Below are 105,114 nucleotides of genomic sequence, written 5' to 3'. Positions count from 1 at the left end.
ATCAAGTAAAATTTCTATTAAAAATAAATTATTCAAAAAATAACAAAAATAAACGATAGATAAAAAAAAATAGAACAAAATTTGAATGTCCCTTTGAAATCTGTAACAGACTTGTTTTAAGCTTTTTTCTTTTTTCATAGTTTTTCCTTTTTTGCCTTAAATTTTCCTTCTTGCTTTTTAAAAGGGGACAATAATGTCTAAACCTAATATTTAAACCAAAGATGACAACAACCATAAAAAGGAACTCTAAAGTCAGACGATTGGTAAATCGAATAATAACACTTGAAAAGTGTCAGAACTTTTATTAATCACTTTGTAAGTCTAAAATTGTACATATATTTGTTGCAAAATTGCTTAAATACATAATACTGTTTAAGGGCAAAAAGACATTTTTAAGACTTGATTATAGAGATGCTTTGCTTATAATATTGTACTTGTAATATGAGTTAGTGATTAAAAAATCAGATAAATCGGATGATTAAATCAGACATTCTGGTAATGATTATAAGGTTGCTACACTTTCTAAATCGTACCTAACTACTACAGGAATCACCATGCAAAGTTTGAAATCGATAGGACAATTTTAACATACATGAATTAACGAAAAAGCTATCCGTACGGATGGACGTACGAACCGACCCTAATTATAGAAAAGCTTCGCTTTTCAAAAACACAATATGTAAATTTTTAATAGTTTGAAAATACTGTTTATTTTCTATAAAAGTCAAAATATATTTACGTTTGTACTAATTTTTAGAACATGTTTATTTTGTTTAAATGCAATTAAAATCATCCTTATAATAAAGTACATAACAGTATTCATGTTTGTCTGTATCGACGGATCTCGCTAACCGCTGAACCGATCGGATTCTCCTTAACAGGGTAGCTTCTCACAAGTTCCGGAGGGGTTTTATATTGTAAACAATACTGAAAAATATTTTTTAATTGTCATAATATAAATCAAATGTTATTCTAAAGTTAAAGTAGCATAAAAATACAATTCATTATACTATTATTATAAAACTATTAAGTGGGAAGAGTTCTAATCCAACGGATATTAATCGGTTTCGGAGCCATACTGGAAAAAATATTCCATTGAAAAACTTATTTGTATGCTTGTCCTCGTATGATAAGTACTTGTATTTAAAAATCGATATTTTATATAAAATATTTTAAGGTTTTCTTTTTACCAAATATAAACAAATTTTTAATTTATATGAATAAAACCTATTTTATAAAGTACTGTTAGAACTACTCAGCCGATTGAGTTCTCCGTTTTAGGGTAGCTTTAAATTGGTCCCGTTTAAGCTATTGTATATTTAGATATGTTGTATGAGTTTTTCTATTCTTCCCTAGTCTATTGTAGGGGCGCACCCGTTGGTTTATCACAAACTAAGGGCTGTGCTTTTGGTTCTTTAAGAGATCTAAAAGGTCACAAAGACGCACAGGCAAAAAACATACAAAAATGCTTGAATTAAACAAAAATATTCCTCGTTATGTTGTAATTGTAATTGTAATTGTAATTTATTTTCCTGTGCAATAACTGCTCGCCTCGTTTTATTGCACTGCAGCATTACAGGCCTAAATGACCATTAGCATCACGTTAACAAAATATGGCCCTACTTATATTAGAAATAGTGTACATATTTAATAGTAATAATTTTAAAATAAACTTAGCCTTATTAATCACAATATTCTAAGTTAGGGGCGCTTGCACTTTGTTGATGCTGGTACAAAGTGTTTGCAATATTTAAAATAATTTATTATTATGATATTTGCATATAATATATAGACAATTGTAGGTTAGTCTTGCTGCTGCGTTGAACAGGTTGCTGTGTCCACTTTAAAGGTTCACCTTAGCCGAAAACAGGTCGGCTCTTAGAGGTCTGCTTTTACGGCAGTACCCTTCTGGGGTTCCAGGTGGGGGCTAGCTGTCCAACAAAGGTGCTGCGGTTGCAGCTGGGTATGTGTGTGTGGAGGTGTGTGTACTTCGACGTTGTCAGGCCATTCACTGCTGCGTGCCAGTGTGAACCCGTGCCGTCAGCGACTTCAGGGGGGTGCTGTGTTGCGGTGTGGTGGGTGTGCCAAGTGCCGTGTCCCTGTGACTTCCAAATTCTCCAATTGGTCAGGTATCTAAAATAGTAGAATTTGGCTGCCCCCAGGGGGGGACAGATATAAAAAGATATAAATAGTTAGATGTTTTGAGACAGTCCTTTTAAGAGTAAGATGAAAAAAATGTAATTTAGTTTACCATTTTTCAGTGGTGGGACATATTTATTCATGTGTACTTTTATTAAAGTATATTGTACGTTGAGTACAAAAAGTGGATAGAAATAATGTTGGTTTAATCAGATATGATACATAATTATGTATAGACGTTGACTTAGTATGATTAATAAAAAATCAAAAAAAATATATGCTAAATAATGCATAAGATAGTAAAATAATAATAAGTAAACTTAGAAGTAAATATTACGAGCGAAAGTTGAAACAATTATTTATTTATACTATGATAAAGTGATGCTCGCAGATGGCTAAAACATCAAATCAAAACCCCCGAATCAACCCTTTTTATATTACACACAAAACAAAAATTATATTTAAACTAAACTAAAAAATGCTCCTATATATACTTTTTTCTTAATCACTTTAGGTCAAAATTTCTTTAAAAATGTGTTTAATCTACTATTCTATCTTATATATTTTTACAAAGATTAATAATAAATTATAAAAAAAATACAATTATGATTTAAACTTTAAACACATTAGAATTAATCAAAATAAACACTTTCCGAACAAAATTCACTTATACCAATTTTCATTTTAAAAAACTAATTAAACAATCGGTAATCTTTTGTAGTTAATTTCTTTAAACATTAACATTTTAACTCAATTATTTATAATTTTGTCTCTCGGAAATTTTTCACAAGTGTACGCTGTCTCCGACACAACCTCTTAGGTCCGACTAACTATACTCAAAATATCTCCGTTGATTCAGTCTCAAGAGAGTTTAGAGAAGGAGGGGGGGACTTCTCTTAACCTCTTAATCTCTCTCTCTCTCTCTCTCTCTCTCTCTCTCTCTCTCTCTCTCTCTCTGTCTCTCTCTCTGTCTCTCTCTCTCTCTCTCTCTCTCTCTCTCTCTCCCTCTTTCTCTCTCCCCCTCTTTCTCTCTCTCTCTCTCCCTCTTTCTCTCTCCCCCTCTTATCTGTTTACCGTGAGTGTGTTTAAAAAGTAAATACCTGAGAATTTTAAATGGATTTTATAGAATATGGATGTATGTTTTTGAAAGCAACACAAAATTATTTTATTACATCTTTTGTATCAATAAGAAATTTAGTACATAAATATGCGAAGCTTTTCTATAATTATGATCTTTCCGCACGTACGTGATGGATAGCTCTTTAGATTAGTTTAGGCATGTTAGAATTTTCCTATCGATTCCAATCTTTGCACGGTGATTTCTATAACTGTTAGGTACGATTTAGAAAGCGTAACAACTATATAATCGTTACTAGAAATTCTGTACGTCCATTTGAAACAAGTTATTTGATTTATGTGAAATGATTCCTAGGACAACAAGGTAAATATTTTTGCAACAAATTTATATACAATTAAGTAATAAATATTCTGCTACTCTACAATCTGTTCGTTCGTCCTACCATCAGATTTTAGAGCTTTTTTAATGTTATATCCTTTACTTTTTTGTAAGTTTCTGGGATTATTGATTTACTTAATTACAGATTTTTATGGGAATTTTATTAGAATTGTAAATGCATCATAAAAGCAAGTAATTTTAAATAAGCGAAATCAGCAAATATACTTCAAAATTCCAAAAAATGTCCGTATGTACGCAAGTCAGCTTGTCCTATAATCTTGCTTTAATGCATTAAAATTATTGGTCAGTTTGTTCATTCAGCAGGAGGGCTAGGATAGGGGTATCGCTATTTAGCAAGCTGCGAGCATCACTTTATCAGAGTACATGAAAATCTGGTGCAACATCCAAGTAATAATATATCGATTGTTGAGATAGTGTACTGATATAAATTGTTGAGCTATTTTTCCAATACTAGTATAGGAAGGTAAAGAAGGGTTGGATATCATTTAAGATTATATTTTGAACAACATGACAACACCTATAAAAGAAAAGTTCTCAAATCAAAGGAAAGACAAACGAACAATAACACATTTAGAGTGTCAGAATTTTTAAGCAGAACATTATTTTTTTCTAGGCAAACTGTACATAAATTTGTTATAAATTACAAAATACAGTAAATGATAATACTTTCATTTTTAGGATGTATCACTCATTATATTGTGCTTTGTATAACGCTATTCATTGCTATACATCGCTTTCGTATTAGTAGCGAAGCTACTCTATAATTCCAAATGTCCGTCCGTCCGTCTGTCCGTAATTAATTAATTGGGGGAAACGTGATTTTCTCAGCTCCTATAAAAGATAAACAGCTGAAATTTTTGGTGCAGATTCCTATGACATATGCGCATCTAATTTATACATTGTTTTGACCATCTGTCTGTCAATTTGGGTGCTAGATCGATTCCTATATTTTTACGTTTTTGTAATTTTCTCGTTTCCTTTTCAAGACAGACAACTGAAATTTTTAGGGATTAAATAAATTCATATTCGACATATTTTCACTAATTTTCACTAATTTTCATTAAGATTTGTATATTAATTGGGGTGCTAGATCGATTCCTAGATTTTTGAGTTTTCATGTTTTTTTCGAATCTTATAGACGGCTGAAATTTTCAGGGATTTATATATTTCCATCAAGTTTAATTAAGATATTCCAACAATCGATCGAGGTGCTAGATCGATTCCTAGTTTTTCAAGTTTTTGCGATTTACTTGACTACTGTTATGCTCCTGTTTAAGATAAACGGCTGACATTTTTAGGGATTAATAAAATCAATATTCTACATATATGACATACATATGATCATTTTTTCCAGATGTCATTTAATAATTTTGAGCTTTACTACTTATGGATGTTGTCATCCTTGCAAGTCTCCATTTGAGAACAATATAAAAACTTAATTTAGATTATACATAATTCTTACTTAGCATATAGATAAGAATAAAGCAATTATCATAATTTAAATATTAGTACATATAGGAAAATTTCTTTAAAATTTCTTTGATTAATTATAAGGAAGACCTCAGAAAACAAGGATGACAACATTCATAAAAGTCACGGTCTAAAAAAGTTAGACAGAAGAATAAGAACACTTGTAGAGTGTCATAACTGAATAAATAGAATATAAATGTATAAGTCGAAACAAAATTGTAATAAATTTTATTGCAAAACTGCTTTACAGGCCTTTTCGAAACTTTATTGAAACAAGCCCCCATTTGAGAACAATATAAAAAGTTAATTTAGATTATATATAATTCTTATACTTAGCATATAGATGAATGAAGCAAAGAATATTACTCAATTATAATTATTTAAATTTTAGTACAGAAGAAATTTCTTTTAAATTTCTTGATTTTATTATAATGAAGACTTTTTAAGAAAACAAGGAGGCAACATACATAAAAGCCAATCTCAAAAACGGTAAAGCAAACGAAAATTAACACTTGTAGAAATTTAGAAATAAAGAAGCAGAATATGAATTATAAGTCGAAACAAAATGGTAATTAAATTTACTGCTTAAATACAGGATATAGGTAGATGAGGGATAGCAAAAAATATTACTCAATTGTTATAATATATTTAGCGTAGCAAATATATAATCCTCAACAGAAAGTCCCCACGTCAATTTAAAAGATGCTGAGTTTTACTTTTTTAACAAAATCCTTTTTGTTTGATATAATTAACTTACGATTTAGGAAGCGTAGCAACTCTATAATATAAATAATGATAAAAAATAGCCGTACATCTCGAACAACAGCTAATAAAATTACGTTTTCTTCTAAACGTATATGAAATGAAGGACAGACGAAAGTTTAGAATTAATAGAGTTGCTTCGAAACAAAAACCCGACAACATTTAACAAATTGCTAAATAGAGCAAAAATTAGCGAATGTTAACTCTAAAGCATTGTTAAACATTTCAGCAACAAAACATTTTCATATGAGAAAATGTAGTTAAACAAGAATGACAACATCCATAAAAGCAAAGCTCGAAATGGAAGGATAAACTTAAATTAACACTCGCAGAGTGTAAGAATTGAACAAACTGCATATTAATGCATATGTCTATACAAAGTTATAAGTAAATTTCATGCAAAACTGATTAAATACGTGTTACTGTTTAAGGACATACTGACGTTTTTAATACTTGATTATAGAGATGCTTCGCTTAAAACACTATACCTTGTTGTAATAGGAATCAGTATTAAAAAAATCAGATGAATAGGATAATTCTAATATTAAAAAATGTGTTGTCAAAAAAGTAAAAATCAGCTTGTTTTAAATGGACGTACGGAATTTCTGGTAACGATTATAGAGTTGCTGCGCTTCCTAAGTCGTACCTAACTGTTATAGGAATCAGCATGCAAAGTTTGAAATCGATAGGACAATTTTAATCTGTTTAAATTGACAAAAAGAACTAACTGTAACAGACGGACGTACGGACCAACCGTAATTATAGAAAAGCTTCGCTTTTAACCAGGATGACAACATCCATAATAGAGAAGCTCTAAAATCAAAAGTAAGGGACAAACGAACAATAACTCTTGTAAAGTGTCAAAACTTAATAAGTAGAGCTTTAATTTGTAAGTCTAAACATTTACTTCCATTTTTAGGATTTAATTATAAGAATGTCTCGCTAATAATTTTGTACCTTGTTGTCCCAGGAATAATTATTACAGATGAATAGGATAATTAAATCATGTTAGCATATTTAAATGGACGAATGGTCTTTCTAGTAACGATTATAGAGTTGCTACGCTTTCTAAATCGTACCTAACTGTTATAGGAAGCATCATGCAAAGTTTGAAATCGCTAGTACAATTCTAACATGTTTAAATAAACGAAAAGAGCTACAGACGTATGGACGAACGAACCGACCCCAATTATAGAGAAGCTTCGCTTTTAACAATACTACACTTTCACTGTAGATGAGAGTCTGACTTCGCAGTTAATAGATTCATTTCATAAACGTCAATTTTACAATTTTACAGACATTAAGCTTTTTAGAAATTTGAAAGGTGTGAAGGCTAAAAGTAGCGCGGCGTAAATGCTCTATAAATCATGGGATAATTAAACGAGTTAGAAAATTAACTTTTTATGTAGCTTTAAACAAAAGTGTCTTTTTTTTTGGGGGGGGGGATGGGTATCGGGTTCTCGTTGCCTGTTCTAATGGATATAGAATATATTTAGGTAGATGTTAATCAAAAATTGGAAAAAAATTGTCGCCTATTTCGGTTGCTTACATGGACATCCTTCATTGATCAGTTCGTTTATCCTTGGGAGGGAATAGGGGATAGAATTAAAGGGGGCGGATGGGAAGATGACTTTATTTTAGCCAGCTATAAGTTTCATTTTATTAAAGTACATGGAAATATTTTGTAAGATCCTTGAGTAATAATCAATCAATTAATGTTCTTCTAGGGACATTTCTTTTGCATAGTACAACTTCAATGCTTCCTTGAAAAGAAAGGGTTTGGTGTACTTAACAAGAAAGAGCATAACAACTGACTAATATTAAACAGTTAGGTCATCTACATATAATACAAAGTAGAACGATGTATGTTTGTTTGTAGCGAAGGATCTCGCTAATCGCTGAACCGATCGGGTTCTCCTTTACAGGGTAGCTTCTCATAGGTCCCGGGGACCTTCTTGGGGGGGGGGGACACCCCCAACCCCCCCAAAAAATATTTTTTTAAACTAAAATCAAAATAGTGGGGTCGACTAACCCCCCCCCCCCAAAATAAAAAAATTTCCCCCCCCCATAATTTTATTTTTTTATTTTTCTTTTAAATCTAAAATACGAAAGATTGGTTTGATTAAACCTCTTGGGGAAAAGCCCCTAGAGGCTAGGGGCGAAGCAGCTAGTTTTTTAGATCTTAATGGACACACACAGACAGAACCAGCTATATATATTACTAGCGATATGCCCCTAGCATCTAGATGCTACGTAATGGACGGGGTGGTGGGGGAGGCAGAAAAAAAGCCTAAAACCAGTAGAACTCCTTCAGTTCAGTAGTTTTTCGATACCTTAAGCTACAGACAGAAGAACTTGCTACTTTATAAAATAGGACGTAATAAATATTCCAACGCCTTTAAATTAATTTTAATTTATCTCTTTTCCTGTGTTTAGATTCTAGACTTAAAAGGACATATAGTATTAAAGTAATACAGCAAAAAAATTTTATTTAAAAATATTTTTAGGACTTAATCATAAATGTTTAATGTACTATGCTTATATTATTGTACTTTGTTGTCCCAAGAATCATTAAACCAAAAATCAGAAGAATAGGATAATTTTACAATACAAAAAATTGTTGTCAAAATAGTTAAAATCAGTATATATTAGACGTACGGACTTTTTGGTTACGATTATAGAGTTGCTTCGCTTTCTCCCCTACTGTATAGAGGGACAAACAGACCTGTTATCAGAGATAAGCTTCTTTAATTGCTTTGTTAAAGTCACAACACAATATATTTGTGATTTGAAATATATTATTTGTTGTTTTGTGATCTAATCCTATAAATCTAACTAAAGTATGTGAAAGCTATAGATCTATTCATATCATGGATATAAATGGATAAGACAATGGCAAAAAAATTATGTATTTCCCCCATGATGTTATACAAAATTACCCCTCCTGTAGATTACAATTAGGGGTTGAAACTTTTGGACTAAATAAACCAACCAATAAAAATTCAATAAAAGTACCCAAAGTTGTTGAGCCAACAAATAAGAAAACGTTAGTATAAAACTTTGGGGACTAGTGTAATAAACATCCTAATGTCCCTTCCCTCCCTGATTCATATTTATTGTCTAAAGTCGACAAAAATTTTCAAAGTGTCGAGAATTTTTAACATTTCTGGGGTTTACGGAAGCACAAAATTAACTTTAAGTTTTTAATTTTCGTTGTTATATAATTTCATTTTTTAATACATAGTTATTTAGCGTATCGTACTATAGACAGCTTTCCGCGGATATTGAAATAACGTAAAAATAAAGTATAACATTTTCATAAGTTCCATAATTTTATTGAAAAATATATTCAACTATGCATGCATTAAATTGGTGCAATTATAATTTCATCCACACAGGATAACTAAATAAATGCCTCACCTAACTTAACAATCACAAACCTAAACTAAGCAACCTTAACCTTTCCTAACATATCATTATCTAACTTGGTTTATTAAGTTAAATCCTGTGTAGGTACAAATAAAAAGATAGAAACAAGGATGACAACATCCATAAAAGCGAAGCACTGAAACGGTAGGACAAACGGACATGAACACTTATATACAGAACTGAATAATCAGAATATAAATGTATAAGAGTCGAAGCAAAATTGTAAGTAAATTTGTTTAAAAACTGCTTTATACAGGATAATGTTTATGGACATACTTACCTATTTAGGACTTGATTATAGAATTGCTTCGCTTATAACATTATACTTTGTTGTCCCAGGAATCAATACACCAAAAATCAGATCAATCGGATGATTAGATCACATAAAAATTTAAAAAAGTAAAAAAATCAACATGTTTCAAATGGACGTACGGAAATTTTGGTAATGATTATAAAGTTGCTACGCTTTCAAAATCGTATATAACTACTAAAGGAATCACCATGCAAAATTTAAAATCGATAGGACAATTCTAACATGCCTAAATTAACGAAAAAAGCTATTCGTTACGGACGGACGGACCGACCCTAATTATAGAAAAGCTTCGCTTTTAAAAAGCTTATGAATTTATATATACAGTTACAATATGACAACAATCAAAACATCTAAAATATTTTATTTATAATTCAATCTTACTTACTATATGCTAATTTCTAATTAACCAAACTTAACTTTACTCCTATTGTTTGAAATTCAATAATAATTAGAAATAACTTAACTGTCCAAAAATAACTATTTTGACAATATTGTATCTAACACTCAGATTATTTCAAAACAAATACATTAAACATTATATAAGAAATAAAAATAGGTGTTACAAAGTAAAATTTTGGGAATAGTCCCTTTCGTAGCAACGCTCATTAAGGGGTGATGCGTCGTATTAATAAAATAACTTTTTATAGGTTATTTTAGGTCAGGTTAGGTTATATTAGTTAGGTGATGGCCCCACAGGGTTAGGCAATTAGCCCCGCAGAGTTAGATCCCCTCGCAGGGGCTAGAAATAGAAGAAAAGCTACTGTGAAGAATCGCCCCTTAAGGTACGTTGCCAAGAAAGGGACTATACACAAAATATCGTTGGGCTTTACTGGAAAAGAAATTGAAGTAAAAACCCAAAAAATAACATCTTAACATTTTATGCAAAAATGGTGACTTTTCAATAATAAAAGAATGATAATCATTAATTAAACAAATATAAGCATATGAATAATTACAACATAAAAATAATAAAAACATTCATGTGAGGTAAACATCTAATATTATAAACTACATTACTTTATATAATGAACTAACTAATTGTTCAGTTGATATTATTGAAAATTCTTCTAAATTAACATATTAGAACCTACTTTTGATCCTGGATCTAACAAGTGTCAGCTTTGCTTAACCCTTACAGATCGGGGGGGGGGGGCTCCAAGAGCCCCCCCCCTCTAGTTTTTTCAATCTCATTTTTTTTGTAGGTAAGATGGAGTGCTGTGACTTCATGACTTTTTAAGTTTAGTAATTATACGTCGGCAAGAGTTGATTTTATTAGGATATCTGGTCTGTGTCGGTCGTGGTGTCCGGTCAAAGTCGGTTGGGTAGCACCAAAATTAGAAAAAAATTCTAAAAAAATCTTAATTTCTACATTATGACTTTTGTGTATAAGGAGAAACCTAAAATTTTTTTGGTGAATACTTAGATATCAATGACCTTCTGAGAAAAAATGTGTTATGACCGTTTGACCGCTCCCTGGCCGACTTTATGACCGATTTTTGTCCGGCTTTTACTACAGACATATATCATGAATATCGTGGCTTCTATTACAGCTAGAGTCCTATAAATTTTTTTGGTAAATCCTTGAGCAACATCAAACAGATAAAAATATTAATCGGCGCCGCCAACCGCCGTTTTACCGCCGTAACCGCCGAAAATAACGGTTTCCTTTATTTGCCATTTTTTGGCGATGATCAGAAAAAGTAATTTTTTTGTTATGAAAAATAAAAGTTCGTCCTAAAATTTGGTCATCCTAGCTGCAAAATTGGCCGCTCTACAGCTGTTTTAAAATTTAGCGGCTGGCCGCTAAAAAGCGGCTAAGGAGCGGCCTGGCTGCTATGACTAGAAAAAGTAATTTTCTCTAAAAATACACACGAACCACCAGAAAAAAATTTTACGTCTTTATCTGTAACAGGAGCCGAGATAGAGGGGGGGGCTCTTGGAGCCCCCCCCCCGATCTATTAAGGTGGGAATTGGGGCCCGAGCTGTAAGGGTTAATGGAGAAAGTTTCAATTCTCAATTCTGACAAAAATTCATCCATCAACAAGCGGCATGAAATTTTCTCTAAATGTATTCATAGAAGAAATCATCTATTGGCCAGACTGTAGCTGTTTAATTTTTTTTTTCTTTTTTATATATTGTAATACAATTTTTTAAAAATCCTCTAAAACATTTGTAAAAAAATCCACGTATTTATTTTTAATGAAAAAAATAGTCTCTTTCTGATGATTGCAGAAGCATGAAACTCTGAGTAAAAGAAAATAAAAATTTAAGATAAAATGTTGTTTTACTTTTAAGCATATTAAGAATATATATACATATATGTTTTACAAAATGATGAAGCAGCTTATAGTGCCTAATAAAAATTACGTCATACAATATAAATTACCAATGATAGGCCAGTATACAGAAAACAGTAAAAGTATCTGACTATGACGTCAGAAAAAAATGGTGACATTTAAATAGTAAAAGTATGATAATCATTAATTTCTGCCCAAAACAAATATAAGCATATGAATAATTACAACATAAAAATAATAAAAACATTCATGTGAGGTAAACATCTAATATTATAAAACTACATTACTTTATATAATTTATCCTAACTAACTAATTGTTCAGTTGATATTATTTAAAATTCTTCTATCTCGTCTAATAAGAAACACATTTATACAATTACAATAAACACTAAATTAACATATTAAGAATATATATACATATATGTTTTACAAAATGATGAAGCAGCTTATAGTGCCTAATAGAAATTACGTCATACAATATAAATTACCAATGATAGGCCAGTATACATTTTGATTTACCAATGGTAAAATGCATACTACCCTATCGTTGGTCATTTGTATCATATGACGTCATTTTTAAACATTAGATAATACACAAAACTAAAACAACAATTAATGATTTTATTTGTTAATTGCTGATTTTATTCCTTTGTAAAACTCGATGTGTTGCAAATATTCCACAGCCATTACAATGAGATCATGTATGCCTATAATTGGGGATAAAGGGATAATGATAATGATTAAGATAATGTTAAGATTATCATTTATACTATCAAGTAGAATAATGGTAGAAAATCTTATGGTTGTTTGAATGTATTATTTGTATTATTTATTACTAAGGGTTGAGCCTTTATGATCTGGAGGCTGCGTATTTGAAGTGTTAGGAGAGACTTTAAGCAAAAATCAAAATTACCTAAAAAAAAATCCAGGCACCTATGTTAAGCTTCTGTAAAATGGAGAACTTACACGGTTTATCAGTTTTTGAAATATGAAGCTTTAGAACAAAACGCTTGCCACTTTATAAATGGATAATTTTTTAAAAAATATTGTTCAACAAATAAATAAGTACAAATTTTCCTATTAAATATTGAGAATATCAAAGCATTTGTTATTGTATTTTTCTCATTATCCCTACCTAAAATAGATAATCCGAGCCATAGTCCAAGAGAGCTACCTACATCAATAATAAACTGAAAAATGCTGTAATTCAGCACTTTTTCATTTACAGACACTTTTGGGTTGAATGTGATAAGAGCTCTTGGTGAAGGATTGCTTGAAAATGAGGTGTAAGGCGTCACAGCCCTGGATTTGATAGTGTAATCAGTTGTCAAACATTTCTTGCAGCTTTCCTCTATTCTTGTGTTTTCAAAAGTCATCAGGGTTTCTATGTATTCATATGGAAATTGGGGGATATTATTCAAAAAAGGTCTATTGTATGTGCCATTGCATTGGTGTCTTGAGGATAGCCATGGAGGTATACAGCCCAGCTGTGTCATCAATTTGGATTCAATTCCATCTTGAACACACTTATCAAAAATTTCCTCAGATAATTCATTGTCTTCTTTTAAACAGGCAGAATTTTTCTTAGTTTCTACATTTATAAAATGATGTTCCTCATTTTTTAGCAAGATTTTGTCTTCTTTGTGAGATGAGAAGTCGATAGAAAAGTAGCTGCGATAATTAGAGTCAGTTATGAATAATTCATATCCAGTTTTATTGAATTCCAACATTCCAAATATTATTGCTTGTTGGCTGAGAGGATTGTAGTTGAAAAATTCCCTGCAGAATCCATAGCTGGGTAAAAATACTATTTTGTAAACAAAAACTTCCTTGGACATTAAAAGTATCTTGTCTGAAATGTTTCTATTGAAAATTTGCAGCAGAGAGTCATTATATGTAAAGTTCATATGAGTGCCCCAAGAAATTTGGAAAATGTCAGTTGGTCTTCCTCTAAAGAAATCATACACAGTCTTGTAGCCTAATTTTAAGGGGATAATGGAATAATATGTTTTCTCGTATTCATTTGAATCCGGTGGATAGGAACCGGTTCTCATCCATACGAAAAAAACTATGTCTAGCATCGTATTATATCCAGTTTTCTACGAATATAGAAATGTACAACCTCGGGGCTAAAAAAAACTAGTTTTAATCTTATAATTGTACATTCTATATCAGCGGAAAGCCGTTTATAATACGATACGATTCAAAACCGATTAATATCTGGTGGATTAGAACCCGTCCTCAGCAATACGAAAAAATTATGTCTAGCAACGTATTATATCCAGTTTTCTACGTATAATAAAGGTACTAAGAAAAAGAGGGAATGTCTGATTGAGCCAATAGGAGAATCGCATCGGTGCATACATTTAATTTCATTGGTTGAAATTTTGTACACATCTTTTTACGAATGCATGTTTTTTTTTCATTTCATACATAGTTAAAAGTCAGCTGTAAACAGTATATTTTCTTAGTAGAAAGCTTTGCGGAATCAGAATTAATTGCCCAAAAATTTCGTTTAAATTTGAAAGCTTCGAAACGAGATGGATTCTTAAAAAACAAGTTAGGCTGGCTACTCGCTGGTGAGGCAAAATTATTTTTTGTGAAAAATCCTCCAAAATCGAATAAAAAAATTTACAAAAATTAAATAAAATATTAAAGGGTTATTAACATATGATTTTGTTTAATTTTGTAGATTTTTAATGTGCTTTTGGATGATTTTTCACAAAAATAATTTTGCCTCACTATCGAGTAGCGAGTCTACAATTTTTTAAGAATCCACATGAGCTTGAGTCGAAAGTAAACAATACTTTTGTCTGCTAGAAATGTTCCTTCAGAAAAATATTAGGAATCCATTGTAAGCAAAATTGAAAAAAGTAAAAAAATTTAAATTAAAAAAAATGGCCTAACATATTATGTTAAACAGGCAACACTTACTTTAACCACCTCTTTACCCCCTTCCCATTTTATTCTCAAAACAACATTTAGGATGGTTGCCTGTATAATAATTTCATATAATTTCTTTTGTTGTAGTTTATTTACTATTTTGTAAACTTTTCATTTCAATTTTGCTTACAATGGATTTGTAATATTTTTCTCATTCTAAAAGTATATATAAACTCCTATTTCTTATGTCTGTGTAATGATATATTTATATTCAAAGTTTTTATTCTCATGGGTTCAAAAAGATCTTACTATTTTTGTTCATAATGGCAATTTTCTTCTTTTTTTTGTTGCGTTCTAGTGGTTCTTAAAAACCACTTAATTATTTTTTTTAAAATCTTAAATTACTTTAAAAATAAGAGGTCTACAAAAAAAAACGATTGCATATCTAAATTCTATGGAAAATTTTACATCTACTACTTACTAAAAACAGCGACTAGCTATTTAAAATAAAAATTTAACAAGTTAAGACGCCTTCTTTAAAAACCATTATGAAATTTAAAAAGAAACGGCTTTAGAAAGACTTTGTTAAAAAGAAAAAAAATACAAAAAAGTGCGAAAAAACAGGTCCTAACTTTTGTGATTTTTTTTTAAAAATAGCTAGTCAATGCTTTAAATAAGTAGTAGATGTAAAATGATCTATAGAATTTAGAAATGCAAACGTTTTTTTGTAGACCTCTTATTTTGAAGTAAAAAAATTATTAATTAATTATTACTAAAAAATAAGTTGGTTTTAAGGTACTAATGCAACAAAAAAAGAAGAAAATTTCCATTATAAACCAAAATAGTAAGATCTTTAATTTGACACCTTACTTTTCAATTCTGTTGAGTAAGGGGGGGGGGGGGAAGTTTTGACACATTTGCGTAAACAGTGAGTATAGGCTTTATCTTTGGACTGAGGGGATAGGTTATTAGAGATAAAATCATTCTTATATGATGAACTTCCCCCAGATTTAAGATTTTTTGGATAGACCTCCAGGTTCCGGAGCTCCAGGCCTCCAGGTCCTCTCTGTACAGGTAAAAATTAAAAAAAAAATTTTTTTTTGAAGAGTTAAAAGTCAACTTATGAAACAAAATATGCATTTTTTTCTTCAAATATGTGAATAACATTCAAAAATATGCATATTTTGTTTCATAGGTAGACTTCTAACTCTTAAAAAAAAAATTATTTTTTTAATTTTTACCTGTACAGAGAGGACCTGGGGGCCTGGAGCTCTGGAACCTGGAGGCCTAACAAAAAAATCTTAAATCTGGGGGAAGTTCATCATATAAGAATGATTTTATCCCTAATAACTTATCATCTCAGTCCAAAGATAAAGCCTATACTCACTGTTTACGCAAATGTGTCAAAACTTCCCCCCCCCCCTTATTAAAAAAATCTATTTTGTTGAAGCCCGAAGAATCAAAACTTTAAACTTTTGCAGCTCATCGTGAATGGGTTAAACAAAAATCACTAAAGTTAGGACACGTTCTTTAAGAACTCTTTTTCACAATCTCCATTTTAATTTTAATATAGTGTGATGCTAATTTTGAACAGACACAAATAACCAGGCAGGAAGGGAAGTGACAATAGATCAAATATTCAAAATTTTAGGGTCTAAAACCTTGGGTACCAGCTTAAAGTGTTCATGAAGGATTTTGGCTGAATTTGGTTACTGGTACACAATTGCCGCAGACAAAAATAAATAAAAACACAATTAACTCAATTTCTAGCAGATTTACACTTTAAGATTTTCTTCAAATTTTCTGGATAAATCTGGTTTTCATGGCCTTTCAGCGAAAACTCTAAAATTGAATTAATTGCCCATTGACCCTTCCCTTCCTCCCTGACAAACAACACATTACTTATTCCATTGCCTAGATCTTGTAGTCTTGTAATATTGGTTTGATTTGTTGGGCAAACTGTTATCAAAGGTGGAGTGAAATCAGAGATATTTTTCTCTGAGTTTGATACAACTGTAGGAGGTTCAATCAGATTTATAATTGCTATTCTTAGTTGCACACAAAACATCACACATGAAATGAGTAACACAACGGCCTTTAATTTTTTCATTGTTAACATTATTCAATACAGTTATTATTTGGCTTGGTAGGTATGTGTTTTCTCAACTCTAGTTCATACACAAATGGCACTTGGTATTATTTGATATTGTGCTCTCAAGAGTTTATACACGTTAATAGGTATACCCAGCATTGAGCTATAAAAGGACAAGTCTAGTCCTTTTTTTGTAAATATTTTTTTAGATCTAGTAAAACACGAGCAATTATCGATCAGGTATAAATACCAGCAAAGCTTCTCAATAATTTGAAAAATTTGTCCGTCTTTCTGTGAAAGGTCTAATAAGCTTTGCTGTACTAATTTTTAATATTCAAGAGCTTTGTTGTCAATCTATCAATAATAAAGGGGAATGGGAGGTTTAGTTTGGGAGGCAAGGGAGGGGGGGGGGGGGCTTGATTGAGAGCTAACTTTGGATGTGAGCTTCTATAGGTCCAAAGTTACTTTTAACACGGATGACAACATCCATAAAAGCGAAGCTCTGAAACGAAATGACAGACGAACATTAAGTTTTGTTGAGTGTCAGAAATGAATATACAAAATATGAAAATATAATGTTTGACAAAATTATACGTAAATTTGTTGCAAAAACTTCTTAAATACAGAATTCTGTTTAAGGACATACTGACATTTTTAATACATGATTATAGAGATGCTTTACTCATAATATTGTACCTCATTGTAATAGGCATCAGTAATCAAAAAATCAGATAAATCGGATGATTTTATCACATAAAAAATTGTTATTAAAAAAGTAAAAAAATCAACATGTTTAAAATGGACGTACGGACATTCTGGTAACGATTATAGAGTTGCTACGCTTTCTAAATTGTACTTAACTACTACAAGAATCACCATGCAAAGTTTGAAATAGATAGGACAATTCTACAGGGGGTAAGTGAGGGGACAATGGATCGAATATTCAAGCCTAGTTCACAAAAGACATAGGTTGACCTCTGGAAATTTTAGGTTGACCTAAAGAAGCTTTAGGTTGACCGATTTTATAAAGGCATTTGTTAATTTTACTTGTATAGGTTGACCTACAGAATATTTCGGTCGACCTCTACAAGTTGTTTGTGAACTGGGCATCAATCTTTAGGAGTCTCAGACTTTGGAGACTGGCTTAAAGGGAATGTGCAAGAATTTAGCAGTTTCTGACTGAGTTTGGGGACTTGCGCAAGAAATGACGTTACTCGCTATGTAAGTTTTGAATATATATAGTTTTGCAGACAGAGAGTAGTTCAAATATAAATACACGGCCCCCTTCCCATACTATATTTCACTCCCTTCATCCCCACCTCCTTTTTAAAAGTAGACGAGAAAGGGAAATGGAGAAGGGAGGTGGGGGAAATAAACAGGATAAAAAGGGGCAGGAAGGCGTGCGGGTCATATACTTGCCCATCCAGCTACACGCCTGCCTGCCCCTTTTTTCCGTGTTCACATCACTTGCCCCCAAATCTCTTTTCTCTCTCTCTGTCATCTGAAGAGATCCAGGGAGATATTTCTAGTAATTAATTACAGAATGGTTATGTCAATCTGTAATACTGGTAATCTTATTTTTAAATGATTGCTTTTTTTCTTGGAACTTTTTTCTTAGTTTATGGTTATCTAGATTTAATCAACAATCACTTTACAATTTCCACCATATTTTCGGGATAATTCTGGTTTTTATGGCCTTTCTTTAAAAACTCTTAAATTGAATTAATTGCCCATTGTCCCCTCCCTTACTCCCTGACAATTCTAACATGCCTAAATTAACGAATAAAAGCTAACTATCTCGGACGGACGTACGGACGGACCGACCCTAATTATAGAAAAGCTTCGCTTTTAAAAATATTGCTAAGTTTAATTCCATGGTTAGCTCCCTATTTTATAGTAACAATGATATTTTCAAACGCAATGTAAGGCCAGATAAAGTTAAATCACAAGGCTTGGAGGTTTCTGTAACACACAATAGTATTAAAAAGTAGTAATAAAAAAAACTTCAAATTTCCAAAAAAAATAAAAAAAAAATTTTTTAAATTTTTTATGTATAATGTATAAATCGTTTATACATTCAAAATTTTGATTTTTTTAAAAAGTTTTTTAGCTAGTAGTATAGGATGAGGAAACTGTACATATTCGGCAATTCTAAATCAACTGACCTTATAATTATAATTTGAATAGATATAATAGATCTAGATGGTCAATCTAGGTTTTTTTATTCGTTAAACTCAAAAAGAAATTTCAAATTTACACTTATATAGGATGTTCTATTCATACAACCAGCAAATTTTTTTAATTTTCAAAAAGCTAATTTTATCATTAGAAATTCAATTACAGTAAATAAAAATCTGTTGCAACATCCATGGAATAATATATTAATAACCACAGTATGACTATTTTGATGCTGACAATTGTATTCAAAAAAAAACCTGATTTTAAGCAACAATGGTGAAATAGGCTCGAATAATTAACTTGCTTGTTGGTTATACCTTATTCTGGGAAGGGACTGAAGTAAAATAAAAATCTGAGCATTTTGTGAGTAATTTTTATTTTAATTTTAAATAAAAAAAGCATATTAATTAATGTAAATAGTCTAAAGAATAAATCTTTTTATTTGTGATTTATTTTGCAAAAAAAATAACAAAATAAAAATTCACATGAAAAGAATCAAATCAACTGATAAACAGCTTATGGAAAAGATTTTGTACACAGTTTAAAAAAAGGTTTCTTGAGTCAAATAGTTTTTTTTCACATGGCCAAAAGTTTAGTTGAATTAAGGTCACATGTTTTTTTGAATACGCATAAGCATTGTTGTAAGGTATTGATTAGATAAACAAATGTTTAATTTATAGGTGGGTAAAGGTTACCCATCTATTGTTAATAAATTAATCTAATACAAACTTTACACAGACCTTTCATTTAAATTTAATATTAGGTTATTCTTTTTAATTTTTTTTTGTTAGTATCATAACAAATTCTTTATTTTCATTTGAACTGAGTTAGATATATTGTAAATAATCACTTCTAATGGCATCAGAGTAAAGGGTGGGGGTGAAGTGTTCCACTTTCAAGTTTAGGTTTAAAGAATTATTTTCTTAGAATGGGGAAAGGGAGATTTTTTTGAGGCGATATCTGTTTGGAAAAAAGTTATAAACCTTCTCTGGACCTGTAAGTATACATTTTTTTATTTCGCATTATTGATTAAGTAAGATGATTGCAATGTATTTAATCCAATTAGAGATAATGACCCATAGTATACAATCGTTATTGTTATTAAAAATTTCAAGTAATATTCGATGTGTGATATTCTTCCAATTAGAATTAATGGGAAAAAAATATCATTAATTTAATATAAGTAGTTTTGTAAGCTAAATAAATATTTGATTTGAAATAAACTTAATTCTATATGATTCACTCTCTATATACAACTTTTTTTTTAATTTTTGGAAAATAAAGTAAATCATTTGAAGAAATGTACTTTAGTACTTAATTCTTGAAAATATATTATCAAATTTAAATTTTAAATTTATTGTCATAACAAACAAAAGACAGCTTTCTTTTTAGTTCTAATTTAAAAAAATGCTTACACTATATACAGAGGGCCTTAGAAGATACATCCTTATACTAAAAGTAACAGGATGTTTGTGTGTTTGTACTGAAAGATCTCGCTAACCGCTGAACCGATCGGGTTCTCCTTAACCCTTACAGATCGGGGGGGGGGTCATATTGACCCCCCCCTCTAGTTTTTTCAATGTCATTTTTTTTGTAGGTAAGATAGAGAGTTGTGACTTTATGACTTTTTAAGTTTAGTAATTATACGTCGGCAAGAGTTGATCTTATAAGGATATCTGGTCTGTGTCGGTCGTGGCGTCCGGTCAAAGTCGGTTAGGTGGCACCAAATTTAGAAAAAAATCTAAATAAATCTTAATTTCTACATTATGACTTTTGTGCATAAAGTACAAACCTAAAAGTTTTTTGGTAAATACTTAGATATCAATGACCTTCTGAGAAAATGACCGTTTGACCGCTCCCTGACCGACTTATGACCGATTTTTGTCCGGCTTTTACTACAAACATATATCATGAATATCGTGGCTTCTATTACAGCTAGAGACCTATAATTTTTTTTGGTGCATCCTTGAGCAACAATACACAGATAAAAATATTAATTGGCGCCGCCAACCGCCGTTTTACCGCCGTAACCGCCGAAAATGGCGGTTTCCGTTATTTGCCGTTTTTCGGCGATGATCAGAAAAAGTAATTTTTTTGTTATGAAAAATAAAAGTTCTTCCTAAAATTTGGTCATCCTAGCTGCAAAATTGGCCGCTCTACAGCTGTTTTAATATTTAGCGGCTGGCCGCTAAAAAACGGCTAAGGAGCGGTCTGACTGCTATGACTAGAAAAAGTAATTTTCTCTAAAAATACACATGAACCACCAGAAAAAAATTTTACGTCTTTATCTGTAACAGGAGCCGAGATAGAGGGGGGGGTCAATATGACCCCCCCCCCGATCTATTAAGGTGGGAATTGGGGCCCGATCTGTAAGGGTTAACAGGGTAGCTTCTCATAGGTCCTGGGAAGGTTTATAACTATTTTCTTGGGGGGTGGGACAACCCTAACCCCCCTAAAAACTGAAAAATCCCCTCCCCCCAAAAAAATATTTTTTTTTTTTCATTTTTTTAACTAAAATTAAAAATGCGGGTGGGGTCTCCCCCCCCCAAAAAAAAATTTCGCCCCCCCCCCCCAACAATAATTTTTTTTTTTTACTTTTTCTTTTAAAATATAAAATAAGAAATTAAATTATTAAATTCGACTCTCTCCTCCTCAAGTGCCCCTAGAGGCCTCTAGGGGCGTAACCGCTAGTATATAATATTTTAGTAGATACTGATAATATTTTGCCTGAAATATAAATTTAGCACTAAGTTAAATTTATATTTTGATTTTAAAAATGAAATGATCGAAATATGTAATTCATATAAATTTGATAAAATTGGCTTCCTTTTACATGAATACGGATATATAATTTCGGACAAATAAGGGCCAAGTCATTTAATTCAACTTTTTTCACTTCACTTTTTTCTGTGAGTTTTTTTTGCTGCGTTTTGAAAGACCTTTTGACTTTTGGTGCTTTCCCCCAAAGTGCCTAGCGAAAGCAGAAACCCCACCCACAATTAGGCTAAAACAATAGAGGGGCAGGGGGTTCAATAACTGTAGGTCCCCACCTTGTGGTGGTGGTGGACCTTGTGCTGGCTTTCAATTGGGTCTTTGAAAATCAACCAATAGCGTCGGAAATATTAACGCAGCCAAGACGCACAAAGAAAGTGGCTAGCAGAGACTAAAAAGGGTAAGATAATAGAGGGGCAGGTGGTTCAATAATTGTAGATCCCCACCCTGTGTACCCTGTGTTGACTTTCAATTGGGTCTTTGAAACTCAACCAATAGCATCGGGAATACAAACACAGCCAAGACGATAGAAAATAGAACAAAGCAGACGAAAAAGGTCCCCAACAAGAAGATCCAGGTTTTTTGGTTGGTTATATAACATCTAGATTTATAAATTTATTCTAAACCTTTTTATGATGTACCTACTAATTCTTTGGGCCGATCCTTTACCCAATATAACCTAACAAAACCTGACCTTAAAATAAAAAAACACACAAAAAAACTACCCCCCTCTTGTTTTATGATATTTATTTTTAATGTCTTTAGTACCATAACATTAAATGTAGATTTTAAGCGATACATTTATAGGGGGGAAAATCACGAAACCTTTTGAATTCATTTTAATATTTATATTTTTATATCCTGACTGTTGGACCAAGTAAATTATATATTGGATTTCATTGGTAGGGGGAATCTTCACTAAAAAATCAGCTATCTATCTTGAATATCATCCAAGATAATCACTACAGTATCACAGAACGACGGACGAGCTTAAAGGGACTGTAAACGTAAACTCATCTTAATATCAAACCTTAACATTATCTCATTCATAATATCTCACAGATAGAGCAAAACGTGCTTTTGTTTGCTTAAAAAACGGCTTTTTCCGACGATTTTTATAAGGTAAAGAGAAAGGAAGAAATTTTCCATATTATATGAAATGTGCATTTAATTGCTTTTTTCTCCCATTATAGCTAAAATTAAACTTTTTCACATAGATCTTGATTTTTCCTAACGTTTAAGCTGACTTTTAACATAATCCTTGCTTTAAACCAATGTATAGTTACTTAGAAATTGATAAAATAAGCAATATTTTTTATTTAAAACCAAATACAATAACAAAGCTATAAACAGGTTTTTTTATTAGTATCCAATAAACTTTAGATGGCCCATCTCTCGCCCACCTTTAATTACAAATTTGTAAATAATAAAGACGCAATATTTCTTTATAAACAGTCTGATAAAAGTGTAAACTAATTCTCGAAAGTGGGTTATTTATTGTCCAACACAATAAAAAAGGATATTATTATTTTAAATATCCGCTGAGATTCAACCCTTTGTAGACAGTGAGGTATTTTTTTGTCAATAATACCAATTTAAAATAGGTCTTTATTACCTAATTACTACGTTATAAAAAAACTAATTGGCAATTTTATATCATAAAATAAATCCTTAACAGTAAGTAAATTGTTTCAACTATATATGACAAGTTAAATATCCCTACAAACATAATAAGAAACAAAACCGTTCAGATTTTCCCTGTTTTTTCCTTTTTCCCTCCCAAAATACCATAAAATCAAGGCATTTTTCCTGGATATTTTTGTTAATAGGACGTTTTTGGTTGATCAGTGTAGTAAAATGTGCTTAGAAAATGTTAAGATTTGATAATCAGATGAGAAATTTTTACGTTCACACTCCCTTAAATACAAAATGGATTATAGTTGCTACGAATATTTTTTTTCTTCTTAGAGCAAAGGTTCTTATCCGAATTTACCTAATATTGTAGAAGTTATTTAACGCCTCATATTATAGACTGTTTCCTGTGGATAGCTGAAAAAAACTATAAACAGATTTGTTGGTCCAGAGGGGCTGAAGGTACGGGCCAGCAAAACTTGGATTGATTTTATTATATGATATACTATCTACGGAAAATTCTCTATAATACTATACGATACATGATTTATTAGTATTACTTAAAACCAGTTCTAATCCAGTGAAAATTGGATGGATTGAAAGCCATACTGAAATATAACATACTTAGTATTCAGGGCGCAAAGTCTTTATATTCCCATCATCAATATACTTGAATCTTATTTCCAGTAGGAAGGGACAGGTATCATCAAGTTTTATAATAACGTTTTCTTATTCATTGGCTTAACAACCTTGGGAACTTTTAATGAATTTTGATGCATTAAGGTTTCAACCATTATTTGTAATATGTAGAAGGGGTAGTTCTGTGTATTAACATTGAGGATGTACATTAATTTTTTTTTTTACACCTGTCATATTATTAATTATATATGTATTTTATGGTTTTAATCAAAATAGTCCAATAATCACGATGGAAATAAATATAAACCATCAATTATATGTCAATAATATGTCAATTATATAGTAAATAACTTGCCCAGTTAACTCAATTGGCGGAGTGTCCAAAGTTTGGGAGTAGTTGTATGATCTTTATGGTAAATATAAATGATTTGATTAGATTTGATCCTACATGTACATGTAATGAATATGAGAAATATGTTTATTTAAGGGAGGGGGCAGAAGTGACACTTTTTAAAACCATAACTAAACGTCAAATCTCAGAGCTGTAACTCTTTATTTGGTTGAGTTCCTTTGACTTTTAGTTCTGGTTATAAAAAGTGTCAATTCCGCCTCCCCCCTTTTTTATTATGTAAAAATAGTACAATTTTATTAAGATTACGAGACGATGGGAACTATTTTTGTAGTTGCAAAAACAACAGTATCTAGGTGGTTAGATCAATCAATGAGTCTGCTCTATCAAACCCATCCTTTTAATGTAAGAACCAGAAGGCTTCATTTCAGACCGGAAGATCCACTTTTACCAAACCCATGGAAAAAGTGGTGGGATATATGCATTCATGCAACCATGACTATTCCTCGCGTTTCTGAAATTTATCGCCCATGGTCAGAAGCATATCAGCAAAGGAATCCTGATGCCCCCAGATTGATGTACACAGTTGTGTTGGCCTTGGATGGGGTTGAGATAGAAGTGCCAAAAAGTAGAGATCCCCATTTGGAAGCTAGAACCTACAGTAGCAAATCTAGCATCAATGCTCTAGGAAAGCTGGTTTTTCTACGATGGATGGCATAGCCAGATTTGTGGCCATATGTACAGCCATATCATCCCCTGCTGCCACTGTAAACGCAAACATGCTCATATGATGTTTGTTAAAACTCATGGGGGATTTGAAGGAGGTGTTCAATCTCTGATTGCAGATGTACCAGAGTACATACACCTCGTTGTTTTGATGGACAAAATATGGTACCAGCTTAGTAGACAGCATGGTCTATTCAAGAAACATTTAGAGTTATTGAAGAAGGAACAGATTTTAGAACTACTAATGTGTTGCCCTCAAAGACAAGCTCCCATATAAGATCTGTTGATGGACGGAGGATTGAAGTGTCAAAGCCAGAAGGTCAGGAAATTCCTCGTGGAAGACAGCTAATGGAATGTCAGGCTAACCATTCTAGAACATATAGCTCAACTGGACGAGTTTATGTGGAGAACTTTTTTACCAGAATATATAGGTACATGATCCTAGGAAACAGATATTCTGTTCATCCTGTTCTATTAGAACCTTGTGGTTATGAGCTTATACCATAGGTTTTGAAAGTAACTGCCCTCTACTGTAATGCTGCGGCAATAAATTCTTTGTGGAGTTTGACATTTTATCTGTCACATGAACTTCCAGATGGTTTCACATATTTAAGTGAGACTGAACACCTTATGGCCAATTTGATGACCATTAATTGGCTGGACACTCTTAGGCATCCAGAGCCCTTGTTTGACGTTAACCTGTTTAAACGCCCAACTGAACAGCAAATCGCCAATGTCCTGAATAGAGAAGAGACCGAATTTCCACAGCTTTTCAGCACAGATTTCCATGAGCTTTGCCAAGGAACATTTATATTGCAAAAAGCTGAAGAAATTGTATGTGACATGAGGAGATGAGGAGAAAACAACTTAAACCAGTGTTTGAAGATCTCACACTGTTCCATGAAGCAATGGATACAACTCCAGAGTATATTCAAGGATACATCTAAAGATGTCCTGATGTCCAGCGAGATAACTATGACCTGAGATGGGGTATTAAAAAATGCCGCGTTTTTCAACAAATTTTTAGACATTGATTGATTGAACAAAGACAATGGGATTTCAACAAAGAGTATACAACTTAAGAATTCAAAATTTTAAAATTATTATTTTAGCCATTTGTATAATGTCTAATACAACTTAAATCCAATTTCGCTGCATATTTATTAATGCATCTTTTTAGAGCTGTATAAGATATTATACAAATGGCTAAAATAATAACTTTAAAATTTTGAATTCTTAAGTTGTATACTCTGTTAAAAACCTTATTTCATCTTGAAGATCAATGCCCTGTACGATTTTAACAGAGTATACAACTTAAGAATTTAAAATTTTAAAGTTATTATTTTAGCCATTTGTATAATATCTAATACAGCTCTAAAAAGAAGCATTAATGGCTAAAATAATAATTTTAAAATTTTGAATTCTTAAGTTGTATACTCGGTGTTAAAATCCCATCATCTTCATTCAATCAATCAATGTCAATCAAATGCGGCATTTTTTAAAACCCCATCTCAGATATGGAGAGTATTAGATCAAGATATTCCAATTCCTCCTTGGGCTCCAAATCAAAACATATTGCTCATTCCAGACATACAAAGTCGCATGAACAGCAGAAGGAGTAAAAGAAGGGTTGCCATTGCATACCAGAGAGATGGAACCGCACCAATCCTAAACCTGCTCCAATATCGCTCAGAGGCTTTAAAGCCCCTAACAATGTGGTGTTGTGGACCAAGAGAACCACAGGTGGCAAATTGTCCCCTGGGTGCCAGAACCAATGCCCAGACAGCCATGTTGGGGCAGTTATTCTCTTGGCTGGAATCTTAAGTCATAGACCAGATCTATACCATAGCACTCATCAAAGGGCAAATTATCTTGATCCAGGACATGATCTTCCTATGGAGGCCCAGACTGAAATCTTACAAAACTACGAAATTAACAAAAGTTCTAAATATTCTTTGGGGTTTCCTTGTCTACTAAGAGATATAAGTTTTCCGGAATTTTAATGTAGGGAGTAGATTTGAAATCTGCATCAAATTTTAAGGATTTTTTATAAAATTCGTTTTTTGTATAATTCTTTATCTAAAAGCGGAAATACATTTTAAGTTAATTAATTTTGACCAATAGGATAGTTGGATTTTAAACTACCTGCGCTCTAATTGGTTGAATGATGTACGACATCCAATCAGAGCTCAGATTTTTTAAATCCACCAATCACGGATGCCAAAATTAATTAACTTAATTTGTATTTCCGCTTTTAGATAAAGAATTATACAAAAAATGAATTTTATAAAAAATCCTTAAAATTTGATGCAGATTTCAAATCTACTCCCTACATTAAAATTCCGGAAAACTTATATCTCTTATTGTCTACATTAACACGAAAGGACCGAGATGGGTTTTTAATAAATGCCGCGTTTTTTCGACAATTTTTTAGACATTGATTGATTGAACAAAGACGATGGGAGAGTATACAACTTAAGAATTCAAAATTTTAAAATTATTATTTTAGCCATTTGTATAATGTCTAATACAACTTAAATCCATTTTCGCTGCATATTTATTAATGCATCTTTTTAGAGCTGTATAAGATATTATACAAATGGCTAAAATAATAACTTTAAAATTTTGAATTCTTAAGTTGTATACTCTGTTAAAAACCTTATTTCATCTTGAAGATCAATGCCCTGTACGATTTTAACAGAGTATACAACTTAAGAATTTAAAATTTTAAAGTTATTATTTTAGCCATTTGTATAATATCTAATACAGCTCTAAAAAGAAGCATTAATAAATATGCTGCAAAAATGGATTTAAGTTGTATTAGACATTATCCAAATGGCTAAAATAATAATTTTAAAATTTTGAATTCTCAAGTTGTATACTCTCCCATCGTCTTCGTTCAATCAATCAATGTCTAAAAAATTGTCGAAAAAATGCGGCATTTATTAAAAACCCATCTCCGTAACTTGTTTAATAATTTTGAACTTTTGTCATAAGCCATGTTTCCATTTGAATAATACAGGGTGTTTTTTTAATAGAACATTAATTTATCTTCACTTATCTTATCCCTTTAGATGCCTGCTTGTCTGTATGTTTTGTACAGTGAAGCCTCGTATAGGTCCCGGAAAATTTCAATCTATTTTTTGGGAGGATACCACTATCGCCCAAAGAACATTTTATCCATTGCTTTTCCTTTTTTATTTTGAAACTGAAATTTCAGTCAAATCCTATCCCCCCCCCCCTTTTCTTAATGTGCCCCTATTGGTCTATGGGGGCGTAGCCACAAGTAAGAAATAAAAAGCAAAATTTTCTTTGTTGACTTCTTTAGATTTTTAAGAATCTACTTTAAAAATCACTGTTTCCGTCCATCCATAACACTCTATGTCATTATCAGGAACAATTGTGATAAATGTGTACATTTATTTCTTTGATAGTATATAGTTTCACGAATAGATATAGGATTTACGTGGAAATATTGACAGTTTAATATTTGTCGTTAATTTTGTTTGCTTATATGGACCTTATTTATTGGCCAGTAGAAGGGGAAGGGATGGGGTAAAGAGGGTGAATGGGGTTGGGAGGTAGTTATTTTAACCCACTACGAGCATCACTTTGAAAATCTGGTGCAACATCCAACTAATAATATATCGATTGTTTCAACACTAATTTTTGTCAGGGAGTAAGGGAGGGGACAATGGGCAATTAATTCAATTTAAGAGGGTTCGCTGAAAAGCAACGAAAACCAGATTTTTCAAGAAAATTTTATCAAAATTGTAAAGAGATCATGGTAACCTAATTTAGAACAAAATTAGTTCTAAGAAAAAAATCATTTACTTGAAAATTAAATTATCAACACATCACAATGTAGTAAACATTCTGTAATTAATCACTAGAAAAATCTTGTTTAGAACTACCTCAACCCTTCTGATATATTTATAACTGACCCCAAAATTCAAGCGGTTCTTAGATTATTTAATACATAAATATCACAGTAGAGTTTCTATATATGAAAAGACATTTTCTTGGGAAAAAATATTTGTTAAAACCAGCGATAAATAACAAACTTTTCTGTCTGCATATTCAAAACTAGCTCAGCTAGTTAGCGGGGCATTGATGCGCAAGTCCCCAAAATCAGTAAGAAACTGCTGTATTCGTGCACATTCCCTTTAAGCCAGTCCCCAAAGTCTGAGACTCCTTAAGAATTGAATATTCGATCCATTGTCCCCTCCCTTACTCCCTGAATTTTTGTTGTAGAAAAATGTTCCATTTTCCTTGTTATTTCTAGATGTTACACAACTTACTATTCAAAATTACACTTTACAGACATACAAACAAACCACGGATCTAAAAGGATAAGACAAGGGCCAATAAATTCCCAATGATGATGCACAAAATTAAACCTTCTGTACATTACAATTAATGGTTAAAACGTTTTGACAATCAGCTAGCTAAATGAACCAACCAATCAAACTTCAATAAAAGTCCCCAAAGTTGTTAATTTATCGAATAAGAAAACGTTACAATAAAACTTTGGGGACTAGTATAATACACAGCCCAATGTCCCCACCCTCCCCGTCTATTATTTCTTTGAAAGAATACAGTTTCATCGTTTATTTTGTTGTAGATTTATGTTTCCTTTACAATGGATGTACATTATATGTGGATATTATGTCAGATGAAAAATTGTCGTCAATTCAGGTTGCTATATCCCTGTCATTTCATGGTTAGTAAGTTCATCAAGTAACAGGGGGAAGGTTGGGCGGATTGTTATCTTAATTTTTTTAAGTACATTATAATCTGATGTAATATCCAAGTAATAATAAATCCAATACATTACTTTTTCGCTTATATAACAAAAAGATTTATAAAAGGTGTAAATTTGTTTCTAATAAAAAATGCTATTATTTTAAGTTGCTTGAAAGTATTAGCTTACAGGGAGAGAAGGAACATTGTGCTGTTTATTACACTAGTCCCCAAAAGTTAAGTGTCCAAACGTTGCAACCACTAATTGTAATCTACAGAAGGGATAATTTTGAGTATCATCATTTGGGATGTACACTAATTTATAAGCCATTGTCTTATCCCTTTAGATCCCTGATCAGCTTATCTTGAAACACAGAAAACAGGCTAGACATAGATTAGAAATTTTTTTTGTGTAAAAACAATAGATTAAAATATTTTTCTCGTATTCATTCGAATCCGGTGGATAGGAACCGGTTCTCATCCATACGAAAAAACTATGTCTAGCATCGAATTATATCCAGCTTTCTACGAATATAAAATGTACGATCATAAGATTAAACCAGTTTTTAGCCGGTGCCTTCGGCACCTCGGGGCTAAAAAAACTGGTTTTAATCTTATAATTGTACATTCTATATCCGCGGAAAGCCGTTTATAATACGATGCGAGAAATAACTATTCTATTTCTCATTGACCTTTCTCAGCCTCTTAAATATTTTTATGAGAGGTATCATAAACTTTGAAGGTGATCTAATTTGAAGGTTAAAATATTTATCAGGGCCGATGAAATCTAACATACATTTAAAAAATTGAGAAGGAATGCTAATTGCTTATCCCCTTTATCGCCCCCATAGGAATGGCAATTTTATTCTTCAAGAATTATTTTTAAAAAATGTATTTCTATTCCTGAAAAGCAGAACCCAATCGGTCCAGTGGTTTTTGATACATCAGGCATCTAATGAGCGGATGGACATCTTTCAGGGATACGGAAAGTGTCATGCGTGACGTCATAAAAATACGTTTAAAAGGAAGGATGAGCGGAGAAGTGGGAAAGGAAACCCCTAAAACAGAGATGGATTTAGACGTGTTTTTTTGACGTTACACATGACACTTTCCGTATCTCCCTTCCCTACTGTTAACAAACCCCTTCAATGGATACTTCTTTTCTTGCTACAGAGATGGGTTTTTGAAAGATGCCGCGTTTTTTTGACAATTTTTTAGACATTGATTGATTGAACGAAGACGATGGGAGAGTATACAACATAAGAATTCAAAATTTTAAAATTATTATTTTAGCTATTTGTATAATGTCTAATACAACTTAAATCCATTTTCGCTGCATATTTATTAATGCATCTTTTTAGAGCTGTATTAGATATTATACAAATGGCTAAAATGATAACTTTAAAATTTTGATTTCTTAATTTGTATACTCCTTTAAAATCGTTGATCTTCAAGATGAAATAAGGTTTAAAACAGAGTATACAACTTAAGGATTCAAAATTTTAAAATTATTATTTTGGCCATTTGTATAATGTCTAATACAGATCTAAAAAAATGCTTTAATAAATATGCAGCGAAAATGGATTTAATTTGTATTAGACATTATACAAATGGCTAAAATAATAATTTTAAAATTTTGAATTCTTATGTTGTATACTCTCCCATCGTCTTCGTTCAATCAATCAATGTCTAAAAAATTGTCAAAAAAACGCGGCATTTATTAAAAACCCATCTCTGGATTTCTTTAATTAAAGAAAACTTTCTTTATTTTAAAGTTTCTTGTTTTAATTTACTTTAATTAATTAAGTACAAATCACACAATGGGGCCAGGGATATAAAGGGATAGGTCAATGGCCGATAGATTTATGTACATCCCCAATGATTATGCACAAAATTATTCATTCTGTAATTAAAACGTTTTGACACTGAACTTAATGAACCAACCAAACAAAATTCAAGAGTTTCTAAAGTTGTGAAGCTAACGAATAATAAAAAGTTATTATAAAACTTTGGGGTCTGATATCCCCTCCCTCCCTGCAATTAGGCACTGATTATTTTGCTAGATGCGCAACTTCTCTATAATTTTCTGATAATTCCTAGTTTGTAGGGCTCAGCAGCTGCGCCTCAGTCGCGCATAGGCAACGAATTGAAATTAATATGTAAGATTTCAGGACAAACACAGGAGGGACAAACTCTGGAGTAAAATATTAAGTATTTCTATACATGTTAGGTTAGGTTTAGTTATGACTATACAAATAAGCCCCCCGTGGGGGTTAGGTATTTAAATACCCATAAGATGGATAAAAATGGATGTTAAGTGCTCACTCCGACGTTTGTCACTACTGTGTTTGTCCTAGGACTTTATATAAACACTAGCGGCTTCGCCCCAAGAGGAAATTAAAAAAAAATTTAAGTGCTACTGGTGCTGTCGCCAGTAGTTTTTATGTTAACTAACTTCCCCATCAGAAAAAAATGTGGAAAAATAGGTACCTATGCAAGAAAAAAAAGAAAAAAAAATTGAGGGGGGATTTTTATTGGGGGGGGGGGTGGGAGTGTCCCACCTCCTCAAGAAAATAGCCTAAAACCACCACAGGACCAGTAGGTATATTCCCTGAAGAGTAAAATCCGAACGGTTCCGTGATTACCGAGATCTTAAGGGACAGACGGACAGACATCGTTCTACTTTGCATTATAGATATTTTATTAACGCTCTATTGTCATCTTTATCCTTGTTGAGCTATAAAGAAATACATTATAACAAAGTTGTTTATTTAAACTACCAGCATTATTACAAGTTTTTAAAAGCAATGCTTTTCTAAGTTTAGGGTCGATCCGTCCTTCCGTAAATTTGTAAGTTGCATCACATCTAGCATATTTACTATGTAGACATATTAGAATTGTCCTTTTGATTTAAAACTAGGCCTGGTAATTTGTCTAACTCTTTATTCATTACAAGAACCAATAATTTTTAAAAGCAAAGCTTTTCTATAATTAGGGTCGGTCCGTCCGTACGTCCGTAACGGATAGCTTTTTTCGTTAATATTGGCATGTTAGAATTATCCTATCGATTTCAAATTTTGCATGGTGATTCCTTTAGTAGTTAGGTACGATTTAGAAAGCGTAGCAACTCTATAATCATCACCAAAATGTCCGTACGTCCATTTTAAACATGTTGATTTTTTTACTTTTTTAACAACAAATTTTTATGTGATCTAATCATCCAATTGATCTGATTTTTGGTATATTTATTCCTGGGACAACAAAGTATAATTTAATAAGCGAAGCAACTCTATAATCAAGTCCTAAAAATGTAAGTATGTCCATAAACATTATCCTGAATCAAGCAGTTTTTCAACAAATTTACTTACAATTTTGCTTTGACTCTTATACATTTATATTATGACTATTCTGTTATGACACTATACAAGTGTTAATGTCCGTTTGTCCTACCGTTTCAGTGCTTCGCTTTTATGGATGTTGTCATCCTTGTTTTTATCTTTTTTATATCATTTTTTATTACACTAGTGGCTTCGCCCCTAGCCTCCAGGGGCTTTGCCCCACGAGGTTTGATCAACCTAATTTTTTTTGTATTTTAGATTTAAAAGAAAAAATTGAAGAAAATTTTTTTTTGGTAGGGGGTATTTAAATTTTTTGGGGGAGTTGGAGGTGTCCCACCCCCTAAAAAAATAGTTATAAACCTTCCCAGGACCTATGAGGAGCTACCCTGTAAAGGAGAACCCGATCGGTTCAGCGGTTAGCGAGATCCTTCGGTACAAACAAAAAAAGCTTACTACTTTATATAATAGGATAGTATATTTGATCAAATAGATAGAAACCACGAAACCTTTCACATATAGTTTTATATGTTTTTTATTTATAAGTTTTCCAAAGAAAAAATAACCCCCTCTTCAAAAAAATCTCATTTCCTAGGAGCTAAAATAAAAAAAATGGGGTGTTCAAATTCATCTGCCAACCACCTCAAGTGCCCCTAGAGGCCTCTGGGGGGCGTAGCCGCTAATACTTAACTAATTTAATAAATTCACTTTGTTTTAATTGTTTGCATTTCCATTTCTCTCGCCCGGATTTCCTACTTTAACACGGATTTGGTTATGGTCTAATTTTTAACGGTGGATGTTCGTTAGACCTGTGCAAAATTTCAATTTTTCTAAATTAAAAAAAATCAGAGCCATTTGGTTTTAAATCTACAAAGTTTTACCTTTTCTGTCATCTAGATGATTTTCATTCCAATGTTAGCTTGGTTTTTTTTTGTAAAAAGTTTATTTTAAACGTTAGCACTGTGTATTTTTTTATTTCATTTTCTTTTTATAATAATTTATTTATTTTTAGCATAACAATTTAATGTTCTGCTTATAAAGTTCTGACACTCTGCAAGAGTTATTGTTCGTTTGTCCTTCCTTCTGATTTTATATCTTTGCTTCAATAGATGTTGTAACAGATCTATGATGTTATACTTTTTTTCTTAAAAAAGTTTACTATTGCTACTTTCTTTCAAATGTATATAAATGTATTTTCCGATGAAAAAAAAATTGAAATAATGAACAGCTCTATTGTACATAAAATGGATGCAATTGTTGCTCTGGTGTGTTTTCATGAATGGACAAAAAATATTTAATAGAATGCACAGGATCAAGGACGTCAAAGCTTTATTTTTGGAGGGAATGGTAATATCCCCCTTAACTTTTAAAGGTGCTTATGAGAAAGTTTGGTTGTATATTTACTTAAGTCTTAGTTAGTTCTGAATAGATTTTGGAGGAGGGATTTAGTCATGGAAAAAGTTTGTCCCTTTATAATAAAAAAACCTTACTACTTTATATAAGAGGTGCCAAGGCTACGAGAATAATTTATTACATACTTTTGCTAAAATAAGATTTGTTAAAGCTGCTAAAACACTCTATTATCTAACACAAAACCCTTTGATATTTCTCTAAATTCTTTTAACCACCGTTTAATAATATTAAATAATGCACATTTGACCGCAAAATAACCAATACAAAACAACAGAGATTTTTAGAAAAAGCAAAGCCTCTCAAACAAGTTGACTTACCCACAAATGCATTTAATTACTAGCGGCTATGTTCTTAGCATCTAGTAGCTCTTTATTATAATAGAAAGAGTGGGGCTAGAAAAAATAGCTTAAAACCATCCTATTTCCAAGATTTAAATCTGAAATTGAATTAGCCTAAAACAATAACAGGAGCTATGTGAAGTTTATCTAAAATAGAGAACCCAATCAGTTCACTATTTGATGAGATTTTAAGATTCAGAAAAACAACCCTTACTACTTCATATAATTGGACTAGCGGCTACGCCCCTAGTAGCCCCTAAAGGGGGAGAGGTTGAAGTCGACTTGTCCCTTCCCATTTTTAAATCTATGTTTTTTTTCTTTGTGCGATTTCTCTTCCCTCAAAATAGTAAAAAAAACATCCATGGTCCTATAGAGAGCTTCACTGTAAAAGGAACCAAATCGGTTCGGTTGTCAGCGAGATCTTTCGTTACAGACATGAAACGCTTACTACTTTATATAATTAGATAATAATACAAACTTTACTATCTAGAAAATTGCAATATTTGGCAAGTACATGGATATTTAATATAGATTTGTAAGCAATCTATGATCATTATGAATCTATTATCATCGCGTAGAATATAAATTGAACATTCTAGGAAATTCCAGGGCCCCCTCATCCCCTCTCCCCTCAATTTGATTCCTCATTTTAGAGATTCTATAGAGTGAGCAACACCATGTGTTTGAAGATTAACTTTCTAGCCAGGCATATAAAGGGATAAGACAATGGCCAATAAATTGGTGTACATCCCCAATGATGATACACAAAATTACCCCTTCTGTAGATTACAATATGTGGTCGAAACTTGTGGACATTCAACTTAATGAACGAAACAATTAAATTCAATAAAAGTCCACTAAAGTTGTTATGACAACGAATACAAAAATTATATCATAAAACTTTGGAGACTAGTGTAATAAATAAACAGCCCAACTCTCCCTCTCTCCCTGCATGAAATTGGATGTTACAGTTCATGTTTTATTCTGTATAGTCTATGTTTATTTGTCTAATGGTTTACCCTCCAGCGATATACATAGGCACACTCCCTCCTCCCACCCTCTCTTCTATTGCAACACTTAAAAAAACAGATGTGCCATGTGAACAATTTTATTTGTTCAGAAAGAAGCTCTTTATAGTGCCTGTAAAGATGGTGTCATACAATACAAATGACCAATGAAACAGAATAAATTAACAATGGTAGGCCAGTATACATTTCAATTGACTATAGTAGGTCAGTATGACGTCTTTTTTTATAGGTACTGTAAAAAGCTTTGTCCAGAAACTTCCATTGAAATTTAAATTTCTATCTATTAGAACTATTTTTCTGTAGTTAATAAAGTGACAATAAATATTTATTTTTCCACTATTTTTATCAGAAAATAAAGAAGAAAAATCAGAAGTAAAATAGTATAGTTTTTAACGAATTGAAAATATCCTTTTGTTTAAAAGGGAGGAGGCATTGGGCTGTTTCTCACACTAGTCTCCAAAGTTTGATAATTATGTTTTTTTATTATTTGTTGGCTTAACATCAATGAAGATTTTTAATGAATTTAGATTGGTTTGCTCATTGAGTTTCAACTAATTATTTAATCTACAGAAGAGATAATTTTGTATTTAATCTTTTAGGATGTAAATAAATGTATTGGCCATTGTTATGTCCCTTTAGATATTTAATAATTCATAAATGTCTACTTGGAACCTGATTCCTCTGAGGTAACTATGGTAAAGATAAGATTTTAAATGTTTGTAAGATTATAGAGAAATAGTAACAATACAAATTCAAAATTGCAAAATCTGATGAAATGTGAGAATCAGGTTAAGCATTTTGAATAGATAACAATGCCATTGGTTGGATGAATAGTTCGGAGTAAATTAACAGAGCTATCTAGAATGGCGTAAATGGGTACCTGCATAAACAATTCAGATTTAGTTGTATAATTTTTAGTAGCAGTGTTAGTTAGGTTTACATGTGTCAGCTTGCCATGCAAGAGTAGGGGGAATGCCTTTTAACATAAATAAACATAGCTCATTAAAAGGTTTAACTTCCTCTAGACTTTCAAAATGATGCAGTATTACGTTCAATGTCCTTATCTGTAGGAAAGATTTTGCTGAAATTTGAATTCAACACCATTCTACATTTTGAACTATAGTTGCGAGTTATATTAACCCTTACAGATCGGGCCCCTATTCCCACCTTAATAGATCGGGGGGGGGGTCATATTGACCCCCCCCTCTATCTCGGCTTCTGTTACAGATAAAGACGTAAAATTTTTTTCTGGTGGTTCATGTGTATTTTTAGAGAAAATTACTTTTTCTAGTCATAGCCGTCAGGCCACTCCTTAGCCGCTTTTTAGCGGCCAGCCGCTAAATTTTAAAACAGCTGTAGAGCGGCCAATTTTGCAGCTAGGATGACCAAATTTTAGGACGAACTTTTATTTTTCATAACAAAAAAATTACTTTTTCTGATCATCGCCGAAAAACGGCAAATAACGGAAACCGCCATTTTCGGCGGTTATGGCGGTAAAACGGCGGTTGGCGGCGCCAATTAATATTTTTATCTGTGTATTGTTGCTCAAGGATTTACCAAAAAAAATTTTAGGTCTCTAGCTGTAATAGAAGCCACGATATTCATGATATATGTCTGTAGTAAAAGCCGGACAAAAATCGGTCATAAAGTCGGTCAGGGTGCGGTCAAACGGTCATAACACCACATTTCTCATAAGGTCATTGATATTTCAGTATTCACCAAAAAAAAATTAGGTTTCTACCTTATACACAAAAGTCATAATGTAGAAATTAAGATTTATTTAGAATATTTTTTTAATTTTGGTGCTACCCAACCGACTTTGACCGGACACCACGACCGACACAGACCAGATATCCTAATAAAATCAACTCTTGCCGACGTATAATTACTAAACTTAAAAAGTCATGAAGTCACAGCTCTCCATCTTACCTACAAAAAAAATGACATTGAAAAAACTAGAGGGGGGGGTCAATATGACCCCCCCCCCGATCTGTAAGGGTTAAATAGCTTAACATGAATCGCCTAATAACTGAACCTTAGTAATTCATTCTAAAAATCACTACACATGATAAGTATATTGACACAAAAACAAACTATTTAATCTATGCTGATTGAATCTGTTAAAGATGCATGTATTGGTTGTTAAGAAAGCCACAAATTTGGGTCACTTGGTTTATAAACACTGATTAGTTTACATTGTTTAAACTGATAATCTTAACTAAGCTTACATTTTCCTTAAATAAAATGCAAAAAAGTCAATAGACATGCACAAAGGTGGATTAATGGAAATAGTATACATAGATATATTGACAGGGAAATTTTGTTGTTAATTTAGGTGCTTATATGGACAACATTTATTGATAAGTTTGTTCATCCACTAAGAGGGGAGGGTTTGGGGTTAAAGGATTGGATGGGGGTTAACATTATTTTAGCCAGCTGTGAGTATCACTTTATCAGAGTACATGAAAATCTGGTACAACATCCAAGTAATTATATATTGATTTGTGGACTTTTGTGTGTTATATCCATGAAAAGCTAGTTTATGTAGAAATCATATAAGTTAGATGTATCTATAGATTCAGAAAGATGTATAGAAAATAAGCTTATCCATTTGAAAACACGATAACCTTATATTTTGAATCAACTCCAAATTTTTACCCAAAGAAAGACAACTTTATAAAAGCAAAAATATTTTCATTTCATCACATACAAAATTCGGTATAATAAAATTGCATGAAAGCAAAACTTTATTTTTTTCTTGCATCATCGTTTTTAATGACACCTGGTACAATGGCTAAAATTCTTTTCCCCTTTCCCCGTCCCCTTTTCTTTTAACCTTAACCATCCATCCATCTTCCCCCTTTCCCACCCTCTTTTTGTGAAAAAAAGGGGGATAACTGTGGTTCTACCTAACACCTGAATCCCTCCCCCTTTTTCGGACGACCAACAAACATGGGGGTTATGCCTATATGGGGGAACGTTAAATATTTAAAAAGGGAAAGGTTGCATGGTGACATTGAATACTCTCTGTAACCAGACGGATCTCAAGTGTCTTAGTCACCAACAAATCTCAAGTACTATCTCAATTCCTATTGGTTGATGAAGCAACACAGAGACTTGTGATTGGTTGGAAATCTTGGTTGAACATCGATCTGAGATTGGTCCATGTTATCAAAGTGGTGTACCGTGTATTGCTCAGTTAACTAGAGATTTTAACAAAGTGTACATAAGCACACGTAGTTTGGTTTAATTGAAAAAAATATGTTTAAAAGTGAATATTTTGGTTTTAAATGTTATAAATTGTTGTTATAAAAGTTTTTAATTATGATATAGTAGTGATATTTATATTTTAAATGAAATACCTTTTTTAAATTATTTTTTATAAAACGGTGAGAAAAATATGATAATTATTAAAAGCGAATCTTTTTTCTTGTTTTTTTTTACATTGTTTAATGTTTTGTATTGTATAATTATCCTATTCATATAATTTTTGGAATAATGATTCCTAGTACAATAATTTACTATATTTTAAGCAAGGCATCCTAAATAAGAAAGTATGTCCTTTTTAATGTTTCCTATATTCATGCAACTTTGCAACACATTTATATAAAATTTTATTTAAATTTATGTTCTATTTATTAAGTTCTGACACTCTACAAAAGTTTTTGTTCATTTGTCCTTCCTCATGTAAGCAGAGCTTCGCTTTTATGGATGTTGTCATCCTTGTTCCCAGGTTCTACGAAATACCAGAAAAAAAAATCGTTTTACCAGAAAAGTGGTAAAGCTGGTCAACCTGGTAAAATATACCAGTTTCGTGGTAAATTTTACCAGCAAAAATTTTAGCCAAAAAATTAGTCAAATTTTACCATTTTTTTTGTAAAATTTGACGAAACAAAAAAACCCGTTTTTGGTGTTTTAAATAAAAAACAGCTCTTCATAATCAGTTGTAGTACTTTAAAATAATGACTTCTATACAATGAAGCCTAAATTTAAATTTTTTTTTTTTTTTTTAATTTTACCACTTTTGGAAGTTTTACCAAAAATGTGGTCAATTTTACAACTCTATTTTTCAGGTTAAGTCCGAATTTTCGGACTTAGACAAAAAAACGCAATTTGGTCAATTTTTACCAAAAAATTGGTAAAATTTGACAAGGTATTTTTTTAGGCTAAGTCCAGATTTTTGGACTTTGCCAAAAAAAATGAACTTGGTAAAATTTGACCAACTTTTTGGTAAAAATTGACAAGGTAAATTTTTAGGCTAAGTCCAAATTTTTGGACTTTGCCAAAAAAAAAAACTTTGTAAAATTTGACCAACTTTTTGGTAAAAATTGACAAGGTAAATTTTTAGGCTAAGTCCAAATTTTTGGACTTTAACAAAAAAAAAAACTTGGTAAAATTTGACCAACTTTTTGGTAAAAATTTTTACTTTTTATTGAATTTTTTCGCATAAAAGAAGCTAACTTTTTTTTAAAACCTTTAAAATTATTTCATCATTTCTTTTAAAACATCCTCCCGCATCATCAAAAATATATCAAATTTAATATTTACTTATTTGAGCTAGCTTCATACGAATTAAAATTAAAAGAAAAAAAATCCAGGGTGTGTTTACGCAGATGTGCCGTGTGCATTTGAATTTATCGACTTTTCATCTTTAATATAAATATAAGCTTTCGTATATTCCCCTGAATGTTTCTAAAAGAAAGACAGAGATTTCGAATTATAGAGTAATTAATTTCGCTACAAAACTTATTTTTTAAGTTTTGAAATTTATGGCACCTCTGTGCGCGCATGCGCACTATGGATAAGCTTATGATTATTTGAATATAGAGTGCCAAAAATAATTATTAGTTTTGATTCAATTTAATCAAATATTTTGAATCAAGAAATAAATTACTACTCAATTTTCTCTAAATATTTAAATTTGTAGAATTTACAAGGAAGATTTTTTTTAAGCAAGATGTTTAAAAATGTGGCAAAATTGTGGAACAACAATGTTTCATGATTTCTATATTTATGTTGTCTTTGCCAACCGGAAATACCACCGAGATGGGTTTTTAAAAGATGAATGCCACATTTTTTCGGCGTTTTTTAGACATTGATTGATTGAACGTTGACGATAGAATTTCAAACAGAGTATATAACATAAAAATACTGAATTTTAAATTATTTTTTTAGCAATTTTTCTAATGTCTAACACAGCTCTAAAAAGATGCATTAATTAATATGCAGCAAAAATGGATTGAAGATAATCTTTTTTTTTCTATGAAGGCCGTACCATCAAAAGCGAAATAATTAAATAAATCATTGTATACTCTTTTAGATTTCGCGAATGTCGCGCTTGTTATTCATAGCTTAAAAAATGTCGAAAAAACGCGGCAATATCTTTTAAGAACCCGGCCGGAAATAGATTCTTATATGGATCATATATGGTTAACAACTATATATATATTTAAATATTTTTTTTAATATTGAATGCACTATATTTTTTTATATTCTATTGAATATATATTTTATATGTCATTACAAAACTATATTACATTTAATATTAACATTAAAAAAAAAAAACATCAATTTAAACTTTCGTAACCCTGTATTGGCTTCAGAAGAACAGTTCTACAGAAACCACGGTACACGTTTGAGCTAACCAGCATTGCTCTGCCTAGGCTTTAATTAGAAAGGCCAGGGTATTATTAGTGGTTGAAAAGTTTGTACATTATTATTACAGGTATTGTGTCTTTAAAGGGACTGTGAACGTAAATTTTTCTCATCTTAACATTATCTTATTCATAATATCTCACAGATAGAGCAAAACGCGCTTTTGTTTGCTTAAAAAACGGCTTTTTCCGACGATTTTTATAAGGTACAGGGAAAGGAAGAAATTTTTCGTATTATATAAAATGTCCATTAAATTGTTTTTTTGGTATTATCCTCTTAGAAATTTTTTTTTCAATATTGAAAAATTTGAAAACAAAGAGTTTCCAGTATGGCTTTGAAACCGATAAATATCCCCTGGATTAAAAATGGTTCTGGGCCATACTGAAAAATTACGTATTACAGACAATTTTCTATGAACAATAGTCTAGAAATTATATTATCAATACCAGCTTTGTTAGGCCAGTCCTTTGGCCCCTCGGGGCTAACAAAATTGCTATTGATCTGAAAATTTCTCATTTTACCAGTCGCGGAAAGCTGTCTATAATACGACGCGATAAATAAAATCAGAGACAAAAATACCATTTTTAGATAAAAAGTATACTTTATACCTACCTACACACTTAAATAAAAATAGCCTATTTATATTTAATTTGTTCTTAGATCTTTAGTTAATAGTTATCTATGCTTATCAGGGAGGACACCCTTGGAGGAAGGTTGACCCAGGCCATCTTCCAGACCCTCATTGTCACATGGATCAAGGCTAATCTCTATGTTGTTGTGTCCTGTGAACTTTGGGATCAGTTTCTAGAGGTAATGTTAGCTATACTATAATTAAGATAACCTGCAGAAATAGATATTTTATTACTTGGATGTTACACTAGATTTTTATTTTCTCTAATAAAGTAAAACTCCCAGTGGGCTAAAATGACGATAACCCTAATTCGCCCCCTTTACTCCATTCCGTCCCGTCCTACTGGATAAACAAACTGACCATTGAATGAGTTTCATGTTAGCAACCTAAATTGACTTCAATTTTTCCACTGTCATCAATATCCACGTATATTCTATATCCATTCCATAATGTTTTATTTGTTCTACAGTACAGGAATCAGATCTATTTGCCAATCGTCCTAAAGACAACCAATGGTTGATTGTACGTCAAGCTTTTAATTTTAAGAGGGATAAAATGAGGGATTTCAAAGGTTTGAGGTTGGTAATCTAATATATTTTTTTTTAATTTTGAAGGGAAACAAATAAGGGGTTTTACGGGTTGAGTGGAGTTAACACCCTTTAAGCCCCACCCTTTAAAATCTGTATCAAGAATTAAAAATGAAGTTTGGGGACGAATTTTTGCTTCATTAATTTAGATGAATTATTTTTCCACCAACTTTTCTACTTGTCAAAATAAGTTCGTTTGTTTTAGGTTTTGAGTGGACTAACTTTATGGGAAGAATTAATCCGGGAGTGGTTTAAGACTATGGAAACCCTTACCAGAGTGTTAGCTAGACAGGTATATTATTTTTTTAATGTTTTTTCCATTAAAGTTTATAAAAATAATCGATATATTATTACTGGGATGTTGTACCACATTTTCATTTACTCTGATAAGGAGATGCTCACAGCTGGCTAAAATAAAGATACCCCCCTTCTTTAAACCCAATCCTTACCCTACTACTGGTTGAACAAACTGACCAATAAACGAATTTCATGTTAGCAAGCTAAAATAACGACAATTTTTTCCCCCTGTCGTAATATCCACGTATATTCTACATTCATTAGAGTAGGTGGTATTATCCTTGCCTGCCTAGCCGCAGCGCTCGGCTCCCTAGCCTAAAACCTAACCTAACCTAAAATACTTGTTCGTCGGTAGTCGGGGGGGGGGGGGGGGGGGGGGGTACAAAATTGAAAAAAAATTGAAAAAAAAATTATAATTATAAAGATGTAATTTTGTTAATAATCATTAATGATGTGGATCAATTTATCGGGGATTGCCTTATCCCTTAAAATCCTTGAAGTTTTACCAACAAAATTCCGTTTGTCCCACTGTCTTATTTGAGAGCTTTACTCTCATAAACGTTATCATTGTTATTTTGTGGAAGGGAATTATGTTTTTTGTAAACGCGAAGCTTTTCTATAATTAGTGTTGGATGGCCGGTCTGTATGGACGAAACTCATAGCTATTATCATTAATTCAAGCATGTAGGAATTGTCCTATCTATTTCAAACTTGTTACCTACTGATTATTTTGGTCTAGCTAAAAAGTATAAGGTTTCTACTTTTGTCGTATTTTTTTAGTTTCATACCTATAGTTTTTGATTATAACAAATTCTTTTATTTAGATTGTAAAGAAACAAGACCTCAGATCAGCATTTGAAACATAGGGGGCAGTTGAAGAAGTAAGTTACAGAAAAGTTTCGCAGCTTATATTTATCTTTGTAGATCTGTATAATAATACAAACAATATTTTGGTTTCTTTACAACAAAATGGCTGGGTGTTGCCACCCCCTTAAAAGTCAAGGCTTGCCTTCACCTTTTCATTACTTGAATTTTTTGTTTGAAACTTTCACTACTGCTTTTAGTTAGGTTTAGGGAGATCAAGAAGGGTTTAGAATATTCCACAAGGGTAGGAGGTATTTTTAAGTTATAGGGAATTGTTTTGATTTATTTTTACCTTATTGTTATTAAACAAACTTCAGGTCTTGAAGTTATTTTTACTTCACTTTATTTTTTAAGGAAATGAACGGTACATTATATGCCGGTGAACGGCTGAGAGTGGAAATATCCCGGGGACGAGGCAGGGGACGTGGAGGCGGAGGTGATAGGGGGCGCAGTTCTTACAGAGGTAGAGGCCGGGGTGGGGGCGGGGATAGGTATGAAAGACGCAGCCCCCCACATTACTCTAGGAAAGTTTTTGTTTTAAAAAGTAAAAGTTAGAAAATCTTTAGGTAGGCCTATTTATTAAATGTAACGTTTAAAAGCAATGCATTTTTTGTAATTTCGCCATGGACTGACGTACAGTTTTGTTATAAAGTTGCTGCGCTAATAAAACAGCAGTACCTAAGATAAAAAAATTTAAAATTAATCTTCCAAAATACTTACTAAAAATCATCGAATTTTTTTTTTTCAAAATGAAAACATTTAAAAATAACAGAGGTGGCTCTAGAGGAAGGGGAGGTGATAAGGGTGGCTTTAGAGGCAGAGACCGTGGAGGGGACAGGGGTGGTTTCAGAGGACGTGGTGGCAGAGGGGGTGGTAGATCCCCTCCACCAAGGTAAAATTTTAAATTTTAAGATTAGTTTAGATATTGCTAGCGGCTGCGGCCCTAGCATTTAGGGGCTCTGTATTAAAAAGGATAGATAGGGGACAGAAATATAGTCTAAAACCATTCCGTGTCATATGAGAAGCTTTCCTACCTATAAAGGAGAACTCAATCGGTTTAGTAGTTATCGAAATCTTAAGCTAAAGACAAAGAACCTTTTTACTTTAAACAATTTAGTATATAAACAAAATATATTAGTGTAATTTCCAAATTTGCTAACTTTAAATGCCTACCATCTCTTTTATTGCTTTATTAAAGATTTTCTTATCCCTTTATATCTCTGACATTATACTGTTAGGTATTAGTTTTAGATGGACATTACAAGAATTGATTGATTAAAATAATCCTTAAATAAAAGTAACAGGATGTTTGTTTGTCTTCGTTTGTAGCGAAATATCTAGCGTACGTACACGTCTCTCCTCTACATTGAAGCTTATTGTATGTCTCGGAAAGGTTTTAATTTATACATGGATTTTTTTATAGGCCTAAGAAAAATTACCCCAAAAATTTTATTTTTTAAAAACTTTGAAAAATTAAAATTCAAGGTAGTGGGTCGGCTCTTTCCCAGCCCCCCCCCCCCTCCCCACACCTTTCACATTGCAAAAAAATGGGTGTTGTTTTTTGCTTAATGGTGTGATTGATAATTTAAATTGAAACTTGGAAGAATCTACCTATTAAGATTTAAAATAACTCTTATATGCATCATCCTATTATATAAAGCAGTAAGACTTTTTTTCTAAATAACTACTGATCCGATTGGGTTCTCTATTTTAGGTAGGCATCACATAGGTCCTGAGTTGGTTTTATTCTATTTTCTGATCATATTTAAGCCTTAAGATGGATTTTTTTTACTTTTTCTATTGAAACTAAAATAAAAAAATGTTGGGATCTATTTCAACTCACCACTAACTCAAGTGCCCCTAGAGGCCTCTAGGGGCTTAGTTACTATTGACCATACACTGTATTATCTTAGGTTGCGGCGGAAACCGGCTCCGATGCTGTACATCCTGGCTATGGATTTCTCTCCGAGAATGTCGAGTTTGCTAATCTTTGCCAGGTAAATGCAGGGAGGGAGGGGACAATGGGCTGTTAACTACACGTGTCCCCAAACTTTTATAATAACGTATTCTTATTCGTTGGCTTAACAACTTTGGGGATTAAGTGATCCCTGATTGGTTGGTACATTAAGTTGAGTGTCCAAACGTATCAACCACAAAAGGTAATCTATGTAAGGGGTAATTTTGTGTATCATCAATGGGGTTGTACATGTACAGTACATCAATTTGTCGACCATTGTCTTATCCCTTAAGATTCTTGGGTAAATGGATATATTATTACCTGGATGTTACACCAGTTTTTCATGTACTCTAATAAAGCGGTACTCACAGCGGGCTAAAATAAAGATACACCCTTATTCCTCCCTTACAACACCCCCTTACCTCCTTCTGGGTAAACGATCTGACCAATATATGAAGTCCATGTTAGGAACCTAAATTCATGACAACAAATTTCCATGATATGTCATTAATAATATCCACGTGTATTTTATATCCCTGGACAGGTAATATTTTCCATTTGACTGCAGGGAGGGAGTGGATATTAGACTGGAAGTTATACTGGTACCCAAAGTTTTATAAACACGTTAGCTCACAACTTTAAATCTTGATTGGTTCATTCAAACTAGCAGTGTCTGAACTAATCTAAGGTGTTGTTTTGTTCAATATATTTGGGGATTTATATATGTATATTTCGTTCATTATCTTGTCCACGGTCATTAGTGTGAGGAATGGGGTTGACAACACACCCCTTAAAATTAAAATTATGTAGATTCCCCCCCCCCCCCCCCGTTTTTTAAAAACCTCTAAGATTACATCCCTTCCCGTAAAAACCCTGTGCACGCCACTGTACTGCTTACGTTTTTTTCTGGTTAATTTCAAGAATGTAATATTATATTAATAAGAATGATACCTACCTTTTAATTTAAATTTTTTTTTTTATCAGGAGAAAGGAGTTATATTTGTTGGTCCACCGTCCACTGCCATTAGAGATATGGGTATCAAGTCTACATCTAAGGTAAATGATAGAGTAGCTACTCAGGAACTTATTTTGGTTGATTTCAAGTAGAAAAAAATAACACTCTATACTATACCGGAGTAACAGGATGTCTGTTCATTTGTCCTGTACGATCTCAATCTTCTGGTCTTCCATAATTTTCAGGGAATGTTTATGCTGTTTTTTTGGCGGGGGGGGGGGGGGGGTATGACACCGCTTCTTGGAAAAATGACCTCGAATATTTTCCTTGGTAAAAACCCTCCAACCATCCTCTTTTAAGACGAAACACAAGTAGGCTCTAGGAAAAGCAACTGTGTATTTAAAAGAAGTCTGTCGTTACAATTTTTCTAATATTTAACCTGTTTTTTAGATGATCATGGAAGCCGCTAACGTACCTGTAATCCACGGTTACCACGGAGAGGACCAGAGCCTGGACACCTTGAAGGCGGAGGCAGACAAGATCGGGTTCCCTGTTATGATGCCGAGTAGTATGGACACAGCATGTTCTTGTTAGCCAGGGATGTTGTTACTGCTTATGTTTTCCAGGTAAGCTTTCCCTTTATTTTTTCTCGTTCTGCGTTTTCAAAGATGTTTAGTTAGATAAGTTTGCTGATTTTTTTGCCACGTGTCAAGATGCCTGTAGGAAATGAATGAGGGGGGAGAGGGGGAGTCGAACCTACACACTTTTATTTTTGCTTTCAAAAGAAAAAATTTAGGTGTGAGAGTAAGGGGGGGGGGGGAAGTTCTGACACATTTGCGTAAACAGCGAGTATAGGCTTTATCTTTGGGACGGACGGACGGACGGACAGACGGACGGACAGACATCGTTCTACTTTGTATTATAGATTAGATATTTAGTAGGGAGGGATGGGACATTGGGCTGTAAATTACACTAGCCCCCAAAGTTTTCAAATAACATTTTCTTATTCTTTGGCCTAACAACCTTGGGTACTTTTATTGATTTTTTATTGGTTGGTTCATTAAGTTGAGTGTCCTAACATTTCAATCACTTATTGTAATCTACAGAAGGGGTAACGATGTGTATCATCATTAGAGATGAACATCAATTTATCAGCCATTGTCTTATCCCTTTATATCCCTGTAATTATCTAATTAACTAATGAGCAATTTTATTCCAGGTTGAATATCAGTGATACCGAGGTCGAATGGGGCCGGTGCCCAGCAAATCCAGGAGGTTGCGCAACAGTTTTCGCGGCCAGAGCAGTAGAATCAAGAAAAATATGTTTAAGTGTTGTTTCAATCAATAAAGATAATAATGAAAACAATTTTTTTTTTATTTTTGCGTTTTGTGTACAAGCGAGGTTTTTCTATAATTAAGGTCGTTTTTTACCACTTTCTCGTGATTTTTACCACCCGTTTTTACCACAATTATTGGTAAATTTTTACCATATTTACCCTATTTCTGGTAAAATTTTACCAGTTTAGGGCAAAAATATTACCAGGTGTTGAACAGTTTTACCACTTTTTCGGTAAAATCTACCAGAAATTTGCGGTAAATTTTACCAAAAAAGTGGTAAAAATTGGTCAAAATCTGGTATAAATTTGCGTCCTAAAATGGTAATATTTTACCGGAAATCTGGTAAAATTTTACCGATAATTGTGGTAAAAATCGATGGTAAAAAGCGTCTCGCTATACCACTAAAAGTGTTTTTACCACGGTTACGGTAAAATTTTACCACCTTTTAAATCGTATAGGCTGGTAAAATTTTACCATAAAAGTGGTAAAAACTAGGTTTTTTTATGGTATTATATCGATCCTGGGTTTTTTCCCCTAAAATATATTTCTTTGATTTTGTTTTTAGTAAACAATGATTTTGCTATTAAAATTTTAATTTAAAATGATAACTAATCTTATTATGTTATCCTTTTCAATGAAGCTTTATATTTATATTAAAGGGTAGCTTTAATTCTATTTCCTTTCATCAAAATAAAGTCACCAGAGGGTTAGGGCGAAGCTGCTAAAAGATACTTGAAATATAAAATTATAGAGTTGCTACTACGTCTACTTATAAATCTTTATTTTCTTAAATCCTTAAGAATTTAATCTTTAAATTACATAAACATTTTCTATTGTACAGAGGGCGTTTTAAAAGGAAATTATTTATGGAAACTTATATTTCTATTGCATTGTTTACCTATATTAGTACAGGAAGGGAGGGAACATTGTGCCGTTTATTACACTAGTCCCCAAAGTTCTATGATAACGTTTTGCTATTCGTAAACTTAACAACTATGGAGACATTTAATGGATTTTAATTGGTTTGTTCATTATGTCAAGTATATAAACGTTTCAACCTCTGATTGTTATCTACAGAAGGGGTAATTTTGTTTATCATCATTTGTCATGTACACCAACTCATTGTCCATATTCTTATCCATTTAGATCCCTGTATTTTAGTATAGTAATCTTAAAATGTTTTGGTTGTGCTTAAACAAGGTTTACAACATCCATAGGACAATCGTAGGAACCCAGTAAAAGTGTCTAACTCTGATTATTACGTAAGAAAAAAAATTAACCAATGAGAGGTCACTATAAATTTTACCATTGGTCATTTACAGTGTATGCTGGCCTCTCATTGGCTAATTTTTTTTACGTCATAATCAGAGTCAGACACTTTTACTATGTTCCATTCGTAGTCGTACAAATCTTCATTTCACACTTAAGAGCAGCACCGATAGACCAACAGATAGTTTGAGTCTAATTTTGTTGTTCATTGAACTCCTTATACCAATAAGAATGGATATAGTATACGTGGATATATTAACAGGAGAAAATTTGTCTTCAATTTAGCTTGCTATTAGGGACCATATTTACTGGTTAGATGGCTCATTTAGTAGGATGAGCTTTGTTAAAGTAGGTGGATGAGGGGTTTCGCTATTTTAATCAGCTTCAAGTATTACTTTATCACAGAAAATGAAAATTTGGTGCAACATCCAAGTAATAATACGCCGATTGCAATAAGAAAAGGAAGGATTACAAATGTTAACGGTCTAGTGATTATTGTACAAAATCTTTATTAGCCTTGTAAGCGATTAATTAGACCTTTCTAATTTGTAAAATGATTGCTTTGCCCCTAGCATATAGGCAAGAAAATAGCCAAAAACCACCCAAAAACTATGAAACTCTCCTGAAAAGTACAATCAAATCTGACTGGTATACTCTGAGATCTTAAGCTTTAGACAAAATAACCTTACTCCTTTATAATTTGCAAGCTGCTTCTCCCCTAGCCCCTAGGGGAGGATTAAAAAGGTCAATAAAATAGCCTAAAACTCATCTAAGCCTTCCTAAAAAGCCCAATAAAATCTGACCAGTGCAGTGTATTCACAGATCTTTAACTTCAGACAAATTAACATTCTTTATAATTGACTAGCTGCTTCGCCCCAAGTATCTACTGGAGGGCTAAAAAGGCCAATGAAATAACATAAAAAGACATTTTAAAAGCTTCCCCTAAAAGTACAACAAAATCTGACCAGAATTTTCCGACATTCTGTCTTCAGACAAAATAGTCTTACTACAATTATAATTAACTATCTGCTTCGCATCTAGCCTTTACGGGAGGACAATGAAGTTCCATAAAAACGCCTAAAACCAATCTAAGACACCCAAAAGCTTTATTTAAAAGTACTGGTAGATCTTACAAGAATTTTTCGTGATCTTTAGCTTCAGGCAATATGTCAAATCCTGTTAAAAAGCTCATAACCAAGTACATTTCAGATCCTTATTCTTAGGCAACATTAATTGAGTACCTATATAATGGATGGAAACCCCAATGATAATACACAAAATTACCACTTCTGTAGATTAAAATTAATAGTTAAAACGTTTGAACACTAATCATAACCCTTTACAGTCGGGCCCCTTGCCGCACCTTAATCAGTGGGGGGGGGGGGCGTTCAACGCCCCCCCTTATTATCTCAGTTCCTATTAGAGCTAGAGGGCTAAATTTTTTTGTGCAAGTCCCCTGTTTGATAATTAATTTCCGACCTCTTATAAGTGTAAGTCAATTTTCGCTTCCTTCACCCTTTTATTTAACAACCTTTCAAAAATTAAAAATTAAAAATTTCAAACGGCTGTAATTTTCTTATTTTTGAAGCTAGAAGAAAATTTTTTTTCAGAAAATGTTTATCTTTATGTAAATTTTACATTAGAAATATCAAAATATAAATTTCAGCGGCCGCAGCTGTACTTGGCAGCTGCCAGCCGCCGCAGTCGGCGGTCGGCGGGAAAACGGCGGCGGATCTTCATGAAATTTCAATACGTTATGTAGACATGTAAGAAAAGCTTAAGTTTAAAATTTGAAGTCTCTAAGTCAAAAATTGCGGCCACAGGAGCCTTTTAAAGATTTCTGGAGACCTGGAGGATCAGGACCTGCAGGATCATACCTGGAACCTGAAAGTGACTTGAACACCTGTATTTCATATAAGGATGTACTACTAGAGGATTTTTTAGTATTTTGGTATGATAAAATGCTTTGTTTTAGTCAAAAAAATATTTTTGCTCTTTACCTGGATGACCCTGCCAGGTTTGCTGGCATCCTGTGCCCACCAGGATGGAGATATTCAAAAAATTCCAACTCTCAGTTATGTGTCATACCCATACTTAAAAAGTCAAGCAGTTTGGGCTCTTCATCTTTCACACACAGAAAATGAGATAGAAAAAACCGGATGGGGGGGCGTTCAACGCCCCCCCTCCCCCCCGACCGTTAAGGGTTAATGAATCAACCAATCAAAATTTGCTAAAAGTACCCAAAGTTGATGTACAGCGAATAAGGAAACTTTATTATAAAACTTTGGGGACTAGCGTAACAACAGTTCATTGTTCTCTCTCTCTCTCTCTCTTTGATATCCTTTTAAATGCCCATAACCAAGTACATTTAAGATCCTTATTCTTAGGCAACACAACATTAATTGAGTACCTATTTATATAATGGATGGAAACCCCTAAAAATCAACCCCTAGGATATAATTGTTACTCATAGTAAAAGAATGTAAATTACAAATGGTCTGTGTGAATTTAGTAGGGATCTTAAGGGATAGGACAATAGGTGATTCTTTTACATCCCCAATGCGGATTTACAGAATAACCCTTTAGATTGCAATTAGGGGTTTAAACGTTAGGACACTCAACTTAATGAACCGATCAATTAAAATTCAAGTCCCCCAGCCAACGAATAAGAAAACATTGTTATAAAACTTTGTAATATACAGGCCAATATCCCCTCCCTCCCTGGAATTTAGACAGTTTGGAGAATATTAGTTGACTGATAACTAATTAATCGAATATTTTGCTATTCTAAAAATTACATTTTTTAAATAAATACCTTTATAATTTCAATAAGGAATACGTGTTAATATTGAAAGACTAAAGAATTATTTTCATTTTTATTTATTATTCTTAGAAAATTGTTAGTAACACAATGCTGTTTATGATTTTTCAGTATGGCTGAGAACCGGATATTAAACGGTTACAAAGCCATACCTACTGGAAAAACAATTAAAACAGCCTAAGGTAAGTATACTCATTGTCCACACCGTTACAAAGTATGTGTAGTATGGTGGTCTTTGGGCATTATAAAATTGAGGGAATCCCGTTTTATAACCTACTTAGTTCCTTTAGCATTGGGGTGGTCTTACAGAAATACTATTTGTAGCGAAGCTACTATATAATTAACTTTGTCTGTCCGTCCGTCAGTCTGTAACTGGAAATGAGTATCATATAAAATATGTGCTGTGGTCTTTGGGCATTATAAAATTGAGGGAATCCCGTTTTATAACCTACTTAGTTCCTTTAGGATTGCGGTAGTCCTACAAAATTTCAATTTTTCATATTTTTGCACTATTGTACTGTTTATGAGTCCAGTTAGATTTCGCAACAAAAAATGTTAAATAATTTAGAGTTAGTAAGAAGGATCATACCGAAAAGTAGTCCAATTTCATTTAAAGATATGATGATAAAGACCCTTCAGGCTTTGGTATTACTTAGTAACTTAAAAATTAAAGTTTTATGTACAAATCAAAGAAACCTATAAGAAAATCCATGAGAAAAACAAACTAAAAATAATATTATTTTAATAGTTACATTAATGAACTTTTTTGTTGCATTTTTGTTGCACCTCGAATAATTGTCTGAGAAGTAAAAAAGTGATTTAATCATCTTTGGAGCAATATGTTGCCGTTTCTATTCTTTTTAATGTAAAAGATATCTGCTTGAAATTTTTAAGTTATTTATCGCATTGTAATAAAGACAGCTATCTGCGGATAATAAAATGAAAACTTTTAAGATTAAGGTCAGTTTTATAATTTGTTAGCCCCGAGGAGGCCGAGCTAAAACTTGGTTGAATTTTATGATTTTTATTTTAGTATTCGTGGAATATTATCTGCAATATGATGCTATACATGACTTTTCAGTATGGCAGAACACCGGTTGTAACCCTGTGGATATTAATCAGTTTCAAAGCCACACTGGAAATTTTTAAGTATAGGTAACTAAGTTGGTCTACTACGATATCCTTAAAAGTTTAGCATTTGCTAAAATCTTACCTCCTTCTATCCCGTTAGGTATTCAATATATTATTTCTTACATTAATTTTATTTTTTTAAAAATGAATAAAATTGATTTGATAGGTTAATTGCGATTTAATAAGCCAATTACGCAGCTTAAGACAGTATAAGATTAAAGAACAGAAAATAAAAAGCTAATGTAAAATTGGAATTCTGTGTTTATCATATCGACATTAGATATTATCTCTTACGCTATACTATCCTGCAGTTACGCAATTTGAAACAAATTTATGTTCAATTATATTTGAACTTACAAATTAATGTTCAAGCTCTTTGTAAAGTTCTGACACTCTACACGATTTAATGTTCGTTTCATTCCTTCTGATTTTAGAGCTTTGCTTTTATGGATGTTGTCATATTTGTATTTATAATAATCAAGATGAAAATACTTTTAAAATAAGTAATATAAAAATTCTAAATTGATTCATTTAAAAATATTTTAATTCAAGGGAGTGTTTTTCTTAAGCAAACAAAGATTATTGTCTTAATAATTACATAAAGTCCTTTTTATTCGGGATCTAAAGGGATAAGACAATAGCACCTGCTGTAGATTACAATCAGTGGTAGAAACGTTTGGACACTCCACTTAATGAGCCAGTTAGTCGAAATTCAATTTCAGTCCCCGAAGTTGTTAAGCTAGCGAATAAAAAAACTTTATTATAAAACTTTGGGCAATAGTGTAATAAAAAGCCTAATGTCCCCTTCCTCCTTGATATAAAATACTTATATAATAAATAATTATCATGATAACTATTTTATAAAAGAACTAGAGGCTACGCCCCTAGAAGCCTCTGGGGGCATTGGTAGGAGGGGGGAAAGTCGATAGCATTCCATTTTAAATTTGAGTTTCAAAAGAGTTGAAAAAATATTTTTTTTTTTTGTGTGGGAAGGGGTTGAAGACACCCTCTCCAAAATTAGTTTAAAACCTTTCCAGGACCTATTAGAAGCTTTACTGTAATGGAGAAAAATATCGGTTCAGCGGTTAGTGAGATCCTTCGAGACAGACAAAAATCGCTTACTACTTTATATAATACGATATAAGTAGCACAGCTACTTTACAAGTGTAACTTTTTTCTCTTTCTTACATTTATGTTATTTTTTTCTTGTTATTTTAGTTGAACAATTAAAATAACAGACATTTTAATTTGTTTTTATTTACGGTCATATTCTAGTTGTATAGGTAGTAACTGTGCTATTGTAAACCTTACTACTGTATTGTACTTCATCGTTCTTGTTTTAACCAGGGCTCGGCAGCCGCGCACCAGCAGCCTGTAAACCTCAGAAAATCAACATTTTAATCAACTTTATTAAAAAATCAGATGGAAGTCTAAACCTGAGGTGGATTCTTAAAAAAAATTTGCCCCACTAATCGCTTAGTGGGGCAATTTTTTTTAAAGAATCCACCTCTGACCGAAATATGGCTATCCCTTTTTAAAAAATATTTTTTGAATCATACTAACAGGTTTAAATTTAAGGCTTAGTCGCGGCTGCCGAGGCCTGGTTCTCCAAATAAAACGTACATTTTAACCCTTGGACCTATTTATGGAATCTTTTCTCAATAATATCAAAAGATTAGGCAATTCCTATGATTCATCAAATATTGTGTTTTTAGGTCAATGTCATTATTATGGGGCAACGTTTTGGCAACAGATACTATTCACTAGATTGGTGGAATCTGAAGTGTTTATGCTGTAATTACTCATTTATTCCACAGACCATTTATTATTCTCATCCACAATGAAAAATCATGTATAGCATCGCATTACAAACAATTTTTCAAGGGATATCAAAATAAAAATAATAAAGAGAGGGGAAGGTTTCTGGTAGAATCCGTAAAGGTGTATGTTTTAAGGCTTAAAAATAGTAGTAGAACGATAATATTCACTAAATATGTGTATTTCTTATTGAAAAGAACTATAGATAAATTTTTATTTTAAAAGTTAACATAAATTTTTATCGTTCTACTACTGTTTTTAACTTATAACACATAACCTTGACGGATTTTATCAGAAACCTACCCCTCTCTTTTCATGTAAGGTTGTTAGCTCGGGTCTTCGGCTTCTCTGGGTTTTAATCTTATAATTTTCATTTTATTATCCGTGGAAAGCTGTCGTTAATATGATGCGATAAATAACTAGTATCCCTTTTTAAATAAGTTAGGATAGATCCCCCAAGGAGTTAGGAATTTAAGCAGAGTATATTGAGCCACTCTAATAATTCTACTTAAACCCATTAAACAAAATTTTGATAAAATATATTTCCAGTTGTTACTTTGAGTTATGTCAATACAGTGAAAAAATATTTGTTTATTTATTTATTTTTGCTTTTTAGCCAGGGGGTTATTTTTAAACATATATATAAAGGGGGGAGGCGGATGTGCCACTTTTTGAAACCAAAACTAAAAGTCAAAGGAACTCAACTAAAAAAAGAGTTACAGGTCTGAGATTTTGCATGGCAGTTGCTTTATAGGGTTACAATATGGAACAGTGAAGAAACGGCGGCGCATCCGCCGAAAACCGCTGAGAAATTGCAAAAAAAAATTCGGCGGAAAACGGCGGTTTTCGGCGGTTGCGCCGCCGTTTCTTCACAGTTCCATAGTGTACCCCTATAAAGCAACTGGATGCTGTGAGTATTGGTGCAAAAAATATGACGTAACAAAAAAAAATTAGCCAATGAGAGGCCGTTATTGACCAATGGTAAAATTTATAGTGGCCTCTCATTGGCTAATTTTTTTTGTTACGTCATATTTTTGCACCAATACTCACAGCATCAAGCAACTGCCATGCAAAATCTCAGACCTGTAACTCTTTTTTTAGTTGAGTTCCTTTGTTGACTTTTAGTTTTGATTTCAAAAAGTGGCACATCCGCCTCCCCCCTTTGGATAGGACTTTTACAATAACAATATATTAAGAAATCTATATATAATGTCTTGGATGTTGCATCATATTTTCATGTACTCGCATCTTGCTATAACTCTTATCAATCCCCATATCCTGAAAGAACCGACCTATAAATGGGGGCCATATTAGCTAGCTAAATTGACGACAAAATTGTTGTCAAAAGTAAGAAGAATAGGATAATTATATCTAATAAAAATTGTTTAATCTTTTCTAACTTCTTAATGTTTGAAATCGATAGGACAATTCTAACATGTCTAAGTGAACGAAATGAGCTAACTGTTACGGACGGACGGTCCGACCCTAATGATAGGAAAGCTTCACTTTTAAAAAGAAATTGTAATTGTCTAATAATACAAAAATAGTTATTTCTCGCATCGTATTATAAACGGCTTTCCGCGGATATAGAATGTACAATTATAAGATTAAAACCAGTTTTTTAGCCCCTAGGTGCCGTAGGCACGGGCTAAAAAAACTGGTTTTAATATTATGATTGTACATTTTTATATTCGTAGAAAGCTGGATATAATACGATGCTAGACATAGTTTTTTCGTATGGATGAGAACCGGTTCCTATCCACCGGATTCGAATGAATACGAGAAAAACTTTTAAATACATACATACTATACACGATTTAAATAGAAAATAATTAAAGCATGACATGTCATGCAGTATATGTTTCTGTTTTAATCAACAATTATATCAACAACAGTTTTGTTGCCAAAAACATATTTAATTATCTGTTGATAGTCAAGCTACGAGGGATTTATGGGTATTAGAGAATTGTCAATAAACTGATGTCTTTCCCGATGATGACAGACTTAATTACCCCTTCTGTAGATTTCAATTAGTGGTTGACACGTTTGTACACTTACCCTAATGACCCAATCAATTAAATTTAAAAATAGTCCCCAAAGTTGTTCAGCCTAAAAATAAGACAACATTATCATCGAACTTTAGGGACTAGTGTAATAAACAGCCTAATGTCATATCCTTCCCTTGTTGATAGAGTCAGGCTACTTTAATCAATTATTATCTCTTAAATCCTACACGAGATTATCATGTATTCTAATTTAGTAAAACCTGTAGCTTCCTAAAATAACGATCCAAACCACCATATGTGTTGGGTTGGTTTTAGGCTATTCTGTAACTATAACTTTATTTTAACAAATTCCTTAGTGTTTTAGTTTAGGTTAGTTTTTAAAAGTGAAACACCCCCACCCCCCTACTCCCCTCACTTGAAAGTAAAAATCAAATTATAAAGCTTCTGATAATCATTCTATATATGTTTTTAGCTTAAATGATCATATAAAACATTGATTTTTATCATATCATGTATATTTTAGTTAAATCTAGATATTTTTCATCTGTATAAATGTATTCAGTGATGTCTAAATATTCATATAAAACTAACAAAATCCACTCGTTGATTTTTTACGATACATGCTAAACATTACATAAATTGTCTTAAAGTATATCCAGTATGGCTTTGAAACTGATCAATATACGCTGGTTCTTGGTTTTCTGAAAAATCATGTTGAGCATCGCATTACAGTCAATTTTAACAAAAAAATTTAACAAAACTGGTTTTAATCTTTTAATTTTTCAGTTAATATCTGTGGAAATCTGTCTATGATACGATGCGATAAATAACCATTTCTAGCTTTAGATTTAAATGAAGTTTTAGCCTTATTTTTATGTTATTTTGTAAAAACACGACTGATTTCAATGTATATCTATGCGGAAAAGGTAACCCCTATGGGGTTCCACTTCACTGATCAAACCATGAAAATAAGGGTCCTAGGATTAAAAACTAAATAGATTCGTCAAAAATATGTTGCATTAAAATATAAGATTGAAAAAATCAAAAAAATAATGTATATGTATACTATATGTGGATATATTGACAAGGAACTATTTGTTGTCGTTTTAGCTTGCTAATATAGAACTCATTTATTGGTCAGTTTGTTCATCCAGTTAGAGAAGATAGGGCAAGGGGTTGGTTGGGAGTTCTCGTTATTTTAGCCAGCTGCGAGTATCGCTCCATTAGAGTACATGAAAATCTGGTGGAACATCCTTAAGTATTTATATATCGATTATGATAAATCAGTCAACAACCAAAGAAAAACCTATACATTTTTGAACATTTTTTTTGAACAAACTGACTGTTTACTAAATATTCAAGGAAAATCCACGAATTTCCGATCTAAGTTTCTAAAAAGACAACACATTGTGATTTGGTCTAACTCCAAAGGTCATTGTCATTTTAGCACACATTCTACCATTGGAAAAATTAAAGGGATAGTTATTTATTACATCGTTTTAAAGACAGTATTCCGCGGATATTACAATAAAAAATTATAAGATTAAAACCAGTTTTGTTATCTCGAGGGACCGATAACTTAATTTTACTATTTTTATTTTAATATACTTGGAAGTTGTCTACAATACTAAACGATATACGAGGTTTCAGCGGATATTAATCGTTTTTTTAATAGAAAACTATTTCATCACAAATATCTAAGTTGAAAAGTATTATGATAATTAAAAAAAATACTATTTTTTGTTAGCACTGGGTAACAAAAGTGGTTTTAATCTCATATTTTTTGCATTTTATATCCGCAGAAAGCTGTCTATAACACAATGCGATAATAGTTATTTTTCGCATCGTATTATAAACAGCTTTCCGCGGATATAGAATGTAAAATTATAAGATTAAAACCAGTTTTTTTTAGCCCCGAGGCGCCGACGGCGTGGGCTAAAAAACTAGTTTTAATCTTATTCTTATGATTGTACATTTTTATATTCGTAGAAAGCTGGATATAATACGATACTAGACATAGTTTTTTCGTATGGATGAGAACCGGTTCCTATCCACCGGATTCGAATGAATACGAGAAAAAACTATAATAAACATTTTTTAAAGGAGTTTTTGAAACATAACCGTAAGTTGCAAAATAAACAATGATAAGTATTGCATAGGTATTTACAGAGTTTTTAAAAATCTGCAAATAAGAATTTTAGAAAAACAACATCATATTAGCTAAGTTAAAATATAGTAGTAGATATTACTTTCTGATAGTAATGCTTATTTTTATTGCTAGTGGACATATTGTCGATGTAGATACTAAATTTACTGTCGAAACAAAAAAGCTTTTAGACCATTGCATTGGAAGATTGTCTTAAAACAGTGTTTTAGTTTTTTTCCTCCTATGGTTCAAGTAAAAAATATCGCAATTTTGTAAAAACTCCTAAAAAGAAAACCTGTTGCTTTGGAATTTCTGATGCTTAAATGCAATAAAAACAAGAACAACACAAAACAATTTCTATAAAGAGCGCAGCTACAATAACGTAACATATAACGTAGTAGTGAGGTTTTTTTCGTCTGAAGCCTATGGCCTGGGATGGTTTTCAGCTATTTAAATTCTAGATTTAAGCATTGGGTTTTATTTTAGTCTATATTCTGCCCCCTTTCTCACTATTTTTAAGACATATCCCTAGATTATAGGGGCTCAGCGGCTAAGCAGTGTACAACAAGTTTGTCTTTGGAAAAAACAATTTCATTATTTCTTATTCAATCATTTTTAACTTCCAAAACAGTATGAAAGAATACTATATGTGTAGGGTTGCTGCGTTGCTGTTTATTTGTCTAAGCAATGCTTCAAGCCTTTTTGTCTATACCTAATGTAGGGTAGCTGCGCTTCTGTTTATTTGTCTAAGCAATACTGCAAGCCTTTTTGTCTATACCTAATGTAGGGTAGCTACGCTTCTGTTTATTTGTCTAAGCAATACTGCAAGCCTTTTTGTCTATACCTAATGTAGGGTAGCTGCGCTTCTGTTTATTTGTGTAAGCAATACTGCAAGCCTTTTTGACCAATCCCATAAGAAAATATTTGGTTAACTGTCTCCCAAGTTTTTATGCAAGAAATTTCAACTTAAATGATGACTAAATAGAATTCAGTTTCTTCAAGACAACTTTGGTGGATTAAAGCAAGCATTTTCAATGTTCTTTCGTGTTCTCTAATTAAGTGAAACAGGCAGCGGGCTGCTAAGATAACTGTTCTCCCTTTAGCCGACTGTACCCCATCCCCACCCCTCCTACTAGATGAACGAACTGCCCAATAAATGAGTTACATGTTAACAATATAAATTGACTACAATTACTCCCCTGTCATAACATCCACGTATATTTTACACCCGATCCTTCTTGCCAGACCTAACCTTACCTAACTTAACCCTTAGATATTAATTAGATTATTTTACAATATTGATGATATAAACCAAAGTTACTTAGGCTAAATTAAAAAGTTATAATTCATTTTCATTTAAACTTCAATTTGTATTGAATGTACCTAGATCAATCTGCTTTGATTAAGATTTCAAGTAAATGAGAAATTATTTATATAAAGAGATAAGACAATGGCTGATAAATTGATGTATATCCCTATTAACACACAAAATTACCCTTTCCGTCGATTACAATTAGTGATTCGACACTCAACTTAATCAACATAAAAAGTCCCTAAAGTTATTAAACGAATAAGAAAATGTTATTAGAAAACTTTGAGGACTAGTGTAATAAACAACCAAATAGCCAAATGTCCCCTCCCTCCCTGGGAGAAATTGAATCAATGTTCTAAGTTAAGCTTGATGAAATGAAGTATTAGCCCCTATTTACAGCCGACCCCCTCTCCCTCCCTCCTCAACCAAAAAATAAACAAATATACCAACTTTTTCTAAAATGTACACATTTCCTTAGGTTTTATCATTCATTGTCTTATCCCTTCAGAACCCTGTACACAAACCTGATATATAACACAGAAAAAAGTGTAGAGATTTCACTTTCCCTGACCTGTGAACTATTTATAATGCACTTCACATCAGGGAGGGAGGGGACATATTAAACTAGTCCCCAAAGTTTTATAATAACGTGTCTTTATTCGTAGCCTTAACTACTTTGAGGACTTAAATGTCTTAACCTCTAATTATAATCTACAGAAGATATAATTTTGTGTACATCAATTTATCAGTTATTGTCTTATCCCTTTAGATATCTGACTTCACATCCCCCCCGCCACATAATAGACAAATAACTTATAGAATTAACAAATACAGAGTAAAAAGTAATGTAATTCAATTTGTCAGTCCGTCCGTTATTCAGTCAGTTAATCAACCAGCCCCTAAATTTATTTTGTTTGCCTTGAGGGGCTGAGGCCCGATCTAACAAAACTGGTATTAATTTTATGATTTTTAATATTATTTCTAATATTCGTAGAAAATTGTCCTTGTTAAGATTTTATACATGAATTTTCAGTATTGCTGAGAACTGGTTTCGAATATTAAACGGTTTCAAAGCCATACTGGAAAAAAATTACTTCTTGAACACTCTTTAATCATCTTTAGTCTGTTTATTTAACCCTCATGCTTCAAGAATCAAGATTATAATCTAAACTTAATTCAATTATTTAAAAAAAACTCCATAAAAATTCATGCGCCGTAAAAAAAGAAATTTAAAAAAATACTGTTTTTTGTATCATTTTTAGTACTTTCTTAATTACTTTCTAATTAAAAAAAATAAGAAATTGAATACTTTTATTAAGACATATTTTCCCCCTACGAATTATGTAATAATATTTACAATTTTATTAACACATACACCATAAGGTTTTAATTCAATGTTTCTCAAGCAATTTTTCTCCCCTTGTTTTCCAGCAGTGTGCACCAATGGATGTATTATATCCGTGGATATTATGACAGGTGAAAATTTGTCGCCAATTTAGATTGCTAATTGGACCTCATTTATTGATCAGTTCGTTTATCAAGTAGGAGGGGAAGGGATGAGATAAAGGGTGTTGAAATGGGGAATTGTTATTTAACTTTATTAGAGTATATGATAATCTGTTTTAAGATCTAAAAATTAATAAATCCATAACAAACCGTTACTACGCTATTTTAAAATATTATTCAATTATTTATCTTTTTTTATTCTTATCTAATATCATGTCGATTTTAAATTATAATAGGGACATAATTGTATAACGACAATTTTTTTTTTATAAGATATCATAAATTTTTGAAAGACAGGCTTGTCAAAATCAAACTTCTCATGCATTTATGTAAAGAATCATTTTTTTTCTGTTGAAAAAGTTAGTATAAAAACAGAGAAAGGGACATGTTAACTTTGAAATAATTTTTGTGAACGAAGTAAAAAAAAAACATATTTTAAATGGATGTGCGGACTTTCTGGTCACGATCATAAAGTTGCTACGCTTTCTAAGTCGTATTCAATTGTTATAGGACTCACCATTCAAAGTTTGAAACGAAAAGAGCTAACAGTTACGAACGGACGGACCAACCCTTATTATAGAAAAGCTTCGCTTTAAAAAAAAAGGCATTCTTTGAAATATGATGTGTGTGTGTGTGATCGTGAAAAGAACTGGGAAATAAATTGAATCAACCCTAGTGTTCATATAAACTAACATAATATGTGTTTAATAAATGGCTAGCCCCTACTCTGCTATATACATATACTAGCAGCTACGCCCCTAGAGGCCTCTAGTGGCACTTTAAATGTTTTTTTTTTATATATTTAAAATATGTCTATCTTGCGTTTGACGTTTATGTTGGCGTTGAACTCTCTTTCTAAAATCGAGTACTTAAAAAAATTTCGTTTTATTGTAATTTCTCTTGGGAGGGTGGTGGTACCCTCCCCCAAAATAGTTATAAACCTTCCCGGGACTTATGAGAACCTACCCTGTTAAGGAAAACCCAATAGGGTACAGACACACAGACACACAGACAAACAAACAGACAAACATCCTGTTACTTTAGTATAAGGACATAGCTAGCATGTAGGAGCGATGTATTCGAAGGGTAAGATTAGTTGAGAAATTATAGATATAAGTATTAGATAGCCTAAAACCATTCAGGGGCCTATAAGAAGCTTCGATAAAATGGAAAACTCACTGGGTTCAGTAGTCATCGAAATATTAAGCTAAAGACAAAAAAACCTTTCTATAATAGGAAGAGAAGCTTTTACCTTCCATCCCTACCCCTCCTACTGGTTGAAGGAACTGACCAACAAATGAGGTCCATATTAGCAGGACGAAGAAAAGTTCCCCTATCAATAAATCCATATTTATCCTTCATCCATTAAACTACATTTTGGTTGTTTTCAAAGACTCCTTATGAATGAACCCTGAATAACCCCTTGTGTAAGAGCACAGGCGCAATGGATCTATTATTACTTGGAGTGGATGTTACACTAGACTTTTATGTTTTCTTGTAAAGTGAAACTCGTAGCTGGATAAAATAATGATACCCCCCTTTCTCCACCTTTACCTTATACCTTCCCTTCCTACTGGATGAACGAACTGCCTATCAAATTATATCCATTATAGCCACCTAAATCGACGACAAATTTACCCCTGTTGTAATATCCACGTATATTATATATATCCATTACGTACAGGCGCTCATCCCTCTTTTTTTAGCAAGAGAAAGTTTTTTTCTTCATGTTTTTATCAAATTACAAAAAAAATGCAAAATATATACAATGAAATAAGCTTAGCCTGTGAGGAGGACGGGATTCACCACTAGATCTTATTTGGTTTAGGTCTCTTTCAAATCTTGCAAATTGCTGTGCGTGATTAAATGTTTAAACATCTCTCGACAACCAAACCTTTTATAAAATGACCTTCGTCCGAAAGTCACAATTGTTCATAGTGATAAGTTGCACTTATTTTGGGTCAAGGCATTTTGCGTAGTATTTATGTCGCTCACCTGACATAGCAGCAGAAGGAACCACGTTAAATGTCTTTCGTTTTGTTCCAAGAGTGGGACATATTAAATTCTACACATCTATGAACGTTTTTGCTCTTGTTTTCTTACATATGGACACACAAACAAAAACTCATCCAACTGCTTTGACAAAAATAACACGGATGACTATTTCCTTATCAGCAAAGCTCTAAAATCAAAAGAAAGGACAAACGAACAAAAACTCTTTTAGAGTCTTAGAACTTAATGAGCAGAACATATATTTGTAAGTCTAAACAAAAATTGTGTCAAAATTGCGTGAATACAGGATACAGTAACGCGACATACTTTTATTTTAAGGATTTTTATTATAGAGACGTCTTCATTATAATATTCCGCCTATTGTGGTAGGAGTTATTATACCAAAAATCACACGAAAATGATAATTATATCATTAAAATGTTATTGTCAAAGTAAAAAAAATCAGCATGTTTGAATGGCTGCACGGGCTTTCTGGTAACTATTATATATTTGCTGCGCTTCCAAAATCGTACTTAACAGTCATAGGAATTATAGAAGAGCTTCCCTTTGAAATTGAATTAGGTACTATTAAATGAATTACATAAAATAAATTTCTCAACTTTTTTACTATATTTTTTTACCATAACCATAGCACTCTAACATAATATAGGTTGATAAGCGGTAGGGGGAGAAATAAGGTTCTTCTTTAAAACATCCAATTTTAAAACTTAGCAAAAAGTGTACATAAAAAGCTTACTCTTTATATGAACTAGTTGCTTCAGTCCTAGCGTCTACGGAAAATAGGGGGGAAGGGGTCGTTTAGGGGGGTTAAAGTTCTGATTCTTTCCAAAAAGTAAAAAGCAATCCGTAAATCTAAATTTCACTGATAATTGTGTAATGATCAGTTTAGCCGTTAACGAGATATTACTAGACAATAAACATGGACATACAGACAATTAGACAGATAGACATCCCATTATTTTTTTCGTTTACGGAATTTCTATATTTTATCGTTTTTGGATATCTTATATACGCACCTTCTAGGGGTAGGTACGCTTATAGACTTACGCGATCTTACGCAACTTTAGTAAATATATTTTCTTAGCAACGCGATATTTGGTGTGTTTTTTTCAATGTAACCAAATTATGTTTCAGCCGATTTAAAATGGATGTAACTACATATTTTTGGCCCCCCGGGGCTAGCAAAACTGATTTTTATCAATATTTCATATAATATTTCATTTTAATATCCGCGGAAAGCTGTCTATAATACGATACAATGAATAACGGTTTATTCGAACGTTTGAATATTCATTGTATATTTTTATTATATATATTTTAGTAAATCTTTAGTTTTTCTTCGAATATTTTTCTTCCATCTTTATCAAGCTAAAAAATCGAATTTTTTTCACGTTTTCGCTTATGCTTCAAAACATAAGCGTATATTGTGCGTAATGTTTTCTTATGTAAGTGTGTGTGTGTGTGTGTGGGTGTGTGTGTATGTGTGTGTGTGGGTGTGTGTGTAAGCGTAAAGGTTTGGTAAATAAGAGCGTTTTCATTCATACGCTTCTTCCAAATAAGGCAGTTGGCATTGGTTAGTTTAGCAAGTGACAAACCTTTGTCCCTGTGTCCTTGGTGACAAACTTTTATTTGGTGTCTATACGTTTCAACCACTAATTGTAATCAACCTTCTTCCAAATAAGGCAGTTGGCATTGGTTAGTTTAGCAAGTGACAAACCTTTGTCCCAGTGTCCTTGTTATATTTGGTGTTTAAAAGTGATAATACACAGAGAGGGAGGGGACATTAGGCTATTTATATCACTAGTCCCCAAAGTCTTATAATAATAACGTTTTCTTATTCGTTGCCTTAACAACCTTGGGGACTTCATGAATTTTGATTGGTAGAATGTTCAAATGTTTCAACCAAATGTTTTTACATGTCATAATGTCAACGTATATTCTACATCAATTTATTTTTATTATAATTATTTCAGAAAAAAAATTACTATGAAAAATTTACATTAGTAAAGTAAACCAAAAAGACAAAAAATGAAAAATCTACCAAATGTGATAATACTACTACTGAGTTTATTGTATAAAAAGACTGCCGCCGCTATAGAATGGGATTATTCAGCTGTGGAGAAAACTGGAAAGTACTGTCCTATCAAAGACAGTTGCAGGTAAAAAAAAAGCTAGTGGCGTGTACAGGGTTTTACCAGGGAGGTGCGCGAAGCGCAGCTAATATTAACACCCCTCTTAAACCAAATAAGAATTGTATTTAAACTAATTTCGCGAAGAGGGGTTTAATTTTATTGTCAAGAGGTGGATACACCCCCCTTGGTGTCCACACCATACCAAATCAGCATACACATAAGTAAAACAAAGATGACAACACCCATAAAAACTAAGCCCTGAAACGGAAGGAAAAACGAAAATCAACACTTGTAGAGTGTCAGAACTTAATAAATAAGCAGAATATAAATGTATTAAAGTAAATATCTTGCTAAATTCCTTAAATACACGATAATGTTAAAGGACATACTTACATTTTTAAGACTTGAATATAAAGATGCTTTGCTTATAATACGATGCGATAACTATTAATGTTTCTATTTAGTACTGGAAGGAGGTCACGTATAACAGATGAAATAGATTGGAAAGAAAGATTATTCCAACTAATCAAGTAATAATATATATATTATTTTTATTTAGTACTGGAAGGAGGTCACGTATAACAGATGAAATAGACTGGAAAGAAAGAAATTGTTTTTGCGATCCAGGTATGATATACTTATTTATTTTGATTATTGGTTATTTGATCTCTAACTACTGAACCTATTGGCTTCTATATTTTTGTGAATCTTTTTATTAGTCCTGTGATGGTTTTAGGTTATTTTCAGATTTAAGTCTTGAGATGGTTTTAAGCTACAATTGTAAAAAAAATTAGATACCTAAATTAAGATAATTTTTTAAAATGGATTTGTAAATAGTCGCGCAAAGCGAGCCACGTTTTTTATATAACTTTTCTATCCCCTTTTAGACTACTGTCAGGATGATGTATGCAACACCTTTACTTTTTTTAGGGGGGTGGATACACCCTTTACACCCACCTTCTACACGCCTCTGATCCTAATGTTGTTAGGTTTTGAATATTGTTATAGATGCACTCATGAGCATAATTGTCCTTGTTGTGTATCCTTTTATTTCTGTTATTTAGCAGAAAGGGAGGGGACCTTTACTTGTCCCTAAAAATAAACGTTTTTTTATTCGTTGGCTTAATAAATTTGGAAACTTTTATTGAATTTTGATTGGTTGGTTCATTAAGTTGAGTTTCCAAACGTTTAAATCACTAATTGTAATCTACAGAAGGGGTAATTTTGTTTATCATCATTGAAGCTTATCCCTTTAGATCCCTGGTTATTTATATAGTCTGAATCTATAATGTTTAATTTCCGTAATATCCGCATATACAAATTTTTAATTTACATTGAAACTTCTTTATTTCTTCAAAAATGATGTATGATGGATATATTATTATTTGGATCTTGCACAAGATTTTCATGTTCTCTATCCAAATAAAGTGAAACTCACAGCGGGCTAAAATAATGAAAATCCTCCTTTACCCAATATCCTTCCCTCCAGTAGGATGAATGAAATGGCCATTAAATGAGTTCCATGTTAGCAGGCTAAAAGGCGACAAATTTTCCCCGGACAATGGACGAATATAGACATACACTTTACTGCACGGGGATCTATAGGGACAACGGTCGAATTATTTATGTACATCCTCAATGCTCATAGTCAAAATTAACCCTTCTATAGATTACATTTAGGGGTTGAAACGTTTGTACACTAAACTCTATGAACCAACCAAGCAAAGTTTAATAGAAGTTCTTAAGCCAACAATAAACTTTGGGGACTGGTGTAATAAACAGCCCAATGTCCCCTCCAACCTTGACTTGTTATTATACGTTTAATTTTCATGTGAATTATTCCAGAAAGAAATTTTACAAATTTAATTTAATTGTTTCAAAAATTGTACCTAATAACAAAATTGGTGTTATTTAAAAGTGAAAACTGCCATTGTCATTTTTTACACATACGGTATACTATACACAAATAAAATTAAGTCTTTTGTGAACTTCTCATTGTTGACACATTTTATTTCTTCGTAGTTTTTCGTTTGTTTCTTAATTAAGTCCCCCCCCCCCCCATGTTTTAGGGGGTTTTAGTGTTTTTTAGGCTTTTTGAGAAAAAAAAACAATATGTAATTTCTTAAATGTGGTATAATCTATGATGCCTTTTTATAAATGAGTATAGAATATACGTGGATATTATGACAGAAAAAATTGCCGTCAATTTGGCTTGCTAACATGTAACTCATTCTTTGGTTAGTTCGTTAATCCAGAATGAGTGGAGGGTATGGGGTAAAGGTTGTAGATCATGGCACGATGCAAGTTTTACTTTATCAGAGACCATGAAAATTTGTGTTAACATCCAAGTAATAATAAATCCATTTTTTTTTCAGAGTGTGCGGTGTATGGAGATTGTTGTATCGACGCGCCTGTGTTTAACCCAGTTGAACAGAAGATGCACACTGACAAATTTACCTGTCTGGAACTGTCACAGTATGGCCATGTGTATGTGCGTAGTAGGTGTCCCCAGGAGTGGAGGGATAAAGCTATGAATAAGAAGTGTCTTCACAATGATGAGGTATTATTTTTCCCGTAGGGCTTCGAAACCGATTTATATCCGCTGGATTAGAACCGGTTGTCATGCATCATAAAAAATAATGTATAGCACCGTATAACAGACAATTTACCACGATTATTAAAATTAAAATCATATAATTAATACCAGTTGTGTTCAGGCCTTCAAAACTGGTTTGTTCTTAATTATTTTTTTTAATATCCGCGGAAAGTTTATAATAACATGCGACAAATAAATTTTACATTTCTTTATATTTCATCCTTCTAATAAAGTTAATTTACTAGTTTCCTTTTTTTCTATAAAGAAAAAAAATAATCTTAACTTTTTTTTCAGGGTGATCCTTTTGGCTCCAGTTTGGTCACCTCCAGAAAATCTGGAATTACTTACAGGTAAATACTTCCCTCCATAGGATAGACGTACGAAAGGACAGACATAGTAAATTATAAAGTGGCTTAACTACTAAAAATATAGAATAGAATTAGAATAAATAATTTATGTTTTAAGGAAATTGGATTTAGGATATTCTTGGATATATTGACAGTGGAAAATTTGTCAATTTAGCTTGCTAATTTGGAACTCATTTATTGGTCTGTCCGTTAATCTTAAAGAAGGGGAGAGTTATGGGGAAAGGCTGTGGATGGGTTGGTATTGTTATTTTATCCATCTGTGAGTATTACTTTTTCAGATTACCTGAAAATCTGGTGCAACATCCAAGTAATATTATATCGATTTTCAGGAACTACCATTGCGCAGTGTATAATTCTGACAGTGGGGATCTTAGAATGTTAATGCTATACATGATTTTTAAGTATGACTATAAACCGGTTTTTATAATATTTTTAGGAACTACCATTGCGCAGTGTGTAATTCTGACAGTGGGGATCTTAGAATGTGGACACATAGGCTAGAGTGTCCTACACTTCAAGGTTTACAATCTAGGTAAGGTTTAGTTTTATAATTCACTTTGTCAATCAGTCAGTCCTTAGAATGTGGACACATAGGATAGAGTGTCCTACTCTTCAAGGTTTACAAGCTAGGTAAGGTTTAGTTTTTAATTTACTTTGTCTGTCCGTCCGTCCTTAGAATGTGGACACATAGGCTAGAGTGTCCTACTCTTCAAAGTTACAAGCTAGGTAAGGTTTAGTTTTTAATTCACTTTGTCTGTCTGTCTGTGAGTCCTTAGAATGTGGACACATAGGCTAGAGTGTCCTACTATTCAAGGTTTATAGCTAGGTAAGGTTTAGTTTTAAATTCACTTTGTCTGTCCGTCTGTCTGTCCTTAGAATGTGGACACATAGGCTAGAGTGTCCTTTCCTTCAAAGTTTACAATCTAGGTAAGGCTTAGTTTTTAATTCACTTTGGCTGTCCGTCCGTCAGTTCTTAGAATGCGGACACATAGGCTAGAGTGTCCTACTCTTCAAGATTTACAAGCTAGGTAAGGTTTAGTTTTTAATTCACTTTGTCTGGCCGTCTGTGAGTCTGTAGAATGTGGACATATATGCTAAAGTGTTCTACACTTCAAGGTTTACAATCTAGGTAAGGTTTAGTTTTTAGCAGCGAAGCTACTCTATTATTCATTTTGTCTGTCTGTCTGTATGGCTTCAAACCATTTGATATTTGATGAATTAGAACCGGAAATAAGCCAAAAATCATTTAGTACATTATAAACAATTTTCCACGAATATTACAATTAAAATTACAAAATTATTATGTACAAGTTTTGTTAGCCTGATCTTTCGACCCCTCAGGAATAAAACATTCTTCATTTCAAAAAGCGCAGAAAACTGCCAATAATACGATGCGATTAATAAATATTATAGAATTGATTTGTTTAGGTTCCAGAATTTGACTAAAGAATACCTGTATGACAATCTGAAACAGAATCCAGTTTCTGGAAAGTGGGGAGTTGAGCTGGATATTATTGGTATGTAGATTCTATTTTATTTATTGATTTATGAAGATTTATTCAGGGATCTAAAGGGATAAGACAATAGCCGTTATCCCCAGTGATATTAATAATAAACAAAATTACCCATTCTTATAATTAGTGGTTGTTACGATTAGACTAATTGAATAATTATAACCTTTTAAAATTCAATAAAAGCCCCAAAAATTGTATAAATAGCCCAATGTCCCTCCCTCCCAAGAATTCTTTAAACAACATATTATTTCAGTTTTAGGAATAAAAAAAAATAAAAATTTTTCAGGTATTCCAGTTTTCCATGACTGTCGGCTGGATCCGTTCATGCCAGATGTAAGTTCAATTTAAAACTAGGATTACAACATCCATAAAAGCGAAACTCAATAACGGTAGGATAAACAAACATTAACACTTGTAGTGTCAGAACTGAACTGAATATAAATTAATAAAAAATGAAACAAGGAGCAATAGAATAATTTTATCACAAAAAAATTTGTTGTTTAAATAGTTAAAATCATCATGTTGGAAATAGACCGACACTAATTATAGATTAGCTTTACCAATATTCATAGCTAATATACTCTATTGCCAGTTAATGTAAGTCATATTTACCTTGTAGATATGAATTAGTGATATGCAAATAGATATATGCAGATATTATTGGTCAGTACGTTTCTCCAATAAGAGGGGAAGGGATGAGTTAAAAGAGGTGGATGGGGGGGGGGGGGGGGCTTTAGCTATGTCTAACTTAACAACGAGGGTCCTACACCATAACCATGCGAGGATATCTAAAAATACCTAACCTGACATAAAATAATAATCAAACAAATAATAGTTATTTCTTTCATCGTATTATAAACCGCTTTCCGCGGATATAGAAAGTACAATTATAAGATTAAAACCAGTTTTTTAGCCCCAAGGTGCCAAAGGCACGGGCTAAAAAAACTGGTTTTAATCTTATGATTGTACATTTGTATATTCGTAGAAAGCTGGATATAATACGATGCTAGACATAGTTTTTTCGTATGGATGAGAACCGGTTCCTATCCACCAAAGTATTCCTCCCTCTTCTCATTTAAATCTAATACAAAATAAGGGAAGAAAGAGTTTCATTGGTCGATTGGCATTTTGAGGGAAGGCATTGCTAATCGACAAATATTTATGAAAAAAGATAAATGGATGATAAATACGTAATAGGGACTGTGGAAAGTGTCATGTGTGACGTCATAAAAATACGCTTTTTTTATGGGTTTCCTTTCCCACTTCTCCTCTCATCCTTTCTTTTTAGATGTATTTTTGTGACGTCACACATGACACTTTCTGCTGTACCAACGTATTATTTGTAGAGAAGCTACGCTGCTGCATCTATAGCATATGTGTGTAACTCTTAACTTTCTCTTTAGCAGCAATAGATTTATTATTACTTGGATGTTGCACCACCTTTTCATGTACTCTAATGAAGTGTTGATCGCAGCTGACTTAATAGATACACCCCATCCATCCCCTTTACCCCGTCCCCTCCTCTCCTACTGGATTAAGGAACTAAATGAGGTCCATATGAGAAAGTTAAATTGACGACAAATGTTCCCCTGTCGCTATATCCAGGTATATCCTATATCCATTCTAGCAGCTTCATAATTAATTTAATTTTGCAAAGTATAAATTCATTTTTCCTTTTGTTTCTTTTTTTGATTATGCAGAGATTTTTAATTAATACTTCTGTACATACAAATTTGACGCTTTCACAGAAAGACCCGATTATTAAAAGAGAAGCTTTTCTATAATTAAGGTAGGTCCGTCCGTCTGTATGTAATGGATAGCTTTTGTTTTGTTAATTTAGGCAAGTTAGAATTGTCCTATCGATTTCAAATTAGGTATTAGTAGGTAGGTACAATTTAGAAAGCGTAGCAACTCTATAATCGTTACCAGAGTGTCCGTACGTCTATTTTCAACATGTTGATTTTTTCACTTTTTTAACAACAAATTTTTATATGATCTAATTATACGATTGATCTGATTTTTGGTATACTGATTCCTGGGACAACAAAGGACAATATTATAAGCGAAGCAACTCTATAATCAAGTCCTAAAAATGCCAGTATTTAAGAAGTTTTGTAACAAATTTACGTGTAATTTTGTCAAAACTTGTATATTCAAATTCTGACACCCTACAAGAGTTAATGTCCGTTTGTCCTACCGGTTCAGTGCTCCTTTTTTATTGATGTTGTCATTCTTGTTTAAATGACATTTAATCAGACGATTAAGGACAAATGCAGTTACTTGGCTCTACCATGGCTTACGGCCTTGTTATAAAGCAACAGTGCCATCAACTTATTTATTTAAACCATTTTTTCTTCTAATATAATTGTTCTTGTTAATAACATAATTATTATAAAAGATGAAGGTAAAATTGTAATTTGTAGAAGATTAAACATGTTGATACCTATTAAATTTATCTTTGTATAATAACAGATTTAAAAGATCCATAGCAACTAGGAAATTTGATATAATTGAAAATTAGGGTTTGGTTATCCCCCCCCCCCCCTCCCCCTCCACACTCCAATGCTTAACCCCTTAGAGGGTCCCTACTTACTTAGTTTCTAAATAATCTAACCTATATCAAGAAGAGGTCTACACTGTTAGGGGGATTTCTACTAACCCCTAAATAGACAAAGGGTTCGGAGTTAGGACGAAAAAGTCTCAAACCTTCCCTTTTTAAAATTAAATTTAAAAAAATAAAGGAAATACATACCGTTGAGGCTAAGGGCACTGCCGCATTAAATTTAAAAAAAGAGAAAGAAATAAAACTGGACCAAGAAATGCATATGCAAAAATTTCTAATTTGTAAAATAAAAATATTAGAAAGGTGTTTTGTTTCCTTTCAAAACTTTTAAATTTGCAGAAAAACAAAAGGAAAACAAGGATGACAACATCCATAAAAGCGAAGCTCTAAAATTACACGGTATGACAAACGAACATAAACCATTGTAGAGTGTCAGAGTGTAGAATATTTATTTTCAAGTCCAATCAAATTTGTATATAAATGACTTAAATTCAGGATACTGTTTTAGGACATGCTTACTTCCAGGACTTGATTATAGAGATGCTTCGCTTTTAATATTGTACCTTGTTGTTCTAAGAATCAATATTTAAAAAATCAAATAAATATATCATACAAAAAAGTTGTTTGGACGGACGGACATATCCTAATTTATTATAGAAAAGCTTCGCTTTTTAAAAAGGAAAATAAGAAAGTGGGTCAATTCAGATTGAAATCTTTTATTTCTGTCGGGATATCTTAATATATTTCGGGTAAGCTAATTCTAGCTTAGAACTGTTTATAATCCAGCGGATAATAATCGGTTTCGAAGCCGTACTGGAAAATAAAAAACCTTAATTACCAAGATTAAAGAAGCTTACTTGAGGATTAAATTTTTAAAAAGTTGTTGATCAGGGATAACTGCTGTATTATTTCATTATAATCTTCTTGTAGAGAATTTAAAACTAAATAATATCAGGGATGTGAGGTGATAAGACAATTATTATACATCCCCAATGATTAATTACAAAATTACCCCTTATGTAGAGTAAAATTAGTGATTGAAACGTTTGGACACGCAAATTAATTAATTAACCAATCAATATTCAATAAAAATACTAATAAGAAAACGTTATTATGACACTTTGGGGACTTGTGTAATAAACAGCTCAATATCCCCTCCCTTCCTGAAACAATATACATATTATTATTCTAACGTATATTTCAAATTAGAAAAACTAACATATTATTTTAAGGATATTTTCAAATACAAACAATAAACTCATTAATGTTATAAAAGTTCTGTTTCTGTTTTAATTTAGGTTGCTCGTATTTTTATTGGTAAATTAAAATAGCTATAGTATATGTGAAAGATGAGAAACCTTCTAATCCATACGGAAAAATCTTGTATAGCATCGCATTCCAAACAATTTCCCACGAATATTAAAATAAAAATCTTAAAAAGAACACCAGTTTTATAGGTCGGACATTCGGCCCCTCGGGTTTCACAAATCTTATAACTTTTTATTTTAATATCCGCGGAAAGCTATCTATAATACAATGCGATAAATAACTATTCCCAAATTGAAAATGTTTTTTTTTTATTTAGGATATAACACCTTTGGTGCGCAAATGCCATCCAGAATCACACAACATCACCAAGACTTGTCCACAGGATTTTAAACAGCAGGCACAGCCAGCTGTGGTGCCAACCGTCGGCGGAGTTGTTGACCTTGCGCTTGTTGTTGACATAGAGGAGGTTGATGATCTTAATGAAGCTGTGGCTGATGAACAACTTCTTCTGGTCGACGAAGAAATTCAAGGTATGTTTATTAAATATGATATCTACTGCTGCTTTATCAGATGCACGAAATTAAAAGACAGATTGGGAGGGATGCTTTGGTCCAAAACAGTTGCAACTCATTACCGTGCACGTGAAGGACTCCCAAAGAAAGGTTATGCAATGAAAGAGATGATTGTCAATTGTTAATTGAATCCCCAGAGTGTTTGGACATGTCAGTTTAAATTATGAATGGATGGGTGTATTGTAATTTTAGCAAGCTGTTAGTATCGCTTTATTTCAGTACATGAGACGCTGGTGCAACATCCAAGCAATAATATATCTATTATTTTAGGCGATGCTCTTTCCTCTGAAGAAATTGTTGAACTTTGTGAATCCTATACTGCCGTCATGTTTAATAGTAAAAGGTAAAATGTTTTCAGTATTGCCGCAAAACCGATTAATATCCGCTGGATTAGAACCGGTTCTCAGCAAAACTGAAAATTCAGAAAATTTGCCACGGAAAATTTTTTCATAAACATCTGCGGAAAGCTGTCTAATATCTATAATACGATGCGAAAATTTTTACTAGAGCAACAACACAAAAAGTTTTATTTTGATATCCTTGTATAAAAGTAATAGGATCTCTGTCTCTTTATTTTTTATTTTTCACTTCAATTTATTTCATTGCAGTTTTTTCGAAAAAATGACTCGTGGATTTTCGGTGTCTAATTTTGCAGTGCATTGTATATATAATTCCAGTGATTGAGGGTACTTTGGGCTGTGTATTACACTAGTCCCCAAAGTTTTATTATGACTTTTCTTTATTCGTTGGCTTAACAATTTGGGGACTTTTATTGTATTTTGATTGGTTGGTTCATTAAGTTGAGTGTCTAAGTGGTAATTTGTTTTTCGTCATTGGGGATGTACATAAATTTATCGGCCATTGTCTTATCCCTTTAGATCCCTGATATAATTGCATATGTCTGCCAGATGGAACTACACTTTTTCCGTCTGCCAACTTTATTGTTCATTTAAACTTTCATCAACAAACACATGATCAATCTTAACACAATATATTCAACTAGCGGCTCCGCCCCTAGCATCTAGGGCTCTTTATTCGAAGGATTAGAGTGGGACTAGAAAAATAGCTCGAAACGACCCCAATACTTAGCCTAAAACCATCCACAGAACCTATGTTAAGCTTGCCTAAAATAAAGAACCCAATCAGTTTAGTTGTTACTTTGATTTCAAATCGGTCATATACTAAGATATTTGTTTATTTTCTTATATTTTATTGAAGTTTTAAGTTTTTGAAAAGGCTAACAGACAGACAAGCAATAGATTGTTTAAAAATGAATGACTGGAGTGTCTAGAAATAAAACTAAAGTTATATTTATTTCAGTTCCCAGACGTACCGCAACCCTCACTGTGCGCTGTGCCACGGAGTGAACCCTGCGGAGGACCTTATCTGCCTCAACCTCAACATTATGGGCAGGTCGGGCCTACGATTCCTTGATCGCTTCAACCCAATTGCGTTCTCGGTCCTTTTTGATATTGACCGCAGTGACGGGCACGAGGTGGGTGTTGTAGGCGAGGACTTGCACAGCTGTGGCAAGCTGGAGCTGTGGGATCCGTTCTTTAAAAAGTGTCGGAATATTGTGTGTGGGGAGGAGGGGAAGGTGTTTCAAAATGGCGTCTGCTATGACAAGGATAATGTTCCTACAACAACTTCTACAACTACATCTACAACTACAACCACAACTACTACTACTACTACCACAACTACCTCAACAACAAGTACTACAACCACTTCCCCAACAACCACAACTTTATCAACAACAACTACAACCGATGATTCATTTGTTCGTTTCCCTGATAACTTTACTGATGAAAATTACTATGATGAATCCTCAGTGAATGAAACTGATATTGAAAATATTAATTTCCCTGAAGAAGCGCCCTCCGTAAATGTTCCTGTTGATACATCCAGTAGTAGTAGCACAACTAGAACTTCAACTACAACCACTACAATATCAACAACACGCAGAACAACAACAGTTACTACAACAACAAGATTACCACCGACAACAACATCTACAACTACTACATCAACTACAACTATGAGATCAACGGTAACGCTGACAACATTAAATTCTAGTGTGCAACACTACCCTCAGCTGTCAACCTGTACAAGAGTAGAGCTTAACAAGGAAGAATATAGGTAGTGCAAATATATTTTTTTTACAAGTTGAATTATGTATAAACTAGCGTCTAAGCGTCTAGAGGATTCCAGGGGCCAATAAAAAAAGGGGGAAGTCGATCCCTTACTTTCAATTGTAGGTTTAAAAAGTTATCAACATTTATGGGGGGAGTGATATTTTCTAAGGGCGATTTCTCTTGGAAGGAGAACCATATCGGTTCAGTGGTCAGCAAGATCCTTTAGTAACACACACATATAGATTTTGGCCCCTTTGATCTAAAAAAACTGGTTTTAATCTAATAGGAAATTCTTTTTAGAATAGGCGAAAAACTGTCTATGAAACAAAAATAACTATTAAAATGTTTTGTTTAGAATTGTATCTGGAAGAGCTATTATTGAGAAATATAATAATCTTCAGCTGGGACCAGAACAGTATGCTTTCCAGGTATAGTTAAATACAAATTAGATTGTCTGTCTCTGTTTCTGTCTGTCCGTCTGTCATTTATTGCAGGCAGCGGGTGCCAAGGGTTGCTTGATTATATTATTTTAATGCAATGTGTTAAAAAGTTTGCCTGTTTATTATCTAACTCTAGCGGCTACGCCCCTAGGGGCCTTTAGTGGACCTTTTATTTGTTTTTAAATAATACATAACCTTTCTATGTTGCGTTCGAATCTCTCCGTAAAAAAAATAGTTTTTTTGTGATTTTTCTTTGGAGGGTGGTGGTATCCTCCCCCAAAATAGTTATAAACCTTCCAGGGACCTGTTAAGCTACCCTGTTAAGGAGAACTCGAACGGTTCAGCGGTTAGCGAGATCCTTTGGTACAAACAAACAGACAAACAAAAGAGACAAACACACATCCTGTTAATGTTATAAGGATACATGTCTCCTATACTGTCTCACATGAGCAATATTTCTTTTGCCATAACGCTGTTTTTGTGGGTATTTGAACCCTTCACCTCCCCTGTAATTTTTAATTATTCTTATTAGTAGCGAATCTACTCTATAATTCACTTTATCTATCCGTCCGTCAGTCAACCCGTAACGAAATAGGGGAAATGTTATTATCTTAGCTGCTTTTCAAGTTAGACGGCTGATTATTTTGTGAACATTTCCTATAGGTACTAATGTCTGAGCATCTAGTGTGCAATTTATTTAGTCCGTCTGTATATCGGTCATGCTGCAAAATATTAATATAACAACATCCAAAAAAGCGAAGCTCTGAAACTGTAGGACAAACGGACATTAACACTTACATAATGTCAGAACTGAATAATCAGAATATGAATGAGTCAAAGCAAAATTGTGAGTAAATTTGTTGAAAAATTTCTTAAATACAGAATTCTGTTTGAGGACATACCTATGACTTTTATGACTTTATTATAGAGTTGATTCACTTATAACAATATACTATGCTGTCCTAGGAATCAGTATTCTAAAAATCAGATCAATCGGATAATTTTATCACATAAAAATTTGATGTTAAAAAAGTTAAAAAACAACATGCCTAAAATGGACGTACGGACTTTCTGGTAACGATTATATATCACCGTTCTTTGCTTTGCTCTCTAACTCGTACCTAACTCCTACAGGAATCATAATGCAAAGTTTGAAATCGATAGGACAATTCTAACATGCCGACCCTAATTATAGAAAAGCTTCGCTTTTAAAAATATTAAAAATTCATGATTATTTTCTCCAATATATTTTTATTCTTGATTTCAACAAATCATCAAATTCTCTTTAGATCTCCTGGTCAGTATTCCCATCCATGATTATTTGTGCTAAGTTACTTGTGGATGTTATTGATTGATTGATTAGCCATAGTCTCTTAGGGTTTGGACCTAAGTAGTCATGGAGTAGGCTGAGATACTTTTGTATAGCCACTTGAGCTATCAAGATCCACGTTCAAGCACATTATGACTTGACCCGCTATCTCATGAGAGCTACTTTGTGGATGTTATCATCCTTGTTGATTAATTATTTGATATTTAGGGTGAAGATATTGTAATCTGTGAACATAAAAAAGAAGAATCTGAGACAACCAAGTTTTCACCAATTATGGGTTATGTCACTTTTATCTGTCTCGGACTTTCTATGGTTTGCTTGGTAAGTTCCAGTATGGCGTCGAAACCGATTAATAACTATTAATAAATTATTTTTCATAAAGGCATAACAGTTATTAATGCATCGTATTATAGACAGCTTTCCATGAATATTAAAATAAAAATCATAACATTAATACCAGTGTTGTTAGCCCGGGTCTTCTGCCCCTCGGAGCTGACAAAACTGGTTTAAATCTTAAAATCTTTTATTTTAATATCCGCGGCAAGCTGTCTATAATACGTTGCGATAAATAACTCATGCCTTTTCGAAAAATAGTTTTCACCCTTTCCCACAAAATTAATTTTGTTATCGCTTTCTTGTCATTTGCATGGACCCAATGATGACACATAAAACTCAAACAGGGAGGTAGAGGACATTTGGCTGTTTATTAGACTAATCCCCAAAGTTAATGATAAAATTTTCTTATTCGTTGGCTTAACAACTTTGGAGACTTTTATTGAATTTTGATTGGTTGGTTCATTGAGATGAATATTCAACGTTTCAATCTTTACTTGTAATCTACAGAAGGGGTAATTTGTCTATTCGGATTATCCTTTAGGTTTGTCTGCGTATCCTTGAGATTTTGCATAGTGTTTTTAGACGTTCTGTTTATTTAGAAATAAATTTATATGTATTTCTAATATTGTTATGGAATTTTGAAAATGAAACTATTTTTGAAAAATTTGTATACCTAATGACTCAAATTTAATTTTTTTGTTTGCAGGTTTTCCATTTGCTAGTAACCCTGATAGCTCCTGAATTACAGAATCTCAGTGGAAAGAATCTTTTCTCCTTTGCACTTGCTCTGCTGGGTAAGACTATTTGTTAGTAGCAAAGCTACTCTGTATTTCACTTCCGTCCGTCCGTCCGTCCGTCCGTCCGTCCGTCCATAATTTGCTAGTAACCCTGATAGCTCCTGAATTACAGAATCTCAGTGGAAAAAATCTATTCTCCTTTGCACTTGCTCTTTTGGGTAAGGCTATTTGTAGCAAAGCTACACTATAATTCACTTTATGACATGCGCATCTTATATATACATTGTATTTGTATGGCTATCTGTCATGCTTCAGAAGATGTAAACGTTAATTTTTTAATCTCGTTATTTTTTTCGAGTTTTTACATATTCACTCTCTTTTCTTTGTTATGAAACTGGACATTTGCTCTATAACTCATTTTGTACTTTACACCGGTGTCCTGGATAGAAAACAGGTTTTTTTTGACATACGTCTCACAAGACCTATGTAGTCATGACCGGGAGACAATGACGGTTCAGTACATGACTTTCGTTAAATCACAGCTGATCAATTTTGTGGATTTTTTTGAAAATTACTTTTTTATCCAAAATTTCATAGTTTTTCCCAAAAAAATCTCAATTTTCTCACATTTGCTGCTTAGTTAGCCTAAATTTTCGCAAGAAAAGTATAATAAGTAACAGCTGTACTGAAGATTGTGCTATCACCTATAACAAGATCTTTCAGAATCAATGGAATAAGATTTGTAGTCTAATAATTGAGTAAGAGTTAATTATTTTGAATTAATGTTCAACAATAAATTTGCACGTCAGAACTGCTTCTAGCCTTCATAGGCTTTCACCTGGCTTTATCTATCTGACTTTGCCTTTGACTCCACAACATAAAGTTATTGCCCTCAAATTTTTTTCACTAAAACATTATCTCCTATCAATCCACATGTTAAACTTCTTGTTTAAAGACGTTAAAGTTACCGTCCCTGTCCTTCAACTTTAACAAGTATGCCTCATAATACTTTTCACTAAACAGGGTACCTCTCTCCACCCTGTTATAGCCAGACCTTTATTCTAGCCGGCTGACATGTTTCACCCAGCCTATAAATCTTAATGGAAGTCAGTTTAGAATTCTGACCTTGTTTGTTAATCAACAATTTCACACACTTTTGACTCTTTCTTTATGGCACTTGTTTGCTATTGAACTTGTGGCTTGACTTTTGCCATATAAAGGGATAACCTCAAGATTCAGAATAAACTTTCAAGTATTCTTACTTTTAACTTCCTTTTGTTTCCTATGAACCAACTACTGTCATGAGAGATCTTTCCATGAATGAAAGCCAAGACTGCCATGCATCTAGCTACATGGTCTTTAAGACTCCCTTGCCTTAGTTACTTCAGCTAAGAGCTCATATCCTCTCATTCTCTATTACTCAGAAATTTACCATGGTTTCCGCCTACTCTGCTGATTGAAAGTCAGGTGGGTCTATGATTCCAAATTTAACACCACTTGATAGACAAACTGCTCTTTATTTTTGCTTTGCTAATCCTACATTTTGGTCTTCCTGTTCAACACCTTCCTAGGTCCCTTTACTACTGGTAGCTTTTAGGAAGGGTAGTATTGATCTGCTTAGGACAAAGAACTTGCCTGTGTTTATTTTCAAATTGGATTTTAAAGTCGCCATTGGAAATCACACTTGAATAAAATCCAGTTATGATCATGTAACCAGCATTCACATTCACTCTAGTAATAAGCTACTATTATTTTCTTCAAGCTATGAGCCAAGTGCTTTCCTGTCAGTTAGCTGCTCTTACACTATCTTGAATACGCTATCTTGCAAATTATTCATCCAGCTTAGAATCCAATATGTATCTATAATCATTCTGTAGGTTTACCTATGTAAAACCTTCCATGGTTCTCACTATGACATTTAATCAGTAGTAAAGACAAGCAGTGTGTACAAAAGGCAGAGACTCAATCAAGACCAGCTATAGGCTGGTCTTTACACGGATTCCAAGTGCATGTCAAACACTTACAAGTGATAATCCCACTTGTTAAAAATATTAACCTTCTACTAAGCTCTTTTGAACCAAGGACTGGTTGTATATTCAATATGGTAATATAGGACTTTAAACATGGCAACTGTGGTTGTGGATATATATGTTATACTCCAAGCAGATATTGTTTTGATGTTGAGACATCAAATCAGCCAGGAACCAATATTGAGCAGGATAACTTGTTAATATTTCAAGGAAACTTATTTTAAAAATATAATATGTCATGAGGCATGCAACAGGGACATGAAATATTTTTTAAAAAGGTAATTACAAGAGTTGTTTAGACATCAATTCAAATATTTACTTCAAATAACTCTTATTTCATTTCTAGACTACAAATCTTAGATTATTCAAGATTCTTAAAGATTTTGTTATTAATGATAACACAGTTTTTTAGTTCAGCTGTATTTATCATACTTTTCTTGTGTAAATTTAAGTTAACTAAGCTGCAAATGTGAGAAAATTGTGATTTTTGAAGGAAAAACTATGAAAATTTGGGTATGAAAGTAATTTTCAAAAAAAGCCACAAAAATGATCAGCTGTGATTTAACGAAAGTCATGTACTGAACCGTCATTGTCTCCCGGTCATCACAACATAGGTCTTGTGAGACGTATGTCAAAAAAAACCTGTTTCCTATCCAGGACACCGGTGTTTAGTCTTTTCCATGATTTTTAAATTTTCACTACTTATGGATTTGACCGTCTCAAAGCTTTCCTAAAAATAAAGTAACATTGATAAAGATTATTCTTTTATTTCTCTACGTTATATCTAATGTCACAAGATGTTATTGATGTTAAATTTAGGGGTATAGTTTTTGACAGGTTGTTATGACCAGCAATTGGACCCGCAGGGTTAGAGCCCCCTAGAATTCAGGGACAAGGGAATTATATTCTGACAAACAACTCTAAAGGAAAATTTCCCCACAACCCCCTTCCCCTTTTCCTCCCCTTCTTTCCCACCCCTCTTCAGATACATGATAAAACAAAATATACCACCTGATACTTAGTAAGGTTTTGAGATTTTCTTTTGTAGAATTGTTGGTTAGAATAGCTACCCCTGCCTAGAAGTAGATTAAAAGATACTGAGAAGTTTATTAGCCATGATAGCATTAAAATCTTTCATCATTCAATATGTTGAATTATTCCAATTTTAGGATCATACGGCTGTTTTCTGGCCAACATGTTGGCAGTAGACATTGAATACGAGTTCTGCTTTGTGCTGGCAATATTTATGTATTACTTCTACCTGGCCACATTCTGTTGGATGCTAAATATTGCCTCAAATGTTGCCAAGACCCTCAGATTGGCAACTACTCAGCTCAGGTAAACTATTTTGAATTTTTTTAAATAACCTAATTTAGAAGCAGCCATACAATACAAATGACCAATGATTGGCCCGCTTACATTTTAATTGACCAACGATAAAATGTATAAAGACCTATCATGGGTCATTTGTATTGTATTACGTTATCTTTAATACAAAGTAGTTTGTCTGTCTGTTTGTTTGTAGCGAAGGATCTCGCTAACCGCTGAACCGATCGGGTTCTCCTTTACAGGGTAGCTTCTCATAGGTCCTGGGAAGGTTTATAACTATTTTCTTGGGGGGTGGGAACTAAAAATTCAAATAGTGGGGTCGACTACCCCTCTCCCCCCAAAAAAAAATTCCCCCCCCCCAAAAAAAAAATTCCCCCCCCCAAAATTTTTTCTTTTTCTTTTAAATCTAGAATACGAAAAATTGGTTTGATTAAACACTTGGGGCAAAGCCCCTAGAGGCTAGGGGCGAAGCCGTTTTTATATAAGGCACTTTAAGATGTTTCCTAATTTCAAAATAATGATGACTGAGGGGATTGGGAGGGGACAAAAAGAGGCTAAAACCATCACAAGCACCTTAATCTAGAAGTAAAATAGCTTTAAGTTTTTATGTTCTAACTGACCAATAAACGAGTTCTATGTTAGCAACCAAAATTAAAGACATTTCTATATTCTATATCTATTATTTTAAAGAAAACATATTTTTCAGGTTTTCGTCCGGTGCACAATGGGGCCGTTTTCTGGTAAACTGTGTAATAGGCTGGATCCTGCCAGGTGAGACCATTTTCTTGACTTCTACTTTATGGTTAACTAGTGAATACGCCATAGGATCTAGAGTTCTGAAGGTGCTAGAAAAATAGAATAAAACCATCCCAAAACTTAGATTTAAAAATAAAATAGCTTAAATCCATCGCAGGACATATGTAAACTCCAAAAAATTGGTATAGCTTAAAAGATTCTTAGATATTTTAAATGACAGGTTATTTTCAGATTTAAACATTTTGCAAATTTTTTCAGCTGTTTTGGTTGTTGGAGTGGCTCTGATTGACCGTCTGGACATTCCAGAAATACCTTTCCAGTTTAAACCTGGATTTGGTAGCTCACAGGTATGTCAGGGAGGAGACACTAGTCCCCAAAGTTTTATAATAACATTTTGTTATTCGTTGGGGACTTCAATTGAAGTTTGATTGTTTGATTCATTAAGTGTCCAAACGTTTCAATTACTAATTAAAATCTACATGAAGGAAATTTTATGTATCATAACTGGGGACGTATTATTCTTATCTCTTCAAAACCTTAACGTCAAGTACTGTTATACTTTCTAAGCATTTACAATTTGTAAGAACTTTTTGGTACCTGCATTTTTAAAAACCCAATTAATTACAAGATAAGTTGAATCAAAGAAAATTTTGATCTTAAACTTATTCTTAACTTAAAATGTTAAAAAAAATTTCATAACAAAAGTTTCATGTTATAATATATTTATAAGCGTCACAATTAATTCACAAGCATTTAAGTCTTGATTTTATTTTAGATTGGTCTCTGCTGGTTTTCCTCGCGTACAGCTCTGCTTATATATTTTGTGGCGCCCTTCTCCCTGATCATGTTGTTAAATGTCGGCTTCTTCGCCTCCTCCTCGTGTATGGTCTGGGAGAGTGCTAGGTCAACAGCTAAAATAACAGCTACAGGTACAGATAATGGATCTATTTGAAAACATTTTTCTTATCAAATACCTACGTTTATTCTATATTCTATATAAAATGGCGGGTTCCCCTAAAGTGCCTACAAGCAGAAACGACCCCTTTTACTTTGCAATAGTTTTCTGATTGGTTGTGTTTTACTTTAGGTCAGGTTAGGTTTTATTGCGAGTACAGGGTAGTCCCGTGAGTGAGGTACTTTACTGTGCTTGCTAGGTATTTTTAGAGAAAGCATCGCGAGATACATTTCGTAGTGTTAATGTACTACAGCTTACTGTTCTTTTTTTGTGTGTGCAAAATTATTATTGTTACTAAGTTGATTGTAATTTTTCTTTTTTGAAACTTTTTAAATTAAATAACTTTCCATGGGGTAGAGACCCTGTGCTGACTTTTGATTGGATCTGTGAATACCAGCCAAGTTGCTGCCAAAGAGCAGAAAGCAATGTGCTAGCAGACATAAAAAAGGTTCCCACAACTGAAACTAGATAATTGTCCGGGTTATATATCTAGATTTATTTTTAGGCCCACGAATAAGTTTCTTCTTATACCTGCGCCTTGCCCTGTTGATGGGTATGACCTGGGTCTCTGGCCTGGTGGCTGGTATTGTGGACCTGGAACCTGTCTGGTATGTCTTCCTGGTACTCAATACTTTACAGGTAAAGTATTTTCCAATATTGCAGTGAAACTGATTGATATCTGTTGGATTAGAATTGATTCTCTGCTATACTAATAAATCATGTTTATTGATAATTAAAATAATAATCATAAAATTTATACCAATTTTAGCAGCTCTGACCTTCGGCCTCTCTATATGGGGAATCTAAATATATTATGCCTATTCTCTCACTCTTTTTCTTGTTTTGCTAAAATCAAACTATATTTTAGGGTCTGTTCATCCTGTTGTTCTTCACCTGTTCCAAGAAAGTGGTGAACTCAGTGAAGGAGAGACTCACCCCCGCCACCTCGGACACAGACTCGTCCCTGTGGAAGTGGAAAATCCAGGACAACGGTAGCGGCGGGAGCGGCAGTGGGGCCAGCAGTGATTCCGCGGACTCGAACCTGTCAGTGTCGGGCCTGGCCAAACATAGGTCAGCCTATGAGCAGTATCATAAATATGATCAGAGATTCTACAGTCCTTAATTTTTTTGTATCAAATTAATTAAAAATTATTTGGTTTATCTATCCTTAAATAGTTGTAATTTATGTTTGGATCTCCTTTATGATTAGAACTATTATAATTCAAATTTGTCAAAATTTTCTAAAAAACATTTTATAAACTTTATATTATGGAAATTATATTATTATAAATGATGTTTATTTAATTATATTCAATCAAGCACAAAAAACTAGTAACTGCCTTAAGTTTATAAAAGCTCCAAATCTAAAAACTGCCTTTTCTAACGATTCTGCGAATTGTTCAATAATTTTTTTACTTCATAAACAACCTATCAGAAAATTTAAAATGTAAGAATATGTTATAATCATAGACGTCCAAGGGGGGGGGGGATAATGGGGTGATTACCCCCCTTCCAAATACTTTTTCATTTTACCCCCCCCCCCCAATTTAAAATTTACCCCTTCCCTGATCGCTTAGTGTGGCAAAATTGTTTTCGTGAAAAATCCACCAAAATCGCATTAAAAATCTACAAAAATTATATCATAGAAGGGTTATTAACATATGATTTTGCTTAATTTTTGTAGATTTTTAATGTGATTTTGGTGGATTTTCACGAAAACAATTTTGCCCCATTGCGATTAGTGGGGCAAATTAAGAATCCACCTCAGTTTTATTAATCCCCTGGGGGACTGAAGGCCCAGACTAACAAATGGTATCAAATTTTATAATTTTTATTATAATATTAGTGGAAGGTGTCATAGTTGTAAACCGGTTCTTATCCAGCGGATATTTATCGGTTTCAAAGTTATACTGAAAAAAATATGTTTATTTTTTACAAGTGTGATTTTTAGAGTTATAGGTATAGCCAGGATGGCAAATGATATTGATAGAAAAAATATTCAAAAAAAATTTAACGTAACTTGACAAAGTTTCTAAAAAATCAGCCATGTGAATTCATAAAAATGAGGGATTATCCATCTCTTTTTTATTTGGTTTCTTTCCCACTTCTGCTCTCATCTCCCTTATTTTCATAACGTCACATGGCTGATTTTTGAGACACTTTGTCCAGTTACTTTTGGAACTATTTTGTATTTAATTTTATTCACTACGTTTAGCTGAATTTATTGTATATTCTTTCTTTGTAATAATTCAAATAATGTGCAATTTAATGTTTAGTCAATTTTATTATTAGTTTTGTATTTTTTTACCATGACAGTTTCTTCGTATTTATTTGTGTTTAGATATTTTTAATTATTATAGCTTTAATAAATAAGACTAAATCTAATAATATATTTATTTATATTAGCACAGCTTTTCTATAATTGAGACATGTCCGTAAGATTCTGTATTACTTGGATGTTGCACCAGGAGATTATCATGTACTCTGATAAAGTGATTTTCGCAGCTGGCAAAAAAACGATACCCCCAACCCACCCCCTTTACCAATAAATTGACCAATAAATGATGTCTATGTCAGCAAGCTAAATTGACAACAAAATATTCCTCTAACCCAATATTTACGTAAACTTTATATCCATTTTTATCTTATTCGGTTAATTCCTTATTCCAATTTACAACGATGACATTTTTCTTTGACACAAATTTGCGGCATTTACGCTTTGTTTTTATTTTTAAGTGGACAAGGCTAATTTTTTGTATGTTTGTTAAAAACGAAAATTTTCCATAACTAGGGTCGGTCAATTCGTCTGTAACGGTCAGCTCTTATCCTGTATTTAAGGTTGTTAAAATTGTCCAATTGATTTTAAACTTTGCATGGTTATTGATATTAAACAACTACCTATATAATCAATACCAGAAAGTCCGTACACGTCCAAATAAAACATGCTATTTTTTTAACTTTTTGTTTGATAAAATTAGCCTAATCATCCGAGTTTTTTTTTATTAATAATGATTCCTGGGACAACAAGGTACAATATTATAAGCGAGACATCTTCATAATCAAATGCGCTTAAAGTTAAAGTACGTTCTTTTACAGGGTGTCGGAGCCGTTTAATTTTGATGCGGCTCCGGCTCCTACCTTAAAATTAATATATCAATTTTTGTTCATTATTGAAATTGATAAAATAAAATAAATAATATAAAATATTTTGCTTTTATTTGATTAAAGCTATAGGGTAAGGGGGGGGGAAATTTCGTTTTTTTTTCGTTTTTTTTTGAAAAAAAATGGGGTAAATATTAATATTTTCAAATAAAACCAAGACCAGTAGAAAGCTTACAGAATGGACTATCAGGTCCTAAATGGACATTATCCTAGGACTTTTAGAAGTTGGCCGAAATTGACCGCAAAAAAGTTACCGATATTTCCCCACCACCGGGGGAAATATCGGTAATTTTTTTCAACCTAAAAAAAATCGATGAAAAACGGCCAAACGGCCAGTCGAACATAAATAATCATAATTAGTATAGGTTATAGGGATTATCCACAAAAAGTTTCATAATGATCAGACTATTCCTTCTATGTTAAAAATGAATTTTTTTGAAAGACGCGAATTTTCGATTTTTTTTCTCGAAAATTTTTTTTTTTTAAACTTAAAATTAATATAAGAAAAAAACGTATTTTATTACTTTTTAGGCCTGATCCTAAAAAAGCTCACATTGAACTATAGATTTAGCCCAAAAAACATGAAAATTGATTAAAAATTGACCTCAAAAATTGAATTTGAAGCAAAAGTGTCATCTTTGCAAAATATCTTGACTACATTTTAACCTTAAAAAAATCGATGAAAAAAGGCCAAACAACCAAACAAGCGTAATAAATCATAATTAGTATAGGTGATTGGGATTAACCACAAAAAAATTCATAAAGATCGGACTATTCCTCCTATGTCAAAAATATTTTTTTTTTCAAAGGACCAGAAATTTTGATTTTTTCCTGGCAAAATTTTGATTCAAAAAATAAAATTATTTTTTTTTTGTTTTTTATCTGTTCTTTTCATTTTTAGGCCTAATTCTTAAAAAGTCCATATGAAATATTAGATTTGACAAAAGAAAACATGAAAACATGACCTTAAAAGTTGAATTTTAATTTCTTTTGAAATTACCGATTTTTCCCCCGGCGCCAACTTTGGTCATTTTTGAAAAAAATATTAACCCGATTTTAAAGCTCTCAACGGATTTGGAAAAAGCGGGCAATTTCTAGTTCAAAAAGTTTTTCAGATCAGCTCTAGGTCTTACCAATTTTTGTGTAGGTCGATCTTTACACACCTACTAAAAAATTTTTGGAAAAAAAAATTTTTCGTCCGACTTTGAGACCCAATAAGTACCCTTAATATTCATCTCACAAAAAATTCATTTTATACTTTTTTGTAGGCAATTTAATAAGGAACAAATTTGTTTTTTATGTTTTTTTCTGTCATTTGAAAGGAACATGGAGAAAAAGGTCATTTAATGAAGGTAGGTCGAAATTACCGAGAATAGCCCCTTACCGAAACTTCCCCCCCCTTACCCTATAAAAGTAGAAGGATGTGTGTCTTTTTGTTAAGTAACAATAGTTTTTCAGTTTATTATATTGAAATAGACCGTTGCCAAATTATATTATTACTTTAAAAAATCACTTTTAGCTAATCTGGAGCCGGAGCCGCTTTTAACGAAAAATACGGCTCCGGCTCCACCAAAAATGTTGCTGCTCACGGCTACGGCTCCAAAACATTGTTCTTTTACTTTATCATGTATTTAGAAGAAAATATTGAAGACTTATGTTAAAAAAAATATTGAAGACTTATGTTAAAAAAAATATTGAAGACTTATGTTAAAAAAAAAATATTGAAGACTTATGTTAAAAAAAAAATATTAAAGACTTATGTTAAGATATAAAATGTACTACCTAAACATACTATTTTACAATGGTATAAATGTAAAAAATAACTGATTTTTCAGATATAGCCATAATGTTATTACGTTTAGTCAAGCCTGTACTAATTCTGCCAGTCAGAAAGAGGGAGGTCATTTTCTAGTAAATCCCGTAAAGGTGTGTGTTATAAGGCCTAAAAATAGTAGTAGAACGATAAGGTGCTCTATATATTTGTATTCCCTATTGAATAGAACAATAGGGAAATTTTTTTTTTTTTTTGATAACCATACCTGGAATATCTTTAAAAAATACGAAATTTCTATCAAACGCTTTGTTTGGCTCAAACTGACAAAAATAAAAAAAAAATATAATTATAATAATAATGTTTTCTATAGGTACAAGGTAAAGGTTAAGAACAATCTATACCATTAAACAAAGGAAGAAGTCATTCTTTACAGGTTGATTTATTATAATTATATTTTTTTTTATCTGTGTCAGTTTGAGCCAAACAAAGCGTTTGATAGAAATTTCTCATTTTTAAAGATATTCCAGGAAAGGTTATCAAAAAAAAAAAAAAATTTCTTCCCTATTGTTCTATTCAATAGGGAATACAAATATATAGAGCACCTTATCGTTCTACTACTATTTTTAGGCCTTATAACACACACCTTTACGGGATTTACTAGAAAATGACCTCCCTCTTTAACTAAAAAGCCTAAAAGTATAATTTCTAATTTAAATTACTTCAAGTCTGCTAATTCAGATGGACCTCCATTCACCCATTTTGTTCAGATAGGTAAGATTCAGGTTAATTTTCCAGGAAGGTTCTGCCAGGGATATAATGAGATATGACAATGGTCGATAAATTGATGCACATTCCCAATGATTTTGCATTAAATTACCCCTTCTGTAGATTGCATATGGGTTATAACGTTTGGACACTCAACTAAAGGAACCAACCCATCAACTTTTTTTATTTTTAGGAGTTATGACTTAATTTTTCCTTTTTCGAAATGGGATTACATGTATTTTAAGGGGAAAATTTAAAAATATAATCTATTTCATCAATTCTACTGTTGTTTTACCAAGATATGCAAATTTTTGATAAAAAATCGTATTTTTTTACTCAACGCAGGGAGAGAGAAATTCAGACATATTGCTCAAAAATTTGAAAATTTGAAGTGTAAGTAATACTCGAGTTACATGAAATCTAAAATATGTTTTGGAAAGGTCTTAAAAATGTCTAAAACATTTGGTTTAAATTTAGAAAATATTGCGCACCCCCAAGCTGCCAGGGGGGAAAAACTGAAACGGTGAGAAAAAGTATGCCTCATACGGGGTGAAATGGGGTGAACTTCCCACGGATAAAATCAGATGAAATTTTGAAATTTATTAAGCATGTCTTGTTGCCGCGTTTTGCTGCGTAAAAGGTAGCACTATTTTTGGGCTTATAGTAACCGCTCAAAAATACCTTATATTTAAGGACTTAATTAAATATTAATTTATTTTTTATAAAAAAAAACAATAAATAAGGCCATAAATAAATTATTTATGCAAAAAAATTATTAATTTATCTTAAAGGGCGAATATAGTTTCAATATGATATGAGCTTATATGAAAGGTGCCATTACATACTTTAAAATATCTATGTTAAATTTAAAAAATCAAAAAATCCTTAAGTTGATTTTGCAATTTTTGCTTTACTTCAACATATGATAAATGAGAAAGTCAACAATATCGTTTATTTTACCCCTTTACAAGACTTTTTTTGACTAGTTTTCTTAAGTTTAATTGATTATTACATTGGCATGCATCTTAATTGATAATTAAAGTGTTTATTTTCTTATATTATATACTATTTTATTGATTTTTTAAAAAGCATAAAATAATTTGCGTCAATTTGCGTCCGGAGTAATTACTAGGGTAAATAAAGTTTAAAGTTTTTTTTTCTGTATAAAGATCAATGATTAATTCTTGATGATATAATTACCCTAGTACGCATTTTTCAACACACACACACACAAACGCACCGATTGCCAGATTTTCTCCAGAAAAAAATATAGGAAAAAAAACACTATTCACCTATTATTTTTGTCCTCTTTAAATTAATTATAACAATTACCATATAATTTTTATACTTACATGAAATAAAATTTCTCCTGTAAAGGTTTTTTTTTTTAAATAAAATTCATATACTTTACACTTTGTTGGGGAATATTGTCAAGGAAGAAACAATCCACAATACAAGAAAATAGATTGATAACTGGTTTCCACTTTTATTACGACTATCATTTAACGAAAGCTTTTTAATTCAACCTTAAATCGAAGCCATGTGTGATGCTAGGGTGTTTGGAGTTCTTAGGGAACCACACTTATTACATAAATTTATCCTGAGAATGTTCAGGTTTTAAGCTATAACAGACTTATACATTTGGATATGTCAATATCTTAAAGTTACTTATAATCTATGGAATTGCACGGTTTTTTTGAGCCCATATTATATTCAACCTATATTCGCCCTTTAAATAAGACCAAAGATATGATGTTTTTAACACCTACTAAAAGGATTAATTTTGTCGGGATTTGGGCGAAATATCGCTTTGACTAAAGTTATTTACAAAAGATACACTACACTACGCTGCAGGGCCACAGTGTATATAATGTAGATGTTAATTACATTTCATAAATATTATCATATTTGAATGATCATTTGATTATAATTTAGTTCTAAATCCATCTTTTTTATTAGTCCCTATCGTAAGGGACGTTTTGTCGTATTTTCACAGAAGCTTTTGTTAGGTTATTATAATTTTAGGTTAATTTAGGTTAGGTGATTGCCCCAAAGGGTTAGGCTATTTGCACCGCAGGGTTGGAGCCCACCCCCCTCCCCCGCAGGGTCTACAATTAGGAGAAAAGCTACAGTGAAAATACGACAAAACACCCATTATAAGGCGTTGTCACTATATGGACTACTAGCGGCTACGCCCCTAGAGGCCTCTAGGGGGCACTTGAGGAGGAGAGAGTCAAATTTAATAACGCAATTTCTTATTTTGAATTTTAAAAGAAAATTTTTTTTTAAAATTTGGGGGGGGGGCGAAAAAATTTTTTTTTGGGGGGGGGAGGTGCCTCCCCCTCATTTTTAATTTTAGTTAAAAAAAATGTCAAAAAAATTTATTTTTGGGGGGGGGATTTTTTATTTTTTGGGGGGGTTGGGGGTGTCCCACCCTCCAAAAAAATAGTTATAAACCTTCCCGGGACCTATGAGAAGCTACCCTGTTAAGGAGAACCCGATCGGTTCAGCGGTTAGCGAGATCCTTTGGTACAGACACACAGATACACAGACACACAGACATCCTGTTACTTTAGTATAAGGATACCCCTTTTTATAACATCATTTCACATTTTCATCATCAAAGGGAAAATAAGAAATTGATTGTTTTAAGAAAAGATAGATTGAGATTTTTTACTAATAGACTTTATTTTACTAAACACTTAATAGGTAGGGTAACAATAAACATATTAATAAAAAGCTTATATGAATGATAAGAGAGATATCTTATTTACATATATTATTAAGTATTATCAATGAATTAAAAAACAAACTTATTCCTTAATTTAACGAACTTAAAATTGACAAAAATTGATAATTATTAACTTATTTTCTTTTTTGGGTTTGGGCTTTTTGCATTTAAGAAAAATATTTAGCAATTTTCAACAAATACGCCTCAAAAACCTGTTAATTTCACAGTATACAATTTTGAAAATATTGATTTAACAACACCTAATTCGAAGGTTATTGTTTTGACTAAATAATTTAAATGCAGATAGCTCCAAAATGGCGGACAGCACAGTCAGTATACGAATATAATTAGACCCGCAATTAAAATAGAAAACTACTTAAAAAAAATACACAAGAAATGCACAACACACAAAATCGTGTGCCATTCCTGTGAATTTTTTAATTTAAAAATGATTCTGTTTCTCTCAGATCTTTCAATTATGGTTTCAATGGCATGTGTACACAGAGACTGTGCTTTCAACCCTTTGAGTATGCAAGCTGCATTTAAAGTTATTAAGACAGAATTTATATTTGAATTAATAATAGTTTTACATTAAAATGATTAATCAATAGGTTAATGATTAACTTTTACAATAACTTCTTTTGTATTTGTTATGCTCAGTTAGAAGGGAGAAATAAGATTTAACATGGATGACAACATCCATAAAAGCGAAGCTCTGAAATGGAAGGACAAATGTAGAGTTACAGAACTGAATAAGTATAATATTAATGCATAAGTATAAAGTAGATTTGTTGCAATACTACTTAAATACATGATAATGTTAAGGACATACTTACATTTTTAGGACTTTGTTATAGAGGTGCTCGCTTATAACATTGTACATTATTGTAATAGGAATCAGTATACCAAAAAATCAGATAAATCAGACAATTTTAACTTACAAAAACTTGTTGTCAAAAAAGTGAAAAATCACCATGTTAGAAATGGTCGTAGAGACTTTTTGGTAACGATTAAAGAATATACTGCGCTTTATAAGCCGTGCCCAACTGTTAAAGGAATCATCATGCAAAGTTTGCAATCTATTACAAGATAATTCTAACCTGTTATAATTCTAACTGACAGAGGACGTACGAACCAACCCAAATTAATGAATCACTTGTTTGATATATCTATATAAATTATCTGTTGTGCTCAAACTCATCTTCAATTTTATAAGCAAGATGAGCAAAAAATTTCCTAACTTTAATTGAAACCATTTCTACAAATCCAAATATAAGTCCAAGTATTCCAAGTGCTGTGCAGGAAAAGAAGAAAGCATAAGATCTTTCTGGCATTCCCACATATTTTTTATGTTTGATGCGATCTATTTCATATAGATTAACAAACTTGGATGTAGTTGAGATGGAATATGTTATTACACAAACTAGGATCATACCCATAGAAAAACAAAATAGAGTTATTGCAGAATTTTTACGAATCTTCAATATCTTATCAATAGTAACTTTTCCATCTATATTTCTATATAGCAGATTTACTGGATTAATAAAACTATTAATATCAATACAACAACAACATTGTTTGTTTATGATTAATAAAACTGAAATAATTATAAGATTAAAGACAAATGCTAAAAAATAGACACAAGAGAACAATATGAAATTCTCTGTAGCAACTTTATCATAAGTTATCCCAGCAGTTTTAGAATTAACAAAGTTACTAACATAAGTTTGAACAATACCAGGCTGCCATCCAGAGTAACAAAAAATGAAACAAATTACACTATACAGATTTACTACAATTAAAATAGAATAATGCAAAATGTTAAAACAAGCCTGCTTCATAACTTCAAAAGGAGAAATTTCTTTGTTATGATATAATTGAAATAAATTATAATTTGAAAACCCATATAGAATACTAATAAATGAAATACAAATACTAAATATGTCTGTAAATGGGTTAGTAAATATACTTTTCCACTCATTAAAACCATCATTAACTATTTTGAATAGTTGCAGGTGAAGCTGGAACAGACTCTCCCCTGTAATTTCTTCAACCTGCAATCATTTATAAGATACATTAATAAACATTTATGCGAAAGTGATAATATTCTCCAAATTTGAAATATTATTAAATTATGCTCTTATTATTAAATAAAGCCCATTTTTAAACTAATATTTAACCTTAAAATTCCAGAGCATTTTCTTCAGTTCTTCATTCTTAGGATTCCTTAAACTTCTCATGGCATAGTATGGAATAAGGATCTGGCACAGCAGGCACTTAACATACTCTCCCAGAATCCGCCTGGAAGTAGGATTTCTTGCAGTTTTGATCATATTGAACAGGGTGGGTAGAATCAGTACAATCACTAATTATAAGCTATATGATAATATATAAAGGGGGGAGGCGGATGTGCCACTTTTTGAAACCAAAACTAAAAGTCAAATGAACTCAACTAAAAAAAGAGTTACAGGTCTGAGATTTTGCATGGCAGTTGCTTTATAGGGTTACAATATGGAACAGTGAAGAAACGGCGGTTCATCCACCGAAAACCGCCGAGAAATTGAAAAAAAAGTTCGGCGGGAAACGGCGGTTTTCGGCGGTTGCGCCGCCGTTTTTTCACAGTTCCATATTGTACCTCTATAAAGCAACTGCCATGCAAAATCTCAGACCTGTAACTTTTTTTAGTTGAGTTCCTTTGTTGACTTTTAGTTTTGGTTTCAAAAAGTGGCACATCCGCCTCCCCCCTTTATTTGGTATTGTTTATGAGGTTGCTATGCTTTTTAAATTTTGCCTAACTATTCCAGATATCATCCCACATGGGACTCAACCCACAGAATTCAGCCAAGACCATCAAATTATTATTGTACATTGTCCTTGCAGAACAAAAATTTAATCAAATGCAATTCTTTAACTGGAAACTTTTCTAACACTAAACTGTTACACTAACCTCTAGACCAATTGTGTAAAGAAATTGTATGCAATTGGCACCGCAGGGTTAGAGCCCCCCCGCAGGGGCTAGAAATAGAGGAAAAGCTACTATAAAAATACGATGAAATGCCCCTTAAGAGTAGTTGCCACGAAAGGGACCATACCCATTTTTTACTGAACTTTTAATTACAACCCTGCGGTTGAGTTCCATGTGGGAACTTCAAATTCTGATTGGTAGGTAATTGAGTGGCCACACTGTTCAAACACAGAATTGTGGATAAACATAGATTTAACATCCATTGTCTAATCCCTTTGGATGCCTGAATTTATTCTCTAATTTTTAACACCCTCTTGCATATCTTTGTGGCCTCTGGTAACTTACTAAGGCCCAAATACACAGTTTCTCATTAATAGTTTATCATAAACTTTCCTGACATATATCCATATTTATCATGTCCTGATTGAAAACTTCCTATAGTAAAGTTGATATCAGTAATAACATCGATGATGGGAAGGATGACACCAACTGTAAACTTAAATAAAAATCCACAACAATTTGCAACCTTTTGACACATCTTTGTGATTTGATCTAAATAAGCACCTAGAAATCTAAAAATTGATCACAAATCTGAAAAAAAAAATATTTACAGTATTTTTTGGTCAGGAATTTGTAATCAACTAAAAGAGACATCCAAGATTTTTTAAAATATAAAGATACAACATCCACAAAGCTCTTCAAATTAACAGGACAGATAAATAAATATAAATAAAAATAGCTACATACCTACTTAGCATTCAACATTCTTTACAAAAAATTATTATAATTATATTCCTAAATGTAGGATGCTAAATATGGACATTTTTACCAGGGCTCAGCAGCCCGGCCTCAGCGTTTGTGAGCCAAAAATAAAAAAATGAAAAGATGGAATGTCTGTTTAGGAAAATGTTTATACATCCAGCTGAATTTTAAAACTATAACATGCCAATTTCAATTAGGCTGCAGAGCCCTGATTTTTATATTTTAAGACTTAATTATTGATAATCTCTATTACAGTTACTAACTATAACATAAAAAAAACACCAAAAACTACCGACATCACCCTTCCTTACCCTGCAGAGTTACAATATATCTTTTCTACAAATTTAATAATCATAGACATGCAGTGAAATGACTATGGGGGTAAATTTATCTTCTCCACCCATATTAGGTATATGCCCTTTTTAATTTTGAAAATAATGGGGAGGTAAATCAATAGTAGATTGATTTAAGCACAATTATCAATTATTAGATCATTTTTAAAGAAGTAAACATAATAACACCACTTAAATAACTGATCCAACTAACTCTCTCTTTTGCCCCCGGCAAAAAATACTTGATAAATTATTAATGGGTGGATAAGCGTATTGTGTTGTGATTACAGTAGATTGTATATTTGTTTATATCTAAAAAGTTGTGTGAATATCTTTGATTAAGTATCTGTAGGCACCAACAAAACATTTTTGGTTCAGTAACCCCAGGGAAGGAAATGACAATGATAACTAAAATCAATTAATATCCTTTCTTTTCTTACAGGAATAATTTTGTAGATTTAAAATAGGCCGAAGATTATTTATTTTTATTTGATCTATCCCAGTATCCCTGCATGTATTCAATATCTATATTTATTTTAGGGGTCGTTTTTCCCCTTAACCCCCCCCCCCCCCCACGGCGGCAATATCAGATTATCTAAGTTAAAGATGAGATCAGAATACATTAAGGAGGAAATTTTGAAAATTTTAGTATTTTTGTTTTATACATAACTAAGCTGTGTATGTGAAGGTGTGTGTATGTAAGTGGGATGGTGGTTGTGTGTTTGTGTGTGTTAATACGCGCATCAAGAGTTTTGTACAGTACAAATTCATATTTTATTGTATATCAAATATCTTTCTATTTATCTATCCATCTACCTAACAATGTATTTTTCTATCTATCCATCCATCAATTTATTTTCTATCTGACCATCATTCTGTAATCCATCTTCATGTGTATCCATATATGTAACCAATAAATTCTTGCCTTTACATTTTTTACCTACTGGTTTTTTCTTTTACCCTGAAACTTTTTAGTTGAAAAAGAATTTTTATTTTGAGCTCTTGCATTGTTTTACATTAATTCCTTATATACAAGTATGTTTGTACGTGTATGTGTTTGTCTGTCTGTACCTAAGGATCTTACTGACTGCTGAACCGATATAGTTGTCCTTTACAGTGAAGCTTTTCATAGTTTCTGGAAACTAATTTTGGTGGAGGGTACCTCCACCCTCCGAAGAGAAATCGCGCCCTGGAAAAGATACCCCCCCCCCCTCAATATTTGTTTTAAAACTAGAATTGCTTTAAGGTGATCCCGTATTAAAAGAGAAAAGTCAGCCTGTACCTATTGAAGAAATTAAGACTGATGCAGTTCAAAATATTATTCAAACAATGGTTTATACTTTAGGTAAACTATGTCATTACCTACTTTTTATTATTGTTGATCTAGGCATATGATTTTTTTTCTGGTAAAAACAAATTTTATTAAAAGCAAAGCTTTTCTATAATTAGGGTCGGTCAGTCAATCCGTCCGTCTTGTCAGTCCGTCCGTTACGGATAGTCTTTTTCGTTAATTTAGGCATGTTGGAATTGTCCTATCAATTTCAAACTTTGCATGATGATTCCTGTAGTAGTTCGGTACGATTTAGTGAGCGTAGCAACTCTATAATCGTTACCAGAATGTCTGTACGTCCATTTAAACACGTTTTTTTTACTTTTTTAATAACAATTTTTAGGTACTTAATAAAATCATCCCCTCGATCTGATTTTCGGATTACTGATTCCAATTACAATAAGGTACAATATTATGAGCGAAGCATCTCTATAATCAAATCCTAAAAATGTCAGTATGTTCTTAAACTGAATTCTGTATTTAAGAAATTTTGCAACAAATTTACTTATAATTTTGTCAAAACTTAAATATTCTTATTTTGTATATTCAGTTCTGACACTCGACAAGTGTTAATGTTCGTCTGTCATACCGTTTCAGAGCTTCGCTATTATGGATGTTGTCATCCTTCGTTTTTTTTATAATTGTATTTAAACGGTTGTCTGTTTGTGTAAGAATTAGCAATGGATATAGGATATACGTGTATATATTGACAGGGTAAAATTTGTCGTTGATTTACCTTGCCAATATGGAACTCATTTATTGTTCATCAAGTAGGCAGTGAGGGTGATGGAGTAAAGTGGGTGGAGGGTTGTATCGTTATTTAAACCAGCTGAGAGTATTACATAATAAGAGCATTTGAATATATCTGGTGCAACATCCAAGAAATAATGTATCGATTGCATTCAACCCCAATGAACGTCAGATGTGCGTTAAACTCCTTTTAATTTGAAATGATCTTTTTTATATATTTTAATTTAAGAGGATTAAGAAATATATCTAAAACAACTAAAATATTTTTTTAATTGTAACTAAATTTTAAAATGTTACATTTATTTTTATTTTAGAAAGATATGACGGAATCGGAATATCAGCTCCTCAAATAGGTGTCCCACTTCATAACACCCCAATTTGAAAGGGGGTGCTGGTGTTAAAAACTATTGTTTGTGGGGGCGATTTCTCTTGCGAGGGTGGTGGTACACTCCCCAAAAACATTTATTAACCTTCGCAGGAACTATGAGAAGTAACATTGTAAACGCGAAAAAGTTCAGCGGTTAGCGAGATCATGTTGTACAGACAGAGACACTCAGACCATGTTACTTTTACATATAAAGTTATAATTTGCTAGATCTCAGTTAGAGGCGTGGTCTGACAAAATGCAGCAGGAGAGAAAAATGGAAGTTATCCCCCTACAGATTTTTATCAATCCAAAAATTTCTGTTCTAGATAATTCTCAGGTTATTTTTATTCTTGTTACGGTTACGCCTCTAGAGACATGATTTGAATAGAGGAGAAGGCGGAGAAGGAGACGATTTTGTATATTTTGATATAGTAAAGTTAGTTAACACTCATCCAATACCATACCTTTTCACAATGGGAATGTCCATGAAACTAAAAATAATTTAAAGGACATTTATAAAAGGCTAAAATTCAGAGAGATAGGGGACAATCGGCTGTTTATTACACTAGTCCACAAAGTTTAATAATAATGTTTTCTTATTCCTTGGCTTAACGACTTTAGTCAATTTTGATTGGTTGGTTAATTAAATTAAACGTTTGAACCAATACTTTTCAGGATGATTTTTGTGTATCATCACCAATTTATCGGCCATAGTCTTATCCCTTAAATTAGTATGTATGTCTAGATAACCCAGAGAGAAGGGTGCTGTAGCTTGCATGGAATGAGTTGTAGAATCCCAAGGAGTTCCTCTATTAAACTCAATGCCTTAGATCATAATAGAATGATTTTGCCCTTTTTTATGTTATAGTTAGGTAGGTATTTATCCTATCGTATTATAGACAGCTTTCTGCGGATATAAAAATGTATAATGATAAGATTTAAACCAATTTTGTTAACAACGAGATCCTGAAGGCAGCACGAGCTAACAAAACTGGTTCTAATATTATGATTGTACATTTTTTTATATTCGTATAAATCTATACTATACGATAAATGGTTTTTCAATATTTTTTTAGTTCTAATCTTCCAATCCAGCGGATATTAATAGAATTCGAAGCCATACTACTCAATGTTAGTGAAGTCCTCTAGCGGCACTTTAAAAAAAATTTTTGTATGAATGTTTTCTTTACCAGGAGCAGTCTTTAGTGGCACTTTAAACTTTTTTTGTATTTATAGCTTAGGGTGATGTCTCGTTGAATGCAATAGTTTACCTTTTTAAATACTATGGAACTATTAACAGAGAGGGAGGGGACATTGCACCGTTTATAACACTATTCCCCAAAGTTTTTAATTTATGTTTTTTTCGTTGGCTTTACAAATTTGGGGACTTTATTGAATTTTAATGGGTTGGTTCATTAGGTAAGTTGTGTGATTAAATGTTTCAATTACTAATTGTAATCTACAAGAAGGGTTATGTTTTATATGGTCAATTCATTGGGGATGTACATCTATTGATAAAAATTAAGATTTTTCTTAAATTGACTAAAAACAGAAACCACCCCTTTGACTTTGAAATAGTTTTTCGCGTGTTTGTGTTGTATTTGGTCAGGTTAGGCAATGTTTTTATTGTGGGTACAGGGTTGCCCGCAAGGCTTCGACAACTCAGGGGTTAGATATAAAGAAAAAACAACCTTCCCCCTTGTTGTGAACAACCCAATCTTTCCAGATTTTGTATAATTTTTGAGGAACACGACGTCCAGAGACGTCATATTTTTCTTTCCCGAAAAAGGGAAGGGGGGAAGAAAAAAAGAGATGGGAGAAAAGGGGGTTTTCTCCATCTCTTTTGAAGAAATTTTCTTCCCCCCTTCCATTTTTCGGGAAAGAAAAATATGACGTCACTGGACGTCGTGTTCCTCAAAAATTATACAAAATCTGGAAAGATTGGGTTGTGTCCCTTGTTGTCAATTTATTAGAAAAATCTCGCTAGGCACCTAGAAATGCATTTTATAGTATTTATTTACTGCAGTTTAGAATGCTTTTTTGTGAAAAATTATGATTGTAACTTTGCATTGCACGTGGTAAATTTCCTTTTTAAAAACTAAGTTATTCTCTTTAGAGCATTTAAGTAAACGAATAGAGGGGCAGGGGTTAGATAATATAGATAATAAATAACTATATGTTCATAGGATGGGGCTCTGTACCGACTTTCAATTGAGTGCTTGAAAATAGGCCTCTAACGTCGGAAATACACAACCAAGTCGCTACAAAAAAGCAGAAAGCAATTTGCTAGCAGACAAAAAAAGGTCCCCGCCACTGGAACTAGGTAGTAGTCTGGGTTATTCATCCATATTTATACATTTAATTTTTAGGCCCACGAATAAGTTTCTTCTTATACCTGCGCTTGGCCCTGCTGATGGGTATGACTTGGTTATCCGGACTGGTGGCTGGTATTGTGGACCTGGAACCTGTCTGGTATGTCTTCCTGGTACTCAATACTTTACAGGTAAAGTATTTTTTCCAGTTAGGCTTTGAAACTGATTGATATCCGTTAGATTAGAACCGATTCTCTGCTATACTAATAAATCATATGTTTAATGATAATTGAAATAAAAATCATAAAATTTATATCAATTTCAGCAGCTCTGACCTTCGGCCTCTCTATAATTATATGAGGAATCTAAATATATTATGCCTAGGTATTCTCTCACTCTTTTTGTTGTTTTGCTAAAATAAAACTATATTTTAGGGTCTGTTCATCCTGTTGTTCTTCACCTGTTCCAAGAAAGTGGTGAACTCAGTGAAGGAGAGACTCACCCCCGCCACCTCGGACACAGACTCGTCCCTGTGGAAGTGGAAAATCCAGGACAACGGTAGCAGCGGCAGCGGCAGTGGGGCCAGCAGCGATTCTGCGGACTCGAACCTGTCAGTGTCGGGCCTGGCCAAACATAGGTCAGCCTATGAGCAGTATCATAAATATGATCAGAGATTCTATAGTCCTTAATTTTTTTGTAATTTCTTTATTTTTTTGTATCAAATTAATTAATTGGATATACCTAACGCCTTTATGATTAAAACTATTATAATTTAAATTTGTCAAAATTTTCTAAAAAACATTTTATAAACTTTATATTATGGAAATTAAATTATTAGAAATGATGTTTATTTAATTATATTCAATCAAGCACAAAAAACTAGTTACTGCCTTAAGTTTATAAAAGCTCCAAATCTAAAAACTGCCTTTTCTAACGATTCTGCGAATTGTTCAATAATTTTTTTACTTCATAAACAACCTATCAGAAAATTTAAAATGTAAGAATATGTTATAATAGTTATTTATAGCATCGTATTAAAGACAGCTTTCCTCGGATATAAGGATGAAAAATTATAAAATTTAAACCAGTTTTATTAATCCTGGGGATCTGAAGGCCCTGACTAACAAATGATATTAAATTTTATAATCTCTATTTCAATATTAGTGGAAAATGTCATAGTTGTAAACCGGTTCTTATCCAGCGGATATTTATCGGTTTCAAAGTTATACTGGAAAAATATGTTTATTTTTTACAAGTGTGATTTATAGAGTTATAGGTATAGCCAGGATGGCAAATGATATTGATAGGAAAAAATATTCAAAAACAATTTAAAAGTACATTTTTGAACGTAACTTGACAAATGTCTAAAAAATCAGCCATGTGAATTTATTAAAATGAGGGATTTTCCATCTCTTTTTTTTGGTTTCTTTCCCACTTCTGCTTTCATAACGTCACATGGCTGATTTTCGAGACACTTTGTCCAGTACTTTTGGAACTATTTTGTATTTAATTTTATCCACTATGTTTAGCTGAGTTTATTGTATATTCTTTTATTATAATAATTCAAATAATGTGCAATTTAACGTTTAGTCAATTTTATTAGTTTGTATTTTTTACCATGACAGTTTCTTCGTATTAATTTGTGTTTAGATATTTTCAATTATTATAGCTTTAATAAATAAGACTAAATTTAATAATATATTTAATTATATTAGCACAGCTTTTCTATAATTGAGATATATCTGTGAGAATCTGTATTACTTGGATGTTGCACCAGGAGATTATCATGTACTCTGATAAAGTGATTTTCGCAGCTGGATAAAATAAAGATATTTAGGGGGGGGCAAAATTTTTCAAAAAGTGCTTTGCACGCCACTGATCTACAGGAAGGTAATTTTGTGTATAACAATTGGCAATCATCTTATTCCTTAGATATTTGATTTTTGGAGCATTCTGTTTGACTATAAGACAACAAATGTCGTCTTATTTTAGAATCTGACAGAAAATAAACATTCTCACATAAACGACCCCTTAAATTGTGGATGTAAATATTCTTTTTTTCTCCCTGAGGTAGTCATTTATTTCTCCGAGGTAGTCATTTTTTTCTCTGGTATCATTTTTATCCCCGAGGTAGTCATTTTTTTCCCCGAGCATGGCAACCGGTGAACAGAATCTCAGTTCTGCACCACAAGCCTCGCACGACTGAAGTTCCTATGTCTATACAGTCATATTTATATGAAAATCTGAGAAAATATTTTTAGAAGATTTTTGAATTTTTTTTTGAAGATTTTAAATTTTTTTTTTGGAAGATTTTAGAATTTTTATTAATTACTTAAAGAAAGCATAATTACCTCGGGGAAAAAAAATGACTACTTTGGAGAAATAAATGAAAATTAAAAACCAAAATTAAACCACATTTTAGCATAAAACTGAGTTTTTGTTTAAATAAGAATGATAAAAATAAATGATGAGCTATCGCTC

The 105,114-nt window shown here is 32.5% G+C and overlaps 3 protein-coding genes across 3 annotated transcripts; all 3 read left to right on the top strand.

The window, feature by feature from the left end:
* Nucleotides 1-43,096: 43,096 nt before the first annotated feature.
* LOC145327277 (uncharacterized) lies at nucleotides 43,097-48,327 on the top strand. Its single transcript, XM_080170878.1, has 8 exons — nucleotides 43,097-43,180; nucleotides 44,010-44,066; nucleotides 44,404-44,573; nucleotides 44,822-44,941; nucleotides 45,963-46,046; nucleotides 46,991-47,062; nucleotides 47,412-47,587; nucleotides 48,181-48,327. The coding sequence occupies exons 3-7, from the start codon at nucleotides 44,407-44,409 to the stop codon at nucleotides 47,413-47,415; spliced, it is 447 nt and encodes a 148-aa protein (XP_080027004.1). The 5' UTR covers nucleotides 43,097-43,180; nucleotides 44,010-44,066; nucleotides 44,404-44,406; the 3' UTR covers nucleotides 47,416-47,587; nucleotides 48,181-48,327.
* A 17,960-nt stretch (nucleotides 48,328-66,287) lies between these two features.
* LOC145327255 (uncharacterized) lies at nucleotides 66,288-86,830 on the top strand. Its single transcript, XM_080170842.1, has 19 exons — nucleotides 66,288-66,480; nucleotides 67,013-67,080; nucleotides 68,829-69,013; nucleotides 69,344-69,399; nucleotides 69,854-69,949; nucleotides 70,846-70,934; nucleotides 71,218-71,264; nucleotides 75,080-75,293; nucleotides 75,606-75,678; nucleotides 76,656-77,474; nucleotides 77,826-77,898; nucleotides 79,448-79,561; nucleotides 80,283-80,370; nucleotides 83,513-83,681; nucleotides 84,379-84,443; nucleotides 84,687-84,775; nucleotides 85,204-85,357; nucleotides 85,889-86,022; nucleotides 86,252-86,830. The coding sequence occupies exons 1-19, from the start codon at nucleotides 66,350-66,352 to the stop codon at nucleotides 86,504-86,506; spliced, it is 2,919 nt and encodes a 972-aa protein (XP_080026968.1). The 5' UTR covers nucleotides 66,288-66,349; the 3' UTR covers nucleotides 86,507-86,830.
* Nucleotides 86,831-90,850: 4,020 nt separating this feature from the next.
* LOC145327257 (uncharacterized) lies at nucleotides 90,851-103,630 on the top strand. The gene is made up of 6 exons (XM_080170843.1): nucleotides 90,851-91,090; nucleotides 99,121-99,219; nucleotides 100,550-100,658; nucleotides 101,067-101,193; nucleotides 102,691-102,824; nucleotides 103,068-103,630. The coding sequence occupies exons 5-6, from the start codon at nucleotides 102,735-102,737 to the stop codon at nucleotides 103,320-103,322; spliced, it is 345 nt and encodes a 114-aa protein (XP_080026969.1). The 5' UTR covers nucleotides 90,851-91,090; nucleotides 99,121-99,219; nucleotides 100,550-100,658; nucleotides 101,067-101,193; nucleotides 102,691-102,734; the 3' UTR covers nucleotides 103,323-103,630.
* Nucleotides 103,631-105,114: the final 1,484 nt, after the last annotated feature.

Source organism: Acartia tonsa, chromosome 8, assembly GCF_053477335.1.
Source record: "Acartia tonsa isolate MP-2025a chromosome 8, ASM5347733v1, whole genome shotgun sequence".
NCBI classification, from domain to species: Eukaryota; Metazoa; Arthropoda; class Copepoda; order Calanoida; family Acartiidae; genus Acartia; species Acartia tonsa.
Note: the sequence above shows the minus strand (reverse complement) of the source record. Positions and strands in the feature narration are given on the sequence as shown.

Coding starts and splice junctions, on each gene's coding strand:
- LOC145327255 (XM_080170842.1), top strand. CDS start 66,350: ATGAAAAATCTACCAAATGTGATAATACTACTACTGAGTTTATTGTAT. Junction 69,014..69,343: donor AGTGTCTTCACAATGATGAG/GTATTATTTTTC, acceptor CTTTTTTTTCAG/GGTGATCCTTTTGGCTCCAG. Junction 69,950..70,845: donor CTTCAAGGTTTACAATCTAG/GTAAGGTTTAGT, acceptor TGATTTGTTTAG/GTTCCAGAATTTGACTAAAG.
- LOC145327277 (XM_080170878.1), top strand. CDS start 44,407: ATGAACGGTACATTATATGCCGGTGAACGGCTGAGAGTGGAAATATCC. Junction 44,942..45,962: donor GGTAGATCCCCTCCACCAAG/GTAAAATTTTAA, acceptor GTATTATCTTAG/GTTGCGGCGGAAACCGGCTC. Junction 46,047..46,990: donor AGTTTGCTAATCTTTGCCAG/GTAAATGCAGGG, acceptor TTTTTTTATCAG/GAGAAAGGAGTTATATTTGT.
- LOC145327257 (XM_080170843.1), top strand. CDS start 102,735: ATGGGTATGACTTGGTTATCCGGACTGGTGGCTGGTATTGTGGACCTG. Junction 102,825..103,067: donor TGGTACTCAATACTTTACAG/GTAAAGTATTTT, acceptor ACTATATTTTAG/GGTCTGTTCATCCTGTTGTT.